This window comes from Gopherus flavomarginatus, chromosome 4 (assembly GCF_025201925.1).
Source record: "Gopherus flavomarginatus isolate rGopFla2 chromosome 4, rGopFla2.mat.asm, whole genome shotgun sequence".
Lineage (NCBI taxonomy): Eukaryota > Metazoa > Chordata > Testudines > Testudinidae > Gopherus > Gopherus flavomarginatus.
In genome coordinates, this window is record NC_066620.1 from 7288825 (window position 1) to 7431249 (window position 142425).

At 48.2% G+C, this 142425-nt stretch overlaps 3 protein-coding genes across 7 annotated transcripts; 1 reads left to right on the forward strand and 2 right to left on the reverse strand.

The window, feature by feature from the left end:
• Window positions 1-2787: 2787 nt before the first annotated feature.
• Window positions 2788-62218, reverse strand: BANF2 (BANF family member 2). 3 transcript variants are annotated; one of them, XM_050952257.1, is made up of 3 exons: window positions 62108-62218; window positions 4767-4895; window positions 2788-2983 (listed from the first exon to the last, which is right to left on the reverse strand). In XM_050952257.1, exons 2-3 carry the CDS (start codon window positions 4890-4892, stop codon window positions 2837-2839), a joined length of 273 nt encoding a protein of 90 aa, XP_050808214.1. In that variant the 5' UTR covers window positions 4893-4895; window positions 62108-62218; the 3' UTR covers window positions 2788-2836. The 3 variants fall into 3 exon arrangements, with proteins under 3 accessions (XP_050808214.1, XP_050808215.1, XP_050808213.1); XM_050952258.1 differs by lacking the exon at window positions 62108-62218 and adding an exon at window positions 22993-23269; XM_050952256.1 differs by lacking the exon at window positions 62108-62218 and adding an exon at window positions 8509-10002.
• Window positions 23395-92120, forward strand: RRBP1 (ribosome binding protein 1). Of its 3 annotated transcripts, none has more exons than XM_050952031.1 (24): window positions 23395-23544; window positions 38502-39200; window positions 47331-47476; window positions 48767-48889; window positions 51300-51452; window positions 52250-52368; window positions 60272-60425; window positions 64307-64445; window positions 65557-65744; window positions 65934-65971; window positions 71561-71651; window positions 72218-72310; window positions 73143-73235; window positions 73335-73415; window positions 73586-73675; window positions 75666-75758; window positions 77888-77959; window positions 78187-78282; window positions 81321-81404; window positions 84775-84867; window positions 86210-86293; window positions 88186-88284; window positions 89649-89792; window positions 91621-92120. In XM_050952031.1, the coding sequence occupies exons 2-24, from the start codon at window positions 38522-38524 to the stop codon at window positions 91657-91659; spliced, it is 2991 nt and encodes a 996-aa protein (XP_050807988.1). In that variant the 5' UTR covers window positions 23395-23544; window positions 38502-38521; the 3' UTR covers window positions 91660-92120. The 3 variants fall into 3 exon arrangements, with proteins under 3 accessions (XP_050807988.1, XP_050807990.1, XP_050807989.1); XM_050952032.1 differs by lacking the exon at window positions 23395-23544 and adding an exon at window positions 24738-24922; XM_050952033.1 differs by lacking the exon at window positions 84775-84867.
• Window positions 92121-104065: 11945 nt separating this feature from the next.
• DSTN (destrin, actin depolymerizing factor) lies at window positions 104066-119586 on the reverse strand. The gene is made up of 4 exons (XM_050952249.1): window positions 119405-119586; window positions 106218-106525; window positions 105847-105923; window positions 104066-104356 (listed from the first exon to the last, which is right to left on the reverse strand). Exons 1-4 carry the CDS (start codon window positions 119405-119407, stop codon window positions 104247-104249), a joined length of 498 nt encoding a protein of 165 aa, XP_050808206.1. The 5' UTR covers window positions 119408-119586; the 3' UTR covers window positions 104066-104246.
• Between the last annotated feature and the right edge of the window lie 22839 nt (window positions 119587-142425).

Below are 142425 nucleotides of genomic sequence, written 5' to 3' on the forward strand. Positions count from 1 at the left end.
GAGCAGGTTGAACAAACACCTGGGATGTCAGGGATGGTCTAGGTAATACTTAGTATTGCCACAAGTGCAGGGAACTGTACGAGACGACCTCTCGAGGTCCCTTCCAGTTCTATGATTCTATGTGCAGATGCATCACATCTACTGCTCCTCCTGCATCCATTAGGCTGGTTACCCTGGCAAAGAAGAAAATATGGTTGATTTGCCCTGATTTGTTCTTGACAAATCCACTTTGGCTGTTACTTATCAGATTATTATCCTCCAGGTTTGAACAAATTGATGTCTGCTATTAAGCCAAGAGTTTGAGTTCAATCCTTGAGGGGCCTATTTAGGGATCTGGTGCAAAAATCTATCTGGGGATTGGTCCTACTTTGAGCTGGGGGTTAGACTGGATGACCTCCTGAGGTCCCTTCCAACCCTGATATTCTATGGTGATATCTTCAGCGGCCTAGGGAGATACACAGAAGAAAGAGCCTGGCCTCTGTGCTGGTCAGAGGGTTTTCTGAAGAAGGGAAGATGGACCTTGTCAGATTTCTCCCCCTTTGCAACACTGGAGATGTAGAATTGGAATTCAGCCTGCCACTTTAACTGGAATGTGACCCTGGAAGTCTGACACCTACATACAAATAGCACTTTCATTCTCAGCTAATCTGCTCCTTGCATCTAGTCAGAGTCCCATCTGCTGACTTCAGTGACACAAATAATATTTTCACTGCTTTTTCCTCCTGCGAGCTAGGTCAGGCATATTCATCTTCCAGGAAAGGAGCTGCAGTCTGTTGCTTCTTGTGCATCCTCATCAGAACTGGTTGTTAGTTTCTAATCTAGGACACCTGTGCTAGCCCACAGATGTCACAGATCTGTTCTTGCCGATCACCTTGAACAGGAAATAACCCAGCTCAGCTCGGAGCCCTGGCTGAGTTTGCAGGGCTGGAAAAACCCAGCCCATCCTTTTATATGTAAAGTGAGCACCTTTGAACTGCCCTCATGGGCACCACAAACATGGAATTTCACTAGCTTTTTTTTTATGGAGCTTTTCCAGCGCAAGCAAAACTTTGCACCAGGAAGTGAAGCAACAGAAAAATCCTGCATCAGAACGCTAAGCAAACCAGCATGGGGAAGGTCAGTAGGGAGAGGCAGAGCACCTCAGATTATAGCAGCGGAGCATAGGTGCAGGAAGTAGGGGTGCAGCGGGTGTTGCAGCACCCCCAGTTTTTGTGTGAGGTCCCACCACCCTGCCCCGCACCTGGGGTCCCAACTCTCGGCTGCCTGACCTGCATGCAGGGCTCTGTTCTCGGCCCTACACGTAGAGTCCCAGATGCCCAGGATTTGTGCCCGAGGCTCTTTTCTCAGCCCCACAAGTGGGGTCTCATCCCCCTTATCCCTGTCCACGTTCCTCCCCCCCGAGCCCCAGGTCTGGAGGGTGGGAGAGCATGGACTGGAGTTAAGCAGAGGGTGTGAGGTAAAGTTTGGGGTGGGGACCAGCGGCTTTCAGCACCCCCACTGTAAAAAAATGTTCCAGCGCCACTGCAATGGAGATACGCATATGAAAGGCCAAAAGGGGGCAGAGGCCCAAGAATCTCAGGGGGAACTCTTCTGCCCTCCCTTTTACTCAGAGGTGGCACAGCCTAGCAGACAAAGGAGGCTTTAAGACACCTATGGACCCACAATTTGGGAGGTGCAGCTAGTGTCAACCAGAGCTGCTCTAGATTATAGCAGCTTCCCCAGGCACAGCTCTGTCAGCCTGGGCTAGCTGGGACAGCATGCTCAGGATAGTAGACCTGTGCCCCTGGCAGGCCTAGACCTGGAGCAGCGGAGGGTCATTGTTGTGCCAAGGAAATCCAGCTTCTTTATGCCATTCTAGCAGCATTGGGGCCAGGGTGTCTGTGCGTATTTCCACTGTGTTTAGGTGAAGAGCTCACGTCGCTTTGCAAATATCTGTATGAACACAGCCTCCCTTAGAGGTCGGGAAGTGGGTTACCTGCTTTTACAGAGCAGGAAGAAGTTAGGGCCCCTTTCCAGGGCAGTCCCTGAGACATCTTGGGCCTTATTTGCTGAGGAGCTGCTGCTCCCATAGAAGCAGCAAATTCTCAGCATCACATGCTCAGTGTGTCAGGCAGAGTCAATGGCTGATTTTGAAAGTGTCGGCCTGAGTGAGTGGGCCACGGTCACACAGGGGAGGCTGGAAATGGAACCCAGATCTCCTGGGAGCCAGCCCGGCGCTTTAACCACAAGACCAGCTTTCCCCTCTTAGCAGGAGCGCCACCAGCATTTTTGCTACCCTAGGCGGCAGAAGGTCCCGCCCCTGAAATGCTGCTCCCGACAGAGGCGGCAGAAGATCCAGCCACCGCAGTCACCGCCCCCTAAATGTTAGTGCCCAAGGCGATTGCCTAGGTTGCCTAATGGGTTGCGCCGGCCCTGCTTCTTAGGCTCTGATTTGGCCGGGTACTTAAACCCCTGATTAACCTTCCAGTCTACAGGTAGCCCAGTGACCCCAGTCAGGCCATTCCTGGGGTCAGCGTTGGAGCACATGCTTTTCTAACTTGCTGAGCCTGGGTCTGAGAGAGAACAGCTCGGTTAAGAGTGAGAAGTTCCAGGTTGCCCTGTGGGCAGGGGGTTGTTGGGCCAGACTCTCAGTGACTTCAGTGGGGTAGCTCAGGGATAACAAAGGACAGAATTTGACCCACTTAATCACCACGCACAAGAACATATAACAGTTCGTATTGGGGGCAATAGAGACTCTGTTCATCTAAGAAGAAGACATTGAGGCTGGACAGTTCAAGGCAGGAGAGACTTTATTGCACGCTGCAGAACACACCATGAGGGCTAAGCAGCCAGCTCCCTAGAGGAAAGCATAGCACCAGTCCATTAGACAGGAGGCGCACCGCTGAGCCTGGCTCGGACTGGCTCCATATGCCCCTTTCAGCCACCTTTGGAAAACCGCATGGTCCTTTTTTAACAGGAGGAATTGGCCCAGAAGGATGTATGCCTAGGGGGAGGAACAGAACGAGTTAGCACTGCTAACGAGTTTCCCCCGACCACCCATTTGACTCCATACCCTGGAGGAGCTGGTTAATTTGAAACTCTGGGCCACTTTATAGTCTAAGCTTTGCCAGACAAGTAACTGCTTCTCTTCCTTCGATTACTTCATTAGCGGCGCTCTGCCAGGATAAGGAACTGTGCCCGTTTTTAGCCTGGTGCTCAGCTCTCCAGAACAAAAGGGAGGCCAGGTTTACTCTGACACAAGGGGGTGATAGGCTCCTCTTCTAACGGTGCTAGGAGCCTCTCTTCATTTCCTTTCTCCGGGGTAGTATCAGTGCTACTACTGTGTGCAGTGCAGCCTCGGGCCTTGTCTGACCGGCTCCCTCGAAAGAGGCTGTTTTCACGATGCGAGGCTGTTGCAGGTTAACTAGGGTGACCAGATGTCCTGATTTTATAGGGACGGTCCCAATATTTGGAGCTTTTTCTTATATAGGCTCCTATTCTTCCCCCCCCCCCCCATCCTGATTTCTCACACTTGCTGTCTGGTCAGCCTCAGGCTAATTCCACTCCATATCCACTGGAACAAGGTCTGTCCTAACTTTTGTGCCGGAGGTGAATCAGCCAGGAACTGGTCCCCACTTCGATCCACTCTTACCCGTTTTGATTGCAGCCTGAAAGGTTAGCTATTGCAAAAGACAAGGACAGGCTCAGGGTTGTTGGGCCTAAACACTGAACTGCCTTGACAGTCACTGTCTGCTAAAGGAGTTAGCTCACGGGTTCTGCAGTTGTCCCATTAGAACTCCAGCAGGAAATAGACCAGGCAGTCCGAGGTGCCCATTACCTGATCAGCAGCACAGCTCAAACCCTGCTGTCACCTGGTTACTACAGTTTAACAAAAGAAGGTGGCATCAAATATCTGTTGCTGTCTGACTTGCTTCCCTTGCATCCCATGGTAACCAAAGTGATGCACGTGTACTAGGAGGAGAGAAGGCCACGCATGCAGTGACCATAGCAGTCTGTTCTGCCCTAACTACTTGACTTGGTAGCGATGTTACGGGTGCAGACCGGATCCAGTAATTACACAAAACTGATCCCCAACACAGACAGGTGGAGCAGGGTTTACTCTTCTTGAAATCTACACAGAGATCTTCCCACACCCCTTCTGTTCACTTCCTTTCAACCAACATGCACAAAAGGTTAACTGGCCTAGAAGTGGAAAAATGTTTTCCCTGTGGGGGAGATGGCTAACTAGCATTCAAGGAAAGTAGTAAGAAAGCAGAGGCGTCAGTTTCCCCAGTGATGGAATTTCCCAGGCCAGCACTAGAAACTTAATAGCTCAAACTCCTTTAGCTTAGCTGCTGCCAGACTCACCATAACGAATGCCTGACATATATATTTTTAATTCTGTATTCTCACCCTCCCATGGGAAGTCCTTGTGGCTTTCTTACAAACAAATTCTGCAACAGGGGGAAAAATGGGTTTACAAACCCCAAAGGCATGAATATTTCCAGTTGGACTGTAAAGAACTCTCATGATGCATTCAGTTTAAGATTGAAGAGATTTGAGTTTGCCCCTTTGAACAACATTCAGTCTTGCTCCTTTGAATAATTCAGCACAACTACCCTGCAGAGTTTAGAGCAAGTGATGGTAATGAAGTGCCTTTAAGACCATAATAGCAGGAGAAACTGTCACAAGAGCAAAATCACCAGAACAGTCTTAAAATCAAGTCCTTTCACAGTCCCCATAAATAGAACAGAGGTTGGGAAGGACTGGGAGGAAAAGATGGTTACCTTGTCAAAACCCTTTGCGGCTAATTTTAGTCCAAGCTCGTCGTTAATGCCATCCACTGTTGTAACGTCCTTATCGCCCATCGGCTCAGACACAAATGTTTTGAACTTCTGAGTTCTGGTCGCCATGATCTGCAACAGCGGCAGCGCGAGGGTGGGAAGGAGGCAAAGAACAATCAAAGGCCAATGTTGATATCACACCTCTGTGTCCCCCTGGAAGACCAACAGTCCCACAGAGCAAGCGTCCCCCAAGCATTCCTCCCTTGTCTTAATCCCAACGTGAGTCACGTTCCGTACAAAGCCGACTCCCCATCTCCCTGCTTTGATGGCTGAAGCTTATTAACATCAGGAGTAAATTAGCATGAACCTGCGGTTAGAGAGTTGGATACTAAATGTGCATCATTGCATGAATAGTTGGCATGTCCCTCATTTGGGTTCTTTAGCACCCTGCATTTGGGCACCAGCGGTGCACCAGGAATGCCTCAGACACCTCCCAGATAAGGCCCTTGCTCCCTGGTGACTGAACAATTTCTGTCCTATATAAACTTCATTTTCTATCCCATTTAAAATAAAAAAGAGAGACTCTAGGTTACACCTAACTTGATATCTAACTTGTAATAACGTTTTGCTGCCTCTTCCGGCTCAACAGCATGTCTGAAAAGTCAGGCTGATGTCTGAGCATCAAGGCATCCAAAGTCAGGGGCCACTTTTGAGACTTTTTGCTTCAATCAAGATGCATCCTTCTGTATCTACATTGGGAAAATCAGCACACGTTTTCCAGCCCCGGTACAGTTGCATTGTTGCCACCAACAACGTAGACGGGGTTTATGCATTTATACCACCCAGTCATGACCAGCTGCTCAGTGGCTGGTAGCAGCAGCACAGCGGCACCGCTGCTGATAAACCGGGCACTGATTTCCCCTATGTGCAGGCGAGCTCAGTGTCTAATGAGCTGCATGACCCCACAGAGAAGAGTAGCAGAGTCCTGGCCCATCCCGCACCACAGGGCAGAACCCAGGGCTCAGCTGGCTAGCTAGTTCCCTGCTGCCAATTCTAGCATAGCACCATCATCCCTCCTGTCAGTCCCCTTCACCTGCCCAGCTGGTCTGATGGAGAGAAGCCATCTGCAGAAAGGGGACGGTGGCGAAAGCAAGCCAGAGATACTGGGGCCACTTCTCTACCTTCTCACGCACCTTGGGCTTTAGAGGCCTTGATGGAGAAGCAGCAGCAGTATGTGCTTCCCAGGTCCAAACTTCAGGTTTGTGAGTACACCTCCCTCCCCACCATGGCCTGGGCTGGATATGCCCTGGCAGACTTCAACTGCCACAGGCTTCTGGAACCCCTGTCCCTATGACATCACTGCCCCGTGCCACGGGAAGAGGCCTGTTGCTCGACCCGGGTGTTAGCTGTCTGCAGTTTCTCCACTGAGAGAGTCCTGATTGCAGCCGATGGGCGTTTAGCAGGAAAAGTGGCTGCGGGCCCCAGGGCGAGCACTCAGCAGCTAGGAACACTCTTGTAGTTAAAAATATTGGACAGTGCAGTGCAATAGAAATCAAACCCATAAATACAGCTAAGGCAGGTTACACTGCGTCCCTACCCACAGAAGGGGGATATTTTCAAGTAACAAGCAGAGAGTTTTAGCCCAACCCCGCCCATTCATTCATGCATCAGGGCCTGACTTGCAGAATCACTGAACATTGACAACAGCGGGTGCTGAGCACTTCAGAAACTCAGGCACAGTTTCCAGCTGGGCTCAGCAGCTGCAGGCTGGGCTGATTGTTGCCATTTGGGCACCTCAGTCAGTGCTCAGCTCCCAATGCCATGCCTCCCTCTCTTCAGAACCGTGGGAACCTGAGCTCTTTGGGGAGTTGGGCCTTGGCTATACCAGTCAAGGGCTCACTCCTGCACTGAGTCACTCCCATTGACCTCACATGCAAGGCCAGGCCCGAACACCACCTGCCTTAGGATTGATGGGGCACGTGGCAGCGAGGGGATAGCTTTAGTGGGACACAAAGGAGAAAGAAGGTTGCCGTTTCTCCTTTGCAGATGAGCACTCTGCCCTTGGGCTTCTCCGACACCTTCTTGATTTCAGTGCCGGGAGGTGGAAACTCAAGGATTTGTGTGGAGTGGAGGGGACTCACGGGAAGGCAAAGAGAAGGGTGTTGGACTGTCCCCGGCATGGGGATGCAGAGGATCTGGAGGGACTGTGGACAGGTGGAGATGATATTATGGAGGTGGCATCTCCTTCCACCTAAGGCTGCCTGTGTGGGAAGGGACCCCGGAGTGATCTGTTCACAGCCCTCACCAGGAAATCTGCTGCAAAGGCAACAGAGGCCCCAGCTGTGTTAGCCCGCTACTCACTGAAACCCTTTCCCCACTGCATGGAGGGGTGTCTCTTCATGTCTACACTACGGTCGCCCTGGCAGGAAGCTGGAGGAGCAGAGACATCTCCAGAGCCACAGGATTTGGAGGTTGGATCACCAGTTGGTTCCATGCAGAGCAAGACAGCCCCCTCCAGACACAGAGTCAGAGGATGATTTACAAGGGAGAATTCACAGGGTTTCGTCTCCCAGGCCCCACACTAGATTGTGCCAGAGGAGGACATGATCTGCCCCATGATTGTTGCCTGGCACAGTTTCAGCACAACAGATATGGTGCATTTTCTAAAGATGGGAGCCACATAGACATTCAAGGTTATAATTAAACCAATAGTCCTAAAAACCCTAGATAGGTGCACCACCCACCAGCACGACTAGACACAAGGAGCCAGTTATTTGATACAACAGTTGTTTATCTGTTTATCTACCCCTCCTAATACTCCATCACAACACCCTACGCCACACTAAATTGCAACCAGTAGTAGAAGTTTCCACTGCCCTTATAAACCAGTCACTTCTTAAACCAAAAAGCAGAAACCACTTGCAAAACACACCGGGAGCCAAGGAGCAGAAGGAACAGCCAGCAAGCAAGGAAATAGCAAAATGCCAAGGCTCCTGCTTTTATAAGGGGTAGGGGGAGGTGGCTGGCTACAGGAGCTCAAAAGGGACAAACTAGAGAAGTTAAGTGCACTAGGCTATACCTCTTAACTCTTTGTGCATTGTGCCTATAGCATTATCTAGCCTCTTAGGTAATGTATCTGTCTTTCTCTGGCTAAAATAGCGCATTCAAATCCTACAAGAGTTGCTTGTATTAAAATTTCCGCTAAGTTTTATTAATTATTATTTATTTTATTTGTGTATTTCTATAGCAGCCAAATCATGGTCAGTGCTATATAATCCTACCAAAAGAGCCCATGCCCTGAAAAGGTCACATTCTAAAACCTTTATTCCATGACTGCCTCTAGAGATTTTTCCCATAGCAAAACACAAGGCTTGTAAGACATGCTCCAGTGTTAGAAAAGAAATGCCGAGTGGCTAGATTGGATTGGAATGCTGCTTTGGGTGTGACTAATGTGAGGCATGGCGTGAGGATCGTGGCCCTTATCCCACAACGAAATCTACATGAGCAAAAACCCTGCCTCCCCACGGAGTCTTGCTCATTGCAAGCGCAGGCCTAAAAGTACCTCCTTGAGACATGCATGATTTTAAGTAAACTAATAAATCAAGTGGTGAGATCTGGAAATGCACCAGCACTAAGCAACACGGCTTGCCAAAGCCTCCCTAGCTAGCAGCCAGAGGCTTAAGGTTATAAAATAACTTATCCTGTTTTAACCTCATCATTGTACAAAGCTTTATTATTTACTCACCTGATTCTATTCCTTCTTACTTCCCCCCCCAGCTGGGTGGCTTGGTTGGAAACACAGAGCAACAGCCGCCTCCAATGCAGATGTTGATCAGTCACCAGGGGCCGCTTTGAGCATAGAGGTGGAATTGTGTGGCTGACTATGCTATGCTGATGGAATAATCTCTGGTGTCTGTCGGGGGCGTGCGGGGGGAGTTCATTCTCTGGTGTGTCTTCCTGAATGACACCTGGATCAAAGTCATAGGGTGAACTTTTAGCTGCTCGCTTGCTCATTAATTAAGGGGACTCCAGAAGCCCACCATGTAGTGCAGCATTCAAGGGAGTAGCCACCCTTCCTCCCTGCCGCGGTATCAGACAGTTGGGGGCAGCAGTGGGAGTTGCAGTCCCATCCTGCATGGATCCTTCATCTGCAAGATGGATCCGCTTGTCTGTTCAAAAGACAACTACAAACAGCCCATAGGGATGAGATGGAAAGAAAGCTGGGCTCAGCAGGTCAGTGTCCCTGGAGCCCTGTGGGCATAGGAGGATTTCTGGTCACTCAGTCACTGAGGCCATGATCCTGCCATGATCCAGTACATTGCCCCCAGGGGTTCATGCAGGTGCAGGGATCTGCTTGCACCTTTCGTTGTCTTCTCACGCAGCATCTGATGCTGCCGGTTTAGGTGCACTGGTTCTAATGATTGGATCTGAAATCCCTGCAAGAAGGTTTATTTCTACCGTTTGCATTTCCTAATTAACAAGGTGCGCCCAGCTCCGAATCCTTTCATTTCCCCCTCAGATGCAGCAAACCTTCCCTTCGTGCCATCACCTTGGGCAGCTGTTGCCAGGTCGCTGTGACATGGCATCGAACAGTTGCTTGGTTACGTACCAGGATTGCTACATGTGCCCACTCTTTCAGGGGTCTGGCTGTGAACTTTCAGCACCGCTTTTACCACGGAGAATACACTTTCCTTTCGCTCTTCTTCTCGTTTGATTAAGCTTCGGCGCTGCATGACTTCACAGATCAGGGCCGGTCTCTGGTCGGCTAGGTCTGTTTTCACAGGCACAGCGCTGAATTCTCTTCACTTGGTGTTGCTTTCTTGGCTACACGAGGACAGGAACAGACATTGCAGGTTGGCAGCAGAGCCTTAAACACCATGGGCCCCTCAGGCCCAGATCCTCACAGAGATTTAGGCACCTTGGTTCTGACGGGAAGGTCTGGGCCTGAATCCTTGGGGCCAGCACAGATTCACAATTGATCGGATTTCCTCCTCTGGCTGGACCAGAGAGGGAGGGAGCTCACCATCAGTTTACCCCATCAGCAGGAAGGCTGGTGAGGCACAGATATCCCCTCCACCTCTCTAGCTTGGAGCACCAAAGTTTGTAATGGGCGCCCTGGTCCAGCTTGTCCCAGTTAAATCTTCTCTAGGAATAACTTTGGGGGTAGTTAAGATGAGTGTCACTGGAGGAATAGAGCCATATAAAGACAATCTTCCCCCTCTCCCTACTCCCTCAAAAGGTGTTATGCTTAAGCGGCTTGGGATAGGGACCCTCTTTTTGTTCTGTGTGTGCATAGCACAATGGGGTCTTGGTTCATGACTGGGGCTGCCAGGTGCTACCATAATACAAATGAATAACAATAATAATAATAATAATTAATAGCTGCTGCACAGTATCAAACCCGGGGGCTATCTACTACAAATTGCTTCAAGGAAGGTACAAGAAAAAATGCAGGAGATAGTAATGGGATAATCTGCTCCCAAAGAAAGTTTCCTCCTGACTCCCATTAGTTTGAGGTTGGTTTAAGCCCTGAAGCATGTGGGTTTATAGGCCTGCCAAAACTCTTGAGTTTTTTTGCTTATGTATTATTGTAACCCTAGATATTCTTTTTAATCATATAATAATATTTAATATAGCTTATCAAGTGCTTTTCATCCACAGATCTCAAAGTGTTTCACGAAAGAGGTCAGTAACATTATCACCATTTTACAGATGGGGAAACTGAGGCACAGGGTGGGGAAGTGACTTGCCTAAGGTCACCTCGAAGGCCAGTGTTAGAGCTGGAAACAGAACCCAGCTCTTCTAAGTCCCATTCCAGTGCTCTATCCACTAGTCAACACTGTCTCTCCAATTCCTTTTCTGTCCCCTACTATGCTCTTGATTTCAATGATATCTTGTGGCAATGAGTTCTACAGGCTAGTTGTGCATTGTGTGAAAAAGTATTTCCTTCTGGGCACCAATCAATGTTTGGTGGGACTGCCCACTGTTGGGAAAATGTTATCACTGTTATGGGTGACTAGTCTGATAACAGAGAGTGACGAGAAACACTTAGTAGGATGTATTCGTCCAAACCAATAAAGAAAGTAAAAAATCAAATAAAAATTCAGTTCATACAAGTTACCATCCTGGGGTGGCTGATGGGATGGATCACAAGTGCCAAGAGAGCAGGGGAAAGGTTCCTGCAGGCCTAGCAAGCAGCAGGTGGGCTCAGTTAAAATTATGGCCAGGGGCATGGGCATTAAATTAAACCTGGGAATTCCTGTGTCAGAGGGGTAGCCGTGTTAGCCTGGATCTGTAAAAGCAGCAAAGAATCCTGTGGCACCTTATAGACTAACAGACATATTGGAGCATGAGCTTTCGTGGGTGAATACCCACTTTGTCGGATGCACGTCATGTCATGTCAATACGTCTTTTAGTCTATAAGGTGCCACAGGACTCTTTGCTGCTTTTTTTGGGAATTCCTGTGGTTGACAGATGAACTAGTTGTGAACCATAAAGGGAGAAAATCAATCTCACCTTGTGACCCTTCAGCAAAGGCATCTCTTAAAGGGACAGCATCCAGTGGTGAGAGTTTTCCACAAGATGCAACTTTCCCTGCAGTGTCCTCGAGACAATGGGCCTGATCCTCCCTGCTGGTATAAATCAGCTAGCACCCTTGACACTCCACTGGAGCTGCCCTGTTTTACTCCAGCTGAGGACTTGACAGGTCTCCATGAGGCCAGCTTTGGAGCAGCCCTGATTGCAAGAGTTCTGTGGCTGTTGCAATCCATCAGTGGCTGCAGAGATTCAGGGCAGATCATTTAGGGTCTGGCTTCGAGATAAATAACATGCAAGCTAATAGGAACTAATGTGCCAAAGACAATTAGCATAATCAAGCAAGAGTGCTGTGCTCCAAGATCAGGGAAATGTAATTGACAGGGGCAGCGAGAGGCTTAGGATGTGATAAGACCCCCAAAGAAAGGAAACAGAGATAAGAAGCAATATGGGGCTAGACAAAACCAGGGGAATATTAAATGTAACAATGTAAAAATAATCCCGGCCTGCCACAGATCAAAAGCCATGTGACAATGGGAAACCTTCTGCCCACGCCACTGGAAGAAGCAGATTGAGGGGTGGTTCAGTGGGGTGGTTCAGCCCTGCCATGCTGTGAGTGTTGTTTTATAGACGAGGTGTCAATCGGAGGCCTTGAAGACTTGTTGCTAATATAGAACTTCGGGGCATTTTTGTTATGCAAAATCAGAAGGTGTCCTGGCAGAATGCTAGGGGAGTATATGCTGCCTATGTACGGTGCCTCCTCTGCGGTCTGCTGACCAAGGTATTCTTTACTTTCTGCTGTGCACAGTTGTACTGTGCTCGGTACTGAAGGGGAGGTTGCTTTGCAGTGTTGAGTGACAAGATGCTTATGCACAGAGGTCCCCTTACATCTGTGACATCAATGGGCTGCATAGGTGTAGTTTAATAATAATAATTTGAGCTATACCTATCTGATAGAGCTGGAAGGTCATTGAGTTCAGCCCCCTGCCTTCACTAGCAGGGCCAAGTACTGATTTTGCCCTAGATCCCTAAGCAGCTCCCTCAAGGATTGAACTCACAACCCTGGGTTTAGTAGGCTAATACTCAAACCACCAACTAGCCCTCCCTCTAAGTTGGGCTTAGAATGTGACCCACGGTTTGGAAATCAATTTGTAGAACAATTTTGGTAGATGAAGGGCACTGGATAAATTCTAGGGTTGCCACCCGTCCAGTTTTCACCTGGACAATCTGGGTTTCGGCTTGTATGTCTGGGTACCATTTGACAATCCTGATGTCCAGTTTTTTTGATCTGGGCAGGGGAGAGACAGAGAAGGGGGTGGGGCCCCAAGGGAAGAGGCAAAGCAGGGAGAAGAGGCGGAGTGGGGTGTGGCCTTGGAGGAAAAGGCAGGGAAGGGGGTGGGGCCTTGTGGGTCCAGTTACCACCAATTAGAAAGGTGGCCACTCTAATAAATTCACCCATTATTATTACTTTGCAAAACTGGGGGAATATGCAGGGCAGGGCAGAAGGATCTGACCATTTACAATCCACTAACATTAATGGGAGACATGCAGCTAAATCACTTGACACTGTACTGGACGTGTGTTTGATGAGTTTTATTAATATTTACATTATTGTAGCACCTAGGGGTACTAAACACTGTACAAAATAAGAGGCAGCCCATACTCCCAAGAGCTTATAGTCTGACCTGAAGCACCACGCTCGCTTCACGGGGGGGAAGTGAGGCACACGCAGATTAAGTGACTTGCCCAAGTTCACACAGGAATTTTAAGAAGCAGAAATTGAATCCAGCTCACTTTTATTCCAATCCAATGGGATAAACATAAGACCTGCCTTTCTCTCCACCTTCTTTCTTTAGGGTTACAGCCTGTTCACATGATGCACCTGGAGTGCATTTTAGTTGATTCATTTAATCAGTGTGTTTAGATCAGTGCCCTTTTTGTGTGTTGGTGGGGAGTGGGAGAGAGGAGGGGAGAGCAGCCCCAGTCCTATAAGACCCTGGCACCACGCCTGGCTGCAGTATCCAGGAAAAACATGAAAGCCCTGGAGTCTCTCGCAGGCGCTGAGAATAGAGCGACTATTCTGGGATGCCATGCAGAAGTATCATTACCATAATTAGCAGAAAGTGCTCTTGATTAGCATATTTTTTTCATTTCTTTCATCACATCTGTTTGCGCAAAACAGTCACTCATTCTCATCTCCACTGTGGCGAGATGTACTAGGCAATCAACGAGACCCATTGACCTTTGACAGCCCCTCTTCAATAGCAGGGCTTGTTTTCTGTGCACCAGGGGAAAGATGTCTGGCCATATCCTCCATGGGTGTAAACCAGCATAACTCCACTGCGGATTTACATCAACTGAGGATTTAGCCCCAAAAATTCAACAACATTTTAAAATTATTTTGCTTCCCCACGCGCTTCCTTGCCATCTTGACGCTGATTCCACGAAAATATTGAATTTTAATCTCTCTGGGGCAGGGACAGTCTCTCACGATGTGTCTGAACAGCACCTACTGCACTGGAGCCTCATCTCTAATTGCTCCTGTAAAACAAAGATAGTAATAGAACATTTATGGATGTAGCCGTCAGCTACCCATTTTCCTCTTCTTCCTTCTATTATCAAAATTGCTTTTCCTCTCTTTGATCTCAGACAATAAATGCCTTCGGGAGCGAATCCAGTTACGAGACTGTACGCTAACAGTTCTGTCTCTGGCCTTACACTAGTAAGATGCGACAGCACTGACTGGAGACTTGTGTCACGGTCCTTAGACCAGTCTGGTTCCTGCCTGAAAGTTTAATCGAACATTTAGTCAGAAGTGCAGTTTTTCAGTCCTGTCACTCTCTAAGTACCTGATCCAATGCACTGGTGCTACTGCTGCTGGAGTATTGTGTCCAGTTCTGGTGCCCACAATTCAAGAAGGATGTTGATAAATTGGAGAGAGTTCAGAGAAGAGCCACGAGAATGATTAAAGGATTAGAAAACCTGCCTCATAGTGATAGACTCCAGGAGCTCAATCTACCTTAACAAAGAGAAGGTTCAGAGTGACTTGATCACAACCTGTAAGTATCTACATGGGGAACAGATATTTGATAATGGGCTCTTCAGCCTAGCAGCGAAAGATCTAACACCATCCAAAGGCTGGAAGCTGACGCTAGACAAATTCAGGCTGGAAATAACAACGAAGTTTTAATAGTCGGGGTAATTAACCATTGGAACAATTTACCAAGCATCGTGGTGGATTCTCCATCACTGATCACTTTTAAATCAGGATTGGATGTTCTTCTACATGATCTGTTCTAGGAATTATTTTGGGGCAGTTCTCTGGCTTGTGCTATACAGGAGGTCAGACTGTGATCACAATGGTCCCTTCCGGCCTTGGAATCTGTGAATCTATGAATGCCTATTGGAGTCACTTACTGGCTTCAGTGGGCTTTGGATCAGGCCCTAACGCAGTAGTTGCTAGTTGTTCCTGTCCTGCAATCGGGGTGACACAGGGGCCAGCTATGCCATGACTGCAGCCATGCCAACTGGAGACTCCCACGCACCAGGGGAATCCTCAGCTGGCTGGATCTGCCTACCTTTCACAGCAGCACAAAGGGGCTGGAGTGGGGCTCAAGACTCAGCCCAGCAAATCACATTTGTACAAATGTTTTTAGTAGGAAGTAGGCAGTGAAATCCTAGATACTTTCACCTCAAATATACCCCCACACCTTGAAATCAGCCTCACCAGTGGTGGCTTTATCCCTAGCTGATAAAGATGCTTCTGAAGGGACAATGTTCTTTGCCAATTCGGAGGCACCAGTGGGAGGGTGTTTCTCAAGGGAAGATATTCCCAGACCCCTCCAGCAGGGTGCCATGCTTACAACTAGCTCACTGCACATTACTGGCTTTGAACACAGGGGCAGAGTCAGAGAGAAAGGATTACGAAAGGACTGGGCGTCATTGACATCACATGTGGAACTAGTGATGAGGGGTAATGTGACCCTTAGCAGTGCTAGACCGGAATCCGCTCCTGGGGCAAAGGTTAGGGGCTACCCCTGGTATGGGAAAAGACTGAGGGGTAACAGGGACTTGTAGTCCCTTAAGAGGTGACCTAGAGAAAAGCAGAGAAGAATCACACTGGTTTGACAGTCTGCAGCCAGTGCTGCTGACGACACTCAGATATTTGGGTGCTCTTCTCACTTTGGCAGCACGTTTGGGTGTTCCTCATTACCTTGGTCATGTTGCAATCTGCTGCTGCTTCAGGGAATCATGCTCGTCTGGGAATGGAGCTGGGCTGGCAGGATATTCTGACTCGCTGACTTGGGGATGGTGCCACATCTTTGGGAGGCAGGACCTAGGAGGGCATCTGATTAATGCCAGGTCTATGCAAGACAGTTAGGCTGACCCAGCTATGTCGCTCAGGGGGGTGAAAAATCCACCCCCGAGTGATGTAGTTAAACCGACCCAACCTCCGGCAGAGACAGCGCTAGGTCGACAGAAGAATTCTCCCATTGCCCTAGTGCTGCCTCTCCTGGAGGTGGATTAACTCCAGCGATGGGGGAACGCCTCCTGCGAGCAGCTGCAGTGTTTCTAGTGAAGACATAGCCTGAGAATCAGGAGACTGACAAGATTCTATCCCCAGTTCTACCACTGACCTGGGGTGTGATATTGGGCCAGCTCTTCGTTTGCTTCATCTCTTTAGATGGGGAGTTCTCTGGGGCCGGGGATCTCTTCCTCTGTGTTTGGAGGGGTTCTCATGTTAGATGAGTCCTCTGGGTGCTTCTAGCATATAAATAGTCCAATGGGTGTGTGGAGTGGTGCATGTAGTTACTACAGGTATCATCAATCGCACATTTAATTGGTACTCCTAAATGGGATATATTTGCACAAAGGCTATGACCCTGCTAAGGACTGTCTGTGAAATGTAAAAACCATCCAAGTGACCCTAGTTGTTTCTGACAGTCACCAGCACCAACACAGAGAATTAAAACTGCATATGCCAAGTTGGAGGTGTTATTTAAAAGTGTATGGTGACATCAGCCTCACTTTTCATGGCCAATTGCTGCAGCTTTGCACCAATTCAAACAATTGCTTCTGGCCAGAACTGAAATAGTTTTGATGGTCTCATCCCACCTTCTAGTTGTCTACATATAAAAACTGCATCATAATATGATGTGATTGACAGCATCTGCTCGGGACCAGACAAGAAGAAGTGGTTTAGGTCTGGGATGAGATCAGGAATGAATTTCTCATGAAAAGGCAGGGGGAGGACGGGAAGGGAGAAGAGCTGGACCCTTTCAGAGCTGCAGCCTAGTTGCAAGGTGCGATTTCAACCAGAAAAACCGTACAGCAATTGGAAACATCTAAATAAAAAAGTCCAGTAAGCTATTTAACAGGACAAAATGCAAGAGAAAAAGGACACTTGCAGAAATGGAAATAATGCATATTTGAAATTGATCAAAGGCAATACTTTTCACACAATGCACAATTAGTCTGTGGAACTCATTGCCCCAGGATATCATGGAGCCCAAGAGTTTAGCGGAATTCAGAAAGGGATAGGACCTGAGTAACAGGAATATTCAGAGTTATCACAGGAAATAGGAAAAAAATTAGGACGTTTTGGAAAGGATATAAATAGACTTGGAAAGATTAGATTTTTATCGGTAAATGTTGATAAATGTCAATTTCACCGTACACACGTAAGCCAATGAAACAATACACTTCTACCTCGATATAACTCTGTCCTCGGGAGCCAAAAAATCTTACCGCATTATAGGTGAAACCGCGTTATATCAGACTTGATTTGATCTGCCAGAGTGTGCATCCCCGCCCCTCGGAGCGCTGCTTGACCGCGTTATATCCGAATTCATGTTATGTTGGGTGGTGTTATAATGGGGTAGAGGTGTATTTCCATCTATAATAATTAAAATATATGTACAGGTAAAGTAAGAAAACTGTTGCTTGCGAACTTATTGGAATTTGATTTAAGAATATTTACTTTGTCAACATTACATTCCAAAATAATCATCTGTGTTTGAACGGTTATAAAGCTTTAACTTTTGGAATCCCAGCATCTACTGTCATTAAATAATTATTGCCCGACAACCCTCCCCGCCCCATTGTCTAACCCAGCTTAAGTTTGTGCAATTGTGAAAATGTAAATTGATAAAAATGGGGGCTGGAGGGAGCTTAAAAATAAACATTGATATTATCCATCAAAATGATAAAAGAGATGAATCAATCAAATTCTGGCCACGCTTAGATAGAAATGCCCTCCCACCAGAAACATTAAGGGTATGTCTACACTATGCGCTGAATTGGCGGGTAGCGATTGGTTTATAGGGGATCGATGTATTGCATCTCATCTAGACGTGATATATCGATCCCCGAATGTGCTCCTGTCAACTCTGGAACTCCATCAGCGGAGTCGACAGGGGAAGCCGAGGCCGTCAATCCCGTGCCGTGAGGACGGGAGGTAAGTCGAAATAAGATACGTTGACTTCAGCTATGCAATTCCTGTAGCTGAAGTTGCGTATCTTACATCGACCCCTGGCCCCTAGTGTAGACGAGGCCTAAGGGTACCTCTACTCTGGTGCTGGAGGGGTGAATTGCTGCCTAGGTGGATGTACTCATGCTACTTTGCATTGAGTTAGTGAACGAAAATGGAGCAGTGTAGCCATGAGGTGTGAGTTGCAGGAGGGTAGCTGCTGAGTTAGTGTTTAGGGTCCTGGCTGGGATTGTGCTCAGGGTGGCTAACCCATCCTGCTGCCTATTTATAGCAGCTAGCGTGATCCCAGCTAGCATGCACGGGTCTACTGAAGCTCCAGCTCGAGTGTCGAAGCAGCCTGAGAGAAGATTAGCAGACAATGGAAGGAGAAAGGGTAATGGAGGACATGGGATAATGGGGGGGAGAGGCAGGGTGTGGGAAAATGGGGAACATTGCAGGGGCAAAGGAGGGTACAATGGTGAAAACAATCATTTCGAGGCTCACAATCATTTGTTGTCCCACACTGAAGCACTGGGAGACTGAATGTTATGAAGGACCCCTCAGGGATCACGTAAGCTGGGTCCCCTCGCCCAATGTTCCTTTTGGGAACTGCATGGGATTTTTTCCTAAAGTTCCTTATGGGGAAAATGCCTTTTCTAGCCTTATGGTGCAGCCTAGGGCACGCTCAATGCCAAGTCAGTCGCATTATCAGAATTGTTTAGGGACGTGCCTACTTCTGTTTGCCAATTTCATCTAGTAGATGCTTTGCCACCTGCCTTGAGCATGGTTCTTTTACATCGCTTTCAGTCAAGTAATGGAAAACACAGCGTGCTGCTCGGAAGCAAACAAACGGCAGTGCTTCCTGATAAGCACGTGGGCCACAAAGCCATTGGCACCATGAATGGTGGGCAGGAAAAGAGGGGGGGCCTTTTATGCCATGCTCCACACAGCATGGCCAAGCTGGAGAATGGCTGTTGCAAAGGAATTTCCTGAGGGATCCCACTGCATCTGCACAGCTGTTGCAGGAGGGGCACTAACTTTCCGGATGCGCACGGCGGTGTGCAAGCCACATAGGAAGCACAGCTGCCAGCAGCACCTGCTGTCCCTCAGGGAGCGGGAGAGCAGTGCTGAGTTGAGACCAGGAGCTCTCTCTCACTGCAAGAGGTTTTGTGTCCAGCTGAGCATGTCAGAGGGAGAGCGGGAGTGGAGCTGCAGGAGAACAATCTCCTGTGCCAGGCTGGGGATTCAAAACCTTCAGCAAATTCAGTTTTTCCACTTGGCGTCTCTGCTTCCCCTGTCTCTTCCTCCAGTGTGAACAGGCTGCCGGGGCAGTGATGCGATCCAGCTACAGTAACCCCATGCCCTTCCATTACTGCGCTGAACTGCTTTGCTTGTTTTGTACCCGTGCAACTAATCAGTGCCACTGCTAGCCAGTTCCTCCTCACCATGGCTTTGCCACCAGGCCCCACTGGGAATGTAAGCAGTCTTCGACGCTCCTGATTAAACACCCCCCGAAATCAATGGATGGACATCTTCCCATTGATGTCAACGGACCCTTACTCAGGCTAACATTTCGCTCCTCCTAGGTATTAAAGCTTATGGGCCAGATAGTCCACTCTGCTTCCGTCTGAGGAAGGGACCCAGATAGCGTGGATCTGCTGGTGGGGTGCGACACGTGGGGAACTCTGGCTTTTGGATGTTACCCGTCTTCACCTCAGCCAACAGAAGTGTGTCTGTGGATCCGCTCAAGCTTTTTGATACCAGGGACCAGCTTGCTGCCTTCCCAAACTGTGTCAGTGAGATCTCAGTGACCTGCGCCAGTCCCTGTACTGGTCGTTGAGAAACACTACCCTAAAGGAACTGAGATGTACAAATGTGTGTGCATGAGGGATGGGGCAGGAGCACCAGCAGCCACTTTCCATGACATCAGGACACCAGACCCATGAAGAATCTCTAAACCAAATCAGGCTGCTTTCGTCACTATTACCATACACACTGTCCCCCTGAGCTGTGTGGACTTCCCTGGCTCTGAATAAAAGGTGCTGAACTCCAGGGAGCTCTTGGGATACATGCAGATCTCAGGGTATAATAAAATGGAGATATAACTATCTCATACAGCTGGAAGGGACCTTGAAAGGTCATCAAGTCCAGCCCCCTGCCTTCACTAGCAGGACTAAGTACTGACTTTGCCCCAGGTCCCAAAGTGGCCCCCTCAGGAACTGAACTCACAACCCTGGGTTTAGCAGGTCAATGCTCAAACCACTGAGCTACCCTGAGAGGGCTCAGGGTAATGATGGGAGAGAGGAAGGGGAAACTCCCACCATCTGATGGATTAATGCAGTAGAAACTCACTGAATTTCCTGTCTATTTGTAGTCTCCCCCAACTCCTTTCCTCCCCCTGGCGGAGGACAGTCCAGTCTTATAGCAGAGCTGGTTGGGAATTTTTTAACAAAACATTTTTTTCCCTGAAAAAAACCGATTTGTCAAAACTGAAACTGTTCGTGGCAAAGAGCCTGTTTCCACACCTTTCCTGTCTCGAAAAATGTTGGAAAAGTTTCCAAATTGCCAAGATGTCCTCCTTTGATATTGTCAAAATGAAAAGTCGGGGGAGTTTTGGTTCAAAACAACTTTTTGTTTAGAATGTGCACTGAATTTATACCAATAAATTGGTTTGAAAAAGAAAAGAAAGTAAAAAAGGGTCAGATTTGTATTGAAAGGTTCCAAAATGATCGAAACCAAACACATCACAAGACCTGAACTGAAATTTGGTTTGGTTTGTTGCCTTTGTGAACATTTTGAGATTTCAACTTTTCGTCCTGTTATGTGATGGGAAATTTTTTCAAAATCTCAGAATTCTCCTGGGACAGAAAAACCATTTCCCACCCACTCCTAGTTTATAGGATTAGACTAATTAGAGATGATGTATATGAAAAGTAAATACATCCAGCCTCCTGGATGCACCATAGAAACCCTCACAACTTGGATTGCATAGTGTTGAAGCTAGATGTATCCATTGTGTTAAATCAGCCCGTTGGCCTAATTCTAAGAGGCTAATGCTGTACTATCTCTCACCATATCCCACTTGAAATTAAGTCCAGCAAAGGAGTCTTTCTTCCCAGGGAATGTGGCAAGGAGCAGGTTGGCAGCGTTTCACCAGCACTGAGAATGCTAGATATATAAAATAATGACTTAGGATCTTTTAGTTCTTAGTTAAAATTAGGCTTCCACACCTGTTTGTGCAGGTAGTAATTTAAGCTTTGAAAGATCCCCTTCCAAACAAGCTCTAAAGTTGCGATGGTAACTCGAATGGGGAAGATTTTGAAAAATAACGAATGACTTTTGTATGTCTCATTGAAGCACACACACAAAAATCCTACACCAGCCTTAGTGTTTTAGGTGGTGCCTGCCAAAAAATTTTTCACTCTCCCACTCCCAGAAAGTGATCACGCAGGACTGAGCTGAAGACACCATGGAGGGCCAGCGAGGTTATTCTATAGGGCACTTAACCGGCTCATTTTATATAAGAAGGCGATGGGATGGCCAGAGGTCTGAATGTCACCACCAGCTTCCTGCTGTACGAGGCAGCACTACATGTGTGCTGGTGTTCTTCCACAGCTGCCCGCATTTCCCAAAGTTGTGTTAGGGACAGCTGTCCGAACAAGCCACTAGCGTGATAGTTGGTACTTAGGCGCGGATCCTCAAAAGGGACGTGGGCACCTCCCTCCCTTTGGCCCTGACTCAGCAAGGTTCTTAAGCACATGCATAACTTTCATCACGTGAGGAGTCCCATTGGCTTCTGTAGAAAAACTCATGTGCTTAAAGTTACACAGCTGCTCAAGTGCCTTGCTAAATCAGGCCCACGTGCCCCGATCCCAAAGCTCATGCAGAGTTCATTGCAGGATCAAGGGCTTTACAGGGTTAATATTGGGAGGTCTCACTGTATTTGAAATCACAACAGCTGGAAGACTATGGGGGAATTGTAACACTTTACACAGTGTTTTGCAAACATTAATTAATTGTGACAATTTCTGGGAAGGGGTGAGTTGTGGGGTTGGGAAGAGTATCCCCATTTTTACAGATAGGGAAATTAAAGCAGAAAGGCCAAGGCCAAATTTTAAAGTGTCCAATAATTTTGGATGACCGACTTGGGACACCAGGGCCTGATCTTTCAGATCAGCTGGGTCTAACCAGAAAGCCCTTAAAATTGATCCTACGTGAACCAATCTCCTTGTGAATAGATATGACTTGTGGGCAGGTCTGACAAGTCTACTTATTAAGCTAATCAGGAATGTTTCATTATTTACCTTGCTCTCCTTCCATTTGTTTGTTTTATCCATCTGCTCTCTTGGTATATACAAGACTGTAAACACTTAGGGGCAAGGCCTATCTTTTTATGATATGTGTGCACAGTGCCTCGTACAAAAGTGATCCCCAAACAGGACCTAAAGTAGCTTCTGAAATAATGTTCCAGGATTTGACCAAATTGAACATGCCACAACGTAATGCCTGTGATCCCAAATCTTCAGTCCTTTCTAAGAGCCCAGTTCTGCCATGATTTAAGCAGGTGCTTATCTTGCTTAAGCACTTGGACACAGCATGGTCTACTGGACAGAGCACTAGCCTAGGACTAAAGAAACCTGGTTTCTATTCCCAGCTCTGGGCAAGTCATGGTCCCACTGTGCCTCAGTTTCCTCATCTGTAAAATGGCAATAATGATACTGACCTTCTTTGTAAAGCACTTTGATCTCTACTGATGAAATATAGTATATAAAAGCTAGGGATTATTACTTTAACTCAGAATTAGGTCCATTTATGTCAATGGGATTATTTGTACAAGTAAAGAAAATCATATATTTAAATATTTGCAAGATCAAGGCCATAGCTAATAGCCCCTCCCCTCACTTTGAAGTTAAGGAGAGTTTTGCCTGAGTTAGGATGGCTGAATTTTGGGCTCCTGTAATCATTCCAGAGTATGAATTATATACTCATTTCATTTCTTTCGAGTGGAATAGCACTTAAGAACCCCAGCACAAAAAGCCCTTAGGTGGCCTAACACGTAACTGATTTTGCAATCATCAGCGATAACCAGATACTATTTGTAGTTCCTAGGACACTCCAGCCAGGATCGAGGCCCCCACTGCGTCAGGTGCTGTACAATTGCATAGTGAGAGACAATCCCTGCCCCTCAAGTGCTGACAATCTTTTATTTTCACTCCTGCCACTCACCCAGTTGACAGAGAAGGTCAGAGCCTGGAGAGGCCGTGTGCAGCGCAGAGGATGCCCTAGTAAAGCGTGTGTAACTAGCAGGTGTAAAAGGGAATGCCCTTCCTTGGGGCTCTTCTCCAGGTCAAAGCCTGCAGCTGGCAAACTACAACTCCCATCATTCCACTCGCCTTCAGCGGCCCCATTGGCCTCCCTGCTCGTCCACTCGCACGAGTCCTGGAGCCCTCCCTCCAGCTGTCTTCTCGCTCACTGGGCCGCCGCAGGCTTGACTGGCGGGGCTGGCACCAACCGCAGCAGGCCCATGCTGAGCGGCGGGGGCGTGGTGGAGGGAAGCCTTGGGAAAGGCTCCGTGCCAGCGTAGAGGAAAAAGTGCCACGACTCCACAGAGGCGGCGAGCGGCGTTGGGGGGCTACGGCCGGGGCAAGGGCAGCAGGGCGCGTCACCCAGCCAGAGGCGCTGTCTCCTGCAGCCTGGGCGTTGCATTGGCAGCCGCAGAGCTTGCAACGGGGCGTCTCGTTGCTGGGGCGAGAGAGCGAAGTCTGAGGCTCCAGTCAGGTAGGAAAGTGGAACCCCCAACGCCATGCTCCCCCCATTGCCCCTGCTTGCAGCGAGGCCGGTCGCAGGGAAGCGGAGCCCGCGATCTCAGCCTGCCAGCGCCAGCCGTCCGAACTCGGGGGCGCTCCGCGTTCCATGAGCCCGGGTCAGCGTTCCATAGGGTCCCCCCAGCGTTCCATAGGGTCCCCCCAGCGTTCCAAAGCACGCCGGGCCGGGACACCCCACGGCGGCGGCTGAAGCGAAGTGGGACAGAATCAGAAGCGGGGGTGTGTGTGTGTTTGGTGGCGCAGAGGGTAGCGATACCTCTCCCCCATAGATCTAATGGGGGAACCCCCCGGCTAACACTACGCGCCTACCCAGCAGCATCTCTCCCCCCCCCGGTAGCTAGTGGTCCGTTTCCCCTTGGAAGCGCCGGGTGAAGTTGTGTGGCTCCGGCCACGTTCACAGCTGGAGCAGGAAAAGGTTACATGGCAGGAGCGTTCACAGCTGACGTTGCTTGACTGGAAGTCTCCAGGGGATTTAAATGCCTCCTGGAAGCCTTAAACCAGGGCTGGATCATTGCGTGGAGCCAGGGACCGGCTTGGCATGAGAGCCGCGGTGAGGCGGCTCCTGGACTGCGATCCCCTTGGAGGAGGGGGCTAGAAAGGTGGGCACTGGGGCGGCTTCAGGCGTTGCAGGGACGTCACGAACTGCGGCTTCGTGCCCCACATCCCTGTGCCCGCCTCTCCCTGGCCTGGGGCGCCGGGGCAGGCTGCAGGGGATTAAAACGTGGCGGCGGAGTTTGCAGAACAATTTAAGGCGGAGTTTTTCGCCTCCCAGTCCTGTCCCGGGGCGATCAGTGCCCTGTCTGCCGAGCCGCCGCTCGCTCCGCTTTCATAAGCGGATGGGTTTGCAGGGGGGCCGGTCCCTTCCGGATGAATGGGACCGCGCTGTGCCAGAGGCGGTGCGGAGTGACGACGTGCTCTGTCGGGGAGGAGGAGCGCTCCCATTGCCCCGGACCCAGGGCATAGCGGACGGAGCCCGCTTGTTTCCTTCTCTGCTGTTCAGAAGCCGCGTCCCCAGGCCCTTCGCTTCAGCGCTTGCAAAGCGGGGGTGGCTGGCCGGCCAGGAGCTCTGCCTGCTCCTTGAAAGTGCTCGAGGAGTCCCCGATCGTCCCCTCGCCTGCAGCCTCTGGCAACCCCTTCCGCGATCGCTCGTGGGCCGCTGGCTCTGGCTGCTGCCGGCTTCCGGATGGATTAGTGGCCGAGCCCTGGCCGCTGCAGTCGCTTGGTGCAATCACAAGGCTGCCCCAGATAAAGACCGAAGTGTTACCTTCAGGGAAACTGAGGAATGACCGCATTTCCCTCCGCCAGAAGCTTAACGGAGGGGGGATACCAGGGTAAGGGTTTCACAACCCAGGGAGAAGGATTCACCTCAAAGGCAATATTTGCTTAACAAATAGTTAGCTATAGATATGCATTGTGCTTCTGTGTAGCCTCTGTTGTAGCTGGTCTTATGAAATCCTGGACGGGTAAAAGTTTTCTCTTTATCTGACATACCCGACAAGGAGTTACCCCTGGACGCGGAGCTGTAGTAGCTGAGAGACTGTCTTTGAAATAGAATATCCTCAGAGCTAACCTCTCCCCACTGAAACAGTCATGGCAAACTTTTAACAATCCCATCTGCTGCAAATATTTGAAAAAAATTCCTCTGACCATAGTTAGAGCTGATCTGGTGAAATCCTGTAAGCTGATTAAATACAGTTACAAGAGGTCACAACCCTGACAGGATTTCTTTTTTAAGGGAACAAAGGCTTTCAGCTGTGTTAACCCATAAAATGAGCCATTGACTGGTGCAGAATTAAATGAGGATAGCAATTCAGTACAGAGGGGATGCTAGAGATGCGAAAACCAGGAAGAACAGATTTCAGAGTAGCAGCTGTGTTAGTCTGTATCCCCAAAAAGAACAGGAGTACTTGTAAATGTGTTAGTCTCTAAGGTGCCACAAGTACTCCTCTTCTTTTTTTTTTTTTTTTTTTTTTTTTTTTTTTTTAGTAAGAACAGAGAAATTATACAGAGTGAAATAGCAAGTAGGACTCTGATTCTGTAATTGACTATATGACCAGTCAGGCTTGTCTGCATGTTGTCAGTTGAATGATTGGGACCTAGAGGACAGGCACTGGACTGAGACTCAGATCTGTGTTCTATTCCTGATCTACTGGTGGCCTGCTGGGTGACCTTGGGCAAGCTGTGTCACTTTTCTGCCTCAGTTTCCCCATCTGTAAAATGGGGATACTGATACTGACTTCCTTTGTAAAGTGCTTTGAGAAAAGTTCATTAGAAAAGCTAGGTACTATATGCAACCAATGCATCTGGGGTTGTGTGGAAGAAGAACCAGATATCTACAGGAAGGAACGAAGTTCTAATGATGGCCTTAAGAGAGAGAGTGAGTATAGGAAGTACCCATGAGCTTGCAGTGAGAGGTCTCTTTGGGTTGGGTATACATAATGTAGAAGCAGAATAATAGTCTTGTGCCAAGTAGCTCTAATGTGACTGCCTCTGGAGTATGGCATTCTTCTTGAATAAGGTGACCAGAACTGATGTCCGTTTGCATCAGAACAACAAAATAAATAAGACAGGTAGAAGGAGCTCAAGAGTAGCATAAATCTTTCATAACACCTTCTTACTTGAAATACTCTGTAGTCACCTGAAGCTGCAGATGCTAGAAGGCCCTAGCCATGAAGAAGGGAGATGTATATTGGAAGACTTCAGCAGACTATCACAAACTTTTTAACAATAGCTACTGGAGGATTCCTTCCAAGGGAAGATGTGAAAGTTCCACTGTTTGGAATCATTAACACTAGACCAGTGTCTTTCAACCTGTGGATCCATGAGACTCTGCAGACTATGCCTAAGATTTCTGAAGTGCTCAGCACCTCCATTCAAAATGTTTTAGGGACCTGCAAATGAAAAAAGGTGGAAACCACTGCACTAGACCAAGCACAGCACTGCCAGATGTGTAGTAGGAGAAGTATCCTGCCTTGACAGGGAGGAATCTAGAGATCTAATTCTCTTTGTGAACCTCAACTTCCATAGTCCTCCTAAGTCTAAACTTACTTCTAACATGATTTGTATTGATAGTAGTTTTACAAAGACCATAGCTCTTTAAAGAGAACGATCAGGAAAAGCTACTGTCATTGTAACATCTAGAAAATAACAAGAGTACATCTTGCTGAAGCAAACACAGTGGAGAGAATGAAGGGAGCGGTCATCTCTTTTTTACAAAAATAACTCTTTGGAAATTGAATTCCAGACTGTTTCCTTGCCAAAAAATCATTTACTTATGAGAGCGGAGGGGCCGCTTCTGAGGTCTGACATTGAACCGCTGCCTTTTTTGGGGGTATAGGATAAAATTTCAAGGACTTTAAAAATGTGTTTTAAAAATAGGCAACGTTTTAAGACCCTAACAGGGGCCTGTTCGACTCCTTTTAGTAAAAGCTGCAAAAATATACCGGAGGGGAAAAATAAAGTGTAAAGCTCCCACTACACAGCTGCAGCTGCCTAGCTTTTGCAGTGGTTCATTAGAAGTGCCTACGTAAGCTTAAGTAACTTATAGCTATAATACGTGGGTGGGGTCTCTTGTCTGAAAGGTCACTGCATCTCATTGTCAGTACTGAACAATATTGAATGCCTCTTTGGAATGTTAATATGTAAAAATGGAGCAGATCTGAGAGAGGTGTATATTTCTCTCCTTCTTAAGCCGTGGCAGAATCTTCCTTCCAGAAGTGTGTGCAGTGGGGTAAGGCTCTGTCGGAGGTATCATCTGTGCATTAAAAAACCACTCTGGCGTCCCTTTCTGGCTTACGATGTTGCCAGAATCCCTTGAAAGTTTTTCTGTTTGCAGGATCAGGATCACACTCTCTTTGCAATGGCCCAGTGATCTTAATGGGACAATAAGAGTAAAGACTAGTGCTAGAGTAACTGACCTTTTGAATGCTCCAGACTTGAGTTTTTTAAAGTATATTATTGCCTACTGTGTTTGGAAGAATGAGACTGTCTCTTAGGATACTAAAGAAGCAGAACGCTCGGTGTATGGTTTGGATGGTCAGTCAGCATCCACCTCTATGGATTTGTGTGAAATGCGCTTTTTAACCTGTTTGAGGTGGCTCCGTCGGCCAAAGGCAGCTCTGTTGCCTGCAGTCATGCATGGCTGTGGAGCTGGACAGAGAGTGACTCCAGTTCACTTGGTAGCTCAAGTGTAACTTCTTTCTCCCTTGTGTACTTTTAACTTCAAAAGCCTTTGTGGGAAGGCTCGCAACTGATGGTGAGAATAAAGCAAAGTATGGAGGGTGTGATCAGTGAGATGTGACTTTCTCTGCAATAAATATCCTCCCTCCACCCATTGTGCAAGTTTTTAAATGTTTTTTTTTTAATTGACAAGGTTAGGGGCTTCCATTTTAAAAACTAGTGGGTGGAGGGGGGCTCCCCATCAGAGTGGGGTTAGAGTTCAGTAGCACTTTTAATTTCTACATCAAATATAGCTGTTTTCTTGTCCCCGAGTTGTTGGCTTTCTTAATAACTGTTGTCCTGCTACGGCAAACTAATTTGCACAAAGAGTTTTTATGCACCTTTTCTCCACAGGTGTTAATTGAACTACTCGTAAGTAACAACTACCAGTATGAGTAAAGTTCTGCAGGATCAGGTCTTAGTTTGCCATTCTATTGGAATTTACTTCTTGATTTTTAAACTTTGATTTCTGTTCTGCTAAAATCATCCCTGGTTGTTATGCTGCTAAACACGGCAGTAAATCAGCTTGGAAGACTCCTCCTGGGATTCCTTTTGTGTCTTTCACTTTCTGGTGTCCCTAGAACTGTTTTGTGAGTTATGGCACCATCTTTGCTATTACAAAACGGCTCCTTCATCTCTGGCATTATTGCATTAGTCCAAGGTTACCATGCTGTGATACCAGATACTCCATCCACTCACGCTCTAACTACAGGAACTAGCTGCAATATCACAGATACTGCTCTGAGGTAGCTGGTGATCACTTATGAAAGTCAGTTACTCCTGGAAACCTACATCATTCGGTATTAAGGAGCCATCGAGCCTGAGTTTTTAATGGTGACCACGTTGCTGTAGGTATCTTTGGAAAGGCAAAGACAACTCTTCCAAATAATTTTATGCACAGCTCTTTAAAAGAGCTGGTGTTAGGGTAAGCACATGAAGTCACCATAGTCAGGTTGTTCCGAGTAAACTTCTGGTGCCTTTCCTTATGTCCTAAAAACTTGATGGTTCACTAGGGAGGGCAGGATTCCTCCACTAAATTACATGGAGTCCTCCCTCTTTCAGAAACTCTTAAGGGCGTAGTGCACATGTTTAACACTAACTCCTTTTTATATTAAAATCATCTCCTTTTTCATAACTAAAAATCATACCTCTTAGTCTTTGCCTGAACAAGAACCATTTTTGTGGGTATACTAGACCACACACACACACACTTCTGAATTTATAAGCATTTTGGGAAAAAAGGTTATATGTAGCTGTAATTTTGTGTGGTGAATGTGAAACTAACCCCTTAAAAATCCATCATCGGTTCTGCCCAACTAAGCTACCTTGGTGACATGCATTCTCCCTCTTCTCCAGACAAATACTTTAATATTAATCAAAGTAAACATGTCTCTTAAGGAGCTTAGAAGTCACCTTTGTGACTCAAATTGTTATGTGAACTAAAAACTTTAAGGTTAGGCTGTTTGAGAGAATCTTAAGGTTGCCTGACTGAGCACAAGATGGGAAATAACATAGTACCCACGATTTTAACTCTGCCACTTGTTTATGCATTGCAATATATTCTTAATTATGCATTTTCATCCTAACTACTCAAATGCACTACGATATCATGCAGTTTTGTTTAGATGCAGCTGTAACCTCAACTTTAATGGTCATAGTAACGCAGTATATCTGTACTGACTCAGGGCCAGATCTTGCAAAGTCTTACCCCAAATTATCCTACACTGTTGTGTCTACACTACAATAAAAACCCTACAGCAGTGAGTCTCGGAGCCCGGGCAAGCTGACTCGGGTCATGTAGTCTGGCTGTGGGGCTATAAAATGGTAGTGTTAGACGTTTGGACTCAGCCTGGGCTCTGAGACTCTCCCTCCTTTTCCAAGCCTGAACGTCTACAGTATAACTTTACAGCCCTGCAGCACGAGCCAGAGTCAACTGACCTGGTCCGGCTGTATTTAATACAGGGTAGACGTGCATTTGAGTTGCACTGCAGTCAATGCTGAACTCTCTGCGGGACTTAGGTCCTTTAACTTCATATGCTGGAGAGGACAAACCTTAAGGCTGGCTGTTGCCTAGTGATTATTAAAAATGCCTTATTTCTGTCTCCTTGATCTGCACTCCTTTGAGTATAATTGAGGGGATGAGGCTCTCTATGAAGCTCTGCAGCCGACTATAGTTGTCCTATATGTTGTTGTGGAGCTAGGGAGTAGCAGGTTCCTAATTAAGGTTGCCTATGATTAGCTGGAAGTAGGAGTAAAATGTCGTGTTTTCCCCCCCCCCCCCCTTCTTAAGCGCAGCAGCAGGGTTTCTCAAACCGGGGTGGCCAAGGCTGGTTGCTGGGGCCTAGGGCCGAGGCTGAAGGCAAAGACCGAGCCCCATCCTCCAGGGCCAAAGCCTCTGGGAAGAGGGCCTAAGGTTGTGTGTCTCCTGCCCAGGGCACAAGACCTTGGGCTTCAGCTGTGGCCCCCAGAGCGGCAGGGCTGGGGTGGCTTTGGGCTTCGGTCCCTGCTCCTGGAGTTGTGTAGTAATATTTGTTGTCAGAAGGGGGTTCATGGTGCAGTGGAGTCTGAGAACCGCTGCTCTACAGACTAATTTCTTTTGGGAACTCTTGCAGTAAAAATGTTTTTTCCTTTCAACACCTTGGACCAGTCTCTCAAATTAGATGGTTCCCTCCTCCCAAGCCCATCTAGCAAATGTCTGTCTGTGTGCTTCAAAGTCCCTGGCTAAATCAAAATTAAAATATACGTGGCATGACACTGGATGACCCTTGTGGTCCCTTCTAACCCTGTGATCCCATGGGAGACAGGATGGGGCTGGAAACAGTAACATTTAGTATTGCGGTAACATCACGATAGAGCTTCCTCATGTTAGCCCATGTTCGTACAGCGCCTATGCTCTTATGGTCGAAATGAGTGGATGGGATTGTTTTTAAATAGCAAGATAACTAGTGCTTATTTATGGTGGGATGTACCAACCCCACACTGGGCCTGGGGGGGGGGGGCTAATGAGAGCCCCGGGGGTTAAGTCAGCCTGGCCCTGCATGGGGTATGTATCAAGCTGGGTGGGAGGAGTTCAAAGGGCTGACCAGGAAGGAGAGCAGCCCTGCCTCTCTCTCAGGGGAAGAAGTCGGCCAGGGTCAAGGAGCTGAACTGGGCGAGAGCCTGGCTGGAGGAAGGTACCCAGGCAGTTGGGAAGCAAAGCGGCAGGAAGTGAGTCTGCCCGGGATCCATTGCTGAGTCAGAGACTGCCCTGGGAGAGGAGGAAACTCAGCAGAACCAGCTGGGTGGCAGACAGCTGTGAAGCGCTGCAGGGAGCCTGGGAAAGAGGCTTAGAGAGAGTTGGGCTGATGTGCTGGGAACCCAGGATGAGGCTGGATCAAAGGCCAAAGGCAGTGAAAGGCAGAAAGTAATCCTGGGAAGGCAGCAATAAGTCTGTAGCCAGGCCTTGGCTGCCCATCAAGGCTCCCTGGACTGCAACCCTGGCTTCCCTTACAAGTCCTGGTGTGCACACTTTGGCAATGAAGACATTGCTGTAGTAAGATGCTCTTGCCTTCAAGAGTTTACAACCTAAATAGAAAAGGCAGAGGGTGGGAGGGGAAACTGAGGCATGGGGTGGGGAAGTGATTTGTCTGGGGTCACCCAGCAGGTCACTAGCAGAACTGGGGAAGGAATCCAAGTCTTCAGAGCCCTATCAACCTGTGTTGGAAGGCAGCGTCATTACTCCTAAACTTGTCACTGGCAAATCTAAATCTACCACTGGTGACTAATAGATTTGGGAAGGTGATTTTAAAAAAAGGACTTTGTGAAATGGATTGGTGATCTACTCTTAAGAACCCAGCGTTCCTAGCCCTTATGAGTGAGAGAAGAGACCCTGTTTTCTTCTCAGCCATGAAGGTTAGAAATACACCTTTATACTGATTTCGGAGCATCCATTAGCCAACAAATTATAGATGCTGATGAAGTGGCTATGCCAGTTGTGCTGAAGTTAGACGTGACTTGTGGTGTTTAATTTCACAACTCTCACACTAAATAACCTTAAATAATCTGTACCATGGACCTTGCTGCAACCTAGACTGACATTCCCAGAGGAGAATTCCTCCAGCTGGCACTCTAAGGTCTTTGGGCTCTTCCAGCTTCATGTGAGATTTTCTGAGAACCAGGCAGAGGAAGCTGGAATATTGCTTTAAAGCTTTCTCCTCTGGGCATCCGTACCTCTCTAGAGGGAGCTCTGAACCCTGATTCTGTAGCCCCCCTTCTGCCCCCATATCATTTAATCTCTCTCTCTCTAGCCTTGGATCCTCTGCCTCCATATTTGCCCATATACCTCTACCCCGATATAACGCAGTTCTTGGGAGCCAAAAAATCTCACAGCATTATAGGTGAAACCGCGTTATATCAGGGTAGCAGCGACAGGGCTCCGACGGTGATTTTAAAGGGCCTGGGGCTCCCTGCAGTGGCCAGAGCTCCGAGCCCTTTAAAGTGCCACCCGAATCCTGGGGTAGCGGCGGCAGGGCTCCAGCGGTGACCTAAAGAGCCCCGGACTGCGGCCGCTGCTGGGAGCCCCATGCCCTTTAAATCCCGCCCCAAAAAGACCTAAAACAGAATGAATGTCTGGTGTCAATAGACAACTGCCCCTCACAGACCTCTGACTTTTTGTAACGTGCCAGTTTTGGTTCAGGACAGAACATCTTGGAGGTGCATAATGCATTCGATAGCCTCTACGGTAACCAGCCAGCAGCATGAGACCTGACCAATCCACTGGATGGGAAAAGACTGCCAAGTTGACCAAATTAAAATTGAGTAATTTTAAAATCCTAATGTAAATATCTAATAAACATTATCTACGCAACACCATACTAAACAATAGAGTGGATTGATTTTAAACCAGCAAGGAGGAAACCTTGACTGAAATAAGTGATTTTCATCTTGTTTTGCCCTTTTTAGTTCTTTTCCTAAAAAGAGTCTCATTCTCATTGGTTTGTTTGATAAATATTTGGTCTATTCACAACCAGATACATCCTTTACACTAAATTTGTTGCTACTGTTTGCTACATGTGTGATACACTGTTTCCATGCACATTTATTTAAACAGTTTAACACACACACACTCTCAGATTTTTTGGTTAGAAATTGGTGAATGCTGCACGTTTTTACTAGTTTACTTGGTTTGGGTCAAGCTGTACTTGAATGGGAATTGGAATTCAATTAAAAATGTACCAAAACATTTTAAAATTTGTTTTTATTAGTTAAATAAAAACTACCTTAAATGTGCTGGGTACATACACTCACTTTCTTTGTATCAAAACATATTTTGCATTTAAAACTGACTTACTAAATACAGGAAATATTAACTGTGGTTAGTGAATTGATTTTTTGGCACATGAGCCAGATTTTTCTATGCTATTTGGGCACCTAAAGATGCCGACAGATGCTTTAGGAGTGGTTTCAGAAGCTCCTATTTGCATCTTTAGGTGCCTGAATGCTTTTTTTGAAAATTCATGTCCTTCAAGGTTTTTAGAGTTTTAGTAGATCTCATTGTGATGTTGCACTCCATAATGTGTTATGGAAATATGCGTACGAGTGTGAATATGATGTAACTGAAATATGCTTTGTGCAAAAGGTCTCTTCTAAGGTATCATTACAAAGCTTATGATCTGCTGAATGTGGTCATCCTATTTGTTTGCATGTATTATTTCGATGTCTGGAGTTACAAGTTTATATCTTATTCTTCTATCACTGATGCAAACATGTTAAGTGGAAGCCATTAAGGGTGCTTCAGAATCAATGACCTGTAAATGGCTCTGTTTACTTCCAAACCTTCGTGGATATGTGTGGGCCAGCCCTGGAAGAATGTAGGCTGGGGGTCCCACAGGACATGTGAATATGTCACCTGATACTGGAATCCATCTTAAACCTGGTGCTTTTCCATTTAGAAGGAGGGGTGGGAACCCAGAGAGAGACAAGATTACTGCCTTGTGCCAAGCCTATAAAAAGGGGTGGAACAGAATAAAGGGAGCGGCTAGTCATGAGAAAACCCCTAGTTTCCACCTAAGATGATTGCTGGAACTAGCAAGGACTGTACTAGGGGAAAGGATTGGGCCCAGACTAGGAAGGAGTCTAATCTGTGAAAGAAGCTTATTGGAACATCTCTGAGGGTGAGATTTTACCTGTAATCAGTTTCTTAATGTATTAGGCTTAGACTTGCGTGTTTTTGCTTTATTTTACTTGGTGACTTACTTTGTTCTGTCGGTTATCACTTGAAACCACTTAAATCCTACTTTTTATTCTTTAATAAAATCGCTTTTGTTTATTAATGAACTCTGAGTAAGTGATTCATATCTGGGGGAGCAAACAGCTGTGCATCTTTCTCCATCAGTGTTATAGAGGGCGGACAATTTATGAGTTTACCCTGTGTAAGCTTTATACAGAGTAAAACAGATTTATTTGGGGTTTGGATCCCTCTGGGTGCTGGAGCTAGATGACCTACTGAGCAGCTTTTGGCTAAAATCTGCAGCTTTGAGGGCATGGACCAGACCTGGGTCTGTGTTGCAGCAGGCTAGTGTGTCTGGCCAACAAGGCAGGGTTCTGGAGACCCAAGCTGGCAGGGAAAATGGGCTCAGAGGTAATTCCAGCACATCAGGTAACAGTCCCAAGGGGGTCTCTGTGACCGAACCCGTCACACTCCTCTTCTAACTGTTCTTCCCCCCACCCGTTTTTAGAGCTTGAAGAAAACAAGCTTTCCTGCTGCTTAAACTCCCAATCGGTTTCTCAACTTAAAGAAAACATTCTCTGCATGTGCTTGTTGAACTGAAACCAAAAGCAATTAAGGCAAAAACTTTTCTGCACAACAAACTCCAAGTACTGACCCTTGGAAAAATGTAAATACTAGCATTCACTCAATTGGAAAGACTGAAAATAATTACATATTTATAAAGGTTGAGTTGATGTCAAAAGTTAAAGGTGTCTTGTCTCTCCACCCCAAGTCTTAATAAATTTAAACAGCAGCACCCTTTATCTCATTAAAACGTGAGGAGTGCTCCTTGATGCAGCCTTTGTAAAAATGTATTTAAATGCTTAGTAAGTTTAGACCTTAACATAGGTTGTCAATTTCAAATTGAATTTGAAAATAAGCTATTTTAAAAAAATATTTAATTTAAATTTTTTTTTTTTAAATTCCAATTTAAATAAAATTTGACTTTTCATCCACATTGATAAAGAACCCTATATCAACAGTAGGCTGGCCATTTGACCAGTTTGAAGGTGTTCTGTCCTGTCTTTGGACAGGCTTTTTCCTGTCCGGTACTGAATGTCCGGTATCGTCACATTGCATGGGGAACGTCATTTTCTCTCTCTCTGGCGTGACCTTACATACACTGCGTGGACAAGGTCACGCAGGTGCGGGCGGAGCAGCAGGTTCTGAAAAAGGCATTGTCTGTGCGATGGAACCTCACGTGGACTGTGTGCGTGATGTTACAGGGGCATGCAGGCAGGAGTGGGGCCATGCTGTTCCCAGACGTACTGGAATGTCTGTTGTTCTGGGGTTGTGGCAGTGGCCACCCTAATCAACGTAGCCTGTAGACATATTCATAATGCTATATAGTGAATCAAACTGAAAGTGATTCAGGGACTGGAAAACTGTGGCCAGTTCTGTTGTCAGCGCTTCAGAAAGGATCTTGAAAAGAGCTGCAAGAATGACTCGTGGTCTGGAAAACATGACTCTTTAGTGAGACTTCAGAAGCTCGGTTATCTGTAGTTGATCCCAGAGAGCGTTAAGAGGTGACTTGGTCATGGCCTACAAGTACGGGGGAGGGAGGGGAAAGAGATTTCTGATAGCAGAGGGCTCTATAATCTACCAGAAAAAAGCACAGTGAGATCCAGTGGCTGGAAACTGAAGTTAGACATTTCTAACCTGAATTTAAGTTGCAAATTTTTAACAGTGAAGGTAATTAACCGTCGGAACAACTTACTTAAGTAGGGTTGCCAGTTTTGGCTGGACATATTTCCTAGAGGTTTCATCACATGATATAATCTTTAAAGCAGTGGTGCCCAAACTTTTTCTGTCTTTGCCCCCCCCGCCCCTCACCAGTAATGGAATCTGTCAGCGCCCCCCCCACCATCCCTGCATTACTGTCCAGCTGGTTCAGCAGAGGAGCTTGGGCAGAACTGGGGATGCGGGAGGAACTGGGACTGAAGGTGGAGCTGGCCTGGGGGCGGAGAGGGAATGAGGGCTGGGGCTGTAGCTGGGGATACAGCTAGATGGTGCTGCCCTCCCCCCCGCCCCCAAGGGCTGGCCTGAGCTCTGCTGCATCCCCCTGAATGCTCCTCCAGTTTGGGACCACTCCTTTAATCTTTAATTCCTAGAGACTCCAGGCCAATCTTGAAGGGTGGGCACCCCTGCAGTAGTGGATTCTCCATCGCTTGCAGTCTTTAAATCAAAGCTGGTAATTGTTCTGAGATACGTGCCGTAGGCTAATCAGAAGTATGGGCTGGTCGCAGGAACCGCTGGGTAAGGTTAGGTGACCTGTGCTTTGCAGGGAAGTCTGACTAGACGATCCGAATGGTCCCTTCAGGCTTTAGTTGTGAGTTGCAGTGTGTGCCTTGGCTCTTGCTGTACACTGAGGGCATGGCTGAATTGACAGCGAGTGTGGGGTGAGAGTTGTGCTGGCCATGGGCTCACCGGTGTCACATGTGATCATTGTCTTAATTTACCATTTATCGCCTTTCAGGGCTTATATCTCGAGATATGCACTTGAGCAACCTTGACTGTCTGTGTAATTGCCACTGTGCTCAGGCAACACAATGTAGTGCAGGCTCCACACCATGCAGCTGTGAACGGCATGCTCTCCCTCCACCCAGGGTCTGGTGGGAGGTGGGGGAGGGAATCCCCCACAGCCTAGGGGGCATCTGCAGAGACAGGATTGGCAGCTTTGCGTGAAGTGGCCCTGGCTTCTGCTTTCGAATGTTGTAGCCCGATGGATCACAGCAGAGGGGGTCAGCCAGGAGGCTGCAACTCCTGGAGTAGGCAGGAAGCTGTCCTGCATGCTGCGTAGGCGTAGCAGCTCTAACTTGTGTTTATAGCCCCAATAACTGAAACACCTATTTGCTGCAATTGGAATAAATGCTAGAGACATTGAATAAACTAGCACACTGGGGCAAGGGGTGTTGATACGTCCCTTATCTTAAAAAAAAAAAAAAAAAAAAAAAAAAAAAAAAAAGATTGGGCTGGGGAGAGGTGTACTTATGTCCTTACTTGCCACACTGAAATTGACTTGGACTCCTAATACATTCCATGGGTGGTGTACCCGAGCCCACTTATCCACTGACACTTTAAAACCCCCCACACCCCAATCTGGGTCTATGCTGGTTATGTGCTATGTATGTATCTTATGAACCTTGTAACTGATACCTGTAATCCCTCGTAACTCCAGCCTGACCCCAGATGTATGGTACTTTCCCTCTTAACTTGTGTATATTTAATTTTAAACATTAACTTTAATAAAATCAAGAATACAGGCTGGGGTCTCTGCTTTGCACTGCTCGATTTGGTTAGTTTAGCAGTAAAATATATGTATTTATCTTCATGCAGTTTCATGCCTTCAGACTGGCTGTGTACCCACACAGAAAACATGGGTTCAACTAACTGGGACTTACACTTTGATTTTGTGTCTAATACAGGTCTCAAGCATCAGATCATAGTTTAAGGACTGGCTCTAATGTGTATAGTGAGGATAACATACTGCTGCAGAGAATAAGTCTTGTTGTAGATTATTAATACACACTTGGCTGTAACAGGGAACATGCAAAGAAGTCTTGACATTGGCTTGTTCTCTTGTAATGTAAATGTGTTAAGGGCTGTAACAAAGAGGACAGCGATCAATTGTTCTCCATGTCCCCTGAAGGTAGGACAGGAAGAAAATGGCTTAAATTTAAGCAAGGGAGACTGAGGTTAGATAATAGAAAGTTTTCCCTCACTATAAAGATAGTTTAAGCCTTGGACCACGTTTCTAAGGGAGATTGTGGAATCTGTATCTTTGGAGGTTTTTTAAGAATTAGGCTGGACAAACAGCTGTCAGGGATAATCTGGGTATACTTGGTATTGCCTCAGCAGGGGTGTGTGTGTGTGGGAGGGGGAATGGGTTAGAAGGTCTCCTGAGGTCCCTTCCAGCCATACACGTCTATGATTCTGTATACCAATAAGGTAGCATTCTATTGCTAAAGGATGTGTGAAAAACTTTACCTGATTGCAAGTGGGTATTTCCCTTTAGCATCTAAAATGCTGAACGTGTTTCTGGGTTCACTAGACCTGGAAGGGAAGGAGTACAAGACTCTTGATGACTCCATGTCCCGGTTTTATCCTACTATAGTCACGCTTGGACATTGTGTAATGGATGAGCTTCTTTAAAACCTCTAGATCCGTTGGCTGACTGTAGCCTAAGAAATCAACTTGTTTAAGCTGTTCTTCACCGCATCTTTTCCAGCCTGACACACACTTAGTTTTGTAGCTTGCTGGGATGTGGATTTTCTTCTGCATTTTGTACAGTGCTTAGAATAATGGGGCCTCACCCCTTGGTGGCTATGCAATATAAAACAAGTGTTACTTACGCACACATGTACCCCCCTCTCCATCTCCACCACAACAGATCTGGTGCTAGGAAGCAATATCTTAGCACTAACTCTTGTCCTTGTCTCTTGCAGGTAGAGAGAAGTAAGCCAGGATGGATTTGTACGATCCTCAGACGCTGGGTGTTATGGTCTTTGGTGGTTTCATGGTGATTTCAGCTATTGGGATCTTCCTGGTGTCCACCTTCTCCATGAAGGAGACCTCTTACGAGGAAGCCCTGGCTAAGCAACGCAAGGAGCTCGAGAAAACGCAGCAGCACAAAGTGGAGAAGAAAAAGAAAGAGAAACCTGTTGAGAAGAAAGGAAAGGCCAAGAAAAAAGAGGAGAAACCGAATGGGAAAATACCTGAGCAGGAGCTGGTTCTGGATGTGACTGACGCTCCCAAGGAAGTAGACGCTGAACCTGTTGCGGTGTCCGAGCCAGTGATCATTGAGTCTCCTATTCTGGCTGTTTCGGCTCCCCCTCAGGAGAAGGAGAAACCTGCCCCGTCACCTAAAGACAAGAAAAAGAAGGAAAAGAAGGTGGCCAAAGTTGAGCCAGCTCCCCCCCTTGTTACTTCTCCATCAGTCTCTGTATCAAAATCTTCTCCAGTCTTGGAGGTAGCTGCCAAAGAAGTGCCTATTGTGGCAGTCCCACCGGTCGGCACGCTACAAAGTGCTCCTGTAGTTCATTCTGTTGCTGTCAAAAAAGCAGAAGCTCTGGTATCCCAAGAAGAGACAAAACACGACGGAGCTGCCAGGAAGAAGGCTGTGGCCAAGAAAAAGAGTGAGCTGAGTAAGTATTTGACTCCTGCAAGCATCCTTACGGTATGTCACCAGAGGCGCCATGTGGTGGGGAAGCTGAGCATTGGTATGTCAGGTGAGGAGCAGAGGGGGATCGCCCCCTTTCTCCACTGTTAACTTGCCTAGAAATGGTGGTGTTGCCTCAGGAGGCTGTTTTTGAAGGCTGATTACGTGTGTGTGGTTCTTGTTAGACTGGGAAAGCCTCAGTGGCTTGGGTTCCTCTCTGTGAAACTCAACCACAACCTTAATTTCTTGATTCAATGCCTCTTTTTTTTTAATGTAGCATCTTGTGCTGGGTGCTTCTGTGTGCTCAGAGCTGGCTTATCACTCTGATTTTTTTTTTTTCCTATTTATTTGGGCAGGTGAGGTTTTGCAGTGTGCAGGAGGTCAGACTAGATGATCATGATGGTCCCTTCTAGCCTTAAAGTCTGAGTCTATTTCCTTGGTTCTGAATACCTGAGTCTCACCGCTTAAGTCATGTAGGTATTTGTAACATGCTCATCACAGGTACCTGAACACTTTGCAAAACTGCACGAATGCAGAATGAGTGGTAGATTTCTACCTGCCCCAGGAAAGTGGGAGACCCCTGCTTAGACATTGTTCCATCTTGGAAGAAGCAAGCATGAAGTTAGAGAGGGTGCGTGGATTGCTTCTTACAGATCCTCATAAGGGACAGGTGGCTGTTGAATTTTTATTGAATTTATTGAAGGTGATCGGGCTAGTTTGTTGTCAACCTCTGTAATCAAAGGAATCCCGCTAAGGTGGACCTGCCCATGCAAAGGCTGAGTACTGCTAGCAGACTGCTATACATAGCTGACGAAGGGAGCACCTTATCTGTCTGTATCCAGAAAGCAAGCTGATTGGGTTTAGTCTTGGAGGACTAATGTTTTGCATTTGATAACTGTTCAGAAACTGCTACAGTGCACCGCAGGAACTCCTCCTCTAATTAAACTGTAACTAGAGGGAAGCAAAGCAAAGTATGCTTTGGAGAGGCAGGAAGTTAGAACCTCTTTACATTCTTATTGGCTGACTTCTTTGTCTTTAGATTATTTTGCTGTCCACTGAGAGAATGGAGGATACTGCACATGCACAGCATAACAGTTTTGCTGTTGGAATCTTAATGTTTACGCTTCCCGACTTCCTCTTAAAATCATTCTGAAACGTCTGCTAGTCTTACAGTAGTCTTATATGTAAATCCACTGGGAGGACAAAAAGCACTTTGTGTTTGAGAGCAGTGTTTTTGAAAATTTTAATACTATTACAAAGGTGTCTCTCTTTCTTATACTAGGCACCTTGACACAAGCTAGTGCCATTTTATTCCTGTGTAATCAGTTAACTTTCCTGGCCTATGTAGGCTTTTTCCTCTCTTGCGACAATGCAGTAGGGGATGCATTTCTCAGCTGATCTGCAGAGACTGTTTCCCCAAGATGGGCTAACAGGCTAACCCCACAAAAGCCTATGTTTCTAATGGCTACATCTGTGCCTTGTGCAAATGGAAACACCGAAGCACTCTCCTTAAATGAAAGCCCGAGATAGTTTAGATGGTGGCCGTGACCGCAAGATTTGTGATTCTTAGTGTCCATGTTGTTCTCCTACCTCAACAAAGTAGCAGAGTGTCGAGTGCTTAAATCTCCTGCATATAAACTACTTGGACATCTGCAGCTAAGAGGGGCAACCTTGCTGGGCAGAAAGCACGCACCAGTGACACATGTTGTCACTCAACACCATGGCAGATGTCATAGACATCATAGAATATTAGGGTTGGAAGGGACCTCAGGAGGTCATCTAGTCCAACCCCCTGCTCAAAGCAGGACCAATCCCCAGCCAGATTTTTACCCCACTTCCCTAAATGGCCCCCCCGTAAGGATTGAACTCACAATGCTGGGTTTAGAAGGCCAGTGCTCAAACCCCTGAGCTATCCCTGTCCACTGAGCAAACTCAAATGTGACCTTCACCTCCTACTTCCAGTACTCGAATTCCTCTCCTTCCTGGTCCACTGGACTGTCTTGCCGAGCATAATTTCTTCAGCTAGCTTTTGCTATAACCCTATCATGTACAGATGTGGTAAGGCTGGACTACTTCCCATTCTCCTCCTCTTCCACTCCCCAAAAACCTTCCTGTGAAATGGATTTTGCCCAAAGCATATTTTCACCTCAGAATGCCAGGTACAGCTGAAGCATGGAGCCGTTCATCTCCAAAGACCAATGCTTCTGAAAGCTAGTTCCATATGAGAAGTGTGTGGCTACTGCAAAGCCGGTGCCTGCTAAGAGGTCCCATTTTGGAGACCAGAATGTAGCTTGTGTGACCCACAATAAATATGGGACCTGATCCAAAGTCCACTGAAGTCAAGGGGGAAGACTCCCACTGACTTGCAAGACTGCCTCCTAAACCTAGCAGCCCTGTAGTTGGTATGCCATATAGTGACATCTTGGTATAGAAGGAGCAGCTGTTTCACGACCTTTCCTCAAAGCTGAGAATGGTGCTCTGGCTCCTGTTAGCAGTTGAGTGTTTTTACTTGGCGTAAATAGCTGCAGAGCTGCCCATATCTGGACTAAGAGGCACTGTGTAACCTTCAAGGTGTACGTTGTGGATCTACCTCCTTTAGAGAAGAGAGAGCAAAACTGTCATGTGACGGATCAGGACTTTGGTGTTCGGAAGCAGGAAGTGCACTAGCTTTTGTACTGCTATCCCTTTGATCTCTGTGGACAAAGACCCAGTGAATTGCTGTCTCCATTAACTCAATGGGAGTTTTGCCATTGACTTGAACTAGGGCCATGTGTGTAGTGCATTTCTGCCCCCTTCTTCCTTACCCATGAGTTCCAACCGAACCTGAGCATAAGTTAGCATGCATCTAGGTCCTTTATCGTTAGAACAGTGAGACAACAAAAGGTGCAACTTCCATCGACACCTGCAAACGTCAAATGTAGGGGTAGGCCTAAAGCCAGCCCTGTCATCCTGGAGGAGAATCAGACTCCCACGTTTCAAACTCGGATTAGCGTTACTGTGCGTTCGTGCTGCTGAATGTCCATGTGGGTTTGAAAAGTTCTTGGCTTCTTAGCATAAAGTATTTAATGCCTAAACAAAAACACAGTTCATCTGGTATTAAGCTTTTAGTCCACATTGCTCATTTTTGGAGGGCTGTAACGTTTCAGGAATCATAGACTATCGGGGTTGGAAGGCACCTCAGGAGATCATCTAGTCCACCCCCCTGCTCAAAGCAGGACCAATCCCCAGATAGATTTTTGCCCTAAATCCCTTAATGTCCCCCTCAAGGATTGAACTTACAACCTTGGGTTTAGCAGGCCAATGCTGAAACCACTGAGCTATCTCTCCCCCCCACCCCATCTGGCTCTTTTGAAACCTCTCCACACCTCTCCATAGTGTCAGGGCCCCTATCTAAAAACAGACAGCTAGAATCCGTTTATTTGGGTGGGAGCGGGGGGGACTACCAGTGACTGTCCATCCTCGTTCTCCTCATGTCCCAAGAAAATGCAGATTTTGGGTTGTACTTTTCCCCTGCCTTAAAACTGAAAATGGAACAAAACCAATATTTGAAGCTCCGGCTGCTTGCTAGAAGTAATAGCAACTAGTAAGAGGATCCAAATGAAGAGGAGATGGACACCTTTCTTCCCCACGCCTTGTTGAAGAAGAATTCTGCCCGGTGCCAACTAGACATGACCCAGACAGTGAAAGAGAGTTGGAAGTGGCCAGAGGCTCACTGACTGCTGCCTCATTGGCTGTGAAGCAAAGTAGGGAGGATCGAGAACTGTCCCTTCTTTCACTTCTCTCAATGCAATGGTAAGACCAGGTGTTACGGGCTTTGGGGCTGTTCAGTCCGAGCCAGACGAGTTTTTGATTATTTGTAGTTAAACTCAAAGCTGAGAGGGGGAAATGGAAGGAGGGTGGTCCCGTGGTAGTGTACTAGCCTAAGATTTAAGACTTGGGTTCAAATCTCTGCTCTGCCACAGTGTTCTTGTATAACCTTGGGCAAGTCACTTAATCCTGGTCTGGCTGCGGCTCTCCTAAGGTGGGTGGCCTGCTGATTTCTCTGCTCCTGGTGGGGCTGGGTTCTCCTGAGCGCTGCTTTCTGCCCCGAGGGGTGATCTCTGAAGCAGCCCTGCTTCTTGCCAGGACGCCCCTCTTGCCCCAGCTGCGCTGAACTCCGACAGGAGGGCTCACAGGGAAAGAGCGTGGCCAGGATGGAGAAGATCAGCTCCTGCCAGTGCTTGGGCAGCTCATGCTTCAGGAGCAAGAGGAGAGAAGTGCAGGGAATGGCTAGGCCAGACTGGCCTGGGTAATGCCCATTCTCTGGCTGCTTCCCATCCTCTCTCCCCACCATTGTCAACACTTGTCCCCTCCTGCTCACATTCTGCCCCCATTGTCTGGTCTCAGTCCCGATCTGTTTAACCCTGCCCCTGTGGTAGGGCTGCCACCTCTGAAGTACCAAACCAGGGGCATGATCTGAGCCCCTAAAGAGGGGTAGCTGGTAGCACCGGGCAGATCTCAGGGTGTGAGGCCTTTGAGGTGCAGGAGGTCAGATCACAACGGTCCCTTCTGGCCTTTAAAGTCTGAGTCTGAGATTTCCCAGGACAGTGGCCTCAAAAAAGGGACGAGTCTGGTGGCAGCCCTACCCTGCAGGCAGCTCTGTGGCCTGCTTTGCCCTCCCCCACTCCCCTATTACCCATCTGGGCCCAACACTACTTTTTCATTGGGATGGGTGGGGGAGGAAGAAAGCTCCTCCCCCGTACACTGATCTGGGCTGGGACTCCCTGGGGCAGGGGGTCTCCTGGACTGGCTGGGGCTGATTTTGGGGGCTGTGGTGGGTTGTAGAGCCTGCTCCCAGACTAACAATCCCTTTCTTGTTCCTCCATCTCCCACCCTCACTGCTGAGTGGAAGGGGAAGGGCAGGCTCCCTGCTCCCCTATCTTCTCGAGTCCTTGCTGGGCTGCGGGCGGCCGCATGAGCCAGGTGGTGGCAGCCCAGTTTCTCTTCCCCCTCCCCGCCAGGAAAAAAAAGCGTCCCCTGAGGTGAACTAGTCCTCCGGCTTAAAGCACCAGGAAAGGCAGGGAAGGGAGTAAAGTTTGGAGCCTCTTGCGTCTAGGGAGCTACTGGGGAGCTGTGCCTGGTGTCTAAGCGACCTCAGTGAAATGGGTAGTTGGCCTCGTCCCACGAACACGTGTCCCTGTCGTACCAACTAGCATTCCTACTGGCGTGCCCACAGAAATCCTGTTGCCCTCACTTAAATCCTGCTTACCTCTCAGCCCCAGAGTATGGTAACTGCATGTGCTTTGTTCTGGCCTGGCAAATATATGGCTGAAGCTAACTTTCGCTTTTTGTGTCAGGTGCCTGGTTGATTAAGTTATGAGACACCATGTTTGCATGATTTCAAACAGCCACTGTTCACCTTCTCTGTAGGCTTGAGATGAGATTGTGCCTGGCACGAGGCTCACCCTTTGGCAAGAGTTCTCCAGAGCTCTTGGCATGCAGTTACTGTAGTTCTGCAGTCCCTCTTATAAAAGGCTTCTGGGCTGTGACATAATTTTGCTGCTATTTAACACTTCGATCCCAAGCTGTTTGCTGCCATGCTCCTGTATAAAGAAACCGTCTCGAATCCTTTTCCAGCAAGGCTAGTGGTGGTGGTCTAATGCTTAGAGAAAGCGCTTAGTTTGATAAAACTACATAAACAAAATATCAAGCCAAAAACCCTTTGGTCTGTCTGCTAAAGCTTAAGGTCAGACTCAGCTTTGCTTGCCAGATGTGTTCGTCGCTTGCGCTTGCAGAATGAAGTGAATGCAGACAAAGTTCAACAAGTCAACTCTTTATCTGGGTGTGTGTTTGGTGGGGGCGCAATACTGTAGCAGCAAATTGAAGCAATAAACAGGGCCTCGTGTAGTCTGTGGTGCTTCTTGTGGCACTAACCCTGCTTGAGTCAGCAGTGGGACTTGAACCCAGGAACTAAAACCGAAGGACCAATGCGGTTAATTGGAAGCCGTCTGAGACCCCACCATTTTAATGGGGAAAAGGCACTCTGTGGATGGACAGGAGCCATATTTCCCCTGGTGGCGATGACGTGCACTCCAGAATCTAGTCCTCCTGGTTGTAGTGAGCTTTGGAAATGTGAATGGAGTCTCAGCCTGAGTGGTGATGCAAGATATGAACTGCCTCATCTTAATGGGTCGGAAACCTAAAGCAACAGGCTGGTTCATTCGCACAGGGAAGCCGAGTGGAAGAGCTATTCCAGAATAGGAATGTCTCTGTGGGGAGTTATTCCGGAATAGCTATGGTGCTGTGCTTTACATTTCACCCTATCTTGTTCTGGAATAACTTCCCATGTATAGACAGTCTGTGAGGTACACACTGAAACCACGGGGGCAACATCACATGTGATTGCTAACAGTGTGGCTCCAACGCTGACTGTATTATTCATTATCCCAGTTAATCTGCTGAAAACCTCCATTCCTAAAACTGGTATGAAATTGCTGCAGGACTTTAGAACTAGATTTATGCAGAATACAAGAGGCCTTGGCCATAACTGGTTATCTTAATTTGTCTCGAGTCCAAATCAATAAACCACGATTTTCTCCACCCCCTGAACCATCGTTCTCAACCTTTTCAGACTACTGCACCCCTTTCAGGAGGCTGATTTGTCTTGTATACCCCATATTTCACCTAATTTAAAAACTACTTGCTTACAAAATCAGATATAAAAATACAGAAGTTTCACAGCACACTGTTACTGGAAAAGTGCTAACTTTCTCATTTTTACCATATCATTATATATATAAAAATGGATTGGATTATAAATATTGTACTTACATTTCAGTGTATAGTATATAGAGTAGTATAAACAACTCATTGGCTGTATGAAATTTTAGTTTGTCTAGTGCTTTTTCTGTAGCCTGTTGTAAAACTAGGCAAATCTCTGGATGAGCTGATGTACCCCCTGGAAGACCTCTGCATACCTATGTACCCCTGGTTGAGAACCGCTGCTAAACTAATCATAGATCTGTCACAACAGTATTATACAACTTGTTGCAGTACTACAGAAACTGCTGTCTCTGGAGGTGATGCCACTCCAGAATCTGAATCTTGAGAACTGGCATTTTTTCACAGCTGTGTAGTTCTCCTCCATCTATGCTATGTCTGAAGAATCTTGCACCAGTAATTACTGGAGATGATCCCATTTTTGTGAACTTCCCACGCTCTGGAAAATCAGACTGTATCTGCAAACGACCCACGTAGGCTCACCACTCAACTATGTGCAGACTAGCTGAAGATGCTGAGTTCCTGAAGGGTTCGAAATGATTAGGCTGTATTAGAATCCCAGAGCTGGAGTGTGGAACTAAAACTAACCTAGATTGGGTGTGTCCGAAATTCATTCAACTGTAGTCTATTAAACATCACTTTATAAAGTTGTGGTCTGTGAGGTTTTAACTAGATCAGCGGTTCTCAAACTTCATTGCTGTTCTGACAACAAAAATTACTACATGACCCCAGGACGGGGACCAAATCTTGAGCCCACCTGATCCCCACCACTCTGGGAGGTGGGGGGGTAAGCCAAAGTTCAAGCCCCACCACCTTGCTCCAGCAGGTCTAACACCAGCCCTGGCGACCCCATTAAAGCGGGGTATGATCCACTTTGGGGTCCCAACCCACAGTTTGAGAACCCCGGAACTAGGTAAATGTGTTAGTAAGAAAGAAGACAATACACCAAAGATGACTCTTACTCTTGGTGCTATAAGATAATATATGTGGTATCTGAATAGTCTTGTGAACCAGTTCAGCTGTATGTTGAGAACTGCATGTGCTGTCAAAGTCTTCCTCATTACTAATTTTGCACTACAACCTGAAGTGATATATATTTTTTTTTTAATTTAAAAAAAAAATCTTTTAGTTAAACCCATGCAAAAGGCTGCTGCATGGAGACTGGTTTAACTTAAGTCAGTTTAGAAACAGTTTCAGCTAGTGGAAATAAGAGGCTCTTAAACCAAAACAAGTGTGTTTGCACAGGGAGTTGCACCAGTTCAACTAAATCAGTACAAATATGCATGTGAGAACCCCCTAGTGTCCGGCTGGGGAGAATTCAATGATTTATGTGAATCTCTCGCTTTTCTCTCTCTAGTTCCTACAGATGCTGATGGCCCCCTCTACCTCCCATACAAGACCCTGGTTTCCACCATTAGCAGCATGGTTTTCAGCGAGGGAGAGGCTCAGCAGCTCATTGAGATCCTGACCGATAAAGCAGGCGTTCAGGACACCTGGCATATGGTACCGTAACTCTAGCTACAAAGAGCTCAATTGCTGATTTCCGAATAACGAAGGGAGACCCAACATTAACCACGTGGTGTCGTTCGTCTCTGCCTTAAATTGTTGGTACATGTTACATTCAGATGCATTGTAGAATGCCACCAGAAGATGGTGGGGGCCGCATCTGCTCCTGGTCTAAGGAATGGAGCTGTGGATCTGTTCCCTGCTCTTCAGATATAACATACTTGCCTTGCATGAGTGTAAATAAGTTTTGCAGAACTCTCCCCAAAGCACCCATCCGGTCCATAAATGTAATCGAGGAAGCTCTGACTTCCAGGGTTATGTAGTGCCAAGGCCTGCTTGTTATGCCTCGGGCGTCAGAAGCCTTGTGAGGACTCCCGCATTGGCATACATACCTCACGGGACTGAGATGATAGGATTTTGTTTCTTGGCACGCTGTGGCACTGAACAGTCCTCGGAGGTAGAACTACTAATCTCTCTAGACCCTGCCACTCCACTGAGAGCGAATCCCAGCATTGCATGCAGAGATTAAAGGCAAACTCCATCGGTTTGAGGTCAGCTGGGGGAGAATGCTGTGCGAGGGGAGGCAGTGCAGCTTACTGGACAGGACACTGGACTGGGATTCAGGAATTCTGGACGCTCTTCCCAGCTCTACAACTGCTTTGCTGGGTGATGCTGGGCAAGTCACTTCCCCTGTCTGTGTCCCCATCTGCAAAATGGGGATAATGCTCTTGACCTCCTTTGTAAAGTGCCTTGAGATCTATTGGTGAAAAGTGCTACATCAGCACTAGGTTTTATTAATGCTTGCCTTGCAGTGTCTTGGTGCCAGCAATTCTAAAGTCCTTCTGTGGTGCATCCCCTTAAAATACAGTGTGTGTCCAGGGCTGTCTAGATCTCCTCTTACCTGCTGGTGATATCAGCAGAGTTCTGCGAGCCGAAGATCTGGTTGTTGCTTGACTGTTCAGTGTGGCTGTCCAACTGACAAGCCTTCTGGAAGGTGGGGACATGCTGGGTTGTCATACTAGCCTTCAATCCCATGCCAGGCACTCCATTTGTTGCCCTCTGCAGTGGGAAATGCCCTTCCCCCATGTGACGAGGTTAAGCTAGGGTTGGCTAGAAACCACCTTCTGCATGCTCTGTCCACCCAAGTGTTTGCATTCTTACTGAGTTTGCTTCCCTGCTGTTGCACTTGGCAGTTTAGGCACAAATTCCTGCTAATCTTTCCTATCCTGACGGAAGAAGAGATTACGAGGTGGGGTGCACAAATAACATGTGATCTCTGCTTCGCAGGCGACTCAGAAAGGGGACCCGGTTACTACTCTGAAACGTCAGTTGGAAGAGAAAGAAAAGCAACTTGCTACTGAACAAGAGGATGCATCTGCTGCCAAAAACAAACTGAGGGAGCTGACTAAGGTGAGGACAGTGTGGTCTCCTGCATTCCCTGTAGCCTGGACTGCTCACGTCGGCTGTAGCCTGAATGATGGAGGAAGATGGAGAAAGTGTCTATCTGACATAGAATCATAGAATATCAGGGCTGGAAGGGACCTCAGGAGGTATCTAGTCCAACCCCCTGCTCAAAGCAGGACAAATTTCCAACTAAAACATCCCAGCCAGGGCTTTGTCAAGCCTGACCTTAAAAACCTCTAAGGAAGGAGATTCCACCCAGGGCCGGCTCCAGGCCCCAGCACGCCAAGCGCATGCTTGGGGTGGCATGCCGTGGGGAGCGCTCTGCTGCTTGCCGGGAGGGCAGCAGGCGGCTCCGGTGGATCTCCCGCAGGCGTGCCTGCGGAGGGTCCGCTGGTCCCACGGCTCCAGTGGAGCAGCCACAGGCATGTCTGCGGGAGATCCACTGGAGCTGCGGGACTGGCGAGCGGCAGAGCGCTCCCCGCGGCGTGCCACTGTGCTTGGAGCGGCAAAATGGCTAGAGCCAGCCCTGATTCCACCACCTCCCTAGGTAACCCATTCCAGTGCTTCACCACTCTCTGAGTGAAAAAGTTTTTCCTAATATCCAACCTAAACCTCTCCCACTGCAACTTGAGACCATTACTCCTTGTTCTCTCATCTGCTACCACTGAGAACAGTCTAGATCCATCCACTTTGGAACCCCCTTTCAGGTAGTTGAAAGCAGCTATCAGATCGCCCCTCATTCTTTTCTGTAGCCTAAACAATCCCAGTTCCCTCAGCCTCTCCTCGTAAGTCATGTGCTGCAGCCCCCTAATCATTTTTGTTGCCCTCCGCTGGACTCTTTCCAATTTTTCCACATCCTTCTTGTAGTGCAGGGCCCAAAACTGGACACAGTACTCCAGATGAGGCCTCACCAATGTCGAATAGAGGGGAATGATCACATCCCTCGATCTGCTGGCAATGCCCGTACTTATACAGCCCAAAATGCCATTAGCCTTCTTGGCAGCAAGGGCACATTGTTGACTCATATCCAGCTTCTCGTCCACTGTAACCCCTAGGTCCTTTTCTGCAGAACTGCTGCCTAGCCATTCGGTCCCTAGTCTGTAACAGTGCATGGGATTCTTCCATCCGAAGTGCCGGACTCTGCACTTGTCCTTGTTGACATGCTCCCCTGCTGCCAGTGTTACTCAGTGGGCTCTCAAATCTAGCTGTCTGCCATGTAAAATTCTTCAGAGAGCTCATTTCTGGTGTGACACTGATTCTATACAAGGCACGTTTACGATCTGAACTGTGGTAGCACCTAGGGATCGTACTAGGTGTTGTATGAACAGAGAAGAAAAAGACAGTCCCTGTGCAAAAGAGCTCACCCATGGAAGTCTGTGTCACATGCTCACAGGGCAGTGACTATCCAGAAAAACACCTTCTGCAAAATTCCAACAAATGTTTTTGCTTTCTTTGTTTGGGGGAAAATTCTGCACAGTTTAATGGGTCCGAGGCAGCTTCGCGCATGTTCAGTGTAAAACTACCGACCACGTCCTTGCTCTCCTTCACTGGCAGGAGGATGCTTTTTAAATCCAAATGAGTTGTACAGTATAACCATACGAATTTTGTTTCTGAGCCTTCCTCCAGAATCCAGCCAAAATCTAAAATCCTAGTGTTGACTTTTAATGCAAATATTTTCTGAGGCTGTGCAGTCAATGAGGGCCAGAACAGGTCAAAACTAGGCACCTGTCCTAAGCTCCTGGATTCGCTGTGTAATAGCAAGGTGGGTTATTGGCCATAAGGGGGAGAAGAGTGGAAAGAACCAAACTCGTCTGTATCGACCCTAATCATAGAGATTCTTCTCCTCCTCTTGCAAATAGTGAACGTGAAAATTGCAGTGTAGTGTCTTCATTAGAGCCCGAGATGGGTACTCCTCTGACGACACGTTAGCTTCTCTGCCTCCTTGCACTCTGGAACCAAACTTCAACTCATCCTGCTCTAATTAAAGCTGAAAGCCAATAAGCAAGTCCTTACACCTCCTGTTCAGGCCAAGCCATGATCTGGACCTGATTTAATAAGTGGTGTGTGTGAGACTCCAGAAATTACACAGAGCAACAATTCTCCTCTCTTTTGTTGTCCTTCATTATCCACCCACCCTGCAAATATTCTCTAATCCCGTCCTAGCTGGTGTCACAAATCTGCTTGTGACCCGTGCGAGTTAATGGAGCAGAATAGTGCAATGGGACAGCGAAACTAAAGAACAGTGGTCCCGCCTTCTGGTGTGGCTTTCTTGCTGGCTAATGCTGTGTTAGCATGGGATTGGATGGATGTCCTCTGGCTATAAAATTGCTGAACGCTTAAATGTTTTAGATTGTGAGGTGTCTCTTTTTTTTAAAGAAAAGTTGCTGAGAATTAAAAGCATCTCCTCTTCTTGAAGGAGCTTGCAGCTGAGAAGGCCAAGACAGTCGCTGTCGAAACCAAGTTGAAAGAGCAGCTGTTGGCACGTGAACAAGAGATTACCGCTGTGCAAGCTCGCATGCAGGCTAGTTACCAGGATCATGTGAACGAAACCCAGCAGTTGCAAGGAAAGGTAGGAGACGCATTTATGCTTCAAAACACAGACTCTCTACTAGACTTAATCCTGCACTCTGGCAGCGCTGGGAGCAGAGATTGGTTTGCATGGCTTAGTTTCCTTGGAGATATAAGGTAAACTTCATTCAAAACCCCAAAGGGACCCCCAACTCCACCTGCTTTGGCATGGCTGAAGCTATGACCACGGGCTTTAACATCTGAGTACTTCCCAGTGTTGTACTTCTCAGGAAATACCACTGGAGTTCCCTCTTGGAGTTTAGGATTAATGGATCTTAAGGCTAGAATGGAACAAAGTAACTTTATAAACACTTCTGAAGCTGTAGAAAGTGGCATCCCATTTCCTCCCCACCCCCAAAATACCTTTCCAAACTTACTTAATTGGGGTAGGAGGAGAGGTGAAAGGATCTCACAGGAACTGCCTAAGATTTAGATCTTGTTACAGAAGTTCTCCTATTCAATGGCTTCTTGGGGTGTGTGTGTGTTGGGGGGTAGATGTCCTCCCCCCTTTCTCACATGCTTTGTTTTGGGCTCTGCATTTGGTTATAACCAATATGGTAAAAGATGTAATAAAAAGGGAGGACTCTTTAAGAGGGCAAGGGATTTGGGGGCAGAGGGGCCCATCTGTGGAAAGCCAGGCTTTTGTTACAGTGTACAAGTGGGGGAAAAAAATCATGGTTTCTGTGGGTGACTTAAATAAAGGAAAATTATTGCTGTAGTTTGGGCTCAGCATGGTGGGCTCCGGAGCCTGCGCACCATGGGAGGCGTCCCCGTGTACTGACGTCCTTGCTCTTCCAGATTCGGACTCTTCAAGAACAGCTTGAGAACGGCCCCAGCACGCAGCTAGCTCGCTTGCAGCAGGAGAACTCGATCCTGCGGGATGCTCTGAACCAAGCCACGAGCCAGACGGAGAGCAAGTAAGAAACCTGTGTTTTGGTGAATACACGGACGTGAGCTGCAGACATGGGTTGTCTAGGGGAGCTTTACTACACTGTCTTCCTCCCTTCCAAAAGTCCAACCTGCCAACCACCATAGGGCACATCCAGTGCCTATGAAAGTTAAGCAGCTCCAAGCTTCCTCATTTCTCTGCCAGTTAGAGCTGGTTGCAAGCTTTCTGTTGAATCATCTCTCTTTTGAAATCAGTTGTGGTTTTTTTGATGACTCAGTTTTCTTGAGGAAAAGTGTCTGTGTTGTCTGAAGAAAACATTGTGGGTGTTTTCGAGGGGGGCACTTGGAGTGTTAAGTCAATGTTTTCAGCTGGAAAAGCACATGGTCACTATGGTGCTTTATGGGAGTTAGAGTTCAGGTGCCCCTATTCATGCACAGCCGTCCCTTGATAGGAAAAGACGGTTACTCACCTTTGTAACTGTTGTTCTTCGAGATGTGTTGCTCACATCCATTCCAGGTAGGTGTACGCGCCGCGCGTGCACGTTCGTCGGAAACTTTTTACCCTAGCAACTCCAGTGGGCCGGCAGGTCGCCCCCTGGAGTGGCGCCGCCATGGCGCTCAATATATATCCCTGCCGGCCCACCCGCTCCTCAGTTCCTTCTTGCCGGCTACTCCGACAGTGGGGAAGGAGGGCGGGTGTGGAATGGATGTGAGCAACACATCTCGAAGAACAACAGTTACAATGGTGAGTAACCGTCTTTTCTTCTTCGAGTGATTGCTCACATCCATTCCAGTTAGGTGAATCCCAAGCCATACCTAGGCGGTGGGGTCGGAGCGAGAAGTCGCGGCATGGAGCACTGCAGATCCGAAGGCCGCATCCTCTCTAGACTGCTGGGCCAGGGCGTAGTGGGAAGCAAAGGTGTGGACCGATGACCAGGTCGCTGCCCGACAGATTTCCTGGATGGGCACACGGGCGAGGAAAGCCAGCGACGACGCCTGCGCCCTGGTAGAATGCGCAGTCACACGGCCCGTAGGCACATGGGCTAGCTCATAGCAGGTCCTGATACAGGAAGTAACCCATGAGGATAACCTCTGCGAGGAGATAGGAAGCCCCTTCATGCGGTCCGCTACTGCCACGAAAAGTTGGGGGGATTTGCGGAACGGTTTGGTCCTCTCCACATAGAACGCGAGAGCCCTACGGACATCAAGCGAGTGGAGCTGCTGCTCCCTGCCTGAAGAGTGAGGTTTCGGAAAAAAAACCGGGAGGAATATCTCTTGGTTGATGTGGAAGGTCGAGACTACCTTGGGGAGAAAGGCAGGGTGTGGCCTCCGCTGCACCTTATCTTTGTGGAAGACTGTATACGGGGGGTCTACCACAAGAGCCCGGAGTTCCGACACCCGCCTAGCTGAGGTGATAGCTACTAAAAAGGCAGTCTTCCAAGAGAGATAAAGCAGGGAGCAAGTAGCTAACGGCTCAAAGGGGGGCCCCATGAGCCGAGCCAACACCAGGTTAAGATCCCAGGTTGGAGCAGGGAGTCGGACGTTAGGGTATAAACGTTCCAGCCCCTTAAGGAATCTAGACACTGTCGGGTGAGAAAAAACGGAGCGGCCATCCCCACCCGGGTGAAAGGTGGAGATAGCTGCCAGGTGGACCCGCAACGACGATATCGCTAGACCCTGTTGTTTGAGGGACCAAACATAGTCTAAGATATTGGCCACCGAAACTTCCAAAGGGCGGAGACCTTTCTCCACGCACCAACAGGAGAAACGCTTCCACTTGGCCGAGTATGTCGCTCTCGTGGAAGGCTTCCTGCTGCCCAAAAGCACCTCCCGTACCGGTGTGGAGCAGCGCAGTTCAGAACCGGTCAGCCACGCAGGAACCACGCCACTAGGTGCAGCGACTGCAGGTCCGGGTGACAGAGAGTCCCGTGCTCCTGGGTAATCAGGTCCGGGTGAAGGGGCAGGGGAACTGGGTCGGCTATGGCCAGGTCCAGCAGCATGGGGTACCAATGTTGCCTGGGCCACGCCGGGGCTACCATGATCACGCGAGCCCTGTCCCTGCGCACCTTCAGAAGGACCCTGTGGACCAGAGGGAAAGGGGGAAACGCGTAGTACAAGTGGGTCCTCCACAGAATAAGGAAGGCATCCGCTATAGACCCGTGCTCCCTGCCCTGAAAGGAGCAGAATGCCTGGCACTTCTTGTTCCCCCCGGACGCGAAGAGGTCCACACGGGGATAACCCCACCTCTGGAAGATGGAGAGGGCGACGTCCGGGCGAAGGGACCACTCGTGCGATAGGAAGGATCTGCTCAGGCGATCCGCCAGCGTGTTCCGTACTCCGGGGAGGAAGGAAGCTGTGAGGTGAATGGAGTGGGCTACACAAAAGTCCCAGAGTTGCATCGCCTCGTGACATAGGGGAGAGGATCTGGTGCCGCCTTGCTTGTTGATATAGTACATGGTCGTCGTGTTGTCGGTAAACACCGTGACACAACGACCTTGAAGCTGGTGACAGAACGTTTGACAAGCAAGGCGGACCGCTCTCAACTCCCGCATGTTGATGTGCAACCTCACCTCCTGCGGGGACCACAGGCCCTGCGTTCTCAGGGTTCCCAGGTGGGCCCCCCAGCCAAGATCTGAGGCATCCGTTGTCAGGGACACCGAGGGCTGAGGTGGGTGGAAAGGGAGCCCCGCACACACTACGGACTGGTCTAGCCACCAGTCGAGAGAATCTAACACCCCCTGGGGATTGCGATCAGCATGTCTAGCGGCTGCCTTGCCGGCCGGTAATGTTCGATGAGCCACAACTGGAGGGGCCTCATGCGGAGCCGAGCATAACCGGTCACAAACGTGCATGCTGCCATGTGGCCTAACAGGGTTAGACATGTCCGTACTGATGTCAAGGGGGCTGCCCGCAATCGCTGAACGATCGCCGACAATGCCTGGAACCTCGGCAACGGCAGAAGAGCCCTGGCGATGGTGGCGTCCAGGACGGCCCCGATGAACTCCACCCTCTGCGTGGGGATCAGGGTGGACTTGTCCATGTTGATCATGAGGCCCAAGGTAGCAAACAGGCCAGTGATCACGCGGACGTGGCTGCAAACTTGCAGTTCCGACGTGCCCCGAATTAACCAATCGTCTAGGTAAGAGAACACGTGGATACGACTGCGCCGAAGATGTGCCACAACGACTGCCATGCATTTTGTAAAGACCCTCGGGGCCGTAGAAAGGCCAAATGGGAGGACTGCAAATTGGTAGTGAAGGGGGCCCACCACGCAACGAAGGAAACGTCTGTGGTGTGGCCAAATGGCAATGTGAAAATAAGCGTCCTGCATGTCGAGGGCGGCGTACCAGTCTCCCGGATCCAGGGATGGGATAATGGTCCCCAGGGATACCATGCGGAACTTCAACTTCACCAGGTATTTGTTGAGCTCTCGCAGGTCGAGGATAGGCCTGAGGCCTCCCTTGGCCTTGGAGATCAGAAAGTAGCGGGAATAAAACCCCTTGCCTTTCTCGTTTTCCGGAACCGCCTCTATAGCTCCTTTGTTGAGGAGCGTCTGTACCTCCTGTCGAAGGAATTGCTCGTGAGAGGGGTCCCTGAAGAGGGACGAGGAAGGGGGGCGGGAAGGAGGAAACGATGTAAACTGCAGGCGGTATCCCGTCTGCACCGTACGCAAGACCCAGCGGTCCGATGTTATTTGGGTCCACGCCGGAAGGAAAAACGAAAGGCGGCTGGAAAACGGGGGGGAAGGATCCGTGGGGGAAACTGTTACTGCGCCCTCGGGCGCACCTTCAAAATGAAGGCTTGGGTCCAGGCGGGGGCTTAGAGGAGCCTTGATTCTGCCCCCCTTGGTTCCCCGAATGCCTACGCCTTCCATTCCTGCCACGGCGCCTATTGAGGTCCTGCCGTTGGCGGAACTGGGGGTATGGCCTGCGCTGCTGTTGCTGCTGTGGCCGGAAGGGTCTGCGCTGCGTTCCCGGCGTGTGCATCCCGAGGGAGCGCATAATGACCCGATTGTCCTTGAGACTCTTAAGTCTGGGGTCTGTCTTTTCCGAAAACAGGCCCTGGCCTTCGAACGGGAGGTCCTGGATGGTATGTTGGAGCTCCGGTGGAAGGCCAGAGACCTGCAGCCAGGAGATACGGTGCATCGTTACCCCTGAGGCGAGGGTGCGGGCAGCCGAGTCTGCAGCGTCCAAAGAAGCTTGCAATGATGTTCGTGCAACCTTCTTGCCCTCGTCTAGGATGGCCGCAAATTCTTGGCGGGCGTCTTGCGGCAGCAGCTCTTTAAATTTGTCCGCTGCCACCCATGAGTTAAACGCGTACCTACTGAGCAGGGCTTGTTGGTTCGAAACCCTGAGCTGCAGGGCCCCAGCCGAGTAGACTTTGCGTCCAAGGAGGTCCATACGCCTGGCCTCCCTGGATTTGGGGGCTGGAGCTTCCTGTCCATGACGCTCCCTGTCATTCACCGACTGCACCACCAGGGAACACGGTGTCGGGTGGACATGGAGGTACTCGTAGCCTTTGGAGGGGGCCATGTACTTCCTCTCGACGCCCCTCGCCGTAGGGGGGATGGAGGCCGGTGACTGCCAGATAGTATTGGCGTTGGCCTGGATCGTCCTAATGAAGGGTAGGGCGACCCTGGTGGGAGCATCCGACGAGAGGATGGTGACAATCGGATCCTCGATCTCCGAGACCTCCTCGGCTTGTAGGCTCAGATTCTGAGCTACTCGCCTAAGGAGGTCTTGGTGCGCCCTGAGATCCAGCGGGGGGGGGCTACTGGAGGAGGTGCCAGCCACTGCTTTATCAGGGGAGGAGGATGAGGAGACTCCCGGCAAGAAAGTGTCCAATGGGGGGTCCCCCTCGGCCCTCGCCTCTGTCTCAGGAGCCAGAGCGGAGTCTTGCTGCTTGGACCCTTCCTCTCCATCCGGGGAGGGAGGGGGGCGAGACAACGAGGCTTCCGGCACCCTGTGCTCCACCGTCGCAGGCCTAGCAGGAAGCTGTTGGGGGCCCTGAGCTTGATGGTATGCCCATGGGGTCCAAAACCCCCACTGCTGCGGGCCTTGGTCCTGTTGCGGCGGGTCTTGAAAGAGCGCCGCCTGCCGGTCGGTGCCCAGCGCATACCCGCTGTCTGTCTGCGAAGACACCGACGGCTGCCTAGAAGGCCACGGCGGGGCCGACCCTGGCTGGTAAGGGTCTGCGCGGGTCGGCAGCGAAGATCTTCTCGGTGCCGGGGATCGGTACCGGGAGTCATAGCGGTGCCAGGATCGGGACCGGGACCGGGACCGGCCGCTGCTTCGGTGCCGGGATCTGGACCGGGACCGGCCGCTGCTTCGGTGCCGGGATCTGGACCGGGACCGGCCGCCGACGCGGTGCCGGGAGGTCGACCGGGACCGGGACCTGCCACCAGCTCGGTGCCAGGAGGTCGACCGGTGCGGCGAGTGACGGCGGGACTGGCTCCTGGAGTCACGGTGCCGGTATCGGCGGCTGGAGTCAGACCGCGACCGTCTGGAGGTCGATCGGTGCCGCGAGTGCGACCGGTACCGCCGAGGGGAGCGGTGCCGGGACTGCGAGCGGCGGTGGGATCTTGATCTGCCGTGACGTCGGGACCTGGACCGCGAGCGCGAGTCCCGAGACGGTGCCGACATCATGGGCTTGCCTCTAGATGCGACCTGCACCGGAGGTACCGGGGGTGGCAGCTGAGTAGGCTCCGTCAAGGCAATAAGGTCCGGTGCCGAGGCGAAGGTCTCCGGCGTGGATGGGACCAATAGCTCAACCCCAGATCTTATGGTGGAGCTTGGCGGCACTGGACTCGACGGACCAGCCGGGCCCGGAGTCGACGGTGCCGGCGGCGCCGCGGCCGATGTCGAGGCCGGGCGCTCCAGTCGGGTCTGCCTGGCTGGAGTAGCAGACGCTGACGGTCTCGGCTCTGCACCCGGTGCCGGAGAAGGTCGGTGCCGGGGAGTCTTCCCGGTGCCGGTGCGATCCGGTGCCGGCGCCGAGATCACGGCCTGCGAAGCCGCTGGGTCAAGTGCCGCCTCCATGAGGAGAGTCCGGAGTCTTTGGTCTCTCTCCTTTTTTGTCCTGGGCTTAAAAGCCTTGCAGATGCGGCACTTGTCCGATCTGTGCGATTCCCCCAGGCACTTCAGGCACGCGTCGTGGGGGTCGCTGGTAGGCATAGGCTTCTTACAGGCCGCACACTGCTTAAAGCCCGGCGAACCAGGCATGAGCCCGGTGCCGGGTGCCGGGAAGGGCTACAGCCCCCAGCGAACAACTATCTACAACACTATTTACACCTAATTACTTACTAACTATACTTAACGATCTAACTAACAACTATAACGATAACAAGGAGAGCTAGGGACGTGGAGGACAGCTATGCCGCGCTCCACAGTTCCAACGACCGACATGGCGGTAAGAAGGAACTGAGGAGCGGGTGGGCCGGCAGGGGTATATATCGAGCGCCATGGCGGCGCCACTCCAGGGGGCGACCTGCCGGCCCACTGGAGTTGCTAGGGTAAAAAGTTTCCGACGAACGTGCACGCGCGGCGCGCACACCTAACTGGAATGGATGTGAGCAATCACTCGAAGAAGAAGTGAAACTTACACCCAGGCACTGTAGTCTGACTGCAGAGCATGGCTGATAGAAGACAGTATGAGCATGAGGTACCCAAACTACAACTTCCAGTAGGCACCAGGGCAGTGCTCTAGGGTGGTTGTTTGTTTGTTTTGTTTTTTTTCCTTCCCGTTAAACCCCTTCAGTCTTCTGTGGGTGGGAACCCATTCTCCAGCCAGCATTATTACCGACGTATTTCCAAATGCTGGCCTTCCCGCACCCCATCATTCTACTTCTGGAGCAGACTGCTAATTCACACTGAATTATGGGGCAGTTAAATTGTGATGTAAATGATAGAACTCCTTCGCCCCATCTAACCAGGGCTGGAAGTAAGCCCAACTCTGTAACACTCAGCACTGAAATATCATTTTCTGAAGTACAGTAAAATTCAAAATTCAGTTTAGCTGCCACCTGTGAAGATTAACACACTCCTGACTCATGTATTGTGATGGGGCTCTTTGTGTTTGAGGGGTTCAGAATATTTGGTGATTAAACTTGGATCATGTTTCTAGCTTTATAGTTTCATAGAGTTCAAGTCCAGAAGGGACCACTAGATTGGTAAACCATAGGTGTCTTGGTTAGTGCAGGTAAATTATAGTGTTCAGTTTCACTCTTTGCAGTGTCTATCTAACCTAGATCTAAACTACCCTGGTTAATTATCCACCTTGATTTAAAATAACCTTGCATAAGTGATTGATGGAAAATATTGTACTTCCTAATTGGGTTTTAAAAAAAACTCCAATTTTTTTTGGCTGTAGAATAAGAGAAAAGGAAGAGTAACAATAGGGAAACAAGAACTAGCCAGTGCATATAAAACAAATCTCTTTAAAATAAGAGATCATTGACTATTTAGTTTTTATATAAAAGCTTTAAAGTAATTGTTGACTCAACTCCAAATGCTTAGAGAACTTCCTTTTTATGTCCGGAAGCATAAATCCTCAGATTTTTACATCCTAAGAATGAAACTCCCATCTTTTGCAAAGGTGATTTAACTTCACTGTGACTTTTCTTGCTAAAGTGGTTCTCTCCCAAGAAGATGACACATCTGGGGAAGCAGGAAAATGACCTGTCTCTAAATAGTTGCATCTTAAATAATGCATTAAAAATATGTTTCAAATGTACAGGGGCACTGGAACAATATGTATAGTGGGGGTGCTGAGAGCCACTGAACCAATCTATAAACCCTGTCTAGAATGGAAACCACTTCAAGCCAGGGGGTGCGGCTGCAGCTCTACTTCCAGTACCTATGCAAGTGTAGGATTGAGGCTGAGCTGGAATAGTATGAGTCTAATCAGAAATGTAACTGATCTCCGTCGGTCCAGGCAAAATGCGGAATTAGCCAAGCTGCGGCAGGAGTGCAGTAAACTAATGAAAGAGCTGTCTGAAAAATCGGAGACGCTTCATCAGGAGGAGCAACAGAAAAAGAACCTGGAGATAAAGGCTGCTGCATATGAAAAACAAATCAACCAACTCCAGGTCAGCACTGTGCCAACAAACCACTGTTTTGTTTTTCTGCTAGTCATGTGGCTTTCTTCTCCGAAGTATCTACCTTTATTGTAGCCACTGCTTAAACAGAGGAAGGGCGGTCTTGTAGTTAGGCATCGGACTGGGACTCTGGAGATCTGGCTGTTTGATCTTGAGCAAGTCATGTAAAGCTTGATGCCTCAGTTTCCCCTCTGTAAAATGGGGATAAAATGTAGGCGAATGATGGCGTGGTCTGTTACGAACTGAAGCTATTTCTTGCTGTCTGTGCAGCATGCGGCACAGCAGGGTCCTAATTAAGCTGTGGAGCAGTGGGTGCTATTCCAGTTAGAGCTGGGGGGGGAGTTTTTTGATGAAATATCTTTCTGTCAAAATACTGATTAGCCAAAATGGAAGCTTTGCGGGAAAGGGTGCTGGGCTTGATGAATTGTTTCCCCTGGGGGGGGGAAGAGACAGTCCAAACGTTGTTCCATTTTGACCTTTTAGAAATGAAATATTTCTGGTTCAGAGCAGCGGGTTTGAAATTTTAAGCTAATTGGTTTAAAAAAAAATTGGCCAAAAGCAAAACAAAAATACTTCTCTGAAATGATGATTCTGGATTTTCAGCTCATGAAAATTGCTGACTTTTTTTCTTCCTCCTGGTCACAGTTCTGGACCGAAACATTTTTTCCCCTACAGCAGGTTTGTGTGGGGCTGGGAACAGTTTCCTGCCCAGCTCTAATGGCCAAACAAGCAGCTAATAATGTGGAATATTTAGACCGTGAATTGGTAAAGGCTTCTTCATAAGGAAGAGTATTGTCTCAGGCCTATTTCTTGCTGAAAAATCAATCTCTTCACATCCCTTCCCTTCCCCCTCATAGTAGCCTATACCTCATAGACTTACAAGGTCGGCCTATTGCATCACTGACAAACTCAAAGGGTGGTACAAAGCATAAAATGGGGGATGGGGATCTCCATTTAAAAACGAATTCCTCGGGACACCAAAAATGCAGTTGATGATAAACCTAGGGTTGATTTGATAGACCTTAACACCACGTAGCCGAGCCCGTTTCTATTCTGATGGAAACTGGTGGTCAAACTGACCATTGGCCGCATTCACCCCCTGCAGCTTCTTCCCTGTCCCAGAGAGTGTCAGTTGCCACCAGAAAGACAAGCCTAGCCTGACATGAGGTCAAACCAACTAAAAACACTATTTGTGTAATGGGGGGTTAACAGTGAGTGCTGCTGAAGATACCTGATGCTGGTCAGAAGTCATCTGGCACATTAGTGCTGTCCTCGCATCAAACTGCCATACCAGTGATTTCTGCTATTCTTGTATCTCACCTCAGACAGGGGCTGGCACAAGATGCCTCAGGGGAAGATTGAAGAATCCTGCATAAGCAATTGGGAGATAATCTGCCCCCAGGGAAAATTCCCTCCTGACCCCCAGTACTCCAGAGGCTGGTGCTCGCCCTGGAGCATGAGGGTTTACAATCCTGCCTAAGCTCTTGTTTGGCTTTTAAAATAACTCTGCGTATTCTCAGCCATATAAATGTCCAACCCAACTGTGCCTCTGCCAAGTGCCGCTGCAGCACAGAGCGGGTCAAAGTGACACATGACTGGGGCGCCCTAGAACAATGATTGCCATCTGCTTGATAACAGGAGCATCATAAAAATAGTTCCACTGTGAAACTTACCGGCAATGTGCCTCTCGTGTGAGGGGGTTCATGATATGAAACGAACCAGAATGCTCTCACAACAGGGACTTTGCACTCTGTCTCTCTCAACCTCTGCTCTGTCTGAGCTTGTTTACCTGCAGATAGGTGAGAAAACTGGTTTTGTATTACTGATGAGGAATGTTTTCCTGTAGACTGGATTTTTAGTTTTTGGTAGCTTGTTTTGTTGCCACTTGGGAGGCTCTTAAACACTGTAGCGCTGGGTGTCAATGTAAGCCATGGATACGTGGTGTGTAGCGTATGGACCTTAACCTTAAACCTACAACCTTAATATTGCTCTGCTATAAACTCCCTCCTCTCTACTCAGATATGGTTTTATGTCTTTGATAGCTCCCAATTCAGAACAGGCTACTCCCAATATGCATTAGTACATGTACAAAGCATGCGCACTTCTGTTGAACTGTGCGCTTACCCGGCTGCAATAAGATTGAATGGAACTGGGGAATGGGTCAAGTCTCAGGAGGGAGCTCCTTTGTAGTGGCCACAGGGGCTCAGGCATGCAAGCTTGAGGGCCACGTGGCTACCAGACAAACACAGGTCTCTTGACACGTAACACTGGCCTCTCTGCATGATCTGCAACTCAGTCTACCTGCTACATCCTTTAATATTAACAAAACAATGAGCACCTGGCTGAAATATTTCCAAGTGAATCATCTCTGTATCACTATGTTGCCTTAATTAGGGTATCTTTATAGGGAAAGAGAGCTAGTTGTGACCATGGCTGGTATGTAGATATGGTGTGTGTGTGTGGATCCTGTCTTGGAGATTGAGTCAGTCTCAAGTGACTTAAGAACTTTTAAGTGTTGCCCAGTATCTGAGCTAAGTTTGTGTGGTTGCACCATGTTGTCATCTCTCTGAAAAGCTTTCAGTTTCAGATATGTACTTTTAAAATCTGCCTCCCTGCTGGCAGCTGGAGGAACAGGACAGATGGAAGGGAGTGTTGGCCACAGATTGCCATAACTTTATCCTCCCTGGGGTTTCTCATCGGAAAGGGGGTAGGGGAGGAGAAATGAAGAGTTTCTCTTTTAGCGTGATCATCGCATTGTTTGCTCTTGTGCCTCCATGAAGGGCCGGCCACTGCACGCTCTTCTCTTGCCACTTCTTGATGTGGAAGGATTGTATCAAACCACACAGAAAAATCCACTGAGCCGAACACACGCAACCATAATAACATATCGAGTACCTCTGTTCCTAGCCAGCTGAATTCTATAGCTGCTTGTGCCATTGGCAAGCAAAATAAGCAGGATTTCCTTGCCCTGGGGAGCAAATGCCCTTCCCCTGGGAACCCTGCCCCCTGAAGGGGTGAGAACGGGCAGCAAAAACACAGTAACTGCGGGGCCGGGGTAAAGCATGAGACGTTGATATCAAAATAGACGGATCCTAGGCTAGGAAGGCTCTGGCCAGTCCCTCGAATTGTTCCCAGCACAGGAATGCAGGGTGGAGATTTCAGCATGGACCATGCTCCCTACCCCGCTGGCTAGGTAAGCAGCAGTGTCCTGTGCCAGCTGAAGCTTTGAGCTTGACTTTAAAGGTGGCTCACCCCAGTGGTTCATCAATCCCAGGCAATGTAAAGGCTGGAGGGGTGAAGCCCCCACAGAGACACATTGCTTCAGAATGAGAATTCCCCTCACTGAAAAAAAACGCTCATTCAAAAGAAGCAAACATTTCTGATCACTCCATTGAGAATCTTCCCAACAGGAAACATTCTTCAATAAGACTTTTTTTGGACCAGCCCTAAATATCAGATGCGCAAACTGTGCACACCTGACGTGCACGTGGAATTTCCCTGGTCGTGCATGAATAGCTGGATGCACTTGCATCCCTAGCTATCCGGCTTGTGACATGCTGGAAATTGTAGGTCCGCTTCAAAAATCTCATCCTAGGAATATACAGTAACAAGCATGGTCCAAAACTGGGGAATGGGGTGGAGGCGGTATACACAGAACGACGTTGCTGTCACCTTGTGGAAGAAGGAGGCCGCTGACAGGTTCGTGTACCTCCAATCCAGGCACCGTGCCTGTGGACACTTCCTGCCTGGAGAATGCTGCGGGAAGACTGGGTTTCAAACCCCGGCTTACAGACCGGGCTGGAACTGGCAGACGTGCAGTGGGGCTGCTCTCTCTAGCACTCTCACTTTTGATTTTTCTCTCCTTCATGCAGACTTCTCAAAAAGAAACTGAGGCAACACTGCAGAAGAGGCTGGATGAAGTAAGTGAGGAGCTTCGCAAATCCCAGACCAGCTACAAGAACCTGCTGGCGGAGGCGGAGAAGGCGAAGGACCAGCAGCAGAGCATTGCTGGTGAGAGGACTCTGCATGGACACCCAGGGTGCGCGCATGCTCTGACCTGGAGCTCAAACAGGGCCCTTAAGCTGTGGTCTTAGCCTCGCAAATGCTATCGCATTTCTTTCTGAAGCTGAACAGGGCAGGCCTCTGTGTCTGAGTTTCGGCGGCTGGCCCAGCGGGAGTGGGGAAAATCCAAGGGTGATCGTTTGGGGGCCTGTGGGTGCTGCTGGTGAAGTGCTGAGAGCAGGAGTGGGGAGAATTGGGCTCTTGTGGGGAGCTCGGGTAGGGTGGCCCAGAGAGGGGCAGCTGCACTAGCAATGACGAATACGCGAGAAGATGGGAGGTTCCCAATTTTAGCCTCTCTGAGGCTCCGTCCTGCCTGGCCGAAGGTGTTGCGCTAAGGGTCTGAATCTCAGAGCTGAAGTGCTGGTGAAGTCGCTGCTTTATGTGAAGTGCTGCGGCGCAGTCACAGTTATACTCCTGCCTCGTGGTGGCAGCTGGGTGACTCAGCTGCCTGTATGTTGAGGTCTGCATGTAAGTCCAGATCTCCAACATGCCTCTCCTCTACCTGCAGCCTGTGCCATTCAGCTGGCACAGGTTTTGGTATGATAGATCCTCCACTCCCCCTTGCACTAGAGGACAACAAGCGTGTGCTCCCTGCTGTATCACGCACAAGGACTTGCAGGTTAAAGCCAATACTTGGGGTGTGTTTTTTGGCCAACCATATTGTCGAAAATCCATCACTCTCTCACTGAAGTGAGAGCTACAATCAAACACGAGCATTCTTCTGGGTGAGCCTGCAAATAACCATCCGTGGTGGCTGATCTCTCTGCGTGTGTTCTTTCCCTGTCTGCCCAGGACCAGTAACCGTCCGTGGTGGCTGATCTCTCTGCGCGTGTTCTTTCCCTGTCTGCCCAGAGCCAGTAACCGTCCGTGGTGGCTGATCTCTCTGCGCGTGTTCTTTCCCTGTCTGCCCAGGACCTTGCTGTCTGAAACATGCTCATGATCCAAAGCCCTGTCATCTGTAGGGCTAACTTTAGCTCCAGGCGCCTGCGTTCTCTCTGCCTCTTTGAATTTGTACACAGCTAACTTGTCTCTTTCTGCTCTACCCACCGTCCTCTGGCAGAGTCTGAAGCCAAGCTGCTGTCCTATGAAGCAGAGGTGAAAAGTAAATCGGAGGAGCTGAGCAGCCTGAAAGTGAAGCTGCTAGAAGCCAGCTCTGAAAACGAGCAGCTCGCGGAGAGGATCAAATCCATCGAAGCTCTCCTGGAGGCAGGCCGTGCGAAGGAAGTGGAGAAAGACGCAGACTTGCAGGTCAGAGGCTTTGCTAACATCCTTGCACCATGGTGGTGGTCCCTACATCTGAAGGGGAGAGCAGGCCTGGGATGAAGGGTGACTTATAGCATTGCATGCACCATAAGCATACTGGAGATGGGGCCGGGGGACTGTCCTGTCCTGTGTTTCTAATGCATGTAGTAAAGGCAACCTCTGTCTAACTTTCAGGCAGCTAATCAAGCAGAAATGAGCCAGCTGCAGCTAAGGTAAGACTGATGAATGTACCGATCTCTCAGTCCGTGTGCTAAAAGGCTGCAACAAAGGAATATGGGCTGGGATCTCGTGAGCTGTTCATGTGCTGACGTTACTGGGATATGGTCTCCGGTCTGCTGCCACTAGAAGGCACAGTTACATCTAACTGACTTCTGGCAGGTGCAGACCATGGAAATGTTGCATCAAATGCTGGCCTATAACAGCGGCCGGTCCATTTTGAAGTGACGCTTTTTGCAAATGCACATACAGCTGAAGACCTCCTGTGCCTTTTAGAGCTAACTGCATTGTAATTCTGTAAAAGCTTCCTGTTCTTGAGAGATGCTGAAGTAGAGGCCAATTTCGTGTCAATCAAAATGAAGTTTGCCTGCCAATCAGAGCAACTTCTCAATACCCTCTTTAAAAACCCCCAACAAATGGATTGCAGACTTCCCGAAAATAAATAGATGGGCCTGACTTTTCAGACTGGCTTTATGTGCACAAACACCATTGACCAACCGAGCACACCAATCGCTTACCTGAGTGTCTCCATACAGCTCTAGGAGCCTTGGCCCAAAACTTTCAGAAGTAACTAGTGATTTGAGTGCTTCAGTTTTTGGGTGGCTCCTTAAAAGGGACCTATAGGTGGGTGCTCGATGCTGCTGGGAAAACCAGGCTCCCTTCAAAAGCAGCAAAGAATCCTGTGGCACCTTATAGACTAACAGACGTTTGGGAGCATGAGCTTTCGTGGGTGAATACCCACTTCCTCAGATGCATGTAATGGAAATATCCAGGGGCAGGTATATATATGTGTACTAGCAAGCAAGCTAGAGATAACGAGGTCAGTTCAATCAGGGAGGATGAGGCCCTGTTCTAGCAGTTGAGGTGTGAAAACCAAGAGAGGAGAAACTGGTTCTGTAATTGGCAAGCCATTCACAGTCTTTGTTCAGTCCTGAGCTGATGGTGTCAAATTTACAGATGAACTGAAGCTCAGCAGTTTCTCTTTGGAGTCTGGTCCTGAAGTTTTTTTGCTGCAGGATGGCCACCTTAAGGTCTGCTATAGTGTGGCCAGGGAGGTTGAAGTGCTCTCCTACAGGTTTTTGTATATTGCCATTCCTAATGTCTGATTTGTGTCCATTTATCCTTTTCCGTAGAGACTGTCCAGTTTGGCCGATGTACATAGCAGAGGGGCATTGCTGGCATATGATGGCGTATATTACATTGGTGGATGTGCAGGTGAATGAACCAGTGATGGTGTGGCTGATCTGGTTAGGTCCTGTGATGGTGTCGTTGGTGTAGATATGTGGGCAGAGTTGGCATCGAGGTTTGTTGCATGGATTGGTTCCTGAGCTAGAGTTATTATGGTGTGGTGTGCAGTTACTGGTGAGAATATGTTTCAGGTTGGCAGGTTGTCTGTGGGCAAGGATTGGCCTGCCACCCAAGGCCTGTGAAAGTGTGGGATCATTGTCCAGGATGGGTTGTAGATCCTTGATGATGCGTTGGAGGGGTTTTAGCTGGGGGCTGTATGTGATGGCCAGTGGAGTCCTGTTGGTTTCTCTCTTGGGTTTGTCTTGCAGTAGGAGGCTTCTGGGTACACGTCTGGCTCTGTTGATCTGTTTCCTTATTTCCTCGTGCGGGTATTGTAGTTTTGAGAATGCTTGGTGGAGATTTTGTAGGTGTTGGTCTCTGTCTGAGGGGTTAGAGCAGATGCGGTTGTACCTCAGTGCTTGGCTGTAGACAATGGATCGTGTGATGTGCCCGGGGTGGAAGCTGGAGGCATGAAGGTAGGCATAGCGGTCGGTGGGTTTTCGATATAGGGTGGTGTTAATGTGACCATCACTTATTTGCACCGTGGTGTCAAGAAAGTGGACCTCTCGTGTAGATTGGTCCAGGCTGAGGTTGATGGTGGGGTGGAAGCTGTTGAAATCATGGTGGAATTTTTCCAGAGTCTCCTTCCCATGGGTCCAGATGATGAAGATGTCATCAATATAGCGTAGATAGAGAAGGGGTGTGAGTGGACGAGAGCTGAGCACAAATACAGACAGATATCATCTTCCTTTCCAAATGCAAACGGATGGACATCATACCAAATGGACTAAAGGTAAAAAATCCACTGCTATCTACATACTACACAGACCACAGTGAGAGATTATGTCATACTCTATCAAAAAAACTGAGGAACCACCTGATCAGCATCCTATACAGCAAACAGGAAAACATCAAAAAAGAGCTCTCCAACCTTGAGACTCTCATTAATAACTAAACTTCTATACAAACGGACTTCACTAGAATAAGACAGGAGATCTACATTACTCACTTCACCTCTCTTCAAAGGAAAAAGGACTGTAAGCTGTCTAAACTCCTGCCTGCCACATGGGGCCACAACAGTGGTACCCCTAACCCACCCAGCAATATCGTCAATCTATCCAACTACACACTCAGCCCAGAAGAAAAGTCTGTCCTATCTCGGGGACTCTCTTTCTGCCCTGCCACCCCCACCAACATGATACAGTTCTGTGGCGATCTGGAAGCCTACTTTCGCCGTCTCCGACTCAAAGAATACTTCCAGGACAACACTGAACAGTGCACTGATACACGGGTGCCCTCCCACCAACAGCACAAGAAAAAGAACTCCACATGGACTCCTCCTGAGGGTCGAAATGACAGCCTGGACCTATATATTGAATGCTTCCGCCGGCGTGCACAGGCAGAAATCGTGGAACAACAACATCGCTTGCCTCACAACCTAAGTCGTGCAGAACGCAATGCCATCCACAGCCTCAGAAACCACCCTGACATTATCATCAAAGAGGCTGATAAAGGAGGTGCCGTTGTCATCATGAACAGGTCTGACTATCAAAAGGAGGCAGCCAGACAACTCTCCAATACCAAATTCTACAGGCCACTTCCCTCAGATCCCACTGAGGAATACACTAAGAAACTACAGCATCTACTCAGGACACTCCCTACACTAACACCAGAAGAAATCAACATACCCCTAGAGCCCCGACCAGGGTTATTCTATCTACTACCCAAGATCCACAAACCCGGAAATCCTGGACGCCCCATCATCTCGGGCATTGGCACTCTCACTGAAGGACTGTCTGGATATATGGACTCTCTACTCAGACCCTATGCCACCAGCACTCCCAGCTATCTCCGCGACACCACTGATTTCCTGAGGAAACTACAATGCATTGGTGACCTCCCAGAAAACACCATCCTAGCCACCATGGATGTAGAGGCTCTCTACACAAACATCCCACACACAGATGGAATACAAGCTGTCAGGAACACTATCCCTGATGATGCCACAGCACAACTGGCTGCTGAGCTCTGTGCCTTTATACTTACACACAACTATTTCAAATTTGATGACAATATATATCTCCAGATCAGTGGCACTGCTATGGGCACCCGCATGGCCCCACAATATGCCAATATCTTCATGGCCGACCTGGAACAACGCTTCCTCAGCTCTCGTCCACTCACACCCCTTCTCTATCTACGCTATATTGATGACATCTTCATCATCTGGACCCATGGGAAGGAGACTGGAAAAATTCCACCATGATTTCAACAGCTTCCACCCCACCATCAACCTCAGCCTGGACCAATCTACACGAGAGGTCCACTTTCTTGACACCACGGTGCAAATAAGTGATGGTCACATTAACACCACCCTATATCGAAAACCCACCGACCGCTATGCCTACCTTCATGCCTCCAGCTTCCATCCCGGGCACATCACACGATCCATTGTCTACAGCCAAGCACTGAGGTACAACCGCATCTGCTCTAACCCCTCAGACAGAGACCAACACCTACAAAATCTCCACCAAGCATTCTCAAAACTACAATACCCGCACGAGGAAATAAGGAAACAGATCAACAGAGCCAGACGTGTACCCAGAAGCCTCCTACTGCAAGACAAACCCAAGAGAGAAACCAACAGGACTCCACTGGCCATCACATACAGCCCCCAGCTAAAACCCCTCCAACGCATCATCAAGGATCTACAACCCATCCTGGACAATGATCCCACACTTTCACAGGCCTTGGGTGGCAGGCCAATCCTTGCCCACAGACAACCTGCCAACCTGAAACATATTCTCACCAGTAACTGCACACCACACCATAATAACTCTAGCTCAGGAACCAATCCATGCAACAAACCTCGATGCCAACTCTGCCCACATATCTACACCAACGACACCATCACAGGACCTAACCAGATCAGCCACACCATCACTGGTTCATTCACCTGCACATCCACCAATGTAATATATGCCAGCAATGCCCCTCTGCTATGTACATCGGCCAAACTGGACAGTCTCTACGGAAAAGGATAAATGGACACAAATCAGACATTAGGAATGGCAATATACAAAAACCTGTAGGAGAGCACTTCAACCTCCCTGGCCACACTATAGCAGACCTTAAGGTGGCCATCCTGCAGCAAAAAAACTTCAGGACCAGACTCCAAAGAGAAACTGCTGAGCTTCAGTTCATCTGTAAATTTGACACCATCAGCTCAGGACTGAACAAAGACTGTGAATGGCTTGCCAATTACAGAACCAGTTTCTCCTCTCTTGGTTTTCACACCTCAACTGCTAGAACAGGGCCTCATCCTCCCTGATTGAACTGACCTCGTTATCTCTAGCTTGCTTGCTAGTACACATATATATACCTGCCCCTGGATATTTCCATTACATGCATCTGAGGAAGTGGGTATTCACCCACGAAAGCTCATGCTCCCAAACGTCTGTTAGTCTATAAGGTGCCACAGGATTCTTTGCTGCTTTTACAGATCCAGACTAACACGGCTACCCTCTGATACCAGGCTCCCTTCAAGGTCCCAAGCTGATGGACAGAAACTGTGGCACCCAAGTAACTAGTTGTTTCTGAAGATTTGGGCCTTTTCTCTCAGTAGCCATTTTTGAAAACTCTTGGCCTAGTTTAATTTCACACAGAGGTGAGCTAAGAGCAGTTTCAAGTCCTTCATCTCCCCCTACAGAGTTCATGGCTTGACAAATTGCACTCTTGTTTTGAATGCTTGTTTTCCTTTCCTGGTGCCGTTTTGAAGACCCACCTAGCCAGTTTCTCCTGTCTAATTAGCTGATGTCACAGGGGGAAATGGTACAGGTAACTGTACTCAGCAAATTAGTTCTAACTTGAGCAATGGTATTCTGTTCTCCCAAAAAAATCTACCTGCCATTTGCTTTGGGGAAAGATCTTTGTTTTGTTTTTATTTTAAAATAAAGAGAGCCCCAAAACACACTGGTGCATATTTGGTGGAATCTCCATCATTGGGGATTTTTAGGAGCAGGTTGGATAAACACCTGTCAGGGGTGGTCTAGATAATACTTTGCCCTGCCATGAGTGTAAGGGACTGGACTAGATGACCTCTCGAGGTCCCTTCCGGTCCTATGGTTCTCTGTTGCTGCTGGCACAGTCTGGCTGCATGTCACTGGGGTCTGCAGGGACTTCTGGCGCTACATGGCTGTCCTGTTAGCACTCTGGGGTGTGTGGGGGAATTGGATCATGACTGCTGAGAGCCTCAGAGATGAGCACTACTCCAGACACACCCTCTTGTTTCATTGCAGACTTCAAGCGAAGGCTGACCAGGTCTCCTCGCTCGAAAAGGAAGCTCTGGAGCTGAGAGAGATAATCGAACAGCAGAAAACGAAAAACAACGTGAGCGACTGGACGAGCCGAACCCTTGTTCTGCCAGCGCAAACCTGAACAACCCCCTGGTTTGCACTTGACCGACAATTGAGTTTTAAAAGTTGCCCGATTTAAAATTTAAAATGTAGCGCTGGGCAAGTCAAAGGCCTAACTTGTGTGCCCTGAGGGATGCTCATCTCTATCCTAGGTGGCTAGGCTACTGTTACCCTTGCTAGGAGAGAAGCTGGCTGACTTCCGAGTAGCAGAAAGCGAAGTCTTCGGTGGGGGAGTCTGACAGAAGAACGAGCAAAGCTGTGGTCTGGCCCTGGCATCCCTCTTGGCTGGGTGGGGGTGGAGAAGGGATTCCAGCTAGCCGAGCGGCCTCTGTAGGCTTAGTGTCTCCATCCCTTGAAGGAACATTAGGAACGAGGGCTGGAGTTCACTGTGGGAGTGGGTGAACCAGTGAAGAGCCTCCCCTCCTCCCTTGATGTGGATCCTTAACTTCCAATAGTGGCAAGTAACATCATGCTAAACAAACCCTGTGGTGGTCTCCATGGCAGTGTGTGGCTTATTCCTGCATGCGTCTGTCCCAACAGGATCTTCGCGAGAAGAACTGGAAAGCAATGGAGGCTTTGGCCTCAGCTGAGAAAGCACATGAAGAAAAGCAGCTTTCTTCCACAAAAGCAAAGGTGAGTCTTGCTTCAATCAGTAACAAAGTGGGGCTGTTCTTTGGAGCTGTATTCTGCTGCCAGGGAGTAGCTATGGAATTAGGGCCCTGTTCAGTTTCTAAACTGAATTTCAGCAACTCTCTGTTTGCACAGATTCTGTTTAAAACCTGTGATTACCCTCTGTGCATGTTGACTCCTTGGAGCTCTTCTAAAAAAAGTCTGCCAGAATTGTTTTCCCTTGGGGCTTGACCCTGCAGCCTCCACACATGGTGAAGGAACAGGGCAGGGAGACTATTGAGCGCTACAGTGAAATGATCTTTTCAACGGTCTCCCGTAACTTACCCGCCTGAACTCTTTGAAAACAAACTTTGTACAGAGCTGTTGGTGTTTTCCCCTCTCAATATTTATGGTGGTTAATGTCCCTGGTGATGGTGTGGGAAGGTGGCGATGTTACAACATTCTGTATATGTTATGATGAAAGGAGGATGACTCAAATGGCTCGTCAATATTTCCGCGTTTCTGATTCCTCCAAAGATGTGCAGCGTCACTGCCTGGGATGCTGACATACTCAGATGTACGTACGGGCGTCTCAGAATGGGAACTTGCCTCCTCCGTTCTTGCATAATTAGCCTCGTGGAGATTTGTGCAAGTTTTGTTGTTTTTTGTCTATTTTCCCCTCCCCTCTTCCACAGTGACGTATCGACTACTAAACAAAGGCCAGGCCCTCAGTTTTGTGTAAATCAGCATCATGCTGTTGACCTCGGTGAAATTAGAACAGCTGGGATCTGTCCCCAGCTGAAAGGTGCTGGCGTAAGTTTAGTTCATGAAAACCTATGTTCTCTCTTTCTTTCAGGAAGATTTGGAGCAGCAGCTTAATGCAATTCAGACGCAAACAAAGCAGACGCTGCTTTCTCTCTTCCCACAGATCACTCTAGTTCCACAGCAGGTAGGCACTGACCTTCCAATATTTCTGGAAGGTCATCAGACAGCTGTGCCAGTGAAGGAATGGGATAGACCAACTGACGCTCTGTTGTTATTTAATCAGGCTTATGAGGAGTGGCTACAGGAATTTAAGGAGAAGAGTCTGGGAATGCTAAAGCAGCAGACAGCTAAAACAGAATCTCTTGTAAGTGATCTCTTCAGGACTGGACAGCCATGCCCCAAACATCTTGCTTTCTGTGGATGTTGGGTGTAAGGCTTAGCAGCTACAGACAAACATCAAATCTAGCAGCCGCTATTGGGGGTGGGGGAGCACGGTGAGAAGGGGGAACCCTATAAAACTCCTTTTTCTTTCAGGATTCAGCACTTAAATTAAAAGAAGCAGAAGAGGCGCAGAGCACTTTACAAGCAGAATGTGAGCAGTACAGAACAATTCTTGCTGAGACGGTAGGTTAAGCCATTCAGGCCATTTCTTTTCTTCACTGAAAGTACCACTCCACCTTTCTTGCCGCTGACTTGGTAACTGCCAATCCATGCCTATAGTCTCTCAAGACATTGTACAGATGTGATGCATGTGAATCTTGCAGCGTTTGTTTGGAGGCTTTTGCAGAGCTTGGTTAAAAATATTCCTCTCCGTTTCACTGTCCGATTACATCTAACATTCTTATTTCTGAGTATTCACAATAGAACTGCCCTTGTAAATTCTACAGCTCTGCTACAACGTGGTCTGAGAATATCCTGTGAAAGGGGTGGTCTGGAGCAGGTAGAGGCAGGATGGTGTTGTGACGTTGCACTCCATATGATTTTAGAAAAATTTGATCATGAGTGAATATAATGTAACTGAAATATGCTTCATGGAAAAGGTCTCTTGTAAGATATCATTACAAAGCTTTATTGTCTACTGAGTGTGGTCATCCTATTTGTATAAAGGTATCACTCTTGTATCTGAAACTGGAAATATGAAGTATAACTCTGAGGGCCTATTGTAATTATGCAAAGTGTGGGCCGTTAATGGTGGTTTGGAATCTTAATGGCTTCCATTAACCAGGACAATTGACTGTTTGCAGGCAGGCCTTCCTGTGAGTCAGGCTGGGAGGAATGAAGGCTTGAAGTCTTACAGTGACATGTGATCATGTCACCTGAACTGGAATCCATCTTTAACTTGGTGCTTTTCTGGTGGGGCTGGGGGTGGGAACCCAGAGAGGGACAAAGAATTCCTGCCTTATGCAAAAGATATATATATATAAGTGGGTGGAATAGAACAAAGGGGGAAGAGGAGCCATCATGAGGAATCCCCTAGCTACCACCTGAGCTGTAACAAGAGCTGTACCAGGGAAAGAATTGTGCCAGGCCTGGAAGGTGTCCAGTCTGAGGAAAAAACTTAATCTCACCCTTAGAGGTGCTTCAGTATCTGTACTCAGTTTGATTAGACACAGATTTGCGCATTTTATTTTATTTTGCTTGGTGACTTACTTTGTTCTGTCTGTTACTACTTGGAACCACTTAAATTCTATTTTCTGTATTTAATAAAATCACTTTTTACTTATTAATTCACTCAGAGTATGTATTAATACCTGGGGAGGCAAACAGCTGTGCAGATCTCTCTGTCAGTGTTATAGAGGGTGGACAATTTGAGTTTATCCTGCATAAGCTTTATACAGGGTAAAATGGATTTATTTGGGAATCTAAGTGTTAAAGACAGGAACGTTTCTGTGAGCTGCTTTCAGGTAAACCTGCAGCTTTGGGGCAAGTAATTCAGACCCCGGGTCTGTGTTGGAGCAGATGGGAGTGTCTGGCTCAGCAAGACAGGGTGCTGGGGCCCCGAACTGGCAGGGAAGGCAGGGATAGAAGTAGTCTTGGCACATTGGGTGGCAGCTCCCAAGAGGGTTTCTGTGATCCAACCCGTCACAGGTGTAGTGGGTAAGGTGCTAGCCTAGGGCCAGGTCTACATTACTGCCTCTTGGGGAGGTGGATTAACTGTGCTGATGGGAGAAGCTCTGCCATTGGCTTAGTAGGGTCTTCACTATAGCACTGTACATGAAGACAAGCCCTAAGAGGTGGGGGACCTGGGTACTCTTCCTGACTCTGATGCTGATGTACTGTGACCCTGGGCAAGTCAATTCCCCCCTTAGTACCTCCGTTCCCCCCCCACCCATTATCAGGTGCTTGATACAATGTGAGACTATGCCCAGCAGTACAGATCCCTTCCTCCCCTAGCTTTGCAGAGACAGTCCAGTGCTGAGTCCAGCAGGAGGCTGCTTCTGTAAAGAACCTAGAACCCAAGCCGACCTATTGATTTCAGTGGGAACTGGACCATGCCCATAACTTCCTGCCTTGACAGCAGTTTTCTGAATGCCTGCCTTGAATGCTCTGCCCCCGTGAGCCTTCCCCTCTCTGCCTGCCCAGCCTCATGCCTCCGTCCCTTCTCCCTCGGCAGGAAAGAATGCTCAAAGACCTGCAGAAGAGCGTGGAGGAGGAGCAGCATGTGTGGAAAGCAAAGCTAACGGCGTCGGAAGAGGAACTGCAAAAGGTGCATCCTAAAGAGTCTCGCCTGTGTGTGAGCAGGAATCCCTGGTGACTGGCTGGCTGCCTATAGGTGCTGGAAACCAATGGGCTGGTGATGGGTCTAACTCTGTAAATAACAAAGGGATCCTAATGATCCCTTCTGGCCTCAATATATGGGTATGGCTACACTTGCAGCTGTATAGCGCTGGGAGTTAAGCTGTCTTCCTACAGCTGTGTAGGGAAAGCGCTGCAGTGTGACCACACTGACAGCTACCAGCGCTGCAGTGTGGCCACATTTGCAGCACTATTGGGAGCGGCTGAACAGGCATTCTGGGATACCTCCAAATACCTCTGGAGGCCAATTACAGCGCTTTTGGTGGCCACACTGGCGGAGCAGCGCTGCATCACCAGCGCTGCAATCGTTATACCCCAGGCAGAGCAGGAGTATAGCCAGTGCTGCAGCCAGGGAGATACAGCGCTGTATGTGCCTTGCAAGTGTGGACGGTGAGTAAGTTGCAGCGCTGTAAACCCACCACCAGCGCTGCAACTCTCCAGTGTAGCCAAGCCCTATGAAAGGCGAGAGCTTTAGAGGTCCCTTGCTAGGGAGGGGCACAGCGTTAAAAGGCTGTAGGGTTGAACTTGGTGAAAAACACATCTTCTGAAATAAAGGTAAACTCCAGGGCGATACCACGTCCGTTGCCCTTTGCAATACTGCGTGTGCGCATGCTGAAAGGTGAGAAGGAAAGATGCCCTCCATATAATCTTCTGCCTCCCTGAGATCCTGACACACACATTCTGCCTCTTGAGCTGGTGACAGGATTCCACTACTTACCTTACAACATTCGCATCCAAGCTCGAGAATCAAACTCCGGCACCTCCACTCCATCCAGGGGAGGCTGGAAAGCCGCCTGAACGTTGATGTGCCAATGTACGTTGCCAAAGAGCCACAGTAGTACGTCAGTAGCCCCTCCTCTCCCCCCCCCCCGCCTGCACCTCCTGAGGGTACTGCAGAATCAGGGGAGGGAGTTGGAAGGGGTGGCGAGGTGGCAGAGCCTGGGGTTGAGCAGTGAGCACTCTCCAGCCCATTGGAAAGCTGGCGCCTGTAGCTCCAGCCCCGGAGTTGGTGCCTATGCAAGGAGCTGCATGTGGCTCTGGAACCACAGGTTGGCCACCCCTGCTTTAGTGAGTGTGGGAATGAAGGGGTGTTGCTGATCTTATTTCTTAGCTGATGTTCCTGAGAACCTGCCTGGGCACACTACAGTATAAAATAATTTAAAATGTCCCTCTAAAAAGATTTCACACTGAGAAGTAACTAAGCATAGCATTGTGGAATTCAGTATTTGTGTCAAATAGATAATGTTAAATTTCCTCTGTTTAGAAGGAGTGTGTGTAATTCCCACTCCTGTGAACGCCAGAGGTTTGAGAGAAGCTGGCTTCTTTTCTTCGGTGGTGGTGCATGAAATCAAGATTCTGTTGGCCATATGCTGTTCTTCCTTGCCCGTGTGCGTAATGTGAGATTGGTGAGGTTGCAGGGATGTAGCTGAGCATAATATGGCAACAGATTTGTCATGGTTGGTGACTAGAGTTGGTCAGGAAATGATGTTTTCCTCCTGGAAAAACAAAAATTGTGAGTGGTGGGTTTTTTTGTGTTCATTTTCCTTTGAGGTTTTCACTGAAAAACCAAACTTCAAAAATGTTCAGTTTAAAACCAAAAAAATTTCAGATTTTTTTAAATTTAGTTTAATTTTTTGGATTCTTCAGCAAAAATTTCAATGCCCTCAAAAAGGCAGTTTTTGCATCAAATGCGGCCAGCAGAAAACATTCTATTGATGTCAGTGTTGACTCACCAGAAGGGAGGAACCCAGCTTGACTCTCAGATCCTTTGATTAATTTGCAGGGATGACTGTATCGTCATTCTTATTTGGATGCTGTTAGTAAAGGTCCCAATCCTGGATCAGGAGCCCAGTTGTGCCAGGTGCTGTACGAACACAACAAATGGTCTCTTCCCTCAAAGAGTTTGCAGGGTAACTCCACTGTGCCATTTTTAGTCGCTTGTAAGAGACGTTTTAGAGGAGAGTCCAAGCTGAGAAATGCTGCTTACTAACACTTGATTTCTTTATTTTCCATTTTTTGGGGGGTCAACGCTTGGTGTAGTCACAAGTCCGAGTGAAATCTCTTGCAGAGGCTGTGGACCAGCTGAGGGTAGAGCTCCAGAACACAGATCAGGTATGGACATTCTCACCTACTCCAAAAGGAAAAGGTACTGATTTCTGCTGCACCCCAGGAACTTCCCTTTAATGTTGCCAGGAGAGAGGCGATTATAATTTCTTCTCAACCCCTCCGGGGGAGGTCAGGAGAACTGGTCTTGCTGGTCTAGAGAAGCTAGATATGCAAACAGATGAACGCCTGCATCATTACCGATCAAATCACCGTGCTCTCCTTGTTTTAATCAGCTAAAGGAATATACTTCTCTTCTGGAAGCACAGCTGGAAAATCACTTGGAGACGGCCAGTTCCGAACGCCAGAACTACACAAAAGAAGTTGAAGCAGTAAGTGTTGATCATTTCTTTGGGGCAGGTAGGGAGAGACTAAAGCTAATCAGGGCCAGGAATCTCCAGAGCTGTAGTCCAGTTTGCTAGCCTCAAGCTCATCCTTCCCCCTTGGAGAATACTTTAGGTGGTGTCTGCCCAGTGTGACAAAGTTCCTCCTCTACCTTGGTGGGTCCTGTGCTTATTGGCGGATTTGCTCGTCTCACAGATTCACTGTGTGGGTCGGGAAACAGCCCAGAGACCTTCCCCTCTGGTAGAAACCACAGTCCAGGTCAATTCCTCTTGTGTCTGATCAGGAGTTGGGAGGTTTGGGGGGAACCTGGGCCCGCCCTCTACTCCGGGTTCCAGACCAGGGCGCTGTGGGTTGCAGCTATCTAGAGTGCCTCCTGGTACAGTTGCACGACAACTACAACTCCCTGGGCTACTTCCCCATGGCCTCCTCCCAACACCTTCTTTATCCTCACCACCGGACCTTCCTCCTGATGTCTGATAACGCTTGTACTCCTCAGTCTTCCAGCAATATGTCTTCTCACTCTCAGCTCCTCGCGCCTCTTGCTCCCAGCTCCTCGCATGCACCTCACTGACTAACAGGGAGACTTCTAACTAATTCCAGCCTGCCCTTGATTGGCTTCAGGTGTCCCAATCAATTTAGCTATCTCCACTGCCTTCTAGAAGGATCTTAATTGGCCCCAGGTGTCTTGATTAACCTGGAGCAACGGCTATTTGGTTACCATGGTACCAGGGATTTGTTTAGCCTGGGGCTAACATACCTGTTCCTCACTACTTTACTGTAACCATCTGGCCTTGCCCCATCACACTAGTTAACAGCTGGATGCATTCCTGACTTGAAATGCACAGGGAGTTGTGCAGAAGCATCTCCACTTCTGAGGTTTTTAAACACTCCTCGCATCTCTGAATGGCTGATAATTAATTCCCCTGGCATTAGGGTTTAGAAGGAGTAGATAAATGAAGCCACAGGTGTCAGAAGACACAGAGGGCACTGCGCACTCCTCTCCCTGCAGACCACCAGGCTTTGCCTTAACATCAAATCCGGTGTTTGAAGACAAGCAGCTGACTTAACTTTTAGGTGGGACCAAGCTAGAGCCGCTTGTGTACTGAACAGAGTGAGGGGGTTTGTTCGTAGGAGAGCGGAACTCCTCAGTCATCCATGGCTTTGCAAAGCATAAAGGAAACCTTGTGTCTGGATATAAATATGCTATCTGCCGTCCGCCTTGCTGAACTAGCCGGCCAGGTGAGGGCTTAGCTGCCCCAGCTCCTGTGCCTGTAGAAGCTGAAGAACTGTTTAAACAGACAAGTCTTCGATTTGCAGAATAACTCTCTGGAGGATTTGAAAGGGAAGGAGCGGCTCCGAAATGGGCAGCAGGTTGGCATGGCGACCACTAGGCCCTGGCTGGACCCGCTAGGCCTTCACTAGCCAGAGATGCAGATCCTACTTCGCTAGCCTGCGTCTGCTCGCAGGAGGACAAACAACCTCTTTAAAATGGGCTTTACAAGACTTCGGGCTTGGCTCTGAAACCTGTCATTTTTTTGAAGGTGCCTCAGAATCGGGCACCCGAGTTCTGTTAAATTGTAGTGGGAGTTGGGTACTTAACTCAGGCTCCTTTGGCCATCCAGCCATAGATCTTTCAAGATGCTGGCAGGAAAAGAGGCTGCTTTGACTTATGATTTAGCTGTTCTGGTCTGTCTGATGGTCCTAGCCATCGCACCATAAGAATACATGGTGGTGAAGTGGGAGGAGAGAGGCCTAGCATGTTTGCAAACCAACTAGCAAACAGTAGCGGCAAATAGGCAAGTTTTGCGAGGGGACTCTCTGGGTGCAGGAGGAGTGACTACGTGAGCTTAGGGGATGAGTGAGATTTTTGTTTGTGTGCTTGCTTGACAGGTGCTTGTTTTACATTTTTCTAGTGTGGTCTGTTCTAGGGGCTGAGCGCTGGGCCTAGCGGCCTGCTGGGCAAGGCTGAGAGCTTTCTAAGGAGGCTGTAGCCTCCCATCCTCTGCTCCCTGATCCCAGGACAAGGGGGCAAGGCTAAGTCGGGGAGATCAGTTGATAAGTGCAAAGTAATACACATTAGAAAACATAATCCCAACTAGCTCTACAAAATGATGGGCTCTAAATTAGCTGTTACCACTCAAGCAAGATCTTGGAGGAGTCATGGATAGTTCTCTGAAATCATCTGCTCAATGTGCCGTAGCAGTCAAAAATATCAACAGATTGTTAGGAACCATAAGGAAAAGGCTAGATAAGAGAACCAGAGAATATCCTAACGCCACTATATAAATCCGCGGTACACCCACACCTTAAATACGGTGTTCAGTTCTGGTTTTCCCATTTCAAAAAAGATCAAAAAAGGTACAGAGAAAGGCAATGAAAATGATCAGGGGTCTGGAACAGTTTATATCTGAGGCGAGAGTGAAAAGTCTGGGACTGTTAAGCTTGGAAAAGAGACAACTTGGGTGGGATATGCTCGAGGTCTATAAAATCATGACTGGTGTTGAGAAAGCGAGTAAGGAAGTGTTGTTGTTTGTCCATCACGTAATACAAGAATGCGGTCACCCAATGAAATGAATAGGCAGCAGGTTTAAAGCAGACCTCGCACAGCTCATATTCAACCTGTGGAACTCATTGCCAGGGGATGTTGTAAAGGTCAAACGTATAACTGGGTTCAAAAAAGAATTAGAGAAGTTTGCGGAGGATAGGCCCCATTAATGCCCATTAGACATAATGGGCAGGGACGCAACCCCATGCTGTGGGTGTCTCTAAACTTCTTACTAGCAGAAGCTGGGACTGGATGATGGGATGGATCCCTTGCTAATTGCCATGTTCTGTGCCTTCCCTCTGAAGCATCTGGAACTTGTCGCTGTCGGAGGACAGGATATTGGGTTAAATGGGCCTTTGGTCTGACCCAGCATGTCCGTTCTTATGTAACTGATATGCTGCTGCTTCTCCCTGCCACTCCAAACCCCAAGCTTCTTCCAGACACTAACACAGCTGCTGACTTCCCTCTTCTTTTTTCCAGTTGAGGCAGCTCCTCTCTGAATCCCAAGAACATCTGGATGCAGCAAAAACAGAAGCACAGAAACAAAGCCAGGAGCTTGCATTGGTAACGGTTAATTTCTCGTTAATATCTACTCTAAGGTCGGGTCTACACTTAAAAGTTGTTGTCTCTACAGAACTATTTTGGTTAGGGGGGTGATTCCTGTTACAGATGTATCGGTACAATCTGTAGAGTGGGTGCAGCTATACTGATGTAAAGGTGCCTATACCTGCGTATCTTTAGAGCTTATCTACATGGGAATAATCCACTTTATAAGTTAATTGAGAACAATTTTGAGTAAAGTCCCCTTTGTGTTCAGGAATAGCTATACTGGCGTAAAGCACTTTTATCCTGGCATAACTCTGCCAACACTAGAAGGGGATTGTAGCACTTCAGTTATACCAGTACCTCTTTAACTCCATAACTTTGCAGTGTCTGAGACCTAACATAGAGGCGCTCTTCGGTGGAGAGCGGCAGGCTGGGAAGCTGTGGTTAGCTGGAAGGGACGTAAGACTCTGTGACACTGATGAATTTCCCAGATCTCCACAGAATTCAGCGTGGGGTCAGACTTCAAGTATGTCCAACTCCAAGTGCCCATCGAACCATCTGCCAGGGGCGTTTGTATTTTGAAAATGCTGAAGAAGGCGGCGAAGGGTTTCACACCATGAAACTCTTTGCGATTCTCATTGCTGCTTTCTTGATTAGGCCATTTTTTCAGCTATGCCGGATGATTCCCAGACAGAAGCCTGAATCTAAGCTGCTGTAAAATATATACAACCCAGCCAGCACTTAAGCACTGCTGGGTCATCTTCAGAATGTCAAGGAGTTACCATGGGAACTAACTCTCTGGGCACAGGGAATGATGCTCTCATGGGTCCAGGGATAAAATAACAAATTGACTCACTCTCTGTACCTTGTGTTCACACACAGCTATATTAGAAGACTGTTAAGGTTGCGAAGTCTAGCACGTAAATTGGGAAATGCCAGTGTAAACTTTTCATCGGCTTTGCATGGTCTCTTCTGGCCTTAAATCATCTAATCTGACCGCCTGCGTAATACGAGCCAAGGCTGCAAAGGTAGCCTTAATTCTGGCATTTCCTGTGTTCAGAGTGCTTGATTCTGCAACCTGAATATTACTGTAGTGTAGAGTGTCTGTCTAATACGTATGTGCACACATTCCTTTGTTGGTTGCAATTGGATTTGGTAGTAGGTCCCCTTATGGGAGGGATCCTGAGGGCGTCTGGGGTCCCTCAGATGTCCTTACAGATCATCTGTTGGCTGGAGGAATCTTACTTCGGGTTCCTTTTGAAACTGGCTTTTCTGTATGTAGGCTTTTCTGTATGTATGGCTTTTCTGTATGTATTTCTATGTAGCCATAGAAATCTATGAAGGTTGCCTGCCTGTCTCTGAAATGGAGGAGGTTTAGCTTGGATGTTAGGAAAATCATTTTCACTAGGAGGGTGGTGAAGCACTGGAATGGGTTACCTAGGGAGGTGGTGGAATCTCCTTCCTTAGAGGTTTTTAAGGCTGGCTTGACAAAGCCCTGGCTGGGATGATTTAGTTGGGGATTGGTCCTGCTTTGAGCAGGAGGTTGGACTAGATGACCTCCTAAGGTCCCTTCCAACCCTGATATTCTATGATTCTGTGAACCCATTTGAGCAATGTGATGTGACTACCCTGTAAGAAGGGGGGAGTATTAAGAAGTTAACAGGAGTGCCACTCCTAAGCGTTAAGAAATCATGAGGTTTGTCTAAAAATGCCGGAATCTTATATGATGGATTCTTATTTGCTTTCTGGAGTTGGGAACCTTATGGCTCACATTTCAGGCTTTTCTTTCCCAATATGCGGGCTAGAAGCTTTATATTTTTATTTTATTTTTTTTTAAACAAAACCTGTGATTCTCACGTAGCTGTGTAACTCCAGGAACTGGCACTTTCAGAAAAGGAGTTTTGATATTGGGAGACATGTAATAAAATCCTGAGGGCTGGTTACTTTTTAAATGGATGAGAGCCGGGCAGTTCAAAATCTCCTTCCACAGTGCACCAGCTGGTGTCTGGTTATAGCGTCTTTGGAATAATGAAAGCCTCCCTTGCACTGTAAGTCTAATCATTTGGATCATTCAGGTCGTTGTCACAGATCTATACCTGCTGCTGAGGACTAATTAGACCAATTAAGCAGGGAAGCAGTTGCAGGTATTTAGCAACTTGTATTTTGATGGAGCATCTCTTTTCCCAGAACAGGACCCATTGTAAATCTTCTAAACTTCAAACCCACGTCTCCGTAAAGGGCAGCACCACACTGTGGATGGGCTGAGCAACTGCAGGGCTCCTTGGCAGACTTAGCAGAAATATACGCTGGCTTCTCTTGATAGCAGCCTCTGGCTCTGCAGCTCTCATTGGAAATGTTGCTCTTCATAATGGAAGTGGAGACAACTTAAAAATAAATGTCCTTAAACAAATGCAAGGAAGGTGAAGTGTCAAATTTTGGCCTGTGTGGCTTAGAAAAAAGTTGTAGAAAGACCCCATTTAAGACATCCCCCACCCCCCATCATGTTTGAGTCATTTTTGTGTGATAAGCTGCTAACCAAGGAGTTGTCCCACTGTTACGCTGCAGGCAGTTAATGGAGTGTTGTATTAAAGTGGTTTCCCTGCCTTTCTGTTGCTATTGCACTGTGAATGTCACAGTTCCACATAGAAGTAAACTCTTTACAGAATCTGAATGCAGGTGTAGTGTCTTCTGGATCCATTGCAAAATCAGCTGTGTTTGGGATTCTTTCTGCAGATGACCTGTTGGAAAGCAAGACTGAATCCGTCAGCCTCATGCCCTCCCTTTAATGTTACCGACTGTCCAAAACCATGGACAGAATGCCCTGCCCCTAATCCTCCAGTTGGCTCCACCTAGATCTGATCCTTGTGTCTCTGAGGAACCCCAGGAACACATGTGAACACAGAAGTCTGAATGTGGGGATTCAGAATCAGGGTCTGTTCTTGTAACTATTCCATAGGGTTGAGTTTGTGACAGGTGAATTTCACTGCTGGGGGTACCTGGCGAACCCCATCCATACCAGTGGCGTTGCAGCTGTTCTTATGTCACTGAGAGTCTGGTCTGATAAACTTTGAACTGTTACTTTTGGGCAGTTTCAGGAGGACATTCTGTGTTTGATCATCATGGATCCCTTCTGGGATTTCTGACGGAGTGCAGTGGGATTTGGGTGTCTCATCCCCTTAGGCAACTCTGTGAATCTCTGCCCCTGTTGCTCAGCTAACTTCCCGTTGACTTGTTCAGGCAGCAGAACAAATCTGGCTGCAGCTGCGTTCCTACATTTGCTGGCCACGAGGTGTGTTTTCCATTGGCCACCCTCCCTACCTCAAAGCTTCGCCCACACCTTGGCTGCCACTGTGTGTCACTGAGCCAGGCTTGCTGGTCCTTGTTTCAGGTCAGGCAGCAGTTGAGGGAGATGAAGAGCCATGTGCATGATGGAGAAGCAGCTGGGTCGCGGGCTGACCCAAGTGAGCGTGAGCCCCTCGAGGTTAGGGCGGTGAGACCACTGCACGCTAAGGCACTGATTAACGACTGCACTTGTCTCGTCTCCCGCTCACCACCTGCATGATAATTGTATATGGCTTCACTGATGACTGTAGAATGTGTGTGTTGTGCTGTTTCTGTGGGGCTTCTGTTGAGGTGGTTAATTTTCTTAAATAGATAAGGGAGGGGAACTAGCTTCACGTAACAAATATTCGTACCATGGCCCATTTGTAAAGAGAGGATTCAGAATACCCACTTTCTTATGGTAGTTCTAATGGGCCCCAGTTGAGATCAGGGCCCCATTGTACAGACAGCCCCTGCCCCAGAGCGCTTTTTGGAAGTAGATACCACGCAGGGTGAGAGGAAGGAAGTGGCATTACAGATTGGGGGGGGGGGGGGGGGAAACTGATGAAGTGACTTGCCCAGGGTCATACAGGAAATCTGTGGCAGAGCTGGCAATCCAGCCCAGATCACCAGAGTCCCAGCTCAATGCCTTAGCAGTGAGACCATCATCTGGTCACTTTCTGAGCAGGAATGAGATCTGGCTTTGATCAGTGCTCTCTGCTTTTGAGACCTCCTTGGTCGATGATAGTGAGCTGACCGCTGGGCTTAGTGGCAGCACTATGCTTTAGGGGATCCGGGGTCAGACGATGGGTGGGAAGGGAGTCCTGCAGAGTTGAGGCACTGGGTCCTTGAAGTGAGGGAATCATTACACTGCACTCCATATCTTTCTCTGGCTGGTTTTATGGGGTGCTGTCTTGTCTACTCAACGGGTGGGCAGTCACCATGTGAGGCCCTGGAGGGTGGAGAATTCTGGTCTTACAGGACTTCTTGGGCTAAGGATCAGAATTCAGAGGGGCAAGGACTTTGTGTAGGAGTTGATTTTTAATCTTACTAACCAGAGTTGGGTTCCAGGAATTAACTGAGAGTCTTTCAGCCTAACCTTTCTCTCCTCACTAGCTTACTGACCCCACAAGCTGTGTTCTCTGCTCTGTGGGTCTTACTTCTTTCCATTGTGGAGTTTTCCCCAAGGTGCTGTGTTGTCCAAGAGGTGAGGAGCTGTCAGATGAGACGGGTGGGGTCAGTCTGCTCTTGGCCTTTGCAGCCGACTCCAGTTCAAGTTGCTGGGGCTGGAACAAGGGTGGAATATTGCACCAAATTGGGGAAAGACTAGAAGATTTCCCTTGGCTTAATCCTTTGGGGATTAGAGATCGGAAGCAGGGCCTGGCAGCTTTGGGGAAAGCTCTAGAGTCTGTCTCTGTTTATCTATGTGTAGCAGGCTTCAGGGTCCCATCTGCTCCAGTTGATCTTTCCGATGTGACTGATTCACTTTGGTTTCTGTGCAGTTGAAAACGCAGCTGGAACAAACTGAAGCCAATGTGGATAACGAGCAAGTGCTGAGACAGAAGCTAGTGCTGGAGTTTGAAGAAGTAAGTTCAGACCTGCGTGTGCATGGGACACTCTCTGGCCTGCTGTCTGTGACACGGGGTTGGGGGCTTTGCTTCCCTCCAGACAGAAGGTCTGTATTTAAACCGACGGAGAAGGGAAAGTCCCTTTGAAAAGCTGTATGTGATCACCAGCATAGCAGAATTTCCAGGATGCTTGTTCTTCCGAGCTCTTAATGTGGGTGGGATTGCAGAAGGTCAGAACAGATGGTCATCATCCCTTCTGGCCTTTCCTCTGCCTATTACTGACAAAGACCTAAAACTGAAAGCAACACGTTTGATTCTTTAATCATCTTTTACTTGTTGTAAAATGCTGGTAACGGCCCAGTGAGTGTCAGGTTAAGCAGTGAAGTGCTCTCTCTTTCCCTCATTTGGGATTTGCCTTTTCAGCCGTGCTCACTTTTTTAAAAACTTAAGGCAGCAGCTTGCTGCTGCAGGACTAAAACTGTAGCAAAAAGAACATTGTCCAAACACACGTCTCCAATTCCTCTACCTGTTTCCAAGCGTCCTCATAATCCTAAAAGGAAACTGTCAAATGCCAAATAACTTACATGTGCTACTTCCTAAATACTGGTTGGCAAACGGGAAGGGTCTGAAGCTGCAGTAGCAAACCCCAAGGAACATCTGCGTGCCGGCGAGTGTTTATTTTGGAGAGGCTCTTTCACCTACAGATGGCAGTTGGCCTGTGTTCTCCAAGTTTTGGGGTAACCACGTTGAGGCATTTTAAAGGGGCAGGTGCATGGCACTTTGACAGTTTGGGGATCCCTTTGGAAGGTTTCAAATTAGGCACCAGAGTAGCTAGTCGCTCCTGAAAATCTCAGCAGGCTTTACCTGTCTTTCAGGACTGAAACGGTTCCTCTGTCAGCCTGTTTCACCACGTGCATTTGGTCTTTTTCTTCTTGCTAAAATCTTTGGGACTCCTCTAGCCTGCTTGTCTGTGTCAGGGCTGCAGGAAAACGACTCTTGCAGTCTGCTTCTGTTGGGTCGAGTTGGCTGTCAATGGACCTTTTTTTTTTTTTTTTAAAATGCAGCTCTACAAAAAAGTGGAAAACCAGCTTGAATTAACCAGTAGGATCCTGTCCTGTAAATGAGGGGAGGACAGGCTGGCTGCTTCTGGGGCAAATGCTACAATGTCCCACCCAGCTGCTCATGGGGTGGTGGAAAGGCAGAACACAAGTCTGTGACCTGTGTGTCCTTGTGCAGCCTCCCCCCACAACTCAAAAGTATGAAGTGCCAAGTGGCTGCAGCTTCCATCATTCCCTTTTAGCGGCCATAGCACATGGGTGCACATGCTAGCCAGTTAATTCGAGCATTAAGTGAAGGCTGTTTGAAATATTGCCTTGGCTTGCCTCTTTCCAAGGAGCAAACCAGCATGGCTGCTGGGAGGCGCGTGGCTGTAGGGAGATCTTTAAAACTTCCTGAGCCTGATATGAAAAGACGTATGTGCATTTTGCTGGCAAACTCACATGCCCTAGCAATACCAAGGCCTGCCATTAATGCATTGGCTAGTTTCTGTTCACAGCCTGCCACGAGTACATGCAAACCAGCGCCACGGGTGGGAAAACGTAGCGCATGGTGGTCGTGAAGAGGGTTTATCTTGAAAATTGAAGCTGAGATTAGTCTGAGATGGTTTCTTAATGTAGCCACTGAGAGCAGTGTGTGCACTGCAGTGTAATGTAGCTCTGCGCGGCGGGCGAAGGATAAGTGTCGCTATACCTGCTGCTGTGTGGCGCTGGGATTGTTAGCTAGAGAGCTTCCCCTCTGCTCTTCTGGGACGTGCCTTCTGGACCCCTATTCGTCCTGTCTGCTGACCATCCGTTTTGAGTGTCAAGGATCCTAGTAGGGTAGGACTGACCTCTCGCTTCCTGAAACCACAGGCGCAGAGCTCTGTGTGCAATTTGCAAGCCGAACTGGAAAAGCTGAGATCCGCTGCAAACGTAGCGTCCTCGGAAACGGAGGAGGTTCAGCACCTGAAGGTAATTCCCTGCACACCTCCTTGCAGCGTGGGGTCTGCAAGCCCAGGAGGGCGAAGGGCGCCTTGGGCCAGATTCTGGTTCCAGTCTCTGTCTGCCGCTCCGGTAGCATAACGGTCCCACCGCAGGCTGGGTGAGAATTCTCTAGCTTGCGGGCCTAACCCTGTGAGCGGGCAGGGGCACTGCATTCAGTGCTGGCAGCTGCCGGGCCAGATGCAATCTACAAAGTGGGAAGTCTGGGTCCCCATAGCAGCCCAGAATGCAGCCCTGCCCTCTGATGCAGTTCAGAACCGATCCCAGCAGTGCAGCCTGAGCAGCACCGGGGGGGGCTGGGAATAGCTCTGTGGTTTGAGCATTGGCCTCCTAAACCTAGGGTTGTGAGTTCAGTCCTTGAGGGGGTCATTTAGGGATCCGGGGCAAAAATCTGTCTGGGGATTGGTCCTGCTTTGAGCAGGGGGTTGGACTAGATGACCTCCTGAGGTTGCTGCCAACCCTGATAGTCTATGATGCTATGTTGTGCATTAAGGGGGAATGTCTGCCAAGCCAGGGAAGGGAAGCCATAAGCAGGGTAAGTAGGGGCACGCTCGCTGCTGTCGCTGTGGTCCCTGACTCAGGCCTGAGAGCTGGATCCTGAAGCCACTTCTCATATCGGGCGTTGCACGGTGCACCTTCAGCCCTTCCTCATGTGATGTCTCGCTGCAGCCGGCAGAGCTCCCCCGGCTTGGGCTGTGGGATCTGGCTCTTGTAGGGTGGCGGAGCGGAGAAAATAAGACTCCAAGGGCTGCTTCTCCCTTCAACCCTGGCATCAAGTGTGGCAGGGGTTTAGGTGAATCCGAGCCCCATCCTGCCCATTCCCATGGGTCCATGGCACTAGTGGGAAGGGAGAGCAGGCAGGTGAGGAGCAGCTCTGAGACTCTGCCTCTGATAGCCAGAGACTGGCAACCAGCGTGTCGTCCTCAGACACCAGTCAGATTCATACAGGAAGGAATGGGGCCTGCTGACTGTGTGGGACAGGCCATCCATTGCTTTGGCCCCATCACAGAAGGTGGCTAGACAGTTAGTGGGGAGATGAGATCCTGGCAAATGTCTGTTGTGCAGAAGCAAGTCTTGATTCTGTGTTCCTGCACAGAGACTCTCATTAAGGGTGACCGACCTGTGAAATGTGGGGATGAACATCAGTTACATCTAGAGGGAGCTGAGCAGACGTTTCTCCACTGTCAAACAAAAACCAGAGTGCAACCCCATAGCAAAAACCTCTCCAAGGGCTCTGCAAGGTGGGAATGGCCTGTGAATGCTGCTGCTCTGTGTCCAGTGATCAGTAAATGATCTAGTTATCGCAAATAATAGTTTACTTCAATTGTGTGCAGGAAAGACTTGAGAAGGAGAAGAAGCTAACGAAGGACTTGGGACAAGCTGCTACCAAACTCCAAGAACTATTGAAGATTACCCAGGGACAACTGGCCAAAGAAAGAGAAGCAGTGAAGAAATTGAAAGAGCAGCTTCAAGAAACGGTATTGCATCTATCTTCAAATGGAACGTAATGGTGTGCAGTTAGAACTAGAAAGCCACAACCGAGACTGGGACCCTGTTATGCTAAGCACTGCACAGACATGTAGGAAGGGACTGTCTCTGCCCTGACGACCTTACAGTTGAAATAGATGAATCAAAGGGTGGGGAATGGCAGGGCCGTCTATACTGTTTTTGCTGCCCCAAGCAGCGTGCCGAATTGCTGCTGCTGACGGCGGGGACAGTCTGTGTGCTGTTAGGGCAGCACGTGCGTTTCCATGGCGGAGTCAATTCGGCGTCTTCACCCGGAAGACAGAACCTGCACCGCTGCTGACAGCTGAACATAGAAGCTGCCACCGAATTGCTGCCACCACGGTAACGCTCGTGCGCCCTAACGGCACACGGACTGCCTCCGCCATCTGGGGTGGCAATTCGGCGCGCTGCTTGGGGGCAAGAACACACAGACTGCTGCCCCTTGCAGATTGCCACCTCAAGCACCTGCTTGGAATGCTGTGCCTGGAGCCGGCCCTGGGGAACAGCGACTCTGAGATGAAGTGATTTGCTCAAGGATGCAGGGAATCCAACAGTTGGCAACAGAATACAGATCTTTTGAGTCCCAGCCCAGTGCTTTAACCAGTAGACCATCTTTCCTATTCAAATATCAGAGGGGTAGCTGTGTTAGTCTGGCTCTGTAAAAGCAGCAAAGAGTCATGTGACACCTTATAGACTGACAGACGTATTGAAGCATGAGCTTCTGTGGGTGAATACCTGCTTCCTATTCAAGACTCGCATAATGCACAAAACCAGGAATTTTACAAAGGGGCACTGCCTGGGCTGTTCTTAGCGGTGGCAGAACATAGAGCAGAGAAATCCATTTCCCCTTATCAACTTTTTCAACAAAAATTCAGATTCTGGACAGCATGACTGGTAGTTCAGCCATGTTGGTTTCAGGATATGAGAGACACATGGTGGGTGAGGTAATCTCTCTTATTCGACCAACTCCACTTGGTGGAAGAGACGAGCCCATGAGCTCCACAGAACTCTTCTTCAGATCTGGGAAAGGTACTTGGAGCCTCACAGAATTTAAGCTTCCAGGCTTATCTTTTGGAGGTGCTGTGCAGGTTTCCTTTGAGGATGAGGACTGAGAGGTCAGATATGGAGTGATCACTTTATAGCAAGTGTTCACCCACAGGTGATAGGGTGTTTTTTTGTTTTGTCTTTTTATCATTTTCCTGTGTGAGCTCATTTGAGAGTATAGTTTTGTTTGGTTTTACACATGTAGTTGGTGCATTTGATGCACCTTCTAAAGATGAGCTTGGGAACTTAAATTCATAACTGTGCTAGACACCAAAAATTATGGATTCAATAGAGACCTTGGTTTTATGTCTCGCTACAAGGATCTGTAACCTACTCTTCCTTTTTCCTATGAGTGCAGAGGTGTTAATTACTCCCTTCATTTTGAATGGTTTCTTGCAACATGTGTTAACTCCTTATGCTTAATCTCTTCCACCTTGTATTTAGCTGTGACACTGAGTATGTTTCCCAGACTTGGGAAAAGGTCTATGGAGCTCAAAAGCTTATCTCTTTCACCAACAAAAGTTAATCTGACTGCATGGCCAGAAGGCCAGATCTGGCCTGTAGGGCATTAGTGTTAACATCACTGGATCGGGGTTCTTTGAGTCAAATGTTGAATCTAGTCTCTGCCATTATGATATTCACGTAATTGTTAGATAAAACCCTGTCCCTAAGAATACCTGCTTACTCAACTATTAAAAACATAATACGTGTTCTATATACAATCCTATAACCTGTTCTGCTCTTTCTCTCTTCCAGGGGGAAGACAACGGTTCAAAGGAAGGAACTTCTGTCTGATGGGTCTAAGATCTAGAATTTACTATTCCACTTACCAAAATGCCTTACACGTTCCTAAAAATATATGCTCAGTTCTTTGCAGATAAAGACACACAAGCCATTAGTGACCCCAGAAACCTCCTAGTTTGAGATTTAAAAGGATACAAGTACACACTGCAGACGTACATCGGTAAAGGAATTTTCATACTGTTTTTTTTGTAAAACTGTGTTCCCTGGGGAAAGCCCTGACTGTGTCAGCCAGCTGCTTCCAAGCCTTTACCTTCTGTAGTAACAGAATCCATGAATGTGCGAAAAGGGAAGACTCTGTGTGTGTTCATCAATCAGTGCAATTTTTGTCTTTTTTTGGAGTGAATGAAGCCTGGAAGGTACATGACGCCCCTGTTCGTCGTTCCAGGTGGCTGTTGGCAAGTGTCCTTGTGAATTTCTGGATGGTAATGCAATTAAACCAATGGTGTAGCTAACTAGGGGTTGTGCTGGTCTTATTTTGAGGCACTAGTAGCAAATGCTCCTGGTGATGGTATAAAGCGCTACGATCGTAACAGACCTGGAGTCCTCCATGTCCCAAAGGCCCTATCCCCCAGCCGTAGGACGGAACAGAAAGGTGGCGCACTGCTTTTTTTGCTCTTCCATGAGCGATGTGAGCAGAGGGGGGAGTTTACAACACTCCTAATTCCACGGTGTGAGGGAGGGACAGAGATGGTCCTGGGGCATCAGGGGAATGTGTCCTGAACGCAGCAGTGGGAGCTGTAGACGGGTGTGACATGGCGGGAGTGCCAGCTGCTCTGGTGTATCTTGGGCATCCAGGAAGTTTCCCTGCTGCTGGTCACGTGCATCATTTTCACTGCGTCCCACGGGAGCCTCGAACCTGGAGTTGTCCAGGAGGGGAAGAGCTGTATGGAGAAGTCAGGCCAAGCTATGATTTCAGCTTTTCTGAACGCAGGTGAGCCATGAGCCCATCTCTGCTGCCATTACGTTGGTGATGAAACTCCTGTTGACTTTGGTTCGGTAGGAGCTGAGCTGGGTCGGCACTTGGTGCTTTCAGGGGTGAGATTTTTCCCTCGAAAGATCTAATTCCTCCCTCTCTGTCCCCCGGTGGTCACTTGTAAATGTTCGATAGCGTGGCCTGATTGGAGGAGGTGAAAGCACAGGGGCTGGTCTGATCCTGTGGAGATCAGTTAGGAGGCTTGTGTGTATGTAGCCGAGGTAGCCAAGTCCCTCTCTGTTTAAGGGCAGGTTTAACTGGTGCTTGGTGCACGTCCTGGTCCGTACAACCTACTTGGACTTGCTGATGTTAAACCAGCCCCTTTGCGCCCCCTGCTGCTTAAGCACTCATTTTGTTCCTTGAACTGTCCTGTGTCTGCAGGGGTCCCAGGCGTTCGTGTACAGAGCCAGGTTGGAGTAGGGTTAGTTGGGGCAGTCTGGGGCTCTGTCAGTAGAGGATAGAGACCCTTCTCTTTGTTCCCAGCAGGGCTCTAGGGGTCCAGGTGTGGGTGGAACCAGCGCTCATGTTTGTCTTGGTGCCTTCTATATTCCCCTCCCCTGTATTTACACCTGAAATTAGATTCCTGCCCAGGCTCTGGCTGCCCCAAGCACATCATGGCACAACAGAATCCCAGCAGCAATTCGAGTGGTTGGCTGCCTGATGTCCTGCCGAAACGGCCCCCTCCAGAGGCTCCCTCCTACCCCTTCTAGGCTGGGCGTGGCACTGCCTCCGCTTGCTCGAACTGGTGCCTTTTGCAGCATGCCGGGAAGGTAGCCATTTGGGCTCGGTGGGAAGGAAGGAGCAAGCTGAATAGCCCTCCCAGGCTGAGAGGCCCGACTGCAGGAGAGGGTTCAGGGCTGTGCAGCCCAAATGGAGGGAGGGGCCTAACTCATTTGAGGGGCAGGGCCTAGGCCACACCCCTCTCCTGAGCGTTTCCTATTGGCTAGCTTTGGTAGCTCCCAGCCCAGCCTGCTGGCTTCCGTGAATGCCATTCATAGGCTGCTAACTGCCCAGGCGTGGCATAGGGACGCAGGATTGTAAAGTCCACCAGGCGGCAGGGCCCGAAGACTGAGCAGCACAGTGCCTCTAAGTGACTCTAGTTCCAGGAGCTCCTCTAATGTCCTGGCAGACCAGGGATGTATTTATGCAGCAGCCACCTGACCGGTGTTTCTGGGCCAGCCAGGATTCTTGGGCATCTCGCCGTGCATTGTTGTGCTGCCTAGTGAAGCCGTACCCGGCTGGGAGGTCCTTTGCTCCCCCCATTACACCAGACCGGTGCCCCTCGTTTGCTTTTGAGAGGTGAGTCCGGATCCCGTACGATGCTGAGCTGGAGTAAAGCCTTATGCTCATTGCACCTCGCGGTTTGGGAACCGACAAGGGCTATGTGGACACGTGGACGGCTGAGTCCTGCTTTGCTCCTGGAGGTGAGCCGGACGAGGGATGTTCTGTGCTGCTTGCTTGCTGACTCTCGGAGGAGTTCAGTTTCTGTCCTGATGTGCTTATCTCCCCTGGCCAAACATTGCTGCAGCAGTAACTACTTCACTGATTTAAACAGCGACGGGAGGGAGGATTCGCCATCTGCGTGGAGGTGCCAACCCGCCGCAGCCTAGCTCCAGGAATCCAGCCATGTGCCAGGCTCAGCAGCCACCAGAGGCCGGGCATGGTGAAGACTCACTGGTGGTTATTACCTGCTCACTAACCTTGGGCATGCAGCTGTGAGCTGTGTTTCCAGCTGGCCATGTCCCTGGCTGGCTGCAGGCATGGGCCAATGTCGCTGCATGGCTGGGCCAGCCCCTAGCTTTTCATTCCAAGCCCAGGATCCATCCCTCTTGCCTTCAGGGAAACCACTAGACCCTAGGCTGTCTGTCGCTGCCTTGGCAACTGGCCCTGTGCCCAGCCTTCCATTTACTGGCACATGGCACCTAAACATCATCAGCGGCTCTCTTACTCCTGGAGGGTTCTGGCAGCCTGTGCTGGATATGGACTGTGCTGTACCACCTCATAGCTCAAAACTGGGCTGCAGATCCCAGGGAGGTGGGGATATGGCCTCTCAGCCTGCGGGTCCCAGGCCAAGTCCTCCCACGATTGCCCACCAAAGGCAGGAGGGTAACATGGCAGCTAATTAATTCTAATTGAAATAACTTTCCATAGAAGGTCTGGTGGGTCTTTAAAGGCCCAGAAAGGGTGGGTAGGCACCTGCCTCCCATGGACTAGCTGCTGGGCAGTAACAGCTAGTGGTGCCTTGGAGAATCTCCCCTGCAACCTAACTTTAATCTACCTGGAGCTGTCTGCATCCAGCAGCCAGGGAGCAGGGAAGGGGATTCCTCAGCTCTGCACTCGTGCCTGAGGCCCAGGTCCTCAAAGCTATTCAGGCTCCTACCATCCACCTCAATCAGTGGATGTCAGGGGCCTCATCACCTTCAGGGATCTGGGCCTAAGTCTCTCTCAAGGTATAGACATCCCCCAAATGTCAGGGCTGAGAGTCGTTGATTCGAATTAAATTTGTGCATTAGGAACTGGAATTCCTGTAGCCTGCAGCCATGTGACAACATCCTGCGCTCAACTCTGCGGGTGGGACATGAGGAGTGAGAGCTGATATGCGCTTCCATTCATTCATGTCCCCTTCTTGGCCATCAGCCTGCGAGCAGTAACTCCGCTTGAGGCCGTGGCTTTGCCACATGCCGTGGTTCCTTGCCTGGTATCTGCACCAGCTGCTTTCCCTGCAGGAAACAGGGCATAGGATTCGCAGGGAGGTTTCCCGGCGCCAGCATGAGGCTGCCTTTACAGCGCCACTTCACCATTCAAAATCCAGCTTCCCTTTGTGATGGTGGTTCTTGCCACCTGATCCTCTTTGCTTTATGCTCTTTGTAAGCACATGCACGACCCCGGCTCCCATGCCCCTCTGCTCCAGCCACTGTCCTCTCCGCTGCATGTATTGTTCGGGAGGAGGTGGCTGCCCAAGTGAGAAATGTTGCTCTCTGGCTTGGGAGGCAGAACTGCAGGGTAGCAGGCTGCAGCTAGTGTCACGGGTTGGAGTCTGTGGGTATTAGTTGTATAATAGGTTAATAAAAAAAAATAGAGCCTTTGCTGCTATTGCTCTGCTAACAGAGCCCCCTACTAGAGAAGCAGTTTATGTTGGGATGCCAGCAGAGCTCCTGCTACCTCCCTGAGGCTATGTCTACACTGGGGCAGGAGGGGGTCAACCTAAGATACACAACTTCAGCTACACGAATAGCGTAGCTGAAGTCGGCGTATCTTAGGTTGATTTACCTGGCGTGTATTCTGTAGGACTGTTTTCTGCCAAAGCAACTCTCCCTTCATTGACACAGTACAGCAACTGCCTATTCTTAGAGAGAGGCCATGTCACTACCTGTTCTCCTGGGATGAGGCTGAATTGCCCCAGCAAAGCAGCGTGGCTGGAACGAGCTGACTTCTTTTCCAAAGACCTAATGAAAGGAACGAGAGTCTTTTTAAAATCACCCAGATCAACATCAAAACTCCTAGGACTGACCCGGAAGCTCAGGGGGCGGGGCTGAGTTTAAATACCTTTGGTAAGAGCATGGAAGGAAGTCACCAGGGTGACTCAAATCATGCTCCCTTTACAGCTCTGCATTAATAATACTACTTGGCTTCCTGTAGCGCTCCAAGAGTGTAACAAAGTGTCTGGAGGGGAATATAGGCACATACAGCAGGGAAGAGAGTGGCTCTAGGTCACACAAGAAATTCATGGCAGAGGCTGGAAAAGGACCCAGGTCAACTGGCTCACACTCACTACTGTCTGTGCAGAGCGCTAGAAGCAATCAGAACCCTACCCGTTCGGCGCTGTGCTGAGCAGCTGCAGCCCGGACGTGGAGGAAGAAAACAATAGTTAACGGTGGTACTTGCACCACTTTGAAACAAGTGTTAATTACTCTGAACCAGGCAGGGGGGAGCTGGTGTTTCCTGGGGCAGAGCAGCCTGCTCCAGATGAATATAGCAAGCAGGGCATCAGTTCTATTTCCGCATGCCCCAGGCCTCCCTTGGATGCATTTTTTTTTTTGGGGGGGGGGGGAAGTGTCTCTTGCTGCTGTACTGCATTGTCTGCATTGTACCCTGCTCCCAGTAAAACCTAACCCTATGTCTAAGCCGAGACAGCCTTTTGTTCTGTATCAGTTGTGATCCCATGTTCACCACCGCAGCAGCTCAGCACTGAGCCTGACATCTGCCAGGCATTCTTACCCTCTCTCCAGCTGCAGAAGTGTCAGCTGTGGGGCTTGCTTCAGTATTAGCCACAGCCCTAATGACTTTATATCTACTGCTCAGACACTGAGTTCCCAGGTGCTTGTTCATCTGGAAAAGGCAGGGTCAGGGGATGAGTGAGGGAGAGAAACTTTGGGGAAAATCTTATCAAAAGCCGCTCAAGGAAAGTGGATAGCGCACTAACCATTGAGAAGTGGCATTTGTCCATGTCCTTTGCTGTTTAGAAGCAGCAACAATTAGGGCTCTCACCACATTAGGGATGTCATAAACAGATAATTAAGGGTTAATGTCCCTTTTACCTCTAAAGGGTTAAGAAGCTCAGTAAACCTGGCTGACATCTGACCAGGGGACCAATAGGGGGACAAGATACTTTCAAATCTTGGTGGAGGGAAGTTTTTTGTTTGTGGTGGTGGTGTTTGCTCTCAGGACTGAGAGGGACGGGACATCAATCCAGGCTTTCCAAATCTTTCTGAATCAGTCTCTCATGTTTCAAACTTGTAAGTAATTAGTCAGGCAAGGCGTGTTAGTCTTATGTTTGTTTTCTCAACGTGAATGTCTCTATTTACTGGAAGGATTTTACCTCTGTTTGCTGTAACTTTGAACCTAAGGCTAGAGGGGGTTTCCTCTGGGCTATATGAATCTGAGTACCCTGTAAAGCATTTTCCATCCTGATTTTACAGAGATGATTTTTACCTTTTCTTTCTTTAATTAAAAATTTTCTTTTTAAGAACCTGATTAATTTTTCCTTGTTTTAAGATCCAAGGGGATTGGATCTAGACTCACCAGGGATTGGTGGAGGGAAAGGAGGGGGGATAGCTAATTTCTCCTTGTTTTAAGATCCAAGGGGTTTGGATCTGTGTTCACCAGGAAATTGGTGAACTCCCTCAAGGCAGCCCAAGGAGGGAGGAGATTGGGGGGGACAGAGAGCAGCCCAGATACTGAAATTCTGGGTGGTGGCAGTGTTACCAGATCTAAGCTAGCAATTAAGCTTAGAAGGGTCCATGCAGGTCCCCATATTTGTACCCTAAAGTTCAAAGTGGGGAAAGAAATCTTGACAAGGGAACAGCACACTAACTTCACCCTTGATTTTTGCAATGATTTTATAGAGAGCATTATGTAAAAGAGCCTGGGCTAATAACAAGCACCAGCGCTCTGGGGGGGGGGGGGGGCACAGCAACGAGGACTGGTTGTGCTGCACAACAGGTCTGTGGCATTGTTAAAGGGGTACTAGCACTGGAAATGGGGCTCACATACAGGATTGCTACATTGCTGTGTGGTAATGGGCTCGTCTTCAATGCCATGGCCACAATGGCCCTTGGGCATGGGCTACACATTTTCCTGGAGGAAGAGGGGTAGGACTGAAGGATGGAGGCAAAGCCAGCACCAGAGGCAGCAAAACACGTCCCAGGGGAGCAGGGGCTGAGAGCTGTAGCTGATGAGCTAGGCAGCCTCACGCTTTGCTCTAAGAGGCCTGGTGTGGAAGAGGAAGGATACGCCAGTGAAGATGTCTCCTCTGCTGAGCTCTAACACTAAGCAGCCTCGCTGTGAGGGGAGACCTAGCTCCCCCTTCCCCAGTGTACAATGCAGTAACAGAACAAGCACACATGTCCTGGTGGGAGCGGTACAAGTCTGCAAACCACACCCTGCATGCAGCTGTGCCTGGACACAGACTAAGGCCCTGACCATATTTTGGTCCCCTTTAACTGAACACTAGGCTATGCTCCCCTGGAGCTCTGTGAGTGGCTCACACATGGGTGCATCTACAACCCAGAATCCACATTGGCCACTGATGAGCAGGGCTGGAGCTAACTACGGCAGAGGGGTGGAGTGGCTGAGTGCATCTTGCCCAGGAGGGCAGAAGAGCTCTACAGTATTGTAACGGGGTCAAGCCAGCCTTCTCAGGGACAGCACTGCTGATCCACTTCAGAAAGTGAACGAACAAAACACCCCAGTCCCCTATTGTCAGCTGGACTGGAACAGCAGGGTGGGGTGGGGGGCGGTCTGGCTCCTGATGCGTGTACTTGTAATTTCAGCCTTTGGACAGCAGAGGTCAGCATTCTGAGCCAGCTCCCCACGTTATATGGTAGTGCAGGCAGCATCACTCCCTCTGCTTTCCTTGGGTGGGGTTCAGGCAGCACCTCTGGATTTGGTAACACCCCTTTGCTGTCCTCCCACCCCAACCATCCTCCTTGTCTCGCTGCACAGTGCTGTCACTCAGCCGGACATGCTGGCAGCGCATGGCCCCGCCTCTAGTTCTATTACTGTAGAACAGGGGGCTCAAACTCAAATGCCCACAAGGGCCACATGAGGGGCTAGTTCATTGGCCCAAGGGCCACGTTACTCACACTTCTGCTGGCCCTGCCCCCATTCCAACCTTCCCTGAAGTCGCTGCCCCCTCCCTGCCCCCAGAGGGGTGTGGTGGGGGCTCAGGGCAGGGAGTTGAGGTGCAGCAGAGGGCTGGGGCAATCCCGTGGGTGTAGTTTGCCCACCCCTGGCCTGGAGGTAGGCCGTTGGGGGGAGGGGTATGTGTGCATGCAGGCTGCAGGAAATCGGGCCGTGTGTTTGAGACCCCACTGACTGTGTCACGCTGGTTTCTCTTCGTTCCCCTTTAGCACATGCTCTCCAATGGCCTGCCCTAGCCCTGTGTCACTTCCCCTGTCTCTGCAGCAGAGGTTTGCTGAATTTCAGCCAGTGCCATCGCTATACCAGTCCAAATGCTTACAGGGAGCAGGCTAAACTGCTGTCAGCCTGGCATCTCACCCAGGCAGTTTAACCTTGGTTTCAACCAGGTCTGCATCATTAGCTGGTGCCCGATGGCTGTGTGACTCAGGCAAAGCCCCAGCCTGAGGAAAGCCTCAGTCTCCATCCCCTCCCATCCAGGGGCAGAGAAAGCCCTGAGAGCCTCCCAGCTGACTTGGCCCTTGTCTTCACGCCAGCTGCTGCTCCCAGAGCAGGGCTGCGAGGGTCACACTTCTCCATGTCGCATGCACATATCTGCCGGGCTGCAGCGGGCACTGCACAGACACACTGGCTGAACCCTCTCCTTTCTGCAGTGTGCCGAGGAGTGGCAGGCAGGTCCCAGTTTCTTCACTCCTCTCCCTGCCAGGAGAGGGCCGCTCCTCCAGCAGCTGTATTTGCTTAGAGACTGCTGTAGCCCGTATGCCAAGTGCTCCCTCCTTCCAGGAGGAGCCCAGTGCTGTGATGGCAGCTCTGCTTATTTTACCATAAAAGGGAAGTGAGTGTGACAGGACACATGGGGCGGGGGGGAACAGTCCACCAGTAGCATGGCCTGTAGAGGAAGGATAGTGCACCTGCAGGAGTCAGGAGACCTGGCACCTTCCCCGTCCCGTCCCCCCACCCTCTTAGACAGTGGGTAGGTGTCTTAGGCAAAACTTTTTGAACTGTTTTTTCAGAAGGCCACAGGAACTGCAGGTACTCAGCAGCTTTCCCACTCAGACTGGTGAAGTGACCAAATTCAAACTGTTGGGCTTTTTAAATGTCTCTGCTCAGCATTGCCATCTAGAGGACAGGGCCCAGATATGCCTAACCTCCTTCGCGAAGAAACCCACTGCAATCTCTGCCACACAGCTGAGAATGTTCTGAGTAGAGATTTATTCCTACTGCCCCCCCCACCCCCTCTCCGCTAGCAACGCCGACAGGTTGGTGCAAGACAGACGGGACTCGTTTCCTTTTGCCTGTGGCTCCTAGGTTAGGCTCCCCCGCAGCGGTGCCTGTGATGAAATCCCTTTGACACTAAGCTTCTCCCCCTTCACACTCAGTCATACAAGCAGAGGCCTTGTAAGGAAGGTTGAAGAGAAGTTTTGTTCGGTAACTCACCCTGGGACTGGTAGGGTGTGGTTAGTGCCTGCAGAGAGCCTGGCGTAGCAAGACCCTTGGTCACCCTCTGGTAGTAGTATCAGTGTTTCCTGCCAAGGAATATTGCCAGCACCAAGAACCATTTTACGCCAAACACCAGTATCCTATCCACTAGCAGGGGAAGGCAGCCATGAGCTGCTCCTATCAGCTGGAACTGGGAAGACTGGGCATTATCCTCCCAGGTCCAGCGAGCGTGACTGCGTCTCATCTCTATGCTCACAAGGGCACTCATCAAGAGGATAGTCAATGTGCCTGCCAGGCTAAGCCATTCCAGTTGGTTTCTTTACTCTTCCATTTAGCAATGAATCCTGTTAAATAGGGAATGAAATCCTTGGCCCACAGAACTCCCCTTGACATAAGTGGAGCAGGAATTTTCCCTAGAGATTTTGATCCAGTGCTTGACAATCTCTTCTGGATTGTAGCTCCACCTTAACCACCAGCTCTCTTTATTTGTTAAAGCAAAGTCTGAGTAAGGAACTAGGAGTGGCACTTATTTGAAAGCAGACTTTAACGAGACCTTTACTCCAGCCGAGAAAGGTATTACTCACTCCAGTTAGCAGAGGAGTGAGTCAGGACAAATGCTCAAAGACATACATAGCCTACTTCCTTTTCTTGACTGAAGGAAGCATTTCTGATGCCTCACGGATCTTCATAGATTTCAATCACAAAAGCAGAAGCCTGTGGATACCACATGAGCAGCTGCCCAGTTAATCAGAAAATGCAAGTGTGAAGGTTTCAACAGCAATGCAGCAGAGACCATGCAGGGCAGGGAGTGTGTTTGTGCATCATGCAACGATCATTTAACCAGAAAAACAGGTCTCAGCCGTAGCAGATGTGCACTGTGACTACCTAAGCGTCACTATTGGAACCTTTCCTTTCATTGAAAACAGAGTCCTGTGGCACCTTATAGGATAACAGATGTATTGGAGCATTAGCTTTCATGAGTGAAAACCCACTTCATCAGATGCACGTAGTGGAAATTTCCAGGGGCTGATATATATATGCAAGCAAGAAGCAGGCTAGAGCTAAATGAGGTTAGTTCCATCAGGGAGGATGAGGCCCTCTTAAAGCAGTTGAGGTGTGAAAACCAAGGGAGGAGCCACAGGATTCTTTGCTGCGTTTACAGATCCAGACTAACACAGCTAGCCCTCTGATACTTCACTTTCATTGTATTTTCCCAGTTAAACAGGGCAAACCCTCACATTACTGACCCTATTCACTGCCACATCAACCTGGAAAGCAGAGAGAGCTTCAGCTTATAAGAAACTCTACTGTGGTGTTTCTGGCATTCAACTTGAGGAGCAGGCAAAGTATCTGATAGCAAGAGCGGAGACCACTTTGGGCCGACGACTAGCTCCCCATGCAAGCTTTATAGCACAATAGTGGAAGTTCCACAGCAGCTGCTTCCTATTTCTAGATGGTGAGGAAGTGAGGCTGGCTCTGGAAGGTACTGAAAGAAGAAGAGATGTATTGATGTTGAGAGATTGTGTCTGCTGTTCACATGATGTGTAGGACAGAAGCAGCTGCTTTTAGTCTGGTTGCTGGAGGCAGATATGCAGGCCAGCAGCTGCCACTGTCTGTGAGGTGGGGAGGAAATCCCTGCTTCAACTAAGCACTTGCTTTCTCTCCTGAGCAGGTCCCCTGCCACAGGGCATCTAGAAATAGGGAACTACAGTGGTGCCAGGAGTCCCAGCTACACGAGTCCCACAGCAACAAGGGTATTGGGATGAGAGCCCAAGGGAACCTTAACAAGCCAGCTCACGTACTGCATCATGGCTGGCATTCTGCTCCTGGAGCATCACTAACAGTGCAGGGACACCACCATGCTTCCAGTACCTGCAGCTGGCAGCAGGGCTTGTCTGGGTAGAGTAGCAGAACTTTGCTCTCCAAGGATCCCTGAGCACACTAAACATTGATAGTACTGTTGAAACTTGGGTACTCACAGTCCCTTCACTTGTACAGAAATGGAGGCACAAGAAGAGTGATTGATATAGAGGCACCTAGCCCTGAGTGTTGTGGTCTGTGCCCCATGCAACACTCCTTCCCCACCCTAATCCTGGTTTGAGAGTGTGTGCAGTGAGTCACGGAAAAATAACCTGCATCAAGGTGACCCTACGATCATGCAGGAGTACAGCTGAAGAGGAGCACTGCGCACTTCATCACTCATACCAGTGTGTAAATGTGTGGGACATGCAGGGTTTTGGCTTGTACTGCCCTGGAGTACAGTCCTTGCTGTACACCTCACAAGGTACATCTAATGCCAGGCCTTGCCACTAACCCAGTGGAGAGAGACTCCCTGCTGGAGATTGTTAGGTCTGCCAGCCCAGAACATAAGTTAGTGCTGAGAAGCTATAAATACACCCTATACAATTGCACAAGTGACAGTGTCCGAGAGACTGGTTAAAAGTCCTTCCTTTATAGAGCTGATTGGTAGAGGTAAAACTTGGAAGCTTGATGGTGTATTTGGGTGGAATGGTCTCTGTATTTATTGAAAGGCAGCTGTAAGTCATGTGCTTTGAAGTCTGACTACAGATTTCTATGGAAAACAGGGTTGAGGAGTCTCTACAGGTCCCTACAGCAGTTTAGCTCAAACCAGTGTAATGAAAATGGCTTCATTCCAAGCTTGAGAAACACAGGGTAGTTTACATCCCTATTCCACTGGTCTGAGTCAGATCAGAGGTTCAGATCATTGCCCAGGGGAGTTAAAATGTCCCTCCAGAACCCTGCCACCACCTATGCCACAACTGAAATAAGAGCTTCTCATTGACACTTATAAGTTGACTTGTTAGTATTTGTGTACAAGTTTGATTTAGCAGAGCTATTTAGTAATACACAACTTGTACTACGTGTACACAGAACTATTCTAAAGCAGTTATCAGAGAAATCACTCCAAGGGAGCTTTCAGACACTAATAAAAGACCAGGAGTTTACAAGAAAGGGTTTAGGATTATTTCCCCCAGCAAAGTGTGCCTTTGTGCGCTTTGATTTTAACTATTTGCTAGGGTACACCAGAGCTTGATGTGTTTCAATATAAAAGGAGTTTTGAGCAGTACACTGATGGGTTAAGATGACAGACAGCATTCCTTTTAGCATATGACATTTAATAAAGCTGTATTAATCTTGTCCTAAGACACTAGCCAGGAAGAAAAAAGGGCTGCGTGACTTGGCTGACGGCTACAGAGAAAATTTAAGATTGTGATGTTTGCTACAATTTAGATCAACTCCCGCCCCCCGGCCTTCACTGCACAGTACTGAAGCCAGAGTTCAGCATTAAACTTGTTTGTGATAAGACTGCTCAGGCAAGAGAAATCCTTAGACTTGATTTATTTAGGATCATTTGTACATATCAGCTACATCTCCAAAGTCTACTTTATTCTACAAGACAGACAGCTTCCCCACCATTAGTGAAACCCTGGTTTAGAATGGTTGCTTTACATCACTGATATATTAAAACATGGAATGCTTGTAGAGTTGTGGCACTGTATGGCATCTACACAGGACAGCCTTCAAAGGCTACGATTAGGGAGCCTCCTAGCTTATCGGCAATGTAAGCTCGGTTAAGGTCCTCTGGCCCATTTGCTTGACATTCGTGCTTTATGCCTAGAAGAAAGGCAAAAAGTTCAGTGATTCACAAGTTCTCCCATATGCTAGTAATTCTCTTTAGAAACTTGTATATGTAGCCAAGAGTGTTTGAGCAGGTACTCCAACAATTCAAGCACATGACAGTCCCATCTAGAATTTTAAGAACCCAAGGGATTTAGGTGCTCAAGTGCCATTGAATTTCAGTGGGAGTTCAGTGTCAGTGCTTGCACATCACTAAGTACGAGGCATTTGGACATGTTAGGGCATTGGATACTTGAACTGGATGTGTATGTTTTGGTCTTCCCAGTTGCAGATTTTGCTGGAGTGAAGCTGGGAGTTTCAGCATTACAAAAAACCCACTGAAGTGGCATGGGACCCTGGAGGTGTGCAGTTGAAGAGCCATGGACTAGTTGGCAAGGAAGCCATGCTCACAGAGAGGGATTAGGGACTGGGGGAATCTCTATAGCAAGCTTTGAATAAATGGCTAAAAAGCCAATTCAAAATAGAAAGACCAAATTCAGCGAAGTAGTGAAGAGAAGATTAAGTCACCTCTCTGTACCAGCAAGGCCTTGCTAGTTTGGGGAGATGACCAATACACCAGAAATGGCAATACCTGCTCCTTTCTATTGAGGGCAGCTTTAACTCCTTCATGCACTACAGTCAGGACCACTCCTGACCAATGCCAATTCGTTTGTTGGACTGTGCAGGCTACTTGTGAACCCCAACTGGTTGTTCAGCACTGCTACATTCTTGTCCCGTTCTGCCACTGCAGACTTGTGTAAGCCTGGAGCAAGTTTAGGCTTAGGCGCCAATACATGTTCACTCCAAAGTATTTTAATGAGTTTACATATTAATCAGTGGAAAAATTTAGGAAGCGTGAAGGTGAAGATTAAGGGGTCATAATACAACAAACAAAAAAAACCAAACATACATTGGGATATGCAGTCCTACTCCACTAGTGATTACAGCTGCTGACTATGCCTTAGTAACCAGGATAGCATCTTGGTTGCTTACTCAGCTACCTTACCCCTTTAAAGAGCAATACAGTAAGGTTTGCTACAGAATGTTCAGTATCTCACCAAATGCAGGATTGAAATACCCTGAGCCATGGGGACAGCTGCCAAGAAGATCCAGTTTAGTAGGAAAAATTTATCCCCCTATTCCCAAGTTATGCCATTGAACACTAAGCAGAACAGTGTCTGTGCTTATTCTCCCATCCGCCCCCCCACAACACACACACACTTTGAAATATCTGCTCTAACATCGCATGTTGGTCTTGCCTCACTCTTCAAAATGCAGTTCTACTGCACGTGCCCCTTGAACACTTTCACTATGCTGTGTTTTAATCATGTTTCAAGAAGTTTCACTTGCTAAGTAATCATCTTTGACTGGTATTTCTAAACAAACACTAGTCAATTAGCAACTGTTAAGTCCTGTGTGTCAGCAGTTCTATGGTGCAAGACAGATTTAATTGGGCCAAGTCAGGAAGTGTTGCCTGTATTACATACCTTGAAATTTCTTTTTGATTGCATCCTTAGAGCTTGCATAGATCATCTTACTCTTGAGAGGTGCTTGGTCTGGTGCCCTAGTTGGATATACCAAGAGGAAAGTAATTAAGACAATGATGTTCAATATCCAATGTGTATCAGAATAAGACTTACAGACTCAAGTGACTGAAGCAGCGGTCCTAAAAGTTTATGACCATTTGACACCCACATCAATATATTGCATGCAGTTAGACCAGATGAGTGTGTCACCACATTTCAGTGTCTTCTACATTAATGTAGACCCTCTGCACATGCCAGGCATGGCAGATAAGTAGGTACATTGGGGAAGCCAAGAGACTACATCCCACATATAAGCCAGGTTTCCAGCTTACCACAGGACGAACATCAGCTCTTCTTTTTTTGACTCCTTTGTTTCAAAGCTTGCATCGTACAAGGCATAACGGCAATCCTTTTCAGGGAGCATCTGCACAAACTGCTTGAAAGGATCAAAAACCGTTACGCCAATATCTCCCACCAGGATTTCTTTGCCTTCTTCCACAACAATGCACTTTTTGTCTTCACTGAGACAGAAGATAACTGCCTTCTTCCTTTTCTTGATTTCCTCTGGCGTGGAGCACTTCCGAACTTTCATGTCATAAAAGATACGGCATACTTCATCAGCCACTTGTACTCCTGATGCCTATGACAGAAAAATGCTTTAAGTCAATTTCAGTCCTGGACTATGCACTTAATGTAACTCCTGCATAACCTCACCATAATGCATTCGGCCCATGAGATTAGAAGACAAGCAATGCTTCCTAGAGTATCAAAGGCTTGAGTGGCAGATACAGAAAGCCTGAAGTAGTTAACACCAGAAGAAGTTTATATAGGAAAGAGAGAGTCTAAACTAAGTCTCCCATTCTGGCTATAGTTAACTTTTAAAATCATAGTTCCTAGTGCACATAAACTACATTTTTGAAAAGTGACTGACTGAGAAGGAAGAGCCTGCTTGCACTGAAGGCTTTATACTGAGGGACAGGAACTTGCAGCTCCAGAGGTCTGTTTAATGGACAATCTTGAAGTGAATGCTTATATCTGATCATCTGGAAACACCAAAAGTAGCATATACGAGGCAGTCATTTTGAGATAGCATTCTTTAGCTATTTGACAAGTCTCAACTTGCCACTATTTTGCCTAGCCATTTTAGTCTACAGGAAAATAAAGCAGCGCTATCAGATTCTACCTGTATAGTCACACGTATCTGTCATTCAGGTTGACAAGTGGTGTACTGGAGCAAAACGTGTTTATGAAAAATGCTGGGTTTTAAGCTCAAGATTGATTAGAGTGAGAAGTCCGCACTGAAGTTACTCAAAGAAAATGCCATGTTTTTATTAAAGGGTTAGAATATCTCTGGAAACTGGTTGATAAGTTCTCTAGTTCTTCGCTTTTGCTGCTGGCTCTCAGTTAAATTAAAATAATCCAACAGGGAATTTTGACTACATAATAGAATCCTCTTATATGGCCCATCCATGCCACAAACTCAGTCACATCAGGGGCCTCTCATATATAGACACCAAGATTTAAGGTAAGACATTAATAGAATAAAAGCCTGCTGCTCCTTCAGAACTGAAGGATGGCTGGGGTTATACCTACTGTTATACATATACTCTGTGCAGTAGATGCATGTGTGGCCCTGACAGCTCTAAGTTTGTCCATCAGGGCATATTTCTCTCTTCTAAACTATTCCCACAGAGATATCATTTAGGCTAGAGCAGTAGAAGATGACTGCTAGACATGCTTCAGTCTAATCTAATCTGTTCAAAATGATACATGCTTCAATGTAATTAGCCTGCCATATTGAGCGTTAAACCTCTTCATCCTTGCAATGATTGGAGAGACATCTTCACACATCTGAGTTCAGCGCATGCAAACGTCCTTCGATTATTAAAGTGCCCTTGGTAGGCTGCAATATTACACCACATTATAACTGACTTCGGTGCTCACAAACAATCAAGTGCAGCAAGCTTACAAAGCAGTTGATTAACGTTTAGGACTGAGGTTAGAGAAAAGTCTTTTATATGCATCTGACAGCTGTTTATCTAGAGTATTGTCACTTGTTTGTAGGGGTCTTTCATCGCAAGAGAAAAATTGTTGAGACAATAGTTCAATTGTAGCACCATGGAAGTCATTAAGAGACTCCAGGCGCAGTGTTTGAAGTCACTCGTAGAAGCTTGGACGGATTTCAGTTTGGTACCCATTTAAGGACGTTACTCTAATGTGACTAACATGTACCTTCTTACTCACATCTGTGTATTTTAAGTCTTGTTTAATGAGGTATTCTTGCAAAGAAAGAAATAGAGCCATGACGTCTGTGGCTTTGCACTAAGTTGTTGCACAGTTCTAATGGGTTAGAATGCACCTGTGCAAGCCTACTGATGACGCAGATTGCATGGTTGTCACGCAGAGCATGATTTGAAGACCTCAGAGGTGATAAAGCCTGCAGAATCTTTATTAGTGCACTGAAGTATGAAAAAAAACTTGCTTTTCAGACGCCAGGTTGAATCTGCAAGGCTAGCAGTAAGATACTTTACACGATAGGAAAATGGAAAGGGAATAAAGCCCTGCTTTTCAGTGAGACGAACAGCCTTTAAGGTTTTAACTTAACCCCCTCTGTCATCCCCCCCCCACAAGAAAATGAATTGACTCAAGCCACTCAGCTACTGAACTGTTGTCTCACTGAATACATGTTAATTCTCTTGTTCAGACATCTGCCATGCTGGTACATACCACCTGAAATCTGGCTCATTCCCTGTAGCTAGGATTTCTTATGTGAAATCTGAAGTGCCATCCTGAGAGCAGTATTTAGAGATAAGTCACCTAGAAGTGGGCAACAGAATCTGTTTCAGGATAGCCTACCATGTAAACATTACATTTCCAGTTAAAGTTGCAAGATGCTACAATGTTTAGAACTCGTGGCCTATGAAATTTGAATCACATAGTACGTCATTCCCTACATTCCATATGGAAATGGCAAAAGCCATATGGCTTCTCTTATGAGCCCTCAACCTTGGCTCCAGCTCCCACACTGACCTGCTTTCCTAAACCCAGACCTGCTAGTGATCTTACTGTGGATAAAAACACAACCTTAGAAAACCAGAGAAAAGCTACAGCAGAGCTCTGAGTCTCAACAATACAGCCAAGAGACTATTTTTGTTTATTGCATAGAGCCAGTAATTCATATCGAGGCAGGAAACTACTTGTTTCCTTACAAAGAAATCCAACATGTCCAGCAAGTTATTTAAGATTCAAAAAGGGGTGAGGGTTAAATTTGGGAACTCAAGTTGATTGTTTAACAACTGCTGTTGAATGGCTCTCTCCCAGAGGATGTAAACTTTGCACAGCCAACAAGGCTGGTAAGTGTGGTCTGGTCTACACTATGCGTTTAAACCGAAATTAGCAGCGTTAAACCGATTTACCCTGCACCCACACAAGGCCCTTTATATCGATATAAACGGTTCTTTAAACCAGTTTCTGTACTCCTCTGATGAGAGGAGTAGCACTGAAATCGGTATTGTCATGTCGGATTAAAGTTAGTGTGGCTGCAAATCGACGGTATTGGCCTCCGGGTGATATCCCACAGTGCATCGTGACCGCTCTGGAAAGCGGTCTGAACTTGGATGCACTGGCCAGGTAGGCAGGAAAATCCCTGCAAACTTTTGAATTTCATTTCCTGTTTGCCCAGTGTGGAGCTCTGATCAGTACAGGTGGCAAAGCAGTCCCAAATCCAAAAAGAGCTCCAGCATGGACCGTATGGGAGATACTGATCTGATCGCTGTATGGGGAGACAAATCAGTTCTATCAGAGCTCCGTTACAGAAGACGAAATGACAAAGCATTTGAAAAAAATCTCCAGGCTATGATAGACAGAGGCCACACCACAATGCTGTGTGACAAGCATAATGGAAAGCCAAAAGAATCAAATGGACGCTCATGGAGGCAGGGAGGGGGTACTGAGGACTCCAGCTATCCCACAGTCCCTGAAAAGCATTTGCATTCTTGGCTGAGCTCCCAATGCCTGAAGGTTCAAAAACATTTTCCTGGGTGTTTCAGGGTATATGTCATCAATTTACACCCTTTCCTCCCCCCCCCAGGGAAAAAAAATGCTTCGCCATTTTTCAATGTCACTCTGTCTACTACATGCTGCTGGTAGACGGGGTGCTGCAGCGCTGAACACCAGCATCCCCCTCCCGGTGGCAGACGGCACAATATGACTGCTATCCATTGTCATCACTAGCCCATGAGTGCTCCTGGCTGGCCTTGGTGAGGTCGGCCAGGGGCGCCTGGGTAAAAATTGGAATGACTCCCGGTCATTCCTGACAGATGGTAGAGAACGGCTGGTAACCGTCTTCATCATAGCAACTGGAGGCTGAGCTCCATCAGCCCACCCCCCATATCTAAAGAAAAGATTCTGTACTGCCTGGACTATCATAGCAGCTGGAGGCTAACTCCCCCTCATTTTACCTCACTAAAAAGTCAGTGTTTCTTATTCCTGCATTCTTACTACTTCATCACACAAATGGAGGGACACTGCCACGGTAGCCCAGGAGGGTTGGGGGAGGAGGGAAGCAACGGGTGGGGTTGTTGCAGGGGCACCCCCTAGAATGGCATGCAGCTCATCATTTCTGCGGGATCTCTGGGGCTCTGACATGGAGCAGTTGTGCTCTCTGGTTCTCTAGTACACTTGCCCCATATTCTAGGCAGGATTGACTATTTTTAGACAAAAACGAAGAGAATGACCCGGGGAGCCACTGCCATTTTTGTCCGTGCACCCCCGGCCGACCTCAGCGAAGGCCAGCCAGGCGCACCCATGACAGCGGCAGACGGTACAGAACGATTGATAACCATCATCTCATTGCCAATTTACAATGGCACGGCAGACGGTGCAATAGGGATGGTAACCGTCTCTGCTACCTTGCAAAGGTAAATGAATGCTGCTGCGTAGCACTGCAGTACCGCCTCTGTCAACAGCATCCAGTACACAAACTGTGACAGTGACAAAAGGCAAAACTGGCTCCATGGCTGCCATGCTATGGCATCTGCTAGGGCAATCCAGGGAAAAAGGGCGTGAAATGATTGTCTGCTGTTGCTTTCACGGAGGAAGGATTGAGTGACGACATTTACCCAGAATCATCCGCGACACTGTTTTTGCATTGGGATCTCAACCCAGAATTCCAATGGGTGGGGAAGACTGTGGGAACTATGGGATAGCTACAGGATAGCTACCCACAGTGCAACGCTCTGGAAATCGACGCTAGCCTCGGTACATTGACGCACACCACCAAATTAATTTGCTTAATGTGGCCACATGCACTCGACTTTATACAATCTGTTTTACAAAACCAATCTATGTAAAAACAGAATAATCCCGTAGTGCAGACATACCCTGTAAGTGTTCTTTATAGAAGACAGCCAATTTTAGTTGCAGTAGGAAGCAATAGTTCTATGAAAGCACATACAGATTACTGCAATGGGGATTACTACTTCCTTGGCCCCAATCAGACCTCTGCACATCTTTTAGTTACTTGAAACATCTTGTAGCTAAGTGAGTTTTCCCAGTCTCCTGGTCAATGGATTCTTTGGAGGAGAAAAAATTTCCCCAGCATTTGGAACACTGATCTTCCATAGCTGCTCACTACTGGTGTTCAGGTCAGAGGAGTGCATATTGCACACATCACTATTTATGCTGTCTTGACTTGGCAAATGAAATGGAGCAACACTACTGTTAACACTGCAGGACTAGCACAGATCTAGTGAAAAAAACTAACTCTATTCTACTCCATCTTGGGCATCAAAATCGTTAGCCAAGATCTAGACTTATGGCTGCTTATTTAAAATGTGAAGCTCCTGGTAGTTGTGTGAGGCAAGGCCAGGTCACCACTGGAATATATTCTGATTTAGCATATAGACAAAGACAAATTTTGACTCTGATTCCCAGAACAAACAGAGGCATGAATCCACCCTGATCTGCTTCCACAGGTGCCCACTGCAAGAGCCCTCAAGCCTGTTAAAGCATCTGAAACCGCCTCCCCAACTTACTAGCAACCCTACTAGGAGGAAGAAGAGATGGTTTCTTTCCTATTACAAGGGTGGAAGAACCTAGGGGAGAGGGGGCCAGGTGGTAAAAATGCAAGAAATAGGAGACACAGGAAGAGTACAGAGTTCTTTAAAATGGATAAAGTTCTATATTAGTTAGGAACAGATTCACAATACTAATTTCCATTCAACAGGGATGTTATATAATGGAAAGCATGGAGGGAAGCATGTCTCATGGGCTGTTATTAAATAGCGCAATAGTTCCCAAACTGCAGGGTGGGAGTAGGGTGTCATGAGATGAGGGAAAAATGCAGGAAAGCATCAGAGCAAACAGCTCTCACAGCAGCAAGGCAGTGCCAGCTGCTACCAGATCAACAAAGCACTCACCACAGCAGCTGGCCAGCTAGGCAGCATTGACTGCTACCAGAGCAATAGAAGCACTCTCACAGCAGCATGCCTTCTATGGCCAAGAGCCGGTCACATGAGTGGAGGTGAAGGATGCAAAAGCAACATGGTGAAACTGGAAAGGAGTGCGGGGGAGGAAGAGAAGGGGAAGAATATCTCCCTTCCAGCACACAGGGTAGCAGACCAAATAAAGGGATCTGACAAGCTGGATGTGACCCTCAAGCCACCACCTGTCCATCCCTTTTTCGGTCTGGCACTCCTGAGCCCTGCCAGAGACAGGGGCCCTATACAAGTGCACCACGTACACACTGGTTAATCCAGGCTTGGCTGCCCATGCATAGTTTTCAAAGCAGACTCTTAAAATTGAGAGTTCATTTGTGCAAAGCCTACCTGAATACGGAGTTCCAGAGGTAAGCCCAAAGGGAGCTGCAGCATGAACATTTGTGAATTCTTGCAACCCAGCCTGTAAACCTGTCTAGACTACTGCAGGCACATGAGGTCTGCTAATATACAAGAGATGCCAAGTACAAATGCATGACAGTGACACAGCTCATTTCTCATCTCTTTTCTTAGTGTGCAGCACTTTTCCTACACCTTGCATGCTGATGCTCTGATGTCTTGTGCTAGAGGAATGCCTTACTTAACCACTATGTACTAAAAGCAAGAGACCTTTCCTTTTAAAGAGTCTCCCTCCAGACCCGCCGCATCCCATCTTGATGGATGCAGATAAAGGTTGTACATGACAGTCATGTCAGCTTACCACATTTTGCTTTCTTTAATTATGTTCAACTAGTGCCCGAAAACCTTGCACAAAATCTAAACTAGAGTTATTCCTTTAGTACAGTTTTGAAGTTAGAGAGGCCCTGCAAGTTGCCACCAAAACTTATGTATTTCTACAAGGATATTAGAATTTGGGAAGAAAGTTTGCATTTGCAAAGCAAGTTCAAGATAGGATACACATACTAGACATCTGGCAGTTTGAATTTATAGCTCATAATTCTGCATTCCATTGTGTCCAAAGTTGTATTGAAGCTAGTGCTTCCCAACAAACCCTTGGACTATGAACCTTAGGATTTTCCTTTAGTATTTGATTATGCCAAAAATAAAAAAGCTTTAATTAATCTTTCCCTCTTTCTCAACTGCAGAGGAGCCAAAAAGCCTTTAAGCTGCTTGGGAGTTTTGCACAAAGGTGATTGGGGGGGCGGAGGTGGCAGCAAGGGAGAAGAGATGAGGAGGAGGCCAGCAGTATAGAACTAATACCAGTGTTAAATTTACATATGGTAAACCAGTTCAGCTGGTTTACCAATTGTTCTTGAGACCTGGGTCTTGATGTAAGATTTTGCTTTATTTGGGAGCTATATTAACTGCATGCATGTGTTCTAAGCAATGTGAACTACCCATATCCACCTGAGTGAAAATATTTGCTTATTGGAACAAAGATTCAGTTCTTAAGTTTAGTTGTACACAGAGCCTGAAAGCTACATTCCTCAAGCATGCCTAGCCAAATATAGAAGGAATGAGTAGAGACTCAAACTTTGTATTTTTTCAGTCTAAAGAAAGGATTGCTAGACAGAATGCACTTAATTCCCTACTTCCAAGCAACAGTATGTTCTGATTGAACTTGACGTCCTCTCCCGCTGCATAAAACTGGGGACCCATCTATACTGAAAACGCGAATGCATTTTTGTAGCTGTGTGGCATTTATATCAGACCCAGTAACCGTTGATTTGTCACAGTACCTCTTTCTGAGAGCTGGTCAAATTTTCCTTAGTCGGTTACCATGTGGCAGAAGTGAACATTCCTTTACGAAGAACTGGACAGCTATGCTAGATTTACTTATTTCCCACATGCTGCTGTGCAAAACCCTAGGATGTCCTTTGCACTGAAAGCTGGAAAGCAGAAGCAATGGACAAACAAGCTGACGGAGGCTATGATCAGCTGATTTGGGGAAGACTACCTTGTATCAAGCCAGGCCCTTGACAGGTTAGAATATGATTAAATAGTGACAAAAGTCTGTACACAGTATCGTAAGTAACTGATTATGAACTCTTATAAGTTGTGGTATAGGCAGGACCTCAGGCAGCAGTACCTTGGACAACTGTTCTATACAGTGCAGGAAGTCAAATTTCTGCAAAAGGGTACTTCAGGTATGATTGTTCGCATATCACATTTAAGATAACTGCCATTTACTGCTAGTGTGTGAGACACTATTTACAAATCATAGGGCAGCAAAGAGTACAAAGTTTTTCTGCATATCATATCCTAGCCTGGCTGGCATGATTTGCCTATCAAATAAGTCACTCTGTATTAACCTAGTTTCTTTCCAAACCAGAGTCAAGACTCCACTCGGCCTTGTCTACTAATAAGAGATCTTACTAGCTAGACAAAGGCAGAGGAAGATTAGGAAATAGCTGGAATACAAACCCTTCCCTGTGAATTCCTGGCATTACTCCATCACTCCTAGCTGAAGGAATCCACTTCCATCAGTTGGATCATCAGGTCAGTCCCTGAAAGTGGTCAGAGATTGTATGAATCTCTCCAGTACCCACTGGTGTGGAGTAATCCCAGCCCGTGCCAGAGAAAAATGAGAACTGTGACACCCAAAACTGGGGTGTAGAGAAGAATGCTGTCGGAGGGTTGGTACATGAGTGTCGATGCTGCTCTCTGAAACAGGATGCAGGTAGAATGATTTAGGGCTCTTTTACAGAAGTTAGGCTTCACAATACAGTAGTCAGCAGGCCTCTATTGCTCATGAGGAGGAAGTTCTGTCTGAATTATCCCTAGTATCTAAAGATTGCCTTGGTAGCAGATTTATAGATACCCAGGGATTTTGGTGCGACCCTAGAAAGCTTTAGGGCATGTAACAACCCATCTGAAGGGCGTAAGAGATATGGTCTTTTAAAGGTTCCCCCTTTCAGTTATTTGAATTTCTCTGAATCCCTGAGAATTGTAACCAGGATGCCCTTTTCATGGTGATAGTTGCAGAGACAAGACAAGACTGCTGTATCAGAGACATCCAGGGCTACTTGGAGCAAAGTTCTGATTATCAGTTGCCTCTCAAGTAAGCCCCAGTTTCCTGTGGGAGCTTGTCAATGAATGGTGATACTCTGGAGTGTATGGGAGGGCATGCAGAGTGCCATGCCTAGTCCCAAAACACAGCTGGTCAAAAGCTTCCTATCACACGTGATGTCAGTGCATCACAAGGTAGCCCACAAAGTCTATAAGGTAATGTTGGCAGAATTGTGTTTATTTAAAGCCACTGTTGATTTAAATTTTTTTTAAACAGTTGTAGGAAATCATTGGGCTCAGAATTATGGCAGATGTTGATATTAGGGTGTCCAGACAGCAGTGTGAAAAATTAGGATCAGGGTGCAGAGTAATAGGAGCCTATAACAAAAAGGCCTCAAAATTGGGTTTGTCTCTATAAAATCAGGACATCTGGTCACCCTGGTTGAGATTCAAGAAGTAGGCTTTGTTGCTGTTAACACAAAATCACATCATATAAAAAATAAATATTCCTAAATCAAACCAAGTTTGAGAAGCATTTCTCACTTTTGCCTATATGTAGATCTCAATCAATGGAAGCATTTTTGCCCATTTCTATGTATGGCAAAATTAATGTTTACCAACATTTACTAATAAAAGTCATCTTTCCAAGCCTAGTTATAGGGATTATAGGCTTTAAGAATTAGCCAATGCTTTTGCAAAAAAAAAAAAAAATACACCAAGGTACTGTGAAGCTGTTTCAAGAGTGAGAAAGTTTCTAGAGGTCATTAGTCAAACGCATATAAATGTTTATGAGCAGAGAACACGGATCTTATTGGGTGCAGTAATCCACACAGGACAAACCAGTGCTCTACAAGATGAGCACTACAGTCTTAAAGCACGTTTGTCTTTTGTTGGAGGATTCTTTAAACTGGTCCTTGCTCCAACATGGAGGCCATCATCACGAAAACTGGTTTCTCATGAAAGATTTTGGGACCTTATAACTTCTCTCAATCATATGTTGCTATGTTAGAAGCAAACATTAAGCTTGTACACAGACAATAAGTTTCAAGATCTTCAAATACAATAATTCTAAACTGGATTTTCCATGCTGTAGTACATGTATAGACTTGATTGAACAAGCCAGTTTCAGCATTTTCCACAAAGAACAAGAGCCAACAGATACGCACTTTTTAAATTCTTCTTTAAGGAAACCTCAATGTTTAACATCAAGTTTAGTCTAAATGATAACTACACATTCTTAAAGTGGACTGAAAAGTTTAATTAGTTTCTGAAAGCAACTCTGTCAGAGTTTTATTCCTTCCAACAGTACTCCCATTAGCAAGATCCTATCCTGTAGGGGCTGATCTAGACAAAGATTTCCTTTAACCTGTTTTCACACAAGGCAGTGAAGGGACAGTCATACACTCCACCAACAGGCTGTGCATAAAGGAGTATCAGAGGGGTAGTCGTGTTAGTCTGGATCTGTAAAAGCAGCAAAGAGTCCTGTGGCACCTTATAGACTAACAGACATATTGGAGCATGAGCTTTCGTGGATCAATACCCACTTCGTCACATGCATGTATTCGTTAAATACGTCCGTTAGTCTATAAGGTGCCACAGGACTCTTGGCTGCTAAAGCAGTTGAGTATTTTATTAGCTATATAGATGGAAATATTTGGAAAGCTACGTTATATGCTTTGTAGCCCTGTTTTAAATGAGAGTAAATTAGGAACAGACTCAAATTAGCTAACATTTGTAAATACTAACCTAGACAATTCAAATATTGTTCCAGGACAAGTATTTGTGGTTTATCCTAGGCTTAGCCTAAGGTAGCATTTATCAGGGTAGCTAACAAGGTAATTGCAAACCTCATTAGTTTGTGGCCTGGTAGCACCTCAAGCCCTACTGCAGACGAAGCCATAAAAGTGAACAGCAAAGCTAACAGAAACTGAACTTAGCCCAAATGCTAATGCCAACTCCCTCCTGTCCCACTCACAGAAAACCATTTCTGATTTATTTAAGTTACTTCTGCAACCGATTAAGGACAGGGAGAGAAGCAGCACATTTCTATATTTACTTCAATTTTTATTTTCAGCACTTCACTGTAAAGGTGCACTACACAGACCAAAGTATGGCAATACAATCTTTGCCTCGAAGGTACATCAGTTAACAGCTTTGAAGTTTCAATGGTGTGGCAGCATTAAATAGGTTATGCTTGAGAGTTTATTGTAGTAAAGTTGATTTACCTCTCATCCTTCTATTGGCTATTAAAAGTTAATTTCAGACAACAAAACTGATTAATTAGAATCAAAGAGTCTTGATCACCCCACCCAGTATACTGGAACACAGAGGAATACAGTGGTAATTAATAGAGAGAAGTGTCAGTAGCCAGCAAGAGATGGGAGAAAACATTCTCTGGTGAGTCACAGTTCTGGTTTTGAGACAGTCATTTCTATGACAACACAACATGCATACCGCTTTCTGACTTCACTATAATATCAAATGAGAACAGAAACAGCTTCGAGGAAGAATGCTCTTTAAATAGGTTTAATAAGTTACAGACTAGAGACTGCCTGGTTAAATATGGGCAAGCATTCTTTTGGATGACCTCTGAAGAAGTCCTTCTGTAGCTAGATGCTAGTTTTCTTTAAAAAAAGATTTCAACCAGACTCACCAAATCAAGTTTCATAGTGAACTGTAAACTGAACAACATATATTCAGCAGAAGCAGCAAATCCAGGCCTCAGTACAAGTTATCATCCCAACATGTAATGTCTCTTCAACTAGCCTTTTCAGTATGAGTCTACTAGCGTTAGGCAAGTCACAGCCTAAAACCTTTTAAAAGTTTAATTCCTTGTTAAATTCTGCATAGCTAATTACATGGGGAGCAAAGGTTTTTTTTAACCTGACAAGTAGGGTTAACCCCCTCGCCCATAACAGGTGATTAGATTTTTGCCTACAGAGTTTAAGAATTTCAAAATTAAAGTTGTATATGCTTAACATTGGGCAATGAACGTTACTCTCACGGGAAAACCAAACCCTGAAGTCAAGTTTTCACATGTACAGGAGTTAGGGTGACCAGATAGCAAGTGTAAGAAATCGGGACATGGGGTGGGGGGTAATAGGTGCCCATATAAGAAAGTGTCCCTAAAAACGGGACTGTCCCTATAAAATCAGGACATCTGGTCACCCTAACAGGAGTCGATGTCTGAAAGCAAATAAGCCACTGGATTCCTGCCAAGTCAGCCACTGTCCGAGAGGGACTGGAGAAGTCCCAGCTGTCAATGCGCAACGGACCCGTGCCAAGGCCTTACCAGCCAGATGTCAGCCTGGAGTCACGGTCCCTGCAGCGAGGTGCCCGGGGCGCAGATACCCACCCAGGGATGCCGGGGCACAAGCGAGCCTGTCCCGGGAGGGAGGCAGGGCAGCCAGCGCAGCCCGCCAGCAGCCGAAGGGTCAACACCTCCCCTGCGGCCCGGGAACGGCTGCGGCCGCGCCCCCACGTGCTGCCGGGCAGGCCCCGTCCGCACGGGGGAGCCATCGCGCCGGCCCGGGGAGACAGTGACACCCCCGCCCCTCCTCTTCCAGCCCGCGCGTACCCAGCCACAACCAACGGCCTGGGGGGGAGGGGGGCTGGCGCAGGGCTGAGCCAGGCCGCCGCTCCGCCTCACCCCCGGGGGCGCCCGCCAGCTCCCCGCCCCTCACGGCCGGGCGGGAACGGAAGGGCCCATCCGCAGCGCCTCAGCGGGGACACGCCCTACGATGAGGGGAGGATGGAAGCCTGAGGAGCCACGAGGAGCGGCGAGGAGATGACGCTGCGCCACCCCCCCCGGGCCGCGATGGACGCGCCGGCGCCAGCGCGTATAAGGGGGGGAGGGAGGTACCATTGGCTGAGGAGGGGGTCGCCAGGCCAGGGAGCGGAAAGCTCCCTCGCCCCGGGCTCCGTGGCGGGCGGTACCATCGGGGAGTGCGGGGGGAGGTGGGAAGAAGCGATGGAAGGGGTCGGGATGCGGCGGGCGGTGCGGTTGCTCATGGGGACAATGCGCAGCCGGTGCACAGCCCGGGTTCCCCGGCGGGCGCTGCCCGGATTCTCACCATGGTCTCGGCGGGGATCGGAGTCCGGGGAGCGGATGCCTCACTCGGTGCTGCTGCTGGGCGAGGCGCGGGAACAGGAAGGAGCGAGAGAGAGGCGCGAGCCGGGCGGAAGCGCTGCCGACGTCACGCCGCCGTGCCTGGAGGAAACGGTTGCTATGGCGGGGGAGCCCTACTGGCAGCGCCCGAACGCAGCCTGCTCTGCTCTGCGCCGCGCTCTGATTTCCATCGCCCGGGGGGCGGGGCCTTTATATAGGGAGGAGGGGCCGGCGGGCTGCCAATCAGACAGGGCGCTGCCAGGTGGGCTCACGTGCCCGCTGGCCAATTGCAGCGCCGCGGAGGCGGAGGCGGAGGCGGGGGGGGAGGTACGTGCCCCCAGGTGAGGCAGAGGCGGCAGGGACTGAGGGGAGAGAGGCGATGGGGGCGGAGTCAGGATGTGGGGGGAGGGTGACCAGATGTCCTGATTTTATAGGGACCGTCCTGATATTTGCGGCTTTTTCTTATATAGGCTCCTATTACCCCCCACCCCGATTTTTCACACTTGCTGGCTGGTCACCCTACGTGGGGGGACGCAGGGTGGAAGCAGGCAGGGCGGGAGCAGGGGTACGAGGGGAGGCAGGGAAAGGGGAGGTGGAGTGTGAGGGGAGGCAGGGAAGGGAATGGAAGGGGGAGGTGGGGTGGGAGGGGACGCAGAGGGGAAGCAGGAGGGGTGGGAGGGGGAGGCAAGGAGAGAAGGGGAGGGGAGGCGGGGGGGAGGCAGGGTGGAAGCGGACAGGGCAGGGAAGGGGCGGTGTGAGGGGAGGCAGGGAAGGGAAGGGGAAGGTGGGGTGGGAGGGGACGCAGAGGGGAAGCAGGAGGGGTGGGAGGGGGAGGCAAGGAGAGAAGGGGAGGGGACGCAGAGGGGAAGCAGGCAGGGAAAGGGGAGGCAGGGTGGAAGGGGGCAGGACAAGGAAGGGGGGTGGGAGGGGAAGCAGAGGGGAAGCAGGCAGGGGTGGGAGGGGGAGGCAGGGTGGAAGGGGGCAGGACAAGGAAGGGGGGGTGGGAGGGGACGCAGAGGGGAAGCAGGCAGGGAAAGGGGAGGCAGGGTGGAAGGGGGCAGGACAAGGAAGGGGGGTGGGGGGGAGGCAGAGAGGAAGCAGGCAGGGGTGGGAGGGAGAGGCAGGCATGGAGTGAGGCAAGCAGGGAGTGGGAGGCAAAGAGAGAAGGGGAGGAGAGGTGGGGGAAGCGGAGGAGGAGGAGGAGGATCAGTGAAAAGATGAGGGAAGGAGCCCTCATTTTTACCTACTTTGGTGCGATTATAGCAAACTACCCCCTATTGGTTCAATCCACCAGATTCGCTGTGTGCTATAGGGAAACCCTGTGTATTTATTCCCAGAGGTGACTTGGCAGCTGCAGAAGAAGCAGTAGCTCCACTGTGTATGAGTCAGACTCTGAGTCATTTTTGTTTCAGGTTTCCAAAACAACACAGGGTTTGTTTTTGAGACAGGAGAAGTGAGAGATGGCAGAAAGGTGTTTCTGAGAAAAGGCTTAAAGAAACTGTGTTTCCCTTTTTACTGTAGTGTGCTCCTGGTAAGGTTGTGTCTGAAACATCAATCTCATGGAAACTCTGATTTCCCTGGAGTTTCTGTGCAAGGAAGAAAGAAGGATTTCTATAACCCGAGCACAAGCTTAATTTAAAAATAATTTAAAAAATTGTAAAAATACTGTAGTATTATACTACTAATGAATCAAAAGACTGGCTGATATTTCTGGCCCAGTTGCAGAGGCTCCTCTCAATTCAGGAGCACCACCAAAAGGAAAATCATTCCTTTAGAGTATCAGTCCTGTGCGATCATACACATGGGTGGACCCCTGTGCCTGCAGAATCCCGTAATTACTCACAAGCATTATGTTAAGCATCTTCTTAAATGTTTGCAGGATCAGGGTCTAAGATAATCTATCATGCAAAGTCACAGTTCTTTGCCACAGGTAGTGTAAGAAAAGTCCTACTGCTAAGTTTTGGTCTACACTTAATGCATTACTGTCATAGCTACATGTCATTTAGGGGGTCTGATTCTTTTACTACATAGATATGCTAGTAAAACCCCAGGGTAGATGCAGTATACCAGTGTAAGAACTTGTCTGCATTAGAAAGGATTTGCTAGTACAGTTATACAGTACAGCTATATTGGCAAACCCTCCCTGAGTGAATGTAGCTTTTACTGGCAAAAGAATGCTTTTGCCAGTATAGTTTATACCAGTTCCCCAAATGAAGTAAATTATACCAGCAAAGAGGCTTTTTTTCCCCAGAATAACTGCAACTTTGTTAGGGCCTTAGCTAGCATATTGGTTGGGGTGTGATTTTTTCATTCAAACTCCTAACTCACATAGTTATGCCAGCAAAATGAAGTATAAACCAGGCCTAAAATCATTTTAGTGCTTTTGAAAATGGTGAAAGCTTCTCTGTTAAGAACTAACGATCAGACATACCTATGACTTTTACAGAAATACAAACCTAAAACAAGTGAGACTTAGAAGGTTTGCCAATTTACCTGACTGCTCTTTGAGTGAAAAATCCATATTATCTTTCCAGACTCCCAAAATAAAATCCTTCTTTCTCCTTCTGCCTATCTATTCCTCCTGTCACTCCTCTCCTTGCTTCTTTATTACATTCTTCAGAAATTCAACTAAGAGCCTTTACTCAGGTCCCTAAATTAAATTCATGTTAAACACTGATCTAAATGCCATTTCTCCCCTGCAGGAGCTTGGTGGGCAACGTAAGCTGCATTTCCCCAGTGCCAGTGGTTAGAACAGCTCACCCAACAAGCACCCCAGCCTGGATGGGGCAGAGATCAAATAAACATTCTGATTGGCCAGTGGTGCACAGCTGGCACCTCCTCATGAACTACATGGAGAATCTGATCCGTTAATGACTTCAATCGCTGCTAGATTGGACCAAGAAAATCACTATACCCATTATGTTATGGGGGAAGGGGTGCACAGAGATATTAAGACATCATTTGGGGCTGAAGTGAGGTAGCTGGGGTGGGGAAGGAGAAAAAGTGATCGTTTCAAACTGTCTTCCCTTCCCCATCAAATACCAGGTATCAATTTGTGGCTCTTTCAGACTTTTGATCTCACTCTCTACTGTAAAAGCCAAACGGGCTGGTTCCATAATCTATACTTACCTTTTATAAAAGAAAATGAGTTGAAGCTGGCTTCTGGGCAACAAAGTGCTGCAGAAGGGGCAACGGAGCTTCTGGGGGCATTGCATTTGGGAAGAAGGGGCCCATGTAACCCAGGGAACCTGAAAAAAAAGGGGAGGGGGGTTTGAAAAAAACCAAAACCACCTATCTAGTTAAAACAGTAGAGAGAAGGTATGCGTAACCCTTCCTTATTACTGTCTCTTATCTTTTCATAGGGACTGTTTTTCACGCTGGAAGGACATGCTAGGAGAAACCTATAAACTGTTTTGTCAAGGTTTTATTAAAAATGAAATGCAAAGTAGCAATAAACCGCTCTAGCATGTGTATCCTGATAGGCGATGGATATGCTTTTCAGGTGGCTAAAGGCATGAGATATACCACCAAGTTATCAAAATTTAGCAACCCGAGGACCCCTATTTTGATTTAAAATTTTTCACAGACCCCCCTCAAGTCCTCTGCTCAGTTCCAGGACCCGCCCCCACTCCACCCCTTCCCCCAAGGCCCTACACCTACGCCACCTCTTTCTGTCCCCACTCCACCCCTGCCCCTCCTCTTCCCCTCCTCTTTCCACCCCCTCCCCTGAGCATGCCCCATCCCCACGTCTCCCTCTCCCTCCCAGTGCGTCTTGCACACTGTGGAACAGCTGTTCCACGGTGTGCAGGAGGTGGTAGGAGGGAGGGGGAAGAATTGAGGGAGGGAGGGGGAGGAGTTGATCACAGGGGCCCGTGAACCCCCTAGAGCAGTGGTCCCCAGTGTGGTGCCCGCAGGCATCTATATGCGCCCGTGTACTGTCTGGCAGACGAGCATCCGCCGAAATGCTCCGAGAAGCAGATTTTCGGCAGTGATGCCTCTGGATGCTGCTGCTTGTTGGCAGCATTTTGGCAGATGCTCGTTCACTGGCTGTGGTCCTCAGTGGCTTGTTGTCCAGCACCCGCCAGATGAAAAAGGCTGGAGACCACTGCCCTAGATCAACTTTTGTGATTGTGCACCACTATCAGTAAAAAAATTTTGAGCAGGGCCGGGTCTACCATTTTTGCTGCCTCAAGCAAAAAAAAAAAAAAAAAAAAAAGCCCCAACTGCTGAAGCAAAAAAATGCCCCAAAAACCGCTCAGACTCCCGACTGAACTGTCAAGGCAAAAAAATAAAATAAAAAAAGCTGCCCAAACTGCCGAAGCGGCACTGCTCCGGCGGCGCACCCTGACGGATTCTCGTCTTGTGTACCCCACTTTTGAGACCACTTCCGTAGAGTGACCCCAGTTTGAGAAACACTGAGCTATACCCATGTTGCAATATACTAATAGTCCAGCAGTGCATACTCTGTCATGGGTTACTGCTGTACTGATGCACACACTAGGTGAAATCCCACGTTGTGCCTCTAAAAGGAGCAGCACAGAATTCCTAACCCGCATGGTGCATGGGGCAGGGGGAGGCTGTGAGGGAAGACGGACTTCCCTTGGGCTGCTCCAGGGCCCCTGGTGTAACTGAAGACTAGTCTGCACAGGGAATTTGACCAGCATAGCTATAGCAGAATAACTATTGTATAATAGTGAAATTATTATTGTTTGTATTACAATAGTGCCTACGAGCCCTAGTCATAGACCATAACCCAATTGTGCTAGGTGCTGTATAAACAGAACAAAAAGATGGTTCCCTCCTCAAAGAGCTTATTGGGTATAATCCTCCTGTGTGGACACACTGTTCCAGAATAAAAGTATCTGGAATAATTACTCCACTTCCAAAGCCCACCCCCATCACCATTTCCCCTACAATAGGGCTTGCAAAAGGGTCTTCAAAAGGCAGTCGAATGGCTGTCTTCTACATTGCTTGTAGTGGGAGAACCCTCCCCCAGCTAGAAATGGGGCTTTTGCTGCACCTTTACACCATCCCTGCCCTTTTAGGTGGTGTAAAGGGGTCAGAGTGCAGGTGAGGATGTCACTCCCTATCATAGCTTATTGCTGTTGTATGCATCTGCTCATTGTTTACTGCAACACTAATGCACATCCTGCCATGGCTTATTTTAAGAAAAAACTCAGACTTCTGTGGGTCAGAATTTCCTTTTGGGATTTATGTGCAATAGAAGGGTGCTGGTTGGTCTAGGATTGTGAAACAAAAGAACAAAGAATAAATAATGGCTCGCTTTAGCATCCCTAAAATGGCATATTGGACCAGATTTTCTATATTTCTCTCCTAATTATCTCCAGCATTCCACCCAGCATTATTAAAGAGTCCAGTGCATTAGTCCTGATGGAGGATACTTATGGATAGAAAATGAATCTGAAGTGTTTACAATAAACCATTTTAAGATACGTATGTCAAAAAGTAAAAACCCACAAATGTTCAAAGTCTCATAACTCAGAAACAGCACGTCTAATTAACCTGAAACTTCACCTCCCCCAAATTTTGTCCTCACCATCATGGAGGATACATCCATCAATGGCTATTTGCCAAGATGGTCAGGGAGGCAACGCCATGCTCTGGGTGTCCCTATGCCTCTGACTGCCAGAAGTGGGACTGGATGATAGGGGATGGATCATTCAGTAATTGCCCTGATTTGTTCATTCTGAAGCATATGGCAGTGACCACTGTCAGTAGACAGGATACTGCACTAGATGGACCATTGGTTTGACCCAATGTGGCGATTCTTACATTCTGATCTGAGAAAGAGCTCTAGACATTTCAGACAGGAAGGTGCTTTCTTCAGGACGTTAAAAGGCTTTTGTGTCAAAATGCAGCTTATAACATCAATGGACTCACTACTTTGACTCCATTCTATGATATTTTGGCTTTAATTCCAGCTGTTGGGACTTTCTGGTCAGGCATAGTCTGCTTCAAAGCCCAGTGAACATAAGAACGGCCATACTGGGTCAGACCAAAGGTCCATCCAGCCCAGTATCCTGTCTACCAACAGTGGCCAATGCCAGGTGCCCCAGAGGGAGTGAACCTAATAGGTAATGGTCAAGTGATCTCTCTCCTGGCATCCATCTCCACCCTCTGACAGACAGACACTAGGGACACCATTCCTAATGGAATTAACTTCTATGAATTCATCTAGTTCTCTTTTGAACCCTGTTATAGTCCCAGCCTTCACAACCTCCTCAGGCAAGCAGTTCCACAAGTTGACTGTGCGCTGTGTGAAGAACATCCTTTTATTTGTTTTAAACCTGCTGCCCATTAATTTCATTTGGTGACCTCTAGTTCTTGTGTTATGGGAACAAATAAATAACTTTGCCTCATTCGCTTTCTCCACACCACTCATGATTTTATAGACCTCTATCATATCCCCCCTTAGTCTCCTCTTTTCAGAAGGACTCCCATTGACTTCAGTATCTCTATCTTCTTGCAGTTCAGGTGGGGATGCTTGCTTACTGTATATACCTTAGCTAGTATAACTCTCTCCCTTCCATCCTCCAAGGCACTGACTCATTTCCTCCCTTTAAACCTTCCTTTTATAGACTCTCACTATAAAGTATTTCACAGTGTTCTGGGCTGCATGTTCCATGCCTTAGCCAAACTCCTACATGCCAATACGTTGCCTTGCTTTTGTGCCACGGAAATCCTGTCTGTTTGTTTTTTAAAATACTTTCAGATTTGCAGATGCATTCCAAACATGGACTGTGCTCCTATGCAAATTGCTGATGTGCTCTTGTGACTGCTGCTTATTAGGCTAATCACTGATGCCTTGTGCTCCCCTTTGCTAAATCCTCCTGTTCTCTTGTCATATTTTTACATCCTGATACACCTCTACCCCGATATAACGCTGTCCTCGGGAGCCAAAATCTTACTGCGTTATAGGTGAAACTGCATTATATCTAACTTGCTTTGACTCGTCGGAGCGCACAGCCCCCTTTCCCCCCGGAGTGCTGCTTTACCACGTTATATCCGAATTCGTGTTATATCTGTTGTGTTATATCGGGGTAGAGGTGCACTAAAATTCATTGCAGTGCGGTGACCACACAAAATCCCGTTCACTTCAAAGGCTTCTACATGAGGTCAGCACATATCCACATTCAGTGAATTGCAGGATCATACCTTTGACTGTAAATTCTTTGGGGTAGGGGCTTTCTTTTCATTACATGTACATATGGTACCTAGCACAATGGGGCCCTGATCTCTGACTGGCACTATTCTATTATAATATTATAACAATGTTGTGTGCTTGAATACAGGAGTTTGTTTTGTTCTGACTCCAGGCATATTGGTTCATCAGTTTGCTTGGCGTGTAAAAAGTCTCACTGAAGATTATTTTTGACAGGTACACAAATGGCTGTAAAAGCTTACAGAGACTGAGGAGCCAGGGGCTAGTATGAGGCTAAAGGAGAGGGATAAATCCTCCATTGATAGAGGTCATAGCATCTCCCAGATCAAAAGTTACAAAGGGATCAACAGCTAAATGGAAAGTAACTGAAAGTTCAGTTTCAAAACCTGATATTGGAGCTGTTATCCCATTTCCTTTTGGCCTAGTGGATAGAGCACTGGGCCGGAACTCAGGAGACCTGGTTTCTATTCCCTGCTCTGCCACTGACCTGCGGGTGACCTTGAGAAATCACTTCATTGATCTGTGCCTCAGTTTCCCCCATCTGTAAAACAGAGCTAATGAAACTGACCTTTTAAAAGCACTCTGAGATCTACTGGTGAAAAGAGCTATCTACTATTCTTTAGAAATACACCATTCTTTACAGTAAGGAAGAGCCTGTCCTGGATTGCCAGAGATCAATGCCAGAACCGAGTGTACTTTGAAACTGTTCTTGGCTTCAGTAGTGGCTGCAGTTTGAAGTTTTGTCACTTTAAGTATAGGTTGTACAACTGCTGCTAAGACCTACTGGGCCAGAATCTGATTTCAGTTACACTGGTGTAAATCCAATGTAACTCCACTGACTTCAGTGGAGTCAGTCTGGATTTACACTGGTGCAACTGAGGTCAGACTTTGGCCCAGAGTTTGGCTTGTAGTGGGCCTTGAATAAACAGAAACATTTTTAGTGGCTAGAAGGATAAAAAAGGAAACGAAATTAGAGGAAGGCTCACACTGGACAGCATTCTGTATGTCTGATCACTGTCTTGCATCTCTTGCTTCTCTTCTGTATGGTTCATTACATTTTGGATACATCACCGAGGTGATATGTTCTGGCGGTTTTGCATAAGAAGTCAGAGTGAAATGCAGAGGGCCAGCTCCAGGCCTCTGCACAATTTAAGTCCCACCTCAAACCTCAAAATAGGGATAAGTATGACTTATGTCCGTGCTGTGCTGCGCTGCGTGGGCTCCTTTGCACAGGAGTGAGTTGCATCCGAAATTCTCTTTACTCCATGAAAAGGGAAGGCAGTGCTTCATGTGCTGAAGCTCCGGACTGGCATTTAACTACCCATTACTGTAGTATCAGAGTGCTTCACAGTCTTTAATGTAGGCATCCTCACCACAGACCCATGAGGTCAGGCAGTGCTGTTATCCCTATTATACAGATGGGAAACTGAGGTCCAAGGGACGACCTGACTAGCCTCAGGTCTCCCAGGGAGTCTATGGCAGAGCAGGGCGTTAGATGCAAGTCTCTCACTTCACAGGGTAGCATCCTACCCACTGGGCCCTCCTTCCTCTCAGCAGGTTAGAAACATTAATAATGTTCTATTGCTTCGTCCCAGCTCTAGGATCACTTTGAACACAACACAGGTCTGAGAATGTCTAGAACATAGAGCAGAATGGCTCATGCTCTTTTTGCTCCAAATGTGGAGGTGGATTTTTCTTGAGGACAGTTACTAGTTGAGACTAGTGAAAAGAAGAAGAAAGCTCCAGATGTAACCTTTTGCCTTGTTGAAAACTAGATACCTGACTCCCACTGAGTTCCAGTGGGATTTGGGTGCCTTCCTCAGGCTCTTTTGAAAATTCCAGCCTAGATCCTCAACTTCAAAAAATACACATCTTGGTCACTCCACCATTCCTGCCTCCTACAAAGCTCCTAACCCCAAAGGATATCCCCTTCCCACCTTGCCATTCCCCACCAGTCCCTGTGGGCTTCTCATCTCTAAGCAGATGGTTGATTTATTTTCCTTTTGTATATCCTCAGCCCACCCAGCTCTTTCAAAACCCACCTTGTGCAGGTCTCTTATCCCACAGGACTGGAAATGTTCTGTACCTCTTAGATGCCAAGCCAGGGTTATGGGCCAAGGCAGAGGGGATAGTTGTTTTGACTATTGATGGGACTGAAACTGTTAAGATAAGTTCCTGTCTGCATCCTAAAAATTTGCCCATACCGGTATTGCCCTGGCCTCTTCTTTTGTCATTCAGTGTTAAACGCTTTCTAAACTATATGCATTTCCTTACCTTTTGAGGGTGAAGCCAGACTTTTAGGCACCTGCTCCCCTACTTGGTGTAAACTTTGCTTGTACCAATCAGAAACGAACACACACAGTTTTTGGGCCCAGTCCCCTATGACACTTCTATGATGTCATAGTGGGTACTTTAGGTTGGTCTGCCATGTGCAGGCAGAAGAGGAGAAAGAAAAACGAATCCTGTGTACCTTGTGCACACCCGTAACCGAGCCTGATCACCTCGAAGCCTCTCTCAGCTCACATGTTTTAAGCAGAGTTTTCTACGTTTGCTGGTCGTTATGAGTTGGTTTGTATTCGTAAGTATTGGTTATTACTAAATGCTGCATCTGTGTTTATAAATATTGTTTACTGCATCTTTGTTTATAAATATTGTTTGATAGTAAATACTTTAGCAATTGTATGTTTTAAATTCCATTAACCCTATTAGCTAATCATACGCTGCTCCCCTACCCTTTGTAACTATCCCCAATAAAACTTTAAATTAATTAATTTTAGTTGTGTGCGTGCCTGCAGTTTGCATCGTGACCTATACCCTCCTTGCATCCCTTACCTATACAGTCTATTGCCACGTGCAGCCTGGTAAATAACAGGTCTGCATTTTTCTTTCACCCCTAAAGTATGTGGCAATCTACATGGCGTCACGAACAGGATTCACGGGGGCTGGGCCATGCCCGTGCCACACTGCAGATCGCGCAGATAATGAAACTGAACAGTTCCAACATTTGCTGTTTCACCTTCTTACTAGCCAAAATTCGACTAATCCAACAATAGAATGGATCTGTTCTCTTGGCTCGGGCAAAACTCTAAAAGGTTATACTGTACCATTAACCCTGGCAGATATGGGATGCCTCCTTCGGTGCCACCCGAGCTTTAGGTGTCAGCCAGCCGATTGTTCCCTGCAGCCTCAGTGCACGGAGACTTTGGAAAACCTCGGTGCTGCAGATCCCTCTCAACTTTGGAGAGAATGTAGCCGCATTGTTAGAAAATCTGGAGGCACCGTTTCCAAATTAATTCCCCCACCTCGGGTAATACCTGCTGATCCGGCACATAAATTATTATGCCAAATGATAAAAGAATTAAATTTGATTAAGAAAACCAAAAAGTTGCGACCTGATGAATATAAAACTGAGGATGTTTCCACCATCCTGTTTAGCATGATATGCAAGGCCCTCGGTCTGTGTTCTGTCCTCCATGGAGGCACAATGTTTGCAGCTAAACAGGTAGTCCCAGGCTCTCCCAAAGGTAATAATGAGAAGAAGACAAAAAAGGTAGAGCCCATCACTACCCCCACCCCAAGTCCCTCGCGGAAAATTTTGCCACCCCCATATGAAGCTCCTAAAACTCCTCTGTATCCAGCTCTGCCAACAGCCCCAGAATTTGCAGAATCTGAAATCATAGCAGAAGCTTTGCCTATTGCAATAACTAAAACTAAAATAGACGCACGTAGCTTAAAAAGATGGTGTCAGTAAAAACAAATCTAGGGCAGAATAGCTAATAACTTTGCAAAGGCCATTGCACCCTTGCCTTCTCTTACATTCTCTGCCACTCCTTCAAACTGAAATATTCGGTCTGTGCGGTAGGAACAGCAAACTTCTAGCTAATGACTCCTGAGACCAGAGCACCATCTTGTGACATAAAATGGGGGTATTTCATGCTTGTGCAATTCTGAAATCGATTGTGTTCACAGTTCCTGAGGGCTGATTCTCTCCTGTACCAAGGTCCACTCAGTACAAGGAAGTAGGTATCAGTACAGAGCTGGTTACAAGTCCTTGTCTCCATGGAGTGATTTGCACTGGGTCTACTATGAGTTAGAGCAGCCTAGGGGCTATTCTGACTTACACCAGCTAGGTATGGTGTCTAAAGGGCCATATGTCAGCAGAGGTTTGGTGCCCTCTGCCCCATTTTCTAGCCCTTCCTCTCTGATGTGCTCACCAGGCAGGGGTGAGGAGGGGTGCTGTACAAAGGAGCTAGCTACATTGCTTTACACCAAGTGAGAGCTTACCACATGGGGGGAAAGGTGGGGAATTCGCTGCTGGCCAGTTCCAAAGAGATTCCAGCTCTTTTGCACTGCCTGAGTGGTGCGAAGGAGCTGACAAAGGGGAGACTGGCCTAAGGTTCTCGGAGATGATGGGGAGGAGGCAGTCCATAGGGAAATGATTGCCCACAATAGAATTCATTTAACTTATTCTATACCTAGGTTCACTTTTGAAGCTGTCCTTTGACCTTCTGTGAAATACTGTTCTGGGTCATTGTGCAGCAGCCAGGGGTTTCTCCAGACTCATGAGATGAAGCGAAAGCAAAATACCCAAGGAGAAGTTTCATGTTTTATTCTATTTACTGGAGGTAAAGCACTGGGGCAACAGCAGTGTCATATGGGAATTGCAGCCGCTTACCCTGGGAGTGACTGTGGGCTGCGACTTTCACCGGAGTGTAAGGGAATATTAAGGGATTTGGGCATCTAACTCTCTCTGACTTCTTTGAAAGTCCTACCCTTGGTCCATGGTATTTTGTGTCTCCAGCTTCCATCATGAGGAGCCACAAGAGGCCAGGCTTAGTATATAAAAGCGCTGGTATTATTTTTAATTATCCCTCATGTTATTATGGTCATGCCTAGGGATCAATCCAGAACAGGGCCCTGTTGTGCCAGGCACTGTTCTTCAGATGCACAGTGGGTGCCAGTCCCTGCCCCAAAGAGCTACAGTCGAGACAGACAAGACAGACACAGGGTTGGATAAAGAGCTCTAACAGTTAGCGTGATCAATGCGATCACTGCAGATGGCATGCTAGTATCACCATTTTTCTGTTGGGGGGTCAGAGTTACTTAGCCAGGGACTGGGGACGCTAGCTGGAGGGCAGGAAGGGCAGGGTATGAAGGGAGATGCAGTGAGACTAAGGTGACCAAATGTCCGGATTTTATAGGGACAGTCTCAATTTTGGGGTCTTTTTCTTATATAGGGTCCTATTACCCCCCACACCCTGTCCCGATTTTTCACATTTGCTGTCTGGTCACCCTAAGTAAGGCTGAGGTGAAGAGACTGTGAGACAAGGGCAGAGGGATTGAGTCAACAGCCAATAAGCACCAAGTGTGAACACTCTGATGGCAGCATTGGTGTTCGGCACTCCCTGCTGCCCCAGTCACAGACAGGGTCTTTCCCCTGAGCCATATGGCTGGGGGAGAGTGGCTGCTGCAGGGCCCCTGTGCCCCCACAGGGAGCCTCTCCTGGTAGCTTGGGGGAAAGGACTGATCTGGATACACCTTGTAATGGTTCCGCTTTCCCTGGTTCCTCAAGCTCCTTTCTGGTCTGATCCTAATGGGCACTTAGGCTGGACTGATCTGCCATCCAGAAAGGAAAGGCTAGTGCCAAAAATCCTCAGCCAGGACAGAGAAGAAATGAGGATGTACTCTCCGGGGCAGATCCTCTGCTGGCATCCATTGTTAAGAGAATCTACACCAGTGTGGGTGGGGGGATTTTCCCCTTCAGTTCCAAATTCTACAGGCTCTGGGCCTGCTGCTGCTCCCCTGGTAATCAGTGGCAAAACCCACACTGATCAGGGTCAATTTCATTTTCTCTGCAGAATGGTCTGGTGGCATGTGATTCAGAATGCAGCTGATTGCATCCTTCCAGGTGCACTGTTGTCTCAATATCCCACTTCCATTTAATCCCCAGAACAGCTTCCTTTAAAATATCCCCATTACTTTTGCCTTTCACATGCTAGCATTTGAGCTCTGTAAAGTGTGGCTTGCCTGGTTTTCAGGCCTAACTACCTTTGTGAAAAAGGGGTTTTGTGTGAGTCTAGCTTCTAGTTAAGGCTAGTGATCAAGGGCCTGATTTTCAGAGCCAACAGAGGTTGGGTTGATCTCTGAAAATCAGACCTTGCGCATTTAGAGGTGTTGCTTTGGCCATTAGAGCGCTGTCATATCATTCACTAGTCACAATACAATAGAAATATTGGTGAAAATGAAAACAATTAGTAAAAAAATTACATCTAAGGACACTAAAATTTCCAGTGCAATCCTGAATTCACAGCAGGACCTAGATCAGTGGTTCTCAAACTAGGGCTGCTGCTTGTTCAGGGAAAGCCCCTGGCAGGCCGGGCCGGTTTGTTTACCTGATGCATCTGCAGGGTTGGCTGATTGCGGTTCGCTGCTCCAGGCCAATGGGGGCGCAGGAAGCGGCGCAGGCCGAAAGACGTGCTAGCTGCCCTTCCTGCAGCACCCATGGGCCTGGAGCCACAAACTGCGGCCAGTGGGAGCTGTGATTGGCTGGACCTGCGGATGCGTCAGGTAAACAACCCGACCCGGCCCGCCAGGGGCTTTCCCTGAACAAGCAGCAGCCCTAGTTTGAGAACCACTGATCTAGACTACCTGTGTTCAATGTACTGTGCAAATCAAACATCATGATAAGCTGTGTTTTGCATCTTCAGTGCAGAATTAGTTGCATGAATGGTAGTGTATTTTGGGTGACTGTACGTAATGATAATACAGTGATTCATGTGATACAGAACATAATCAGGCAAATATGGTAGCACCAAACCCCAATTTATTTAGCCCTCTGCTGAAATACTCTATCAGACTGTATTGTGTGGCTGGCTGATTGGTGAGTCATTTTTTTTCTCCATTTTGATTTTATAGCACCTATCTTAGGCACCGATTCAGTAAAGCACTTAAGCACATGCTTAACTTTAAGGAAGTGAGTAGTCCCGTTGAAGTGAATGGTGCTCTTGGCCACTTCTGCTACCTGAACATCCAGGAGGAGTGCCGGATCTATAATGTGCGCTGAAATTAATGGCTGCACTCCCTCAATCAGGGTGCCTATATACTTTTTGCTTTTCCAGTTGCTTCCTACAACCTACCTCCTAACTCTTTCTTACCCAGACTGAGCCTCACCCATCTTGTCCTTATCCAGCCCTCAATCTCACATCCATAGCTCTCCTTCCTGACACAGCCGCAAATAGCAGCTAGGGGGGAAAAAAGAGAACCTGAGCAGTGACAATCAGTTACAGCTCCTTGCTTCTCTGCCCAGACTGGGTTAGAGCAGCCTGGGGGTTGCTCTAACTTGTGCCAGTTGGCAATGGTCTCCCTAGGGGGCTAAATGGAATAGACAGAGCACAGCATGCTGCAACTACTTCCCTGACATCCCTACCTCCTCCTGCACAAGGGACTATAGGAAGACATAGGGAGACATAGGAGCCAACTGCACCAGGTCTGCATTGACTGGGCACTTCCCCATGTTGGGGGAATCCCAAGCAGGGGACTTGAAGGTGGCATCTCCTCCCTTTGCACTGTGTCAGCAGAACAGGGCAGAGAATCTGGCCCAAAGTATTAGTTGTGGCCTCTGTGAGCGGCACTGGCCCCCTCAATACTATTCTGCCTCCACAGTGGCAGGCAGCTCAGCAGAGTTACCCAACTTTATCAACAAAGTCACAGGGACATTCTACCCAGTGAGAAGCACTCAACTGTAACTGGGGTGGGGGGAGAGGGGGCAGTGCAGAATAGCAGAGCTGTTCACCATCTAGAATGATTCTGCTGCACAGCTGCTCAGGGACTGTAGAGTGGGGGAAAGGAGCTAGTTCTTCACATTGTGCATAGCCCCACAGAAGACTCTGGATAGGTTCTATGCTGCAGTTGGTCTGACTCAGCCAGAGACTTTTCTGCCACTGGCCATCTCCCTTCTTGGTTCACCTGTTGCAGATTATCATGTAACGATGATCAACTACAGGGATCCGTGAGAGCAAAACCAGTAGAGGTGGCTTTGAGGGATCACTGTATTGCTAGTGGAGGAGAAAAATCCATTCTAAACTGCCCCAAGCCACCGCCGGAGTGATTGTCACACAGCCATGAAATGCTGAGCCGATCCAGCACCGGGAGCTACCTAGCTTTAGCTCAACTAAAGCATTTAGGAAGTAGAGAGGTGTGCAGCCTTCACCCCAGCCCTATCTCGGGACTCACACACACGATGGATGTACCGAGTCCAACCTAGCTTTGGACTAGGAGATCTCCTGCATTGGAGGCAAAGAGCACAGCTCTATTGCTTCTCAAATCCACCCCCACCAGTGCCTCCTGCTGAATGGTATACCATGGGTGGGAACTACAGTCCCAACTGGGTCATTGAACCATATTACATGTGCCAATTCCAGGGCCTCATCCTTTGCCAAGTCACACACAGCACTGACTCCACTAGCCGGCAGCTGAGCATCAACCAGCATTAGTCCAGGCTAGAGATGGGAGCTTAGCACAATCATCATCATAATACCTAACTCTTCTATAGCACTTCTAATCACTAGATCTCAGCGTTTATCCTTACACCACCACACAGGGCCAGAGAGCATCCAGGGACAGGCAGTCTGCAAGAGGCGCTGGTTGCATCTCTGGAGTTTGGGGCTTATTTCCGAACTTCCAGTCTAAGCAGGATCACCCAGACTTGGCAAAAGTCACTGCTTGCATTCCTTCCATGCAGCATGCAGCCAGCAAACTCCAAACCAAGCCAGCTAACAGGCTCGCTCTCCCGTCTGCCCAGAGCTCCTTGCCCTCGCCGCTGGGTAGCATACCCCTCTCTCCCCTATGCCAAGAGCTATACAAGGGCAATTTGTCACATCAGTGCTATATTTATTGAGCCTGATTCTCATTTACACGCAGGCCCCTGGGCACCACTCTGGCAGCACAGAGGGGCTTGAAATTTGCATAAATTACATTTATGTCCAGTCTAAGGCACCTTTACTTTGCCAGAGCAGCGTGAAAGAGCCTCGGTGTAAACAAGAATAGGGCACTGTAGGTTTGGTTTCTTTAATAAAAATACAAGGAGATGGTGAAGCATTTCCCTGCTTTTTGGTTTCTCCATCAGATTGTCATCTAGCAAAATATTCGTCTGTGAGGCCTCTTACCAAAACACAATGGGGTGAATTGCAGGTTTGCCCAGAGTGAGGGCAGCACACAGACTAGGAGCCAGTCAGAGTCACCGTGTGCCAAGGGTAGGGAGGTTGGGGGACTGCTCTGTGCCAATCTTATACCTGGCACAGATGACATCCCTGGTGTGCCGGAGCAGCTGCTGGCATGCGGCGGGGCCAGCCCCCTCCTTGCTGATGACCAGTATATTCTGGGCTCATATATATGTATCATTCACACCACCCAATACCAATATATGGCCTAAATTGGCCCACGCCTTTTTATAAGTATCCCATAACACCTGGCATTAGCTGAAGTAAGCTTTGGCTTAAGCAGATAGGAAAACTGTCAGGAGCAGAACATATGGGCGTTTTACCATAGCAACAGGTGGGGAGTTACTCTCACAGACCAGCACTGGAATGTCTCAAAGGAAAAAGGGAAGCCGTACGAGTGTTCTACCCTGGTACAAAGCCTAGGAGGTGCCTTCACGCCCTCTTGGTCCATGGAATGCATCTGTTCAGAGCAAAGAGATAAGGGGTACGTACACCCTGGCACCAGAAAAACAAGGTAATAAGCTGATTGGTTAAATCTAGTTTCAGATGATGCAAAAAGTACCTATTACTTGTAAACAGGTTGGGTATAAGAAGATGGCTGTGGGGGTGGGTAAATGTTGGGAGCACATCTTCTGCGTAAGGTGTATTTAACAATGTTGCACAAGACGGGCTTCCCGGTAACTGATATGGTATTGGCCCTGTCTTCATGTACTGTACTGTTACTGACTTTTAGCAATAAACTGGACTGATGCTGGTTATTTGGACTCTTGAATATATTTCATACCAAAGCAAGGCCAAGCAATTAACCCTACAATTTATCGACATTACCTACCTTTGCCCCCATGTGTTGCATGTGGCCCTAGGGGGATTGCTTTTCCTCCCGCGCCACTACACACAGTTTGGGTAGCAAGCTCAGCAGAGTTAGGGCCACCTTGCGCCTCCTTAAGCCCCTGCACAGGCAGGTGTAATGACGTGCATGCACCCTCAGTGCGTCCCCTTCTGTCAAGGGGCAATACTGCCAAGCCTCTGCACCAGTCCCAGGGGAGACAGGCAGGAGTCCCTCAGGTGGTGGGAAGCAGAGACCGCCTGGAGCCGGAGATGAACTTGGGTCTCGCATGGGGGCAGAGAGGAGATGGTGGGTGGGGCTGGGGGGCTGAGAGGAGCCCTCAGCCAGCCAGCAGGCAGGCCGAGAGGAGCAAGTGGTGGGCAGGGGTAGTCTCGGGGTCTCAGGGCGCAGTACAAGGGGAGCAGGCCAGGTCCCCTTCTGTGCATGGTCCCAGCTCCATGGAGCCATTGTAAACCCAGGACTGGTCACAGTGGGCAAAGAGAGAGACAAGTGGCTACTAGAACTTGGCATTTTTTAACTGCTGGGTAGAGTCCCAGCAGCCAGGCAGAGGTTTCCCTTGTATGTCCAGGTTTCTCAGCTGTTCACATCCAGTTCAGAACTGGTTCAGTTCAGTTCAGAACAGCTGCATGTCCTTTGCAATTAAAAGGGTTGATGTAACTGAGGCCCTGCGGCTGCAGCAAGAAAGGCTTCACCGCTGTTTGAAGTTCCTTTACTCGTAGCAGCATGTAGGCTTGCCCAGCTGGTGGCAGTATTGTCTAGCGGAAAGGGCACACAGCTGTGTGTGGGGAGATGTTGGCTGGAGTCCCAGCCCTGCTAAAAACTTGCTGTGAGAACTTGGGCAAATCGCTTCCCTTTTTCTCGTGCCTCTGTTTCCACTCCCCCGCTTTGCCTGTTGTACGTTCGGTGGGGCAGGGAGCATCTCTCGTTAGGGGTGCGTACTGGGCTAGCACAGCGGGGCCCTGGTCTCAGTCAGGGCCGCTGGGGCCTAATGACATACAGCTCCTAATGCTTGGAGCCGATCAGGGCAGCAGTGCACACACATGGCAGCCAGAACACTGTCACGCTAACAGCCAGGGGCAGCATATGAGCAAACAGCTGTGAAGACATGGCTCTGGGGCAGTTAGTTGACTCCCAAGGTGTCCACTTCCCGAACTGCTGCCTGTCAGATAGGCTGCAAGCCCTCTAGTTTTCTGCTCCCGGACGGCCAAAAGGCTACGCCACGGGGTCCACTCGCCGCAGGTGTGCCGCCTTGTGGCTGGGTCTGGGAATGGCCTCACGCCCCATCTGGCACCCCTTTCAGCAATTGCTCATGCTGTGCCCCTCCCCCCCACTCTGTGAGTCGGGTGTTCCCTTTTCATGTCTCCAGGTGTGCTCTCAGCATGACTGGGCCCTCTGGCCAGGTCACTCTGCATCCCCCCCATGCCGTGGTAACACAGTCCCACCAGACAAGCTGGATGCTGTCTCAATTGTCTAAGTCTCCAGGTCCTGGGCCACTTTCCTGGGGGCTGGTAGGGGAACCTGGGCCCACCTGCAGTACCAGGGTCCTGCCTGGGACCCCTATGCTAGCAACCCAGCTCTGCTCAGTTTCAGACCCTGGTGCCGTTTCCCTAGGCTCCTTCCTACACTGCCTCTCTGCCTCTGCCTAGCCGTGGGTTTACCCTCGGAGTGTCCTCTGTTCTCTGTGACTACTTCACCTTTCTTGGCTTCTTGCTGGACTCCCTAGGCTAGGACAGGATCCCTGGGCTTACTCTCCCCTGGACTGCCTCCTTGTCCGTACCCAACTCCCTTTCCCTCTGAAGAGTGAGAGCAGACCCCTTCCCTGCCCTCACTTCCTGGTTAATAATCCTATTCCTGTCCCCCTGCCCCCAGTTGGGCTTCAACTGCCATTGGGCTGTATCAAGCCCTGGTTCCCCACCAAGAGCAGCATTTTATCTTAATGGAGCCCCTCCTGGTCAACATTAACCCGCTCAGGGCTTGTGGGGGGGACCCCTCAGCACAGGCTGGAGAGTCAAGGTAGGGATAAAGCTGTCACTAAAAACAACACCGATAAGGCTGCTGTACAGGGAGAGGATACAACGAGCCACAACAGCAGTGCCTCTTATTTCCTACCGAGTTGGCCATGACGTCTCTGCGACTCTCTCCCCGAGAGCAGGGGCTGGCCCCTTCTCTTGCTGGAGCTGTTAAGGTAACTGTGCGCGTTACCTAGTATGCTTGTCTCATTAGGAACCAGCATCACACAATTACCTGCACAGGCAGTTGGTGTTAACCCCACTCCTGAGTCCTAAACTATCACCTTCCCAGCCCCCTGGGGCCATGTGATTGCTCTCACGGGACTCCCCGACCCAGCAAGGGGCTCAGTGTCCACTAAACCCCAATACCAACGTATGTCTCTTAGAAGGGAGAACAGCTGCTGTTGTGGTGCAGCGTGGCCCTGGTATGTTTCACAGCATGCACACAGAGAAGGCACATAAATATTCTTGCTGGAAGGCGGCAGTGTAACACGACTTTATTTCTTAGAATCCAGAGCCATAATATGCAAGAACCCCAAAGCAGAGAGACAAAGCAGGCTGCTCCCTAAAACCAGAGAGGCACAGATCAACCCACCTTACCCTAGCTTGCTGTCTGGAGACTGACTGCTGCTATGCTCAGATCTCATGCTTCCCTACAGAGCCCCCTAGCCTGCAAGCAGGACCAGGAAAACCCTGGACATTTAAAGTGACAGCTTACAATTTTAACACAACTCTCAACACACCACAGGCACTAGCCCGCCCTTCCTGCCTGTTCATGTCAGCAGTGTCCAGCCATTCTGCGGAGAAGGCTGAATTCCATTTTCAGTGAGGATCCATGGACCGAGGTGTAGTTTAGGATCCCCTGCTCAATCGTCAGTGGAATTCCCATGAAACTGCACAGGTACCAGAGGGGGAATTCAGCTTTTCTGGAATAGCAAAGGCTGGGATTTTTCATGCATCCAGAGGAAATTAGATGCTGAGCTCTCACTGACTGACTCTCAGTGAATGCTGGCCCCTAAATGCCTAGGTCCCTTTGAATCCCAGCCTAAATGTTTATCTATGATCAATATACGTTCAGGACTATTACTGTCCCATTTGGCTTCATCCTGCCTTTAGTGTCTCTTCCTTTCCCATCCTCCCCTCTCTGTTTCTCTCCCTCTCCCCCATCTGTGTTTGTCTCCTCTGCTCTTGCCTCTGCATTTCCTCAATCCTCACCTACCAAAGGGTTTCACTCCCATCCTGCCATTCCATCCCATCCATTAAAATAATGAATGCTGACATTTCAAAGTGCCATCATCAGGTTTCATAGTTAACACCCCAGTGAGATGAGAAGAGCTGAGGGAGTTCACAGCTCACACAGTCTTTGTTTCAGGTTGTCTGCAGACTCAGGAAGACAGCAGTGAATTGGTGACAATCGGTTCGCATCGGGAAGGTTTTCTTTGCAGTCGTGAGGGCTAGAAACTTTCCCTTCTGTTTCCAGCTCTGCCTCTGACACGGGACAAGTCATTGCACTTCTCTGTGCCTCAGTTTTTCCATCTGTAAAATGGGAATAATGATACTGACCTTTATAAAGTGCTTTGGGATCTACTGATGAACAGCACTATATGGGAGCTAGGCATTATTTTAGGTTATTTTTAGTGGCATTAGCAGGCATCTGGCTATCTGTTTTTATATTGTACTGATTACTGCAGTCTCTGAGTCCGTTTGGTTTTAGAGTCACCTCAGACAGCTTTACAACTTTTTAGCTTTACAGGAGCATTAATTTCACAGGCGTTTGGCCTATAGCAGATGAGCATTTGGGGGATTTCAACATCTGTTCCAAATGTTATTCTCACACACAGTCTAGGTTGAGCAAGCTGTTTGGAGTCTGCTGGTTCAGCAGAAGATTTGGTTGATTTCAGTTTTCAGTTTCTAGGCAAGAGAACACAGATGTGACACATTTCAGGACTGGAGTTTTTAAAGAAGTTGAATGGATACTGAAATTCCTGGGAGTTGGGTGCCTAGATTAACAGTATGGAAGCCATCTGCGTCAGGAAGAAAATAGGGCATCTGGAGTGGGCTCATGCAGAGGGTACTGGCCCATGCTGTGAAGCAATGACATGCTAGGGTCTGTTGTAGTTGGACATTTCATTGAGGTAGAGTTGAAACCCTGGCTGGCTATGCACAGAAAAGCTGACATGCAGGGTTCAGACTTAAGCTGCACATTACTACTCAAACGGTGGCATTAATCTGAACACCACTGTTTTGGGAGTCTGGCCAAACAGACTCCCGTGGCCCTGATCCAAGGCCCATGGAAGTCAGTGAAAAGATTCCCAGTGAATACGACCTCTAATTTCACAGAAGTATGGTACCCAAGGCCAAAGCTGCAGAGAATTATAGAGACATGTAAGGTATCAGTTGTGTTGTCTATTATGCACAGATATTTTTTCCCCTGACTATTCTTTTTTTTTTAACAGAGTCCAGAATGGACCATTGGCTATTTAGCTATTGAATGACTCCATAATGGTCTGAACATTCCTGTCCCTCCACTTATTAACACTGTGGCTCCAAAAGGAGAAATCTAGACACAGACCACAGCATGATTGTGGGGTGCAGGGATGGAATTTCCCCCCCTAGAGACTTGGAGAGATGGTTTTAGTAAGAAATGTGATGGTTGGAGATGGGGTCAAATGCCGACCCAGAGTGGGGAGGCGAACTTGCTTTGTCTTCAGTGGATTTGCACACACTCACCTCATGTCTGAGTCTGGCGCCGCTGGTCACTGAATCACTGATTGTGTCAGAACCATTTTGTCCTGTGGTGGAGCCACTGACCCAGCCAGTGGGAGAGCTTTGAATCAGTTCCCAAGGAACTGAGCGGGGCAAAGGAACTTTCCGGTGCCTTTGCTAATCCCCGGAATGGACTAAGGGCTGCAGTGCAGTGGCTGGCCTGTGCGTCAGGACGTAACCAGCACGAGGGGCAAGAAAGACAGAGAAGGCTTTTTAAAGTGTGAGAAAGTACCTGAGTCAGCGGGAAAGTTTTCAAATGCTCCCAAGTGAGTTCGGAGCTGACGTCCCATTCTCAAAAGTGGCTTTTGGTGAGATAGCGGCTCCAGGGCTTCATTCGGGCCAGGGCTGAGCCCTGCTGGCACCTATGGGATTGCTGAGTTAGCTCTGAAGGTAAAAAAAATTGCTTGAGGCCCAGCACCTTTTTCTGTACAAAGTAAGCACTGGTTGGCTCCTATATGCTCCCATGCTTTAGAAAATTGTACCCATCCCGCTGTGGGGACAGAACTCCATGAGACTAGGGGCAGCGTTACAGAGCCATATAGGATATGCCTACACAGCAATCAGGACAGCACCTACAGGCTACCTCACTAAAACAACAGCAGGGCGGCCCCAGCAGCAGCGTGGGTGGTGGCCTGGGCTAGTCACCCAAGTATGTGCTCGGGGTCCCAGGCAATGTGCCCGCTCAGGCGGGTTAGCCCACGCCACCACCCACGCACTCGCAGCCACCCTGCTATTTCCAGCTTGATCAAACCAGCTCGGGGATGCCAAGATGGGTTGATGCGCGGTCACCCCTTCCGCCTGCAGTGTAGACGTGCCCAGAGCGGGAGCCCCGGTAATTCAGGCCCCGTGACATTGCTGGAGTGATGTACAGGGCCCTGTGTGTAAATGAGAATCAGGCCCTTTATTTCCAGGATTTAGTATTGATAATTCTGTAATTGCCCAGGGAGGGACGCTGACTGGGAT

Bases quoted from the DNA above. Each gene is read 5' to 3' on its own strand.
- BANF2 (XM_050952257.1), bottom strand. From the start codon at position 4,892: ATGGCGACCAGAACTCAGAAGTTCAAAACATTTGTGTCTGAGCCGATG. The intron at 2,984-4,766 runs GTAACCATCTTT...TCCTCCCCCTAG, and splicing joins CCGCAAAGGGTTTTGACAAG to GCATACATCCTTCTGGGCCA.
- RRBP1 (XM_050952031.1), top strand. From the start codon at position 38,522: ATGGATTTGTACGATCCTCAGACGCTGGGTGTTATGGTCTTTGGTGGT. The intron at 52,369-60,271 runs GTAAGAAACCTG...CCGTCGGTCCAG, and splicing joins ACGAGCCAGACGGAGAGCAA to GCAAAATGCGGAATTAGCCA. The intron at 89,793-91,620 runs GTATTGCATCTA...TCTCTCTTCCAG, and splicing joins AAGAGCAGCTTCAAGAAACG to GGGGAAGACAACGGTTCAAA.
- DSTN (XM_050952249.1), bottom strand. The intron at 105,924-106,217 runs GTAAGCTGGAAA...ATATCCAACTAG, and splicing joins GAGCTGATGTTCGTCCTGTG to GGCACCAGACCAAGCACCTC. The intron at 104,357-105,846 runs GTATGTAATACA...CCTTTCTTCTAG, and splicing joins AATCAAAAAGAAATTTCAAG to GCATAAAGCACGAATGTCAA.